Below are 131,026 nucleotides of genomic sequence, written 5' to 3' on the forward strand. Positions count from 1 at the left end.
AGTAAATAAAGATTACCTTAAGCCAGAGTGAAATGCAAACTGAGAAAATATATAGAGAGGAACAAATTATATATGCAAAGTCAAAGTAGGGAAAGAATTAATTCTACTGAGTACCATTTTTGCTTCGAGTTGTCTAGGGAAATGCCATCATGGGAAAGCGTCGAGTCTTGAGTTTTATAGGCACTGTAGTAGCTAGCTATTGAATGGCACCATTAATCTCAAAGGCACACAATTATATGAGGGTTCTTTCTGCATATATTTAGGCCTCACGGAGGACTTCCACCAAGGCCGGCTCGGAGTTTTCGGGTGCCAAATGCGAAACATTTTAAGTGGGGCACTCTATTATCGTTCACAACTAAAATATTTTTATCAAGATAAAATATAGGGAACTTTCAAGAGAAATACTACAAGTATATACAAAAAGAATACATACAAATATATTACTTCAACATAACTATTCTTATGTTTTCACCGCAGAAGTAGTAATTAAACGCTGATACTGATATTTAAAAAAAAACTCTCATGCTCATTTTTTAGGCATAAAATAGACAAGAATAAAAAAAAAATTGCGGGCCCTCAAATGCAAAAAAAAATGGGGCTCAATGCAGGCCATGCAGCTGCATCCTTAGCACACGCCTTAAGTCGGCCCTGAGCAACATCAATCACATTTTTACAGCATATCCATTGTCGACTGCATCTACGGTTGCTGCAGGATACAAGATATATATATCATAGTTGATTTGCGCTCTATAATGTACTGTGTACATAACACATTATTTTAAGTTTTTGTTTTGCATACCAAACAATCTTCTTGAGACGTATGTAATATTCCATATTGGGGAAATATCGAGAATAACTTGAATGAGAAAATCTTTTTAACGGCGGAGTCGTGAATAGTTGTTTACGGAGCCAATCGCGACCGTCTAAAAGTGTTTTGGATGGTCCAGATTTTAATAAAACTTCTAGAATACTTTTGGATGGTCACGATTGGTTGTTGCTAAAAAGATTTTTTTTTGCTAAGCAAAAAGAATTTATTAATTTTTATAAATGATTACAAAGATTAAAAGGAACAAGGGCACACCGGCAAAAAGCCACCCGATCGAGACCTAAGAAAAGGCAAGATGCCAACCGCACACCAAAAAAAAACCACAGAAACCACACAGCCCAAAAAACCCGCCAAAAAAGCACAGAAACAAAAGCAATGAAAGAAAACACCCCACCCCGCCACAACTCAAAATTAAAAAACCATAGAGAGAGATGCATCATCCTCACAGTCATCTTCTGCCTCCGAGACAAGCTCCTCCACAACGTCATCTAGAGCTTGGGACCTTACCTTTAATTCTTTCTCCTGCATTTCAACAAGTCTCTTCAAATTATAATTTCTCCCTCCTCTAACTTCAATACCCAAAGTATGACTTGCATCCAACATCTTACGAGCTTCCTAAAAAACATCGAGGAATAAGGACCCTTTTTGTTTCTAGGAATTACTTTATCGGACTTAGCTCCAATTTCCATAGACAATAAATTACTTGATCCGCATCCAAGCAATTTTCACCCAAGATTTTCTCAATAGACCGACCAGTCTTTGCATCATCAAGGTGAAGACTATTAGTGCTTCTAGAAAAGACGGATAAGGCCGCAACTGCAACCGTAGATCTATTCACTGCGAGGCCGTGAATAAGTTTTTCTCAACTTGAATACTCCAAGAAATAGATCAAAGTTTGATCCGCAACACGTCAGTATCATGAGGCCCCACACTCCATACCAATTATGTTGCATGTACGTAGTGTCAAGTACTGTTAACTGAATTTACTCATGAGGGTTGATAGTACATGAAACAATTTCTGTAAAAATGTCCACGAAAAGCAAATGGAGGATCCTGATTCACATCTGCTTTTTATGGATACTTTCACGAAAAATGTTTCATGTACTATAACATTTTCCTTTACTCATTGATATCTATGAGGCAATCCAGAATACTACTCTCACAATTCCAGTAATTCCCGTTGGAACCGCAAGTCGTTTGGACGGCTGCGCTTTATCAATAATAACCACAAGAAAGGGCCAACTTGCTTAGGGTTGGGCTTGTCGGTTCGAAGCCGTGGCGGTTGGGTGGTCGGCGGCGGCCGTAAACTTGTTTAGGATTAGGGTTTTGCTTAGTTGTTGGGCTGGGCTTATTTAGGTGTTGAGTTGTTTTGTTGTATATCTGGATTTCAGACCCATGAGATTTTTTGGGCTTGGCCCAATGAGTGTATTGGGGCTTTGCCTCAATGGGTGTTTCTTTGGATTGGTTTCTTGCTAACCTAGATTTTGGGTCTCGGATGAGCAGATGATAATGCTTAGCTTAGCTTAGGATTTGATGTTATCATTCCTTGTCCTTTTAATCTTTGTAACAATTTCAATAATTAATAAAATATTTTTTGCCGTTCCAAAAAAAAAGGGGCCAACTTTAACGAAGCAAGACTAGCAACTCTCTCCCTCTTTCAAATTTGATGTCATTTTTTTATGTTTGAAAATTTTGCTAGCTCTTATTGATATCGAGTAACTAGCGACAAAAAGTTTGAATTGAATATTTTTCCAAAAACATGCATTAATTATTTTTTAAGTTCCCGTCTTGCGGATCGGACATTAATCCTTATGGGACAGAGATAGTAACAGTTGGCTAGTTTGGAGCGCTGCAAGGCTTCACTTTTAACCGTCGTTATTGGCGCCTGCCGCGGAGGAATTGACAGCCTCGGTTGAAGCTGCTCCGAAGACGAAACAATACGAGGCTGGTATGGTGGTTAGTGGGGACAGCATTAATTCAGTTTAATTGGCTCCCGATTGCACCAAAGGGTCACATTCTTCTGTATCCGCTCGATAAGATTGTGTGAATCTGTGAATTCAATCGAACCTTTCTTATAACTTTGTTTTCACTTTCCAATTTGCATGTGCTCAGACTTTTTGCAGAATTTGAGTGGCTTAGCTCGTGCAATACCCACCCTTTTCGTGTCCATTTTTCGTGGCTTGCATCTCTTCCCTTATGCTTTTGTGTCTTTGATCAGGATAAACTTAGACCACATGATCCTTCAAAACCATCCTCGCATTGCCGGATTTTAGTAGTTTGAAATGTGTTTCGAAGATACTTTCACGCTCTCACTCCCGCACTTGTATGCAAATTATGCGAGTTAGGGGTAAATTTTGTAAAGTTGATCTGATTAGACAGAGAAAGTATCGGAGTCGGTACGTGATATATGTTTTGATCAAGAAAGCGATAGAACTAGTAGATTCCTTTTCATCAAGGCACTTAAGGTGATAAGGTCGGCCATGTGATCTCATACTCTCTCCCCTCACTCTCTTTGCCGTTGGTGGTGTATATATATCTGCTAAATTCACCACTCACAAATGTATGTGATGGCCGGGAGAGACGCTGCAATTTATCCACGGATTTTTTTTTATCGGCTCAAAAAAAAAAAATTTATTAACTCGAACAAACAAAGTACTAGTAGTAGTCTAACTAGTTTTGATGGTTTAATCCGCATGATTTAAGGTAGGTTTTGGTCAATCCATTTCAAATCACGAGTCCTCTTCCTGAAAAGAATACAAGCTAAAATTGCACGCAGATGTCGACAAGTAGGCCGTCCTGAGATTTTTGAGGCCCAAGGCGAACGTCAAAGTTGGGTCCTCTTAGGTATTGTACTTTTATGAACAAACAAAATAAGTAGTAAATCAATCTACAATTAAAAAAAAGGTTCATATAGTAATTAAGGTAAACTGAATTTACAAAAGTAGTGATCATTACAAGAACGTAAAAATGTCACTTAGATATCACTCTTCTTGCATTTTTAACATCAAAGGTAGTAATTATGCTAGTATAATATGTGTTCCACTAATTAAAATAAGTATTTATTTTTTAAATTAAATGTGATATATCGTGAAAGAAAAATCTGTCTCGTAAAAAATAGTTACTTAAAAAATAAGAATTTAGCACAACGGCGCCTCTGCCTCTATCTCTCTCGTGATCTTCTCAGGCACACAATTTATTCACGGGGGGTATGTGCAATGGGCATGCACAATCCATGAGTTTAACTCTCGACCCGTGTTATTTTCGTTGTAGTGACACTGACATCCAAGCAGTAATCCCCTTTATGAGTTTGTGCCCGCATACATGCATTTTAAGAGGAGTGTTAAAAATCTACCCAGAAATTATCCCGAATGGGCAAATCAACAGTACAGATACAATTCAAAGTGAATCTGTACCATTGATTTGCTTTTTCGGGGTCATTTCCGGGTAAATTTTCTTTGCACTTAGCATTTCTCTACATTTTAAACATTGGGGATTTATTTGCATTCAAAATTTTGAAATTGTTTGTTTCTACAATAAGTGTGTGTGTGTGTATATATATATATAAAATAACATACAAACACTTACATATATTCACTCACAATAAAAATGGGTCCCACACGCACTAGTTCCAGCGCATGTGTGTGGGACCCACCCCTCCACTCCTATTACGAGTGAGTGTGTGTACGTGTAAGTGAATGTGTATGTGTAAGTGTTCGAGTAATGTTTATGTGTGGAGGTAGCATTATTGTTGTTTCTGTCATTTGGATTCTTCGTGGTCTTTCGTACTCCTGTTTGTACTATTGTGTCTGAGACAATTGTAGTAAATGATTAGTTTCTTATCATTTTGATAAATCGGGTAGAGGTTGTTCGGATAAATAAATAAGCCAGCATTATTTTTTGTCTTTATTTGAACTCGTCGAAGTCGAAGCAAACTTGCTAGAGTAACTCGAACTCGAAGCAAACGAGATTTGAATCGCAGGGATAACTCGAACTCGAAGCAAATTGATCTGACTTGACAGAGTGGGTGATCTAGTTTGCCAATCTGTTTTGGGGAGAGAGAAAGGACCAACAGAGGGAGAGAGGACCAACGAGGCCCTCACTGAGCGTGGCGAGATGCTGAAGCGAGGGGCAGAATTGGCGAGGCCCAAACGAGGCTACTGGAAACAAGAAAAGAGGGGTTTGGGTCGCCATTTTGTCCTCACCGGAGCTTTGCCAAGGCTGCTGGATTTGCTTTAAAAGTCTGCAATTGTTTTGAAGCTCGTATGGGCTTAGCCCATGGATTGGATTTTGGGCTTTTGGATAATGTTTTCTAGAAAAAAAACCCAAACAGTTTCGCCCACAAAACAAAACACAAAAAAAAATACTAATAAAAAAAACAAAAAAAACCCACTCCCAAACTTTTTGTTACATTTTCTGGGCTAAAAACCATTGCCTGCTTTAGATTGTGACGGACGGTGACCCGCAACCAACTCAAGGCACCTAAAGGCAGCCGCTGTGAGCACCCAACTCAAGGCACCTAATTTGTTCTTCTTTCTTTTAAACTATTCCCTTCGTCCTATTTAAGTGACCATTATTTTTAGTGGCGGACCCAGAAATTTCATATATTGGGGTACCTATTATTCACAATCTTAAAAAATATTTATCTATATATATACTACTAAATTATCGCTCAATCATTAAATATTGATCACTCATTTTATTTCGCAATCGATTTTTGACAATCTTCATGACTGAAAATACTCTTTCAACTATTGCGGTGGCAACCGTAAGATTAATGCCAAAGTCAAGAGAAAAACTAAAGAATATAGTAATTTAGAAATTTGATTTTCGTACGTAATATTTTGGATTGGGAAGAAAACACAAAGAGATAAGACAAAAATAGAGAAATAAAGGGAAGAGGTAGAACACAAATGGAAATAAAAAAAAGAGGTAGAACTAAAATAGAAAACAAACATAAAAAACCAAGGAATGAAAGTGTTGGGAATCGAACCCAGGCGCTTGGACATCTTAACAGCGTATTCAACCATTACACCACCCCAATGTTTAGCACTAAAGTAGGAAACTTTTACATATTTATATTAAATTAAATTAAATTTTAAAAAAAATGGGGCACGTGCCCCAACGTGGATCTGCCCCTGACAATTTTATTTTGGGTTGTTCCAAAATAAGTGTCCACTTTGAAAAGTTAATTGATACTAAAGTGAAGGATAATTTTGAAAAGTGGAGGTAAAAGTTGATGTGGAAAGTGTAAATAGAGGGGAAAAGTATGGAAAAAGTGTAAAATAGAGGTGAAAATTGACTCCTAAAATAGCGTGTTTTTCAAACTGAGACATTTAGAAAGAGACGGACGTAGTAATTTTTGAAGATTCCCCAAAAAAATACTGTTTAACTATTACATTTTCTTAGAGTAGCAAACAAGATGGAAAAATTCACAAATAAATTTATGTTTGAGAAAATTTTGTAAGTTCAAAAATTATTTTTGCGAGTCAAATGATTATTTTTTTTTTTTAAGTTCTAAACGAATCATCTTCTACATACAAAAAAGGGATTAGGGATTGATAGATTTAAGAAGAAGAATGAAAAGGAAGGAGATGGTAAAAAGGAGCCTCGCTTGACTTGCAATTTTTTTTTTTTTGTGAGATAAGTAATTGTAAATTTGTAATTTTTGTACTCACCACCACCCTTCGTGGGATTCATACATTTCGTTTTGAGCCTTACATGAATATGTGGTGAAGAAGGTGATGGGATAGCATGTGACAGTGTTTGGAAAACGCTCTGTAATTTTTTTCGTGTTTGGGGGTACTAGGCTTTTTCTGCCTGGGATATCAGTTTCTTCGGTGCCGGCCCAACCCTAATACCCAAGAGACCTGGGCCTTGAGCATCCCAAAAATTCCAAATTTTAGGGGCATTTCAATGTTTTTACTATTTGAGTATGAGTTGGACTCTTTTTTTAAGCGCAATAGAATGAAAAAAAATACCCAATTAGAGGTAATGAGTTAGCCCAACCCACCATCCCATAACCCAGTCCAAGTACCCAACCCACTAAATCTCCAAAATCATTTCCCCCAAACCACCGAATAACACCCCCAAGTTGACTATACCGGTTAGTGTTGCCATGGGAGAAATAAGCTTTTCAAAGCTGAAATTGATTAAAAATTACCTTCGATTAACCATGTCATAAGAAAGACTAAATGGGTTATTCATATTATCAATTAAAAATGACTTGGTGAAAGGGGTGAATTATACAAATTTAATTGATACTTTTGCTTCTGGAAATGTAACACGAGTAATATTCAAGTGATACTCATGCGTTCTTTTGCCTATTTGGAGACTTTGTATTTTATGTTCGTATCTAATGATTAGTAGAATTTTATATCAGTTTGGTTTTTTCGTATTGTGATTGTTGCTGTAAAAATTATTAAGTATTAACTCTTTAAGAACACGCTTTTTTTATTAAGTCTTGGGCACTAAAAAGTCTTAAGCCGGCCTTGAGTTTTTTTACCTAAGATATACTATCATTTACAAAAGGTTTTTTTTTTTTAAAACACATGGGTCCCGTGGCCCCAAGCGCCCCACTGGTTACGAACTGAACTGAGGGGTCGTGTTGTGCCCTTAACGGACAGCACGGTGCTGTCGCATCCTTGCGGGAACTGTTTCGGTCTCGTTCCAATGATCGAAAATGTTCACTTCGTAGAGTTTATTGAGTAGAACAACCATGTAAAAAATCAGCTCGATCACATATCATTAAGTGCCTGATTGAAACATTTTTATTTTAAAAAGAATGGATCTGAATTACTAGATCAAATCCACTTGATTCCATTATTAGCAAGTTGTATGTGTTCGAATTAGGTATGATCGAGCTGATATTTAGTTAAATTATTTTACTCGATGAGCTCTACAATGTGAACATTTCTGATCATTGGAACAAGACCTAAGCGAGCTTCACAAAGCCGGTACAGCACCGTGCTGTCCCTTGGAGGGCACAGCACGGCCCCTGTTTCCGGTCACGGACTGAACTCCCTCCGCAACCGTCATTAAAAAAGTTTCAACTGGATAGCCTTAGTCGACTTATCTAACACTGGTGGATGTCCCAGCGGACCAAGCTTAAAGGCACGGCACAATGTATTCTAAACACAGTTTAAATAAAAATAAGTACGTAGTTTTCATACCATTTTGCTGTCAAAAAAAAAGTTTTACCATCATTTTTCTTGCCTCTTGATTGTCTCTCCACAAATCCATAGACGGATCATGTCCTGAAAAAAAGAAAAAGCTATTTAGTAATTAGAACACTCATACTATTAAGAAAAGGTTGAATCCATCACAATGGCACATTAACCGAACATGAAAATTCAAAATTTAACATGCTTCTTGAATCCAACAAAATCCAATTGATTGAAGTTCAAAAAAAATATTAAAATAAAAGAATATTGTTAGTATCTCACCTTCAATTGTATAGGAGCCACTGAACCTACTTCTTCCCCCCTCTCTTTCACTATCCCTGAACGTGAGATTTGATTGATTTCGAATATAAAATTGAGCAAGGTTTATAAATTTGAAATTTCGAAAGATATATAGAATATTATGACTTATTATCCCTCCTTTCGAGACGTTTCCTAATTTAATTAGAGCATAAGGAAAGAAAATTTTGGACATCCTATCTTGGACATTCTAATTAATTTTGGATATAAAGACGTTTCTTAATCAACTTTGGACATTCAATCTTCAAAGAGTAATTGACCAGTTTGTTATAAGGATGTGAATTAAATCGATAAATTAGTAAATCTTCTATTTAAGAATGATTTATTGTCATCGATCCTTTCCATTTCAACCAACATAATTAGCACAAATCATGGGATCACTTTAATCACGTGTAACTTCTTCTTTTTATATTAGAAAAATATTATTTATTCAATCCAACGACTATAATCTTATCAGAAAGTACGATCCAACGGCTAGGTGCTACTTTGTTTGTATGTCTAGACATTTTTAAAGAAAACGCTCCGTTTTATAATATAGAATTATACCAGCCCAAAAGTTTGTTGCAGCACATACTGCGCGTCATAATTTGCTAAGCCGCGAAAAGAAATAACAAAACGGTGTGTTACAACTTATATGCTATGACAACCCAAAACTAGTTTGCAAGATAAACTTAATAGTGCATTGATATTAAACGTTGCGGCCGGATCGGAAGCGCCTTTTATATCGGGTATACATAATATTCTACACTCACCTCCTTATTGTCTCGTATCCATACGGATGGTTCGCACAACGGATCCATGTAACATAAGTAGGAGAAACAGTAGTCACCACATGATTAAACTAATCCATCAAAAGCATCCAGGAGCATGATATGATGATGGCTAGCTTCACTTCCTTAATTAGGGGTGTTTCCGGTAGTGAAAACTTTATAGATTTTTATTTGTGGTTGAGAAGTTGTTAGGTGTTTCCGGTAGTGAATAAGTTGTTGAGAAATGTCAAGTTGTTTCCTGTAGTGAATAAGTTGTTGATGGGTTTGTGAGTAGAGTTACTGTAGCAAAAAAAGTTTTTGTTGACAATTTTTTCGTTAGTAAAAACAAGATGGTAAAATGCTGAAACTTTTTCGTTAGTGGAAACGAAATGGAAAAATGCGTTAAGTTTTTTGTGATTTTTGTTGGGGGAAACACCCCTTAGTTGCTTTTTCAATTAAACAGAAGTTTCTTGGAAGGAATAAGAGGGAAGTTTGGAATGTGGTTGTATATATATACCCTTCCTTTCTAGCCTCTTGTGGCCGGCTAGCGGACTCTCTGCGTCTTTGGTTTTTTATGTTCCATAGACTATGACTCTACGAGGAGGTACACAGAGATGTCATCTCTTTGGGAAAAAGGACTAGCAAGAGCCAAGAAGGATGGAAGGAAAGGAAAAAGAAGATTTCAGACAATTATTGAGGTGATGGGTGTTTTCAAAAAAATTGATCTATATATATGGGAGAAAATCGATAAGACACAAAACCTAAAGTTATTTTCAAACCGGCCGACAGCGGCTGCAATTTCAATATATATTTCTTCAGATGGGATCAATAGTAGGAATAGAACATAAATATCATTCTAAACAAGGCTCAAGCAGTATGTGATGTTGATAAGTAAGTCGTTAGAAATTGGTTAATGATGGTGATGAAGGGAAAATCATTAGTAAGATTGCTCATTTCGAGGAAATTGATGAAGAGCGTTACAGAGTCATGTTGGCCGAGCAGGGAATGATCCTAAATTAATGAGATAGTGGTGTTTGGTTTGGGTTTTTTTCCTTTTTTCCTTTTTTTTTTTTTCTGCCATCTTTTAAGAGAAGGGGTGGTGTTTTCAGTTGGCCTCTTGCCAACCTTATCTTTTGAATTCAAGGCTGTATATGATTGGCAGAAAGTGTGGGTTCCATTTTTTAGGATGCTAGTTCTTTGTTGTGAAGCCATTTTGTCTCGGGTCCTTTTAATCACTGTGAAAACTTTTTATGAGATGAATAAAGTTTCACTTTTATCTCTGTTAAAATGAGTAGCCTGGCCCTTGGGCCAATGAATGTCCCCATTTTCTCGTTTGCTATAGCCCATAGGGAATTACACTCTCAAGTTGGCATACACGTGATCCCATGTGGAAGTTTGGGGTATATTTTCACCCCTTCACTATTACACTTGTGTTGCTTTTAAGGAGTGCAAGGTAGTCACTGTTCCCTTGTAAGTCATAATTCCTTCTTCATCCTTTTAACTCTTTTGAGAACATAAAAACTTTTTTACAGGGTGTGCCGTACAAAAATGTTTGCAGAGGTGAATCCCGAGCGTTCAAAGTATTTTGAACGATCTGAATTTTAATAAAAAAAATTTGGAGAAATTTTTTTTTTAAAATCCTGACCATTGAGCAGAGACAGACGGTTGAGAGATCAAACGCCTCTATGAATGTCGGCTCCTCCGTGAATAATCCAATCTCTTTTGAGAAATGACAATCTATATCCAGAGAACTATAGATTACTCCCATATTGCTATATTCCCTCCAATATCCTTCTACCAAACAAGGAAAAAAGAAGTAATTAAACCACAGTGAAACTACAAACAGAATTAATCCAAGCTTGCAATTTTTTATTTTTTTATTTGGTAACGGAGGACAGCCAAGCCACTATATGGACCCGACTACAAACCCAAATCTCTCGGGAGCTAGCGCGGCCACACGCCCGTCACTTACTTCAGGGTACTCATGCAGTGCGCAATTAATCCAAGCTTGAAAATTGGTATTTCGTTTTGACTTATGAGCGGTGTGATTAATTTAGTATTTCCTAATAATCTGATGGGTTATGTGTATATAAGTTCTTGTTTAGTTTGCATGTTCATAACATGCCAGCTTGTCACATGACCTGGAAGGAATATTCATGTCTAGCATACGGCTAAACCGTGTAGATGGATAAAAGGATTAATAATGGTGTTTAAACCATTTTCTGCAATTGGTCGGTTCCTGTACAAAAATGTAATGATTAGATCTAGGATTACTATAGTGTAATTAATTGTGATTAGTTAGTCCATTTTAATTTCTTCCTCATATATGTATACCTCAGTTCTTTATTTTAAAGGTGAAAGGGTGGATGTACAGCCGATTGTACATGCCGTATGATCATAGAGATTCCAGACTCGAGGCAAATCTTGGAAGGATGTTATCACCCATAGGCTTCTACTGAAGGCACGAGCAGAACAAAGCCTCTTTCAAATACCATCTAGCACTTCACAGGACTTTTACCGCAAGCGGGTTCGACCATGCGACTCCATGAAAAAAGCTAGTTGTACCTCAGCTCGGTAATATATATTTAGAAGGAACAGTACAGCAATTATTAGCCCTTTTGTAAAATGAAGTTCTGTTAAGCTGTAAAGATAACCTACAGGGCTCTTTTAGGAGCATGTTATATAAAAATAAAGGATAAGCAAGTACGATCGCAGCTAAGATGAATAAAGGGGAGTGAGAAGTTGAAAACAGAGGGAGGAGAAAACATGTAGTATAAAACAACAAAAGAGAGGACAGAAGTGGAAAGATAGAAAGGGAAGAGATGGAGGTACATGAATATTGCACCAGTAAAATTGGATGGTTTTGCCGCATGCATAGCACTTCTTGCAATTGGGGCTTTTCCGCGTTCTGCCTGAGTATCGCATTGCGTTGCCTACGTAGTATTTCCAACTATTTACGTAGCGAAAAACTATACAGTAGGAACATTATCATTCACTTTTATCACATGCATAGCAGTTCTTCCAATTGGGCTTTTCGGCGTTTTGCTAAGAATCACATGGCGTTACCTACATGGTACTCTCAACCATTTACGTAGCGACAAATTATAGAATAGGGACATTATCATTCACTTCTATTGAATAGTTAGGAGATAAGAGATGATCGACATTGTGTGATGACGATCTTTAATTTAGGAAAAACCATATGGTACCCTGAGAGCACCTAATAATTGGCCTTAAATCCTGTGCAGAGAAGCATATGTTTTCCTTCCCAATCTGATTTTATTATAGAAGATTCTTTTTTTCATTGCCCTGTTTATTTAAAAATTGAGATGAGATAGTCTCAGGCCCACAGTTTGGCTTTTAAATTATGTGGCCAGATAAATTTGTCACTGACCCCATGTGCATGAATTTCCTCACTTCATCCCCTCCTCTATTTTTTTCTTTTTTTTTTTTGGGTGGGTGGGGGGAGGGGAAGCAAGTAAATCTTGTGGATTAACAAATTCCTATTAGTTCTCCACCTTTCAATGACAGAAATTAAGACTGAACTATAACTACCAGGAAAAATATTGAAAAAGAAAATTGGTCAACAACTCCACAATCTCCTTGACTTATTAGAGTGTCTGATTTTATCACAGCTTTGGTTTTGTTGAGAACAAGGTTTTTCAAAACGGTTTCGGAACACATAACGGTAACGGTCGTCATGTGACTGTATCCGGAGTATTGAGCGATACGTAACTGGAATCGGTTGTGGCGGTCATAAATTTTTAAGAAATTATTTGCTAAATCGCCTTGTAATGGTCTAGTATCAGTTGTGAACTGGCCTGTGAATCAGAAATTCGACCGATACAGAATGGCAGCCGATGCACATGTGATTTTTCATCTCACCAGTATATTGGGATGTAATAGTATCGGAAGGCTAAAAACTGTAACGACCAATTTTTAAAACCTTATTGAGAAACCACCCGTCTCTGAGTAAATCTATCTGGCAAAACTTCTGCACTTTGATCAATATCAAGATAGGGTTCTATTTCTTTTCTGATCTCGCTCTACGTGGAGAGTTCTATTGCTTTTGGGATGCTATTCTGGAAGGGGAAAAAAAACAGGTATACCAGCCTCATTACTCTTTCATTCTATTTGAGAAAACACTTCATTAACTCTTCTTTTTATTTTTGGTAATACAGGATATCTCGGGCCAGCTTGCGCGCATCTTAGACTAATCTCGCTGATTGAACTTGCAAGTTTGGCCACAGCGAAGAAGCTTCCCAAAATTAGACAATTATCTTCATTTCCAGCCGAGTGTTCCAACTGCTTGCTTTTCTTTTATTGCATCATAAAGCTTTTATCTTAAAGAATGCAAAGCGATACCTGGGTTGAACATGTTTCGAATTGGGTTACTGAAAAGCATCAGGAGTTCAAAATATTATGTACCCACCTTTCTCCTTACCCCTGTCCCAGTGCAATTTCGGCCGTCACATTTAGTGTGGATTTTTTTGTCATTTTTCTTATAATTCAATGGCCAAAAGTACAATGGTATATGTGTAAACTAGCGTCTTGTCCATTCAACGCAAGAGGACGGAAAAATAATATCAGTGAAAACTTTTCTCCTGTTGTTCTGTACATCAATGGATTAGCGTATATGACTCTTGAAATTTACTCCATTTTCTTGCTATATAATTAAGAAAGTGCCACAACAAAAAAAAAATGAAAAAAAGAGATAGGTTTCAAGGACAAGGAGTATTTGTTATGATATTAATGGAACTTAGTTTTCTTTTCAAGCAAAATAAAGTACTACTATATAGTACACACTTCGTAAAAGCAGTAGAATAATGAATAAAATCATAGCATATGAATATAGACGGGAAAGGGTACAGAGGATTTGAGAAAATATTATTGGGTGGTCCTGGGACGCCGCCACGTGGTGCCCCCAACAAGGTAGCAACCTTCTCTACCACACATTTCTATAAGACTCGGTACAAAATGTATGGACTTCACAAAAATATGTGGTAAAAAAGGGTGTTCGGACACCACATGACGGTGCCACTAAATAATTACTACTTGGATTTGAGGGGATGCATTGGTGACTTCTGTGCCTTTTTGTCCTGCTGCTTGATCCCTTCTTTAATCATTACCTCCACCACCCTACAACCTTCATCACACATCTATATATACTATTGCATTCCCTCCCACCCTTCTCATAACCTCTAAGTCTTTCCGAGTAGTCTTTCCAAGTCCAAGCTGGTATCTCGAGTTTCACACTTAGGCCTCTGTGTGTAACCACAAGTAATTAACACCCTCCCAACTTTGTCAAGATTATGACTTGATCATATCAAATCACCTACTGAAAAGTACTCAGTTTCTTTTAATTTGCAGGAAATTTGCAATGGATTTTCTTGGATTCTGCCTTCTGTCCTCTCTGGCAATCCTGAAAGGTGTTCAAGGCTTTAGTACCGGTGAGTGGTCCGATGGCCATGCTACCTTCTATGGAGGTGATGATGCTTCTGGTACAATGGGTAAGAACCAAACCCCTCAACACAAAGAATGTTCAGTAAATTCTTGTTCACTTTTGGTTTCCCTCTGTCATTCTCCATTGCTTTCTTTGTATTTTCCCGTGCTTGATTAGCTAAGCAGACAAACGATCCTGTGCACCATTTTGCATCTCTCCCGCAAAGTTTTATCGTATTTCACATGCACGAAAAGATTCTAGAAATTGACCTGCTACAGTGCTACATGTTACGATTCTGTACAAAAACAATTCTGTTGAATTCACTAATTCATGGGATGATTCTGGACTTTTGTATCTCAAAAGCTAGATAAGGTTGATGAAGTAATATTTTTCGATAATGTAGGAGGAGCTTGTGGGTATGGAAATCTCTACAGCCAAGGCTACGGCACAAACACGGCTGCACTGAGCACGGCTCTATTCAACAATGGGTTGAGTTGCGGTGCTTGCTTTGAGATCAAATGCATAAACGACGACAATTGGTGTCTCCCTGGATCCATAATAGTCACGGCAACGAACTTCTGTCCTGCGAACGATGCTCTCCCTAACAATGCCGGAGGGTGGTGTAACCCTCCTCTAAGCCACTTCGATCTTGCTCAGCCTGTCTTTCAACACATTGCTATGTTCAAAGCAGGGATTGTCCCTGTTCAGTACAGAAGGTATATAATGATATACAACATATTTGTTCTGCTACCCTATTTACTTTACCATCTAAATAAGCCTTGTGAAATCAAGAAACATCAAAATAATCTACACCCATATTCCATTCATTCATAGTTCTGATAATTTTATATTCCATTCATTTTTCTCGTCCAGAGTTCCGTGCATGAAGACTGGAGGAATCAGATTTACGATAAATGGCCATTCGTTCTTCAACCTCGTACTCATAACCAATGTTGGTGGCGCTGGAGATGTGATCTCCGTCTCCATCAAAGGCTCAAACACTGATTGGCAACTGATGTCCCGAAACTGGGGGCAAAATTGGCAAAGCAACGGTTGCCTCGACGGCCAATCCCTCTCTTTCAAGATCACCACCAGCGATGGCAGTTGTCTTACCTCAAACAATGTGGCCCCTCCAAATTGGTCTTTTGGACAAACCTTCACGGGAGACCAGTTCTGATTCTAACTCATTTCACCCCTCAAATGAACTAACCATCCCGAAGTTTAGCTTCACTAGCTCTCACTATTTATTGAGCTTTATATATTCCTATGGTATATCGTATTAGCCCTGTATAATCTGTGCAGTGATCATGATCTCAAGAGGGCCCTTTTATCGACGACCCTGACTGAATGGCTTAATCACGTATTTTCTTCGCTATTTTTTTCCTTCTGGGTGTTAACAGAAGTATTGTTTCGGCTATATATTAGTAGCTGCATCGCCTACACCAACAAAGGGTTGGTGTGAAGGATCTATCCAGACCTTTAGCAAATTTAGAGGATACTCCAAGGCTAGGTTGTTTCTGGATGTTTTTCAGACAGAAGAGGTAGAAAGACAGTTTGTCAAGCGTTTCTGGCAGAGCTTGTTTGCAAGGATTGAAGCTTGTGATTGCAATGCTTTTCTTTTGTTTCTCTCACTAAAAACATGCTATCCTTCTATCGAGCTATTTGTATGGTAAATGATTTCACAAGAATTGTTAAGCCTCCTCTTGTAAGTTGTACTTCAAGTTGGTATATTCCAAGTTGTTCTTCACTTTTTCCATGAATAAATGAATCCCGAATATATATTTTCTCTTAAAAGGAAGGAAGGAGTGAATTAGATCACCGGCAAGATATATCTCAATCAATCTCAAAACCAGGTAAATTACTCTCCCAAACAGTCAAGTTGAAGGGAATGACTAACAAATTGCAAACAAGGGGCAATCCTAACTTCTCGATTATAGAAGGAATATATGCAAATGCAAACATTAAGAATTGTCTTACCTACTGATGTTATGTACCTTATCCCTGGTGACAATGAACCTCATCAAATTTCAAGATCAGAGAAACTACTTACTTGTCCAAAACATCATCCAAGCCACTTGACTGTCAAACTTCCGGCTAAATGAGAACAATGAAAATTTTCCAGCCTTACATGAACAAATGTCTCAATCTTTAAACAGGGACTGAAGCTCACCAAGTACAGGGAGAGACTACAATGTGAACTAGTTAAGCATGGAAAACACTAATCATTAGTAGGTTTCCATACGAAGGTTCAATCCATTTCCATTCATAGAGAAATCCAATCTTCAAAGCAAACAATAACCGAGTTGCCTGAGAAATGAGATTCCACCTCTACAACCAGTTCCGTCCACCTTTATATATCGCCATCAAGGAATGTATGGTGATCTTGTACCCATAAAATAATCGGACTTCAACTTCTTGAAAAGCTAACAATCTTCAGGGCCTTCACTTCCATTTGAGACATGCAAAGTTTCATCACAAGGATCAGGGTCGACATGTAATGATTGATTCCCTCGTGATGCATTAAGAGATCAGCCCATGATATGACTCCGGAGGAAGCAAAAATATAGCAGGGACAAACCACAGAAAAAACAGTGTACACATAGAAGTTCAAGATGTGCTGCTTTTTGCCAAAGGAAAATAATTGAAAGCTCAAATACCCTTCATCTCTGTGCTCTTCCCTTGCTTAGGGGTTCCACCCATTTCAGTGTCAGTTGTCATTTATTGCTGTTGCTTCAAATTGCTAATTTCTGCATCATCGCTCCAGCATATTGTCTGAGCAAAAAATGTACATAAGGGGGTGCAGAAGATTTAGCAACATGGTTAAACAATTGAGTTCAGAGAGACAATGTCTATTTGAGCCCGATTAATTCTCATCGGATCTCCAATCTATGAAGAACTCATCTTCTCTAGATAGGGAAATAACCCTTAGAAATTCCTCCTCGAGCCACACTCCTAACAACCATACAACTCAGTACCACCACTTTTGGCCCAAAACTTCAAGGAGGTTACCATAATCATTCATTGGATACCGACTTCATAGAAGCAAAGTTTGCTTAGTAGATACTAGATGTTCCCACAATTTACAATAGTTTAAAAATCCTTTACATTCATAAAGCCTTCACTATTGGGGCGTAAATAGGTTGTGTTGCAAGCACCAACATTTGTGCTGTCATGGCTGTTGAGAAAATTTTTGTACCAAAAATCAAAGTTGGAAAACAAAGTTTGTCCCAACTAAATTTGCCATGCTTCAAACCAAAACACATAATTTCAAATCCATCAGCCATATATTAAGTTGAATACATAACAACATACAGCCAACCAGATGCAAATATGAGCTTCATCTGGAATGGTTAACATATCAACTTCAACGAGTTTCCAATGCTGCTTCCACCCAACGGAGACTGTATACTGATTAAAGGAAATTAACCAAACTTGTGCTTCCACCAATAAGATACAATCTATGTTTCAGCCCAAAAAAGGCACATCTAGTCTCCACATGGACTATATTAAGTAACTAGCTCACATGTTAATCATGTGTTCGGGTGGAATCGGGCCAACTTGTGAACAAATAGACTAACTCCAAATGCCTGACCAAATAAACCTCCAATAGGATCAAAAAAACACTGTTGGCAGTGGTAATTGAACATACGAACAATTAAGAGAACCCTCAAAACTACACATCAGCATTTATTCATCTTTTCCATGGGACTGTAAGCAGTAGCCGGTAGTGCATACGTATTAAGTATCAGCTTCGGGACCAAAATAGTACAATACAATGTGCTAAGAAAGTAGAAACATTAAATCGTAGGAGAAAACCATAATGGTACCATACACCATACGCTAAGAGAGTACACATATTAACACGAAAATACAACTTATAAGTTAAAAGAAACACAGTAAACATTGAAAACCAGAGAATTCATAAAACTACAAAGGTAAACATTAATGTAATCAAAAAGTCAAAAAAACCCAAGAAAGCAATAAAAGAAAATTGGTTACTTTGCTTAGGGTACAGCCCGCTCATGAATCACGGCCCAGTTGTATGAATCAATTCGGGCCAGCTCTGATGACCACGCGGCAGTCTTATTTATTACGAATAAGTTAAAGCCATGGCCGGCCCTTTCTTTTCTTATCTCACCATCAAAGGGGCTAGCAGGATGCGCCTGCAATTACTACGAGATTATATACTTCTCAACCAAAATACTAATACGTTATCACAAAAATATACGTAACGCGAAAGATAACTCTAGTAAGAAACCAAAAAAAAGAAACAATCTTAGACAGAGAATGCATGAAGAACATACGCATGGATCTACGCAAATCACGAAAACGAGAAAAACCAAGAAAAGATTTGAAAAAAAATACTGCAAGAAAGTTTGTTATTTTTGTGGGTTGGGGGTGGAGCCCGCTCCGGCCATCACGGCCCAATTGAATGAATGGGCTCCGACGGCGGGCAGTCTTCATCGCTGCCTCCGTTTGGGGTTTCGAATGGGAGTTGAAGAAGGGTTGACTGCTAACAATGTCGCGTGAGGTTGAGGAGGAAGAAGAAGCAAGCAGAGAGGGCGGCCGCCAGCAACCCATGATGAGTGGGTGGGTGACTCTCTCTCTCTCTCCGCTTTTCTTCCGACGACTCCCACACGACGCAGTCGCCGTCAAACCCTACCTCCCAGACCAAACCCTAACGAGCGACTGCTCAGATAAGATCAAGTAGTGTTGGTCTTCTCTTGTGTGACCTCTGGGTTTTATACTACGAGGAGGAGAAGTAGAATAAACCCTGGTCCCTGTCCCGCCGCAGGTACTAATTGCTATTCCCTAAAATACCCCTCCTAAGGCTCTGTTTGGAAGTTAGGTAAAGAAGGGAAAATGAGAGGGAAAATTGAAGAGAAATTGAGAGAAAAGTTGAGTTGTAAATTAAAAAAATTCCTCTCCTTTTTTAAGAACCAAACAAGGGTGGAAAATTTTTTTAAAATTTTCCTTTCCTTTCCACAACTTCCAAACGAACCTTAAATTCTCAACCGGTGTGAAATAAAAACCTCACCGAAAGTTGCTCCGAAAAAAAAATGTTTTAGCGGTATAATTAAGCCCACTTATCGGATTATTGAATTTTTTTTATCAGCCGATTATTGGATTATTTAGGCCATTTAAGAAATTTTTAAATAAGTAGGAGTATTTTAATTTGGCTTATTGGCTCTAGTTTGATCGATTAGTTGACTTCTTCTCCGCTCCAATTTGGAAACCGCATAAATTACCAAAATGCCCTTGAATGAAGGGGGTGGAGAGGGGTTAATAAAAAAGTACTATAAGACTAAAATAGTCTATTCGCGATATTTTTTGCCCTAATTTTTATTTGGGCTCTTGCCACATGTTGGCAAGAAGCCAGTCCATCCACTCTTTTATCTCTTATTTTGAGACCAAAAAAGTTGGATTATTGGCCATAATAATAATCCAATAATCTAGAATTTTTTAAATTTTTTTGCCAAAACTTCCCTTATAGCTTGGTTTCTCATAGTATTTGTTCAGGTCAGTTCATTTGGGTTTTGGTTCGGTTATAAAATCTCAAACAGAATCGAATTGCATTTGGTTTCAATTTTCGTCGAGATACAGCCTTAAAATTTCTTTTATAGCTCTAACTAAATTCAGTAATCAATCATAGTCGTTCATATATTAATATATTTCACCATCTTCACGTTAACCTGTTAAATTTAATCACAATTATAATCCTAACGTGGGATTCCATTTCTCTCTCACTCTTTGGCATCGGAGTATTTTCCTATTTCTCTTCAAGAAAAAACTGAATTTTTGTACAACGAGTTTTGGCAGATTTTTATCCTGATCTTCTCTGGATAGTGGTATTTATCTTTTAAAAAGAAACAAAATAAACCAAACCCAATCGAACCGAACCGAACCCAAACAGACTGCCGGTAAACTTTTATACCAGTAGCTAAAAAGAAGGGCAAAGAAACTGTATTTAAAGGTCATCTCGCTCAAACACTTCAAAACCACCCAAAGAAAATCCAGCCTAATCCCTTGGAATTGCACAAATGCAAATGTAGATGACTCTCTTCCTCGTTCCGATGCTGTGCTCTGGGTTTCAAACCCATTCTGACAAGATTTCACAAGTTGTGTTGCCAGGTATCAAATACTATATCAACTTGTTTCTCATGCCCCAGTGCTGCAGTTTCTGTTAAATTGCAATTTTTCATCTACCTCAAATCCTTTGCCCATACTTGTTCATGTGGAAACTAAGAAACCAATCATGATTTCGTCGTACTCTCATCACGAGAGGCTGATTATAGGGTATTGTGCTTCTGATCCCATTTTGTGTCCTCTGCACGGCTCTTCAGATGAATACCATAAGCACCTTTTTAATTTCCTTTTTCCCTTCCAATTTTGTAAAAATCTCTTGGGGAAAACTGTATTGTCGGAGGGACTACGAGGGCAACCATGGAGAGGGGTAGTAAGACTTTTCAGCTTTCAGGTAGTCTTTTGCCTCTGTTTTCTCATCACATTTGGAAAGAGAGAAATGACAGGATTTTCCGGCTCAAAGTTGGGGATGTTCACAGCACAATCTTCTGGATGGAGGTGGACATTAGGTGACCTTTCTTGTTTGTGTTGATTTGTTCTTATGTTGCAATTAGTTAATCTCTATTTCTACGCCTGTGGTTTCGCAGAAGGAATCGGAGGATGCATTTTGTTAATAAGTTGTTTTCCGTTTTACTATCTGGAATGCCCCTGTACTAGAATCGTGGTCACATTGCTCATGAAAGTTGGATCAAATCCTATTATTGCTAGAAAATTTAGGATTCATGTGCTGTCATATTATTGGTAAAAAACAAGAGGAAGGTAAAAGATTTTTGATGAAGTTAGTGCTAGCAATAGCAGCCATTCTCTTCGAAATGTTGTTCGTGTGGCCTTTTTTCAAGCATAGCTTAGTCATTTCTGCCTCCCTTTGTGTCGCATGCCATGTGTGCCAAATATGAAGCACCAACACCTCCAGAAGTCAAGGTACTGCCGTGTCCGGACACGCATGGGACACGTATCCAACACGCCATGTAGTGTGTCCAATAATTTAATTTAAGTTTTGGAGAGGGACATAGATGGGGACACAGGGTAACACAGATGGGATACGTATGAGACACGAATGAGACACATAGGGGACATAGCGGGGGTGCATCTTTAAATTTTTTTTAAATTTTTTCAAGGGTAAATATGTTATTACTTTTACTTTAAAAAATTAGGTTAAAACATAATTAAACCTATAAAAGAACATATGTCCAGCGAACTAAACCCTAAACTGCAGACAACTTCACCTCTCTTCTCTCTCTCTCTTAGGAGGCATTTTGTAGATCTATTTCTGATTTTCACAATTAACTTAAGACATGACATATCTTATCTAATATATCATAAAAACTAATATCACAAATGATGCATCAATCATAAAAATTTCATAACGAATCACTCAATGAGATTGGCTATTTTCAAAAATGGATATATATATATATATATATATATATATATATATATATATATATATATATATATATATATATATATATATACGGGATAGTTCCGGGGACACCCAAAAAAACACCTAAAAAAATACCTCATAGTTTCCGATCAAATTTTGATGATCCGAGCCGCTCAATGTGATCAGAATGTGATTTTAAGAGTACCCATGAGAAATCAGCAAAAAAAATGACCGGGAAGAGCTTGATCCGAACAGTTTGAGCAGTTTTTTATTGAACGGTTCAAATAAAAACTGCTTAAATCAAGCCTTTCCCGATCATTTTTTTTGTAAATTTCTCGCAGGCACCTTTAAAATCACATCCTGCACACATTGAACGGTTCGGATCATAAAAATTTGATCGGGAACTATGAGTTTGAGATTTGGGGTGTTTTTTTAGGTGTCCCTTGAACCGTCTCGATATTTATTATATATATATATATATATATATATATATATATATATATATATATATACAGTGAGCTTCCTGTAAGGACCTTAAATAGGCTCCTTAAGTGCGGGCCTCCTCATTTCTCTCATTTCCCGATTGAATTTCGATGATCCGAGCCGCTCAATATGATCAGAACGTGATTTTGAGGGTACCCAAGAGAAATCGGCAAAAAAAAATGACCGGAAAGGGCTTGATTTGAGCAGTTTTTGTTTGAACCGTTCAATAAAAAACTGTTCGGATGAAGCCCTTCTCGACCATTTTTTTTGACGATTTCTCGCTACTACCCTTAAAATCACGTTCTGATCACATTGAGCGGCTCGGATCATCGAAATTCGATTGGGATCTATGAGGTCCGTACTTAAGCTAAGTAGGGGATCCCTCATAAGAAGGGGACTCTATATATATATATATATATATATATATATATATATATATATATATATATTATAAATAAATAATATACACGTGGCATGTCTCCCGCCGTGTCAATGTCCTCATTTTTTTAGAATTCCAATGTCCTCGTGTCCATGTCCGTATCTATATCCATATATGTGCCTCATAGGTGCCAATGCATAATCATGGAAGCAACAACACCTCACATCAAGAGGAGTGTATGAAGCTGGACCAGTCAAATATATTCATAATCCCTCTTAAAAGAAGGGAAACAAGTCACTCAGCTGCTAATTGACAACAAGTAACAACGGAAGATTACCTATTCCAGTAGCAGGTTGTTTTTGCTTCACCTTTTCCCTCAGGATATGATGCAAGTTTTTCGATGAGAAATACATACATGTGTATGATATGAATATTGATATAAATTTTGCATCAGATCCCTTTTACCCCAGACCCTAATTCCCTTAATTGCGAAATCCCAACCTTCAGTAGTTCTCCTTCCCAGATATACCACTCCAAGTACCTGAATATTGTATTTGTTTCATTGTTGTTTATTAAAACAAATCACGATTTAGGCATTTTAAGGTGGAGCTTGACGGATGGAGTTTTCGAATGGGGTGGAGCGGGCTGCAGGTGGTAATTGGGTTATGAGGGTGTTGAATGGGTATTCTCAGTCATGGAGATGGAGCTAGTGGGTGGTGCAGGCCAGTGGGAAGGGGAAAGCAGGTGTGGGCTTTAGGGAATAATGTAAGCGTCTTGTTTAAACTAAGGGCAAAATGAGAAATGAAACAATGTAGCTGATGACCTAAGCAAATTCTATTAGTTTTAAATTTTAATGACAGCCAACTAACAGACGGTGTAATGTGACACTCAAAACACACACAAAAAGTAAACCTGGAGGGAGGTTATTGTCATTTTTAAAACCCGAGGGAAGGAAGAGAAGCAATACCTATTCTGATAACTGATAAATAAAACAGATAGTATTATTGGAGTTTGGAAGAAAATTTGACTGGTTAAACCAAAAAAAAATGCGTTCTTTGATTAATTGAAATGCCTAACATTGCTGTACATGCTTCAAGAAATGGGCAGTCTAAAGAGACCACTAAGCGAATTTGGGGTCTGTCAGACTAACCATATACCCTACAGGGCTATAATAGTAACTTTGATTAATGTTGGAAAGACTCCGTCTGTCGCATGCCACGTGTGCCACTGAGTAACCATGGAAGCAACAGAAGTTCCCATGAAAGATGAGGATGAAGCTAAAACCAGTCAAATGTTTCCATAGTACCTCTTTGGAAGAAAGGGAACACAATCAGTCGCTCAAGTGATTCTTGGCAATGAGTGACAATGGAGGATTACCTGTTCCTGAACATGTTGTCTCTGCTTCACCTTTGTCCTCAGCATCAAGGCAAGTTTTCCATGTCTTCTGTACCATTTTCACAATTTTGAAGCTCTGCATTGACAAGGCAATTCTTTCTGTGCAAGGCTCTTAAGATAGTGTTTTGTCCTGTCCAACATTTTTGTGTCTATACATCTTCCAGTTTGGTCAGTTGGTTTCCTCAAAGAAGACGTATACTTGTGGCTTATGACACTCGCATGTACAGAATCTTTGCGGCCAAAGATCTGGTGAATTTTCAGGGTGGAGGAACATAGAGATCTTTTAAAGGTACCAACCCCTTGTGCAAGGATGGTGACGAAAGTGGATCCCACACACCGATCTGTTTAGTGCACAAGGGGTCGTTACCCATGTAATTATTGAGTAACTTAACAGCACAAACAAAAAAACAACAATAGAAAGTTTCTTAAGCCAGTGTTAACTGCCCAATGCCACCTCATCCATGAGCTAAAACAAGCATAACGTCAAAAACTGCATTTGAAATACCGTAAGACTCTCTCGAAGTAATTAACAAAAATGAAGAATAACTGTCAAGGTAGTTTGAACTCAAAACTCGAGCTCTAATTCAGCTCAATTACATAGTTTATATTCTTACCAAGCTAGAAGTATTGAAACTCAGCAAGCTAGATTTACCAAAAATGATGCCCCCAAATGCGAAATCTTGCTCTAAGATCAATTGACAGTTAATATCTTGAACACCAAAGCAGTTTCAATGCGGTGCAATGCCACAACCGCATCACCAGGCTTGCAAAGCCCTTTACTTTTCGCATGTTGAATTGCAAACTCAAGTGCCTCGTCAGTCGACTCACTTTCAGAAGCTTTGGACGACCCACAACTCAAAACAGGAACCAAACCCCTGTATATAAGACTATGCCTAGCCGGAGCCTCATTGCGGGAAAATGAATCAAAAGAACCCGTTTTAATCTCCGGCACCACCACTGACAGAATTGGCACACTTGGTCTGTACTTAGAAACAAGTTTTGCAGTGCTTCCTCCTCTGGTTAGAACCACAATCAAAGTTGCTTTTGAGCAGTTGGCAGTTTGCACTGCCATTGAAGCTATGCTCTCCATAGGACTCATAGGCATAGGTGAAGTTTCCATTATTCTTTTGAAAACATCTTTGTAGTTTAGTGAATCCTCAGCTTCTATGCAAATTTTGGACATGGTTTGGACAGCAAGTTCTGGGTATGCCCCTGCAGCTGTTTCACCACTAAGCATTACGCAGTCAGTGCCGTCAATAACTGCATTGGCTACATCTGTGGCTTCAGCTCTGGTTGGTCGAGGAGACTTGATCATCGACTCCAACATTTGAGTTGCAGTCACCACAGGTTTCCCTTGGATGTTGCACTTGTATATCATCACTTTCTGTGCCAGGAATATCTTTTCGATTGGAATCTCCATACCCAAATCACCCCGTGCAACCATAAAAGCATCTGAGTTTGCAAGGATTTCATCGAAATTGGCCACCCCTTCTTGATTTTCAACCTACAAAAACATACCAAAAGTTAAACAGGATAATAACAGACTAGTAAATTCAAACAACATACAGAGAAATCACACTCTTTTCTCTTCTTCTCATCCAAACAAGGAGAGAAAACACAATCAAATCTTTTCTTTTCTCTCATAAGTTGCTAAATGGACTGCTAGACTTGAACATACCTTAGACATGAGGAGGATAGTCTTTGCATGGTCCCCTAGAAGCTTTCGAACCTCGACAAGGTCTGAACCTTTGCGAACAAACGACAAAGCAATCATGTCGATCTTATTGGGAACCCCCCAGCCTAAGATATCTTCTTTGTCTTTCTCAGTCAAGGTTGGGAGATCCACAACCACCCCCGGGAGATTGACATTCTTCCTCTCTCCCAAAACTGCAGAGTTCTCACAACGACATCGAACCAAACCCAACTCCTTGTCACATTCAAGAACCGTGAGAGAGATGGTCCCATCAGAACACAGAATCACACTCTGGGGCTTCAAGTCCTCGGCTAGCTTTTTATAGCTCATTGAGATCATGTTGTCATCTCCCTGTATGGTGTAGTCTGTGGAGATGGTGATCTCTTGACCCTGATTCAGTTGAATGGGCTTCCCATCCTTTAGGAACCCAGTTCGTATCTCTGGACCCTGTAAGAATCAACATATACAATTTACATCAGCAGAATTCTCTTAATGTGCCTCTTCTATTCATTATCAGCGTTCCAGAAAAGCTTTGCTTAATCTTCAACTCAGCATAACGAAACCACAAAGACAACTTAGAAATTTGAATCGCCCAAACTTTTACTGGAGCGAACAGGGAGAAACAAAACTCCCTTTTCTCTTCATTTTTGGCCTATGTTTCAAGTTTAAAGATTAGGTTTTTTATTGTACGTAGTTAAAAGAATAGGTAGGGCTTGTAAAAAATGAACTTGCCTTCTTATAGTGCATTAGTGTCTTGTTCCAGACATTACCAGGACACCAAATGTGCCACTAATGCGTTCAAAAATATGGAATCATTTGGAACCAAAAGGATATTTGATAGAAAAGTTTGTTACTATGACACCCAAAACCTCTCCATATTCATCCATTGTGAACTAATTAAACTTAACTGACATCGACACAAATAGTACATCGAACTAGAAATCAAAGAGCCAGTAACATAGATACAAAACCTAAAAACAGAATAATCAGAAGCAGCTCAGAGGCCCGCACCCCCTGGAATCCTACTCCTAATTCCTTGTATATACTTATAAAGAGGATTCCGGGGGGTGCGGCCACAGCACCCAAACTTTTTGTAGTAAACACTTCTTTTTATTTACATATATGCAGGCATTTATAATAATAACAATGTTTGGCCCTCCCACAATTTGATTTGTTTATACCATAATCTCCTGAAACTCAAATTAATTCTGCAGTCACCCTTTCTTTATCGAATTCCTTCGTCCACCACTGAAATTAAATATACCCAGGGAATAAGTGGAGCAAAGCCCAAACACCCGTATGAGAAAACAGAACCCGAATAAAAACAGATGAAGCTCTGTACTCAAGTTTCCAAGTCCCATGTAAAAACGACCTAAATATAATATGGGACTATCCTATGTCAAGCAAGAAAGGACAAACAAACAAAAACAAACACACACACACACACAGGCCTTAGTGTCACGCATAACAGCAGAGAAATTCTTGTCAGAAAAAAAGACAAAACCAACAAAGAAACAATAGACGAAGCTACAACCAAACTTAAATCTATAAGTGTACGATAATCAAATTGAGCCTTAAATCTATAATCAATTAGTTAAGGCTACTTGGATTCATGTCATTAGGATCTAACATCTAACGGGCTTTTACGTACTTGTTGTTAGCTACCTAATACCCAAACAACCTCCTTTGCCTAGTACATAGCCAGATACAACTCAAAGCACGACACAGGTGAAGTTAAATAATGAAATTCAAAGAAATAAAGCAGAGAGAGAGAGAGAGAGAGAGAGAGAGAGGCGTTAGAGTCAAGCATAACAGCACAGACATCCTTGTCAGGGGAAGAAAAAAAAAAAACAGAAAACCAACAAAAGTTTACAGAGGAAGCTCTGTATCTCGAGTTTCATGTCCAATGTCAAAATAACCAAACCTAAATCTATACCCATTTGGTAACCAAACCGAGCCTTAAATCTCCAATTAATTAGGTACAACTACGATTCATATCATCAGGATCTAACATCTAACGGGACTTTTACATGCCGATTGTCAGCTACCTACTACACAAACACACAAACACACAAACAGCCTCTTTACTTATTTACCTAGTACACAGGCACATAAATAAGACTCAGTCAAATAATGAGATTCAAATAAAGAAAGGCAGAGAGAGAGAGAGAAACCTTAGTATCAAGCATGACAGCACACATAATGCCGGTGTTGAGAACGGCGGCACGGAGGTTGTCGAGGGTCTCCTGGTGGTAGGAGTGAGATCCGTGCGAAAAGTTAAACCGGGCGACGTTCATTCCAGCCTTCAAGAGCTTCTCTACCATCTCCACAGACCTCGAGGCAGGACCCAACGTGCACACTATCTTCGTCTTGGCCCTCCTCCCCTGCTTCTTCTGATCCTCCTCCATTGCCTCCGCCGCACCACTCGCGTTTGTTTTGGATTTTAGAGAGAGAAACAGAGAGTCCCCTAGCACGGCCATTTTGCAAGAGAGAGAGAGAGGAGTTTTGAAAGTAGTGGGAATGGAGGGGGCGATTTAGGTGTTTGGTTTATGGAACTAATGACCTTTTAAGTTTTAACCAGAAGGGTTTATTTATATGAGTTCAGTTTTGAGTTACAGTCGGTGTATTAATTAATAAGTAAAATTGTGCAAAATAAATGTGCAAATCTCCAAAATTACTGCTCCATATTTGATAATTATTTTCCAGTTGCTGAAATTTCAATTCTTACCGTATTTGAGTTGTTTGAGTAAAACCTTTATTTTCACTGAAAGCGCTCCGAAAGAATTACTTTCAATTTTATAAAATAAACTTTCTCGACACCGAGATTGCTATGGCGCGCACGATATTAAAGATGAATTTAACCACGTATTCTTTTAGCGATTCATAAAAGTTAAAAGGAGTAACATAACGTGGAGGAATTAATTTCCAAAATGCAGACTTCCCTTTATGATGCTGGACTACCATTTACTAGTATTAATTTATTGGATTTTCAAGTAAAAGAGGTTTCTTGCCGACATGACAAACACTTTAATTAATTAGTAATAAATGGCGAAGTCAGGGCTCCTAATTTAGTTGCTTTTACTTTTAGGCCCTTTAATGGGCTGAGCATAGCTTTTGCCAAATTCAAAAACAAAACCTAGCTTGCTGTATAATTAACTAATGTGTAAAAAGGAATATTCGCTACTTGATCCCCAAGCTGATGCTCTTGTTGGTATTATTTCCTTGTTGAGAATTGAACACAAATTCCTCAATGTCTCTCTCCCTATGCAGATATTAACCTCCCACACCAAAGTTTTCAATACTTTCGCTAAACTACCGTTTAGGACGGTGCGGATATGTTGGCTTAGATATCTCAAGTTATCACTCCTCTATGAATGGTCATGTTTTCGCTAGTACGAGAAAAACGTGAGTGTGATCAAGTTGGTGGAAGAAACCAATAATGCACTAACATGTTCAGATTTTATGAATTTAACTATGCAGATGTGGCAGTTAGTGGAATGGCATGAATGAGTTTGTTACATTTATATTGTGGCCTACTATGTACACATGGTAGTTTATTAATGATTCATTTAAACAGTTCCATTTGAGGTTTTCCATCGAAGACTGCGTAAATAGAGATCAATAGGGTAACCAGTGCATATGACGGTGATACCATGTGATATGATCACATCTAGATAAAAACTTAAGTTTTATCATAGAAATCAAAATATTTTTGGATTAGTGAGAGATACGAGTATTCCATCTTACTTTTTATTTGTTGGCAAAGATAGAGTCAAAGGCAAATTGAAAATGGCATTTGGCAACCTCCAAAATCTAAAGGCTTACTACTCGTCTGTTGAAATTGTCGGTGTTTTTGCTTTTATAACTGGATGTCCGGGTCAACTTGTGCACATTTCTAACTAGTAATTCCGAAGCCCTAAAGTAAACGACCAAATAAATGCTCGAGTGGCCCAACCCAATATTCATTAGGGTCAGTGTTAGCCATTCAAACATTTAAGGGAAAATGACGGCCAAGGATGCCCGTTAAGGACATTCTCAGCATTAACAAATATTTTTACCTTGCCCTTAGCGGATATTAATTATCAAAACACGTCCTGGGCTGTCATTTTCCCAACATTTAAGTGCAGCATGTAAATGTTGGTAGACATAGTAGAAATAGTTAGGCAGTCCTTGTGTCATGTTCTGCTTTTTCAACAAACAACTGCGTATAATTCACTACTACATAATACTATTACCCCTTACAATTAGGGCACCTTATTAAGATCCCAAAAATAATACAGTAGCATAAAAGAGGCAGGGGACAACACTAAAGAAACTTCTCCCACTGGAATCTATTCAAAGCGAAGAGTGAAGGACTATGGAAGCCTCTCACCACCACAATTTTCCACTCCATTTATAATACTATCCACTATGGTGTCACAAGGTTGATTGGCATCTTCAAAGGGTCGGTCCCTGGAATAGCATTTGGAAAAATGCTGCTTTTAAAATCAATCCCTTCTCTATTGCCCACCCCTGTTTTTTGTCCACTGGAAGTTGCTCGTAAAGTGAGCATATCATTCAAGGGATGATCCCCCGGATCAAACCCCATGGTTGGAAGCTTTCTTCAATCGGTGATGTCCAGAGAATATGTCACTGCTTTTCTAAGAAGATGCAAAAAAAAGCAACATTTTTCAATATAGAAGTAAAAAAGAGCAAAATCAGCCCGCCAAAGGGTAGTCGGCATCCATTCTGTGCGTTTATGTCAAGCATTCTAGTAAATTTATGTACTTTACCAGGTCCCTGTGTCGCTTGCGCAATTAATGTCTAACACCAATAGCGCCTCTTCTAAACCAAAAGGGGCATATCCCATCTCTTCTTTTTTTGGTGAAAACATATCCCATCTCTTTACTGTAACTTATTACGGTGTCAAAATCACATTACAGAGGCATGTCAAAAGGATTTTACTCCAAAAAGGATAATGCTCTCAACTGGAAGAATATTTCTGTATAAATGATAGGAAAGGAATCCCTAGCTCTGTTACATACATAAGAACCATTCTTGAAGCAAGACCACAGGGGACATATGGGTCCAAGCCAGGCGTTTCTGGTGTAAGGCGAGGAAGCCATTCACAAAAGCGAACAAGAGGATGGCTCCATTGCCTGAAGGGCGTCACCAAAAGTGCTCTCTCTTGTGCTTATAGAAGGGATATTATAGAGTAGAGGACGTTCGTGATTTGTGAATCTGATCGTCCTGTGAGGATGGAGATGGCAATGATGGAGATGAGAAAGCTGCATGGTAAGATGAAGATGCAAGTTGGGCAAGTGCTGGAACTGCACCACCTGCAGAATTCCAATACCATGCACAGACGAACTAGGGTTAGTCCATTTCCAATAATGATTCTCATACATGTTTTTGCACATATCTTGCACATACATTTTTGTGGGGCCCATATCAGGTCCCACAAAATGATCCGAACCGCTCATCTTTTTTAAAATATTTTTTGGAGGGTTCCTATAAAAAATCAGCTCCAACGGATATCGGTAAGGGCTTTCTTAGAAATCGTTTTTACGATTTCTAAGAAAGCCCTTACCGATATCCGTTGGAGCTGATTTTTTATAGGAACCCTCCAAAAAATATTTTAAAAAAGATGAGCGGTTCGGATCATTTTGTGGGACCTGATATGGGCCCCACAAAAATGTATGTGCAAGATATGAGCAAAAACATATGTGCAAGTAGCATGGTGGTCCATTTCACATATTGGGACAAAGTCACCAACAACAAGAACTTTTGTCCACTAATTACGAACTTAAGTCCAAAAAAAAGTTCAGATCACTAGGCACAAACAAGATTCCACTACTTGCGAGAACTTATGTCCAAAATGCGTTTCTAAGCTGCAGCAGACAGCTTCGCCAATTCCTTTTCTAATTTATTTCTCATAAAGCAACTGTCAATTCTCAATTTTCCCAATGGATAAACACTAGCTCAGAAAATTGTAGTCTCAACGCCAACATTTCTCCAAGCAATGTCGAGAGGAAACTATACAGAGACATTCCAGTTGGTCTGTCACAGAAACAATTCATGCTGCCAAATTACAGTGTCCCTGCCTTCCAGAGAAAACCTAATGTGACTTACTGCACCAATAATAATGCACAGTGTATTTTGGTAATGGAAATGACATTAAGAAGAAAGCTAGTAATACAAGCATATGATGGTGCACATGCACAAGAGCCACACACAAATGCAGCAAATGGGGGTGATCAATTAATTTTCTATCTCAACACAAGCAAAGAGGAACCTCTTCCATTCTCCGCCCCTCACTTCCCAAAAGAGGAGACAAATCAGAGTCAATCCACTATTATTCAAGAGAGCTCAGCCAGCCAATTATTTTTTAGGAAAGTGGAAGTAGCGTATTTGACAAAAAATAGGAAAAGAAGTAGATGTAACCACAAGGATATACAAGTCAATATTAGACTATGCAGAGAAAACACAAACCTGCCAACCCAGCACAAGCTGAAGAGAAAACCATCACAGGTGGAGCCTGCACCAAGAAAAGCAGCGGCAACAAAGTCACCAACAACAAATTAAAAATAGAAAAAAGTTCTGAATCAACAGCTACTGTGGTTGTACCGAATGCCCCCTCTTTCACATTACAGAACCCATGAATGTGGCAGGGAGGGCTATGCATATAGCCATTAAGGCTGTGGATCTTTATGCCAACAAAGGCAGGAGAATGACTCTACCACACCTATAAAAAAAAATGCCTCTACCACGCATTGCCATTCAAAGCAAATAGCATGAGATTTTTAGCATAACCGAAAAATTAAATGACTAGGACCACGGTTTGAGTAACAAAAATAGAAAGAGGAATCATGCACATGTATCATTGTTGACCACAAATAACAGTCTGGATCTGGTCAGGACGTCCTGACCGGAGCTTAGGTCCGGACCATGATCTCAGCCGTTGGATTGTGTTTTCCCAGATGCACAGATAGTTTGTTTGCGCGACAAATAGTTTGTTCGCGCGAACAAACTATGCGTGCATCTGGACCATCGAAAACACAATCCGACGGCTGTGGGAGAAGTCCGGACCTAAGCTCCGGTCAGGACGTCCTGACCAGATCCGGACTGCCACAAATAATGCCCAAGACTTGGGTGGGGTGTGTCTAAAGCACAGAATATCAAGATGCAAAACTTGGAGACCTCGATCTATTCATCTTAAGTCAAAAGTTTTTGTTAGAAAAATAGACTAAAATAAAAGAAGGAGTGCAGATAAGACCCGGGAAGAAATGAACTCCATATACCACTTCCTACATTTCAATAAATGTGCTACACGTTCGATCTACCCTTGCATCGAACTTCTTATGTCTGCACATTGAATGAGAACATTTATTGTATTTTTGCAATCTTTTATAGAGTTCTTTGCTGCACTGAAAAAGAATTCTGGTATCAATTTTGGCCTCGTTTAACACCTTCAAGGTAGTGCTAGAAGTCTCTCATTGGGCATCTAGGGGATGGACATCTGTTTGAAGCATGTTTGGGTTTGTCAAAAGGCAAGGATGGAAGTATGTAGGAAGCAAGAAAGATTGAACATGATTATAGCTCACTGAGTTTGGTTTGCAGTTTTGAGATTTATTTTTGAGATAAAAAAAGTTCTATAGGTTCGCGTATTTTTCCATGTAAGTAAATTTTTTTTAGCATTTTAACAAATTCTTTTACTTTTTGAATAGAGGTAGTCTATGTACATCCAAAAAGTATAAAATAAGTAAAAAATTTGACAAAAAATCACTAAAGACGAAAAAACACGGATGACGAAACAGTCAAAAATTTTGGAGAAATTATTTCTGAGGGGAACCAAAAATTTTGCTGTACTTGGGCTGCTGTACCCCTAGCATTTCTACCACATGTTGGCACTTGTTTATAGTGTGTCCACCACATGTTGACAAGCATGCACGGTGGTCTTTCCTAAGAAGGATTACAGATGTACCATAAACCAATTGTAACATTATAAATCCTACTTTTTATTTTGAGAGTCAATAAAAATAACTTTCTTAAGGTAGAATAAACCATATATTCTCTTCACACCTGTCCTTATTCCATGATTACTCATTGAATCAAACGGAAAGGAAAATTAGGGGAAAAGAAGCAAAGGGAATCATTCATATTAACACTTACACCAACGAGGAAATGCAACCACATAGGTCCTTTAACCCACCTCCGAACCACTGGCATCACTGGACAGAAAGTACGATAAAATCAAATAACATAAGGCAATAAAGGACAAATACAATATAAAATTGATGAATCAGTATATTTACTCTGTCATAATTTTCACCCTGGATGTTAATGGAAATCAATACATCGTATCCTCAGCAAAGTAATTTCTATAATGCACTGTTATGTAATCAAAAAAAGACGACCATGTTCCCTAGCATCAACGGTGGACCAGGAATCTTGATCTTATTACATAAACGTCACATTACAACACAACAAAAGTACAAGTCTGTAACTAATTACTTATCAGAAAATTATGGACCCACTACTGAAATCAATCTCACAGGGATTTCTTACTAAAGCTAAAGTGGCCTGTTCCAAGTGCTTTCCTTGCCAGTGTTCCTTCCTAAAGACAGGACTGGGTGCGTAAAATGACTCCCTCTTTCCTCTTAACTTAGATAGCTAGCCTATCTGCTTAGCTACTTGACTCAGGTGTCAATTATTGTTTATTAATTCAGCGCACCCTTTTTCCCTAACAAAATTAATTTAAGAGAGAAAAGAGAAGGATTAATTGCATAAGAGGTTTTCCAGAGTTTCTTACAAACATTCATAAATGTAAGCTTTGTTCAAATATCTAGATTGGGTATTAGATTAATGTATCACCAAACATATGAGTATGGCATATTAGCATGGTAATACCAAAAGTTCATTGATCAGTTATCCATTTCAGCAGTACTTTGACGGAAGCTCCAACCGCTTAGCATAAAAATATGTAGTGGTAAAGGACAAAGAGGATGAATCAGTCACTTGAATCAGTATTGATAATATATGACGGTTGTGAAACGTAAAGGGAAAAGAGGATCTAAGATGAAGAGACGTACAAATATCAAGAGCTTCGAATGCGAAATAATAAGGAAAAATCTCAAAACAAAGGAAGTTAAACTTAGCCACCTATAATAGCCTGGCAATAACAACTTAACATGAATTATACAGTTAGAAACCAGCTGTTTAATGAGGTATCAAAGTTGAATGTAGTTCAGATATAGCGAAATGTATCCTTTCGTGTATAATACGACACTAAAATACCATAACTAAACGATTCCGGTCTTTCCGGTCTTTCCTACCACCGTGTTGTAACCAAAGGAAATGCTTTGGTGCCAATTCATTCTGATCGCAATGACAACAATATAAAATTATAAAAACAACTGTGCAAGCTTAGAGAATGTGTCTTTGTTGCTGAAAAAGTTAAGAGTTTTCACCTTAAGTAGTATTGCAATGATGAATAGATTATTGAAGAAGCCAGATCATCAAACACAAAAATACAGCCGCTACTTTGATAGGAAACTATTTGCTACTTCCACACTCGTTACAAAATAATCTGTGTATGGGTTGATCTTTTACTAGTATTTAAACTTTCACCCTTTTATCAAAAGAAACCATCTTGAAGACTTGAACCCATGGGATCATTAAAATGAAACTGAAGTATAACCGTATGATGAAAATAACACATGTATCAACTAACATATTTATTAACACAAGAAACTCGGTTAGAAGCCATGTAACACAAGCACAATCATGAACTAATCGGATTATCAAGCCTGGAAGAATGAACTAAGATTTCAAGGTTAATGAACAAGCTGAGGAACTGAGTGGTGCAAAAAAAGAGACGTTGGCATACCATGGTTGAAGCCATAGAACGCACTTGTTGTGCCACCAACGGCAGTCCCAATCTACATGGAAATAATAATGAACACATAACAGAAGGTAGAAGAAAGTAAAATTGAGGCAAAAACAGAAGGTAACAAATAGTCAGGGGTGGTCCCAAGGGGGGACACAGGCCCTGCACAACTCTAAATACTCTCGCATATTATACTAATTTTTAGGTTAATTAGGAAAAGTTCTAAAATTACTATATGTATGTGGGGTAGAAATCCCCAAAATTTCAAGTTGTCAATAATTTTGTAGGTTGCACATATAAAATTAAACGGTGTCTGCACACATACACATAATATCGTCTCTTCTTCGGACTCGTGAGTAGCAATATATACTTATAAAGTATATTCTTTATTATCAATATGAAAACACACAGTGATTCGGGCCCTGCTAGACAATAGACACAAATCTTGCATCCGCCACAGCAAATAGTTGGTTCACCCAACATTACCCTTAATGGTGATAGGTTAAGACCTAGAAAGAGATACATTTTTAAGGAGCAGGTCACATTTAAAGGATTGAACCCCCACTGTTTTAATCAATCACATTTAAGGAGTGCACATTCTAATTGCTCAGTTTTCATGACGACCAACAAACAAACAACTATACATACGAATGCAATTGGAACGAACGTGGAGGAACAGTCCAATCGCAACAGAAATCAAAATCTGGGAAACTTCGCAATACGAACAAGTATGTAAGAGAGTAATAATTACCATACAAAAGCTATCCCTGATGAGCGGAGGAACATTCCAATCGCTCGTTTCCTGCAAGATTTTAACAAAACAACGGGAACTTACAACAAGAGTATGCAGCTAAATTTTACAAATCAAATGAAAGAAAGGATATGAACTAGTGCGTAGATGAAGAGAAAAACAAAGGTTAGGGTTAGTAGGAATCACCATCTCCTTTGAGAGAGGACCTGCGCAGTGCAGACATCTCAAACTTCTTCTAGGGTTTGGATCCCCCATCACCGCCAGTTCAGTTGACAGGAAGAGGAGAGAGAGAGAGCGCCTGGCGCCAATAAAACCCCTCGAGAATCAGAGGAAAACGGAAAGGAGGAGTCGTTTCAATACGTATGAAAGGTGCAATTATTCAGTAGTCCCGGAGTACGGTACTCCAGATCACTTCACAAATCATACATTCTCGTAGACCATGTTTGTCTTGGATCTTTAGACTTCAATCTTTTTTCTGCGCTCAATTTTTAATAAATTTTTTTTAATTATTATTTTTATTTTATCTATTTATCTCTACTCATTACTTCTAAAACTTCTTTAAGTCTTAAACTGAACATGATCTCAAGTCTACAAGTCATGTTCAAGTTTACAAGTGCATGATCTTCACATAAATATATTGTTCTAAAGTGATCAAAACTACCACATGACGGTACTCTCGAACTACTGGATAATAAAATGGACCGCAATGTTGTGAATTCCATACCAATGTATCGAACATAAAGTTACATGTGTTCTGATATCCGCATACTGACATGTAATGGAATCTCACCTGGTACAAAAAAAAAATGTATTATTAATTTTGTTTAAAAAATGCTTGAATTTTAAAATAAATCCATAATATATTAATCATCTTTGTAGTTACTCGGTTCTTGGAGGTTTAAGAGCATCCACAATGTAATAATCAAAACTAAAAAGTTGCTAAAGTTAACAATGTTTACTCAAAAAAGTGCTCACATTATAATAACCAAACTTAGCAACTCATCAAATTTTGACATTTGAATAATCAAACTTAACAACTTTTACCAATAACCAAACCCAATAACCAAATTTAAAACTAAAAAATTAAAAAACATCTCACATTAGAATCGTCTCATCGAGACGAATAATTTGGTGTGTTCGGGTGCGTGATTGGAACTCGTTTGCAATTGAACATAGATGCATTGCGTATTGTGGAGATTTTTTTTTATAGGGATACAAAAATAACCAATGTAGAGATCAAGTTTGTTAGGTTTGATTATGAACTAAATGGATAATCAAATGCTGACGTAGCACATTTTGATTATCGATTTTGATTATTCCCATTGCGGATGCTCTAAGGAGGCCACTATTTTAGTAATATTCTGAGAGCAGCCACTTTGTGCATATATTACCAAAAGTTAAGTCTGTCTCTAATCATCCCCGCCTATACCCCAATAATTGGGGACTAGATGGGTTATGTTATGTGTTGTTGTTGTTGTTGTATAAAAGTATATCAAAGTGGTAGAATGAGTATTTTACAGTATTTCTTTGCTTTGAGTTTGTTTTGTAAATATATTAAAAATATATACCATAGCCAGTCTCAAATGAGGGAGTTCTTATTTTAGTTAAAATATGGACCTCCTCATTTCTCTCATTTTCCAATCGAATTTCGATGATCTGAGTCGCTCAATGTGTTCAGAACGTGATTTTAAGAGTACTCGCGAGAAATCGGCAAAAAAACTGACCGGGAAGGGCTTCATCCGAGCAATTTTTGTTTGAACCGTTCGATAAAAAATAAACAAAAACTGCTCGGATAAAGCCCTTTCCGGTCATTTTTTTTGCTAATTTCTCTCGGGTACCCTTAAAATCACGTTCTGAACACATTGAGCGGCTCGGATCATCGAAATTCAATCGGAAAAGGGAGGTCCGCATTTTATTAAAATGAGGCGGTCCTTACGGGAAACGGACTGATATATACTATATACTAGTGTTTACCCGTGCCTACGGCACTACGCACCTCGGTTGGAATTGTCCGTACCTATGGCACTTGCTAGTTAGTGGCTCAAACACTAATAAATCAATTCATTAATGTGTAATATGTGATCATTTTCATAGTGGCTCGAAAGAAAATAACCCGTGCGTATGACACTCTTCCAACTAAACTTTTAAGCTAGCTATAAAGAACTATCAATTTGCTTATGAAATCTCAATAAATACTAAGTAAAAAAGTTAAAATAGCACTATAATGGATCCCCCACCACGTACATTAAACCCATTTGCAGAAATGAAAGAACATATTAGAATCCAGAAATCAAAAATCTCAATGTAACTTCAATCACTAATAGTTATCAAACACCATAAACTAACCATATAAGGAGTAAAAAAAATTAGTTCGGACCGCAAGAAAAAAACAGGCTATCGAAAAAAGCTTCAGGCTTTGGTTGAAATATTTTCAGTGTAAGCGATCACCGGATGAATAGTGCTTGCTTGTGCCTACGACATTACCCCATGATAACAAAAAAATGAAGGAAGAAAAAGAAAAAGAAGGGTCTTAAAACATATGGACCTAGCTCGTAGACTACACTACTAAACTATTATTCAAAACGAAACGTCAAGAGAAGTCAAAATAACAAAACTCGATTATGTGTAACATTTAATAACACACACACCCACCCACACCAAAAAAATCACCCAAATTTCTTGAATATTCGGAACAGACACAAATTCCATCCGAACAGCAGCTAGATTGAAATTTAAATACTACTTGCACCCTGAAAAGAAACAGACACCAAAAACTCTCAAAAAAATCCCAAAAGAATGTTTCACACAGCTTTCAAAAAATGGTTTCTTTGTTAGACCAATTACCTTTGCTTTCACGGAACTTTCTTAACCCAACTTTTACGCAGCTTTCTTCAACCAGCTCGCCGGAATAAATTAAAAATTCCAAAGGAATGTTTCTTCTTTTTTTTGAAAGTCGAAAAAATGTTTCTTGGCTTAGTTTCTGACGGAATTTGTAGATCTCGATAGGAATTCGAAAGATGACAGGAGAGAGAGGCGGGGGGGGGGGGGGGCCCAATCGAGAGAAGCTGTTGGGTAAAAAGAAGATATGACATTTTTGTGAAATATTTGAAAGATTGTGGGCACTTTCTTAAGAGAGTTGAAACACACACGTCAACCCTTGGATCAGGCAAATCTGAGCCGTTGCAACAACTTGTCTCCACACCCTTCTGTTTTATAATAGAGATGTTGCAATCATTTTGGAACGATACCGAGATACATACCGGTACCAACACGTACGGTATTGAAAAAAAAAAACTATGTTTGCCGGTATGAAATTGATTACTTTGAAATTTTGGAGTCCTGGATATCCTAAAAGGGGGTGTTTTTGGAAGTGGAAAATTTGTAGATTTTTATTTCTGACCGAGGAGTTGTTAGTTGTTTCTGATAGGGAATAAGTTGTTGAGAAATGTCAAATTGTTTCCAATAGTGGATGAGTTGTTGATAGTTTTGTGAGTAGAGTTACTGTAGTAAAGACAATTTTTGTTAACAACTTTTTTTGTGATAAAAATGCGTTAAAACTTTAGTTTTTTTTTTTGCTGTTGATTTTGTCACTCTCTTTTTTGTTAACGCCGCTCCTTTGTAAATATATTTTTGCACCAAAAATATACTTGCAGGAAAGTAACCTTAAAAAAAAAAAAACCAAAATCATTTCTTTTTTTTTTTTTGTTAGTTTAAACGGGCTAATTCGCTCTTTTCAGAATTTCAAACGACAAAAAATTCTCTGATAGGATCGTATTATAGATCTCCATGCCGGGAAAAAATAGTTACTAGTATCAGACAGAAGTTACCTTCACTTGAAGACGACGACCAAGGGAGAAGATGAAGAAGTAGAGAGAGAGATCAAAACACCAGATCTCCATCGCTCTCCTCCTCCTTCTCTCTCTCCTCCCCTACAATACACACATTTCCACATCCACACGACGTAATTCCTACACCACATCAAACCGCACACAATGCCGCAGGTCTCACCGTCACCGCCCTCCCCCGCCGACCACCGCCGCTTCAGCGGCGGCGGAGGGCCCGACGCGGCCGAGTCCTTGTTCCGCACGAAACCGATATCCGAGATCCGGACCGTCGAGTCCACCACCAGAAAACAGATCAAGGACAAGAGCGAGGAGCTCCGCCAGCTCGTCGGCACCCGCTACCGCGATCTGATCGACTCAGCCGACTCCATCGTCCTCATGAAATCCTCGTGCGAGTCCATCTCCCGCAACATCTCCTCCATCCACGACAGCATCCTCCGTTCCCTCTCATCGTCCACCACTCCGCAGCTATCCTCAAACCCTAACCCTAACCGCGCCCGAACCTACGGCATCGCGTGCCGCGTCAAGTACCTCGTCGAGACGCCGGAGATCATCTGGGGGTGCCTCGACGAGTCTATGTTCGTCGAGGCCGCGTCTAGGTACATTCGTGCTAGGCTAGTTCACTACACCCTCGTCAATAATAATAATAACAGCAATGATAATAAGAACAAGAATATATTGTCGAATTTCCCTTTGCTTCAGCACCAATGGCAGATTGTGGAGAGCTTCAAGGGCCAGATCTCCCAGAGGAGCAAGGAGAGGTTGCTGGATCAAACCCCCGGCCTCGGGATCGCTGCGTACACCGACGCGCTCGCTGCCGTCGCCATAATCGATGAGCTCGAACCAAAGCAGGTTCTAGCGTTGTTTCTTGATTCGCGAAGGTCGTGTATTTGTCAGAAGTTAGTGACTTGCGATGCGATCTCTGCGTTCTGTGAGGTTCTGAGGATTATTCAGGTTAGTATAGGGCAAGTAGGGGAGTTGTTCTTGCAAGTATTGAATGACATGCCCTTGTTTTATAAAGTCATACTGGCTACACCTCCTGCTTCTCAACTGTTTGGGAGTATACCAAATCCCGACGAGGAAGTTAGGTCGTGGAAATCATTTAGGGATAAGTTGGAATCGGTAATGGTGATGCTTGACCGGGATTTCGTTGCTGCAACGTGCTCTGATTGGTTGAAGAATTGTGGGAAAGAGATTGTTAACAAGGTTAATGGGAGGTACTTGATTGATTCGATTGGGAGTGGTCGGGAGCTTGCTTCTGCCGAGAAGTTGATTAGGGAGACTATGGACAGTAAGCAAGTGTTGGAGGGTAGTTTGGAGTGGCTAAAGAGTGTGTTTGGTTCTGAAATTGAATTGCCGTGGAACAGGATTCGTGAGCTTGTTTTGGGAGATGATGCCGATCTGTGGGACGAGATATTTGAAGATGCTTTTGTTCAGAGGATGAAAGCTATCGTAGATACAGGATATGACTATTTGACCAGAGTTGTTAAGGTGACGGAATCAATTCATGCCATTGCAGAAGCTCCGGGTGACGGGGGTGGTTTCCAGGCCTACTTGAACAGATCTTATTTGGGAGGCGGGGTTTGGTTCATGGAATCAAACAATAAGAAGGCTGCCCCCTTCACTGGTTCCAGAGCACTCCCCGGGGAGAACGATTTAAGTAGCTGTCTTAATACCTACTTTGGTGCTGAAGTCAGCCGGATTAGGGATGCAATTGACAGCTGCTGCGAGAGTGTTCTTGAGGATCTCTTGAGCTTCCTAGAGTCTCCAAAGGCAGCTTTGAGGTTAAAGGATCTAGGGCCATATCTCCAGAATAAGTGTTATAGGAGCATTTCTGCCATATTGATGGAACTCAAGAAGGAGATTGAACACTTGTCTGCTGCCCTAGGAAACAGCAAGAGGGATGGTCAGTCTGTGTTATTACCAGCTACAATTGTTGATAGAGCTCTATTTATTGGGCGCGTCCTTTTTGCATTTCAGAAACACTCAAGGCACATTCCGGTGATACTTGGTTCACCAAGGTTGTGGGTGAATGAAACCACGGATGCTGTTTCTGGGAAGTCCGATTCCTTTGTTAGGCATTATAGTGTTATGGTTGATTCTCCTAGGTCTGGTAGCTCTGGTAAGAAAAAGTTTGACTCTTCTAAAAGGCAAACCTCTCTGGCTAACACGGCTTTGTTTGGAGTGGATGATAATTCAAGCCCACAACTTGTGGAACTCATTAACATGGCAAGAGATCTTACCATTAGAGCTCACAACTTGTGGATATCATGGGTTTCTGATGAACTTTCAGAAATTCTCTCTCACGATCTAAGGCAAGATGATGGGTTATCAACAACAAGTATCATGAGAGTAAGTGGCATCTTCCCTAGAAACACCATGCCTGTTTTTTTGCGTCATAAAAAGCTCTTTATTTTTTTCTCTTGATGGAGCTTGTCTACTGCTGGCTTGGATAATTCAGGTGCTACAACTTTGTTGAACGAACACCATTGTTACATACTTTCATATGGTATTTTAATTCTTGCTTTAGACCATTCATGCATGTGGAATGAAACATCTTTAAGGATTTCTACTTAGATATATGAGGCACCGATGGTGTGAACGTATTCTGTCTTTAAAATAGAACATATGAGATAAGAAACGAATCTGTATTACTGAATTAAGTCACCTAAATACAATGCTAATACAAGGTTAAATAGAGAACATAACGAAGACCTAAATAGCACAAAAATCTATCCTACTCTCAAGAGAGGCGGCACAAAAACTAAGTCTAGAAAATAGAAAGACAATAATATACTAGGAAAGACAATACATTCAGAGATGGAACCCAATGAAGGCAGTCCCATGATTGAGTTTTCACGGATAGGGTTGTTACGAATGGGTTCTGCCTTACCAGGTACCCCAAAAGAAGTTTGTAGGACTCAAATCACCAAAAAAAACTCTAATCTTAACAACCAAATCTAAAACTAAAGAAACACGTATATGTTTGTGAGTTAGCATATTAATGTGTGAAAGACATTATTAATCTAAAGCTCTAAACAAGTATACTCCATTCATGATGCCCAAGGCATGCCTGTGTCCTCCTTGTCCTTTTTCGTATGCTCTTCTTAATTGTCCCCCTGTATTTTATAAAGCTCCTAGTTATTGTCCGCCATTACTTATCAAAAAACTAGTGTCCGCATATGTGTTGTGCTTAATTATATTGATGATTTGCTACTCTGAAGTTGCATCCAAGAATTTGTGAAATCTTGAATCTGTTTTAATTTGGATTCATCTTTAGAAAGGACTAAGGAGTAAGCAACAAATCAATCAGCCATCAGACCATTGAAGTTTACTTGTATGATGAGTATTATGTTAAAGAAGTTGTAAATCGGGACACACAGCTGCTCTAACCCATTAAAACGCAACCTGTATGATCCTTAGTCCTTGCTTCACAAATTAGCCACAGTTGTGTCATTAACTGTAGCACAACATAGGCTACATAGCTGCTAGTGGAACCTGCCATTCGCTAAATTCCTCCTCTTGGATAGTATAATTTTGTACACATAATAATGGAATAGTAAGTCTATATGAATTGTTTTGTTTTGCCGACTGAGCTACTAAAACTTTGTTTCTTTTTAAATTAACGTACTCATATTTTGAGCATTATCAGGGCTGGGAAGACACTGTAGTCAAGCAAGAACAGTCTGATGAAAGCCAGTCAGAGATGAAAATATCACTCCCGGCCTTGCCTTCTCTTTACATTACTTCATTCCTCTTCCGAGCATGTGAAGAAATTCATCGAGTTGGAGGTCATGTACTTGATAAGCAAATTCTGCAAAAATTTGCATTGAATCTACTGGAAAAGGTATAATAAGTTGTCTGTATATTATTTTAATTTACCCCATCAATAGAGGAACATATCTTTAGTATCATGGTCCCATGAGAAGCTATATCAATATTCTAACAGAAAGAGTCGCATCGTAGGCAAGTTGTGGGAAGCGGTTTCCAATGGAATGGGCATTCAGTAGTCCCTTTATTGTACCGAAGTATGGAAATAATTGAGAAGCTAGAATGGGCAGTTGGGCACCCTAAACCAGCCCATTACCTTGTACCAAACGTACCCTTCTGTTCACTTAGGGTTCGAAGTTCCTTAATTTTCTTTTGTATCATATTTATTGTTATTTGTAACTTGTAACAGAGAATCCTTGTCCCGTAATGAACGATCAAATTTGGAATGTCAATTTTTAGTACCCTTGTCTCTTGGAAGGATTCCTCCTCTTTATTCTGCCCTCATCTTCTTCTCCCTCTTTCGTCTTTCTTTTTGTTCAATTTTCTTCTTTCCTTCTTTCCTTTCCTTTCAGGCTTACTATGTTCTGTCTGGTAACTATGCATCATCATGAGGGTCTTAGTTAAAGAGAGTGACAGGCATTTTATTGCAGCAAAACTGTGTGTGCATGGTTTTCCCAATAGCATAAATCAAGATATCGGAAGTATTAGTATATTGTTTGCATGGTTGTGTGGATTTATACCAGTCATGATTTTTCTTGTTTGTGTATTTTGTTTTGTTCATCTAGGTCATTGGTATATATGCGGACTTCCTTTCTACTGCAGAGGCTCGTGATTCTCAAATGTCAGATAAAGGTGTCTTGCAAGTTCTATTGGACTTAAGATTTGTGGCTGATGTTCTATCGGGAGGTGATTCGAGTTCAATTGAGGAGCTATCAAAAAATGCTAAGTCCAAGGTTTCTTTCAGACGGAAGCAGGATGTAAACCAGACCAAGTCAGCCATCAGAGAGCAGGTTGATGGCTTGGTAAATCGGCTTTCACAGAAGTTGGATCCCATCGATTGGCTCACGTAAGTTTTTCTTGCTTTGTCTTATGATGTTATTTTCCAGTTTTATCACTTCATAGACGATCTGTTATCTTGTCAAACATTTAGGTGATCTTTAGACATCACAGTATTATCACTAAAGGTTTGGGGCCAACAAGGGCATCTTTTGGCTCCGACTTTTTGGTTTAAGTTAGATACCACGTATGCTCTCTGATGCTTGGTTGGGTAAAAGTTGGATGTTTTGGCCAGACAACATAGGTGGCGGTAAATGTCAAAACCTAACACGTCTGACTTCAGAAAGGGGTCTGTCTCTGAGTCATGACCTTTGTTGTGGTGTACTTTTGACAATAATTTTTAACTCTTACTGCAGTCTTTCATAGGCTTTATATCAGTTTTCTGTTATCAGTGTTTGTACCTGCATGTGCATGATTACCATGTTCTCGTTTCTGGCTTTTATAATGACATGCAAAACATTGTGGTCTTTGCACCACACATAAACATGATTGATGAACTGATCTTCAAGATCATGCACTTGTTGATCCTTGTAGAGAAGAGGGAATTTCATGTTTTTCACTTACCCATACAATCTTTGAGTTGTAAATGAAAGAAATTTTTGCTGTGATGAGATATGTGCATTATGTCCAAAAAATAAAGGTTTTTGTTTGGCTTTTAAAGAGCCAGAGTGTCTTTGAATGCTTACCAAGAACATCTCACAGCTTTTAAAGCCGTTCAATCATTTCTTGAACCATGTGGCCTCCCATCTTTTTTTCTGGACGATAAGTGCCAACTGTGAGTTGTTTCAAAGATAAAATTCTGTTGTTAAGACCTTTTATGGTGGTTCTGATGTATTTGGTTCACTTGTTAAGTTGCTTTTCGAGAGAAAAAAAGTTAAGCTGATTGCACCGTCAGATGGGTGTCATATGTAATGTAGGGCCTTTGGTTATGTTTGACATTGTTCTCTTTGTAAGACTCTATATTGAAAGGATGTTTTTCTTGATTGGATCATTCGTTCTGATTTATTTCTTCACATTTCAGGTATGAGCCGTACCTATGGGAGAATGAAAGGCAGTCGTACCTACGGCATGCTGTCCTCTTTGGCTTCTTTGTCCAGCTTAATCGGCTGTATACAGATACTGTTCAAAAGTTACCCACCAACTCAGAATCAAATATTATGAGATGCTCCACTGTTCCTAGGTTTAAATACCTTCCCATCAGGTTGATGTTGTTATCCTTCTGACAATTTTTCCACTTCTGTTTCTCAGTTGTCAATTGCATTGTTTGTTTTGCTTTTTGTATAAATTATCTGTGGTCAAATGTTCTATGTGATTGGATCTCTTCCTGTATCTTCATTGGAGGGTATTCATGTTGTTTTCAGTGACAGACTAAATCTTGCTGTATTTTTAATTAAATAGAAATTTAGAATTACATCCACTCCGCTTGGTTTCCATTTTTGAGAGTAACTTTTTACTTTCTGCACAGTTTTCAATAAATCTCTCTCTCTATCTCTCTCCACTCATTACACTCATTACATCAAAAATAACTTTCTAAAATGTAAACCAAACAAAGTGAGTCGTATTTTTTCCTACGTGAGAATACATGCATAACGTATCACTGTTGTCCGTTAAATCTGAATGCATGGATTACTGCCCACTTTATCTCTTACTGTCATATTGGTTACCAGTGCTCCAGCATTGTCTTCAAGAGGGACAACTAAAGCTTCTGCTTCACCTTCTATGGATGATGTTTCTTCAAGAAGCTCTTGGAAAAATTATGCAAATGAAGACCTCTCTCACAACATTAATATTGATGACGACTCAAGTTTTGGGGTGGCTACCCCTTTCTTGAAGTCTTTCATGCAGGTAAAGCTTCTATCCTTTTACACATTTGTCCTCTGGGATGCTTTCTTGTCTCTCAGACTTCACATTTATGGTATCACATGTTGACCCTTTCAGTTCGGGGTAGAGCTAATGTCAGCTGAAATAAAAAATGCTCCTAAGCCAGAGTCTTATTCATTAGGGGTTGTAATAGTGTGTTCGAACTTTGGGTACATTCGGATTATCCAGGGTAATATTCCACCCATTTCAGTCTCCAATGTATCCTTTGTGCATGCATGATGCATCCGGGAGTACCTTCTAGTCCCTTTGACACGTACCACTAATGAGATGCAACGATTATGTCGTTTAAGGTTCTATGTCGGGTTTCACTTGTATGTTTTATGGGGAAAAGCAGTGGATGGAAAGTATTGAAGTTGGTTGTGCTGTTGTGTATGTTTAAATCTTTATTACTGTTAATACATAATTGATGAAAGCTTCTCTAATACTTATCTAAAAAGGAAAAGCTAATCTAATTCAGACAATCTAATGTTATGCCATTTCATCTCCACTTCAGAAAAACCCCATCTCAAACACCTACTGGCACTGCAGAGCCTAAATCACTGGTCGGGAAAGGCTGAAAATGGCCCAACAATTGAATCACTGCAAAGTTGTCTATAACTACCTCCGTATCTTTGATGGTGTAATCCCCAGGAAGATGATTAAAGCTTCTAATTTGAAGCATGGTCCAGAAACATTGTGTTTATTTTATGTCATACTAATTTGCTTGCCCAGATCTTTGAGCTGTAACCATCAATCAGTCTACTGTACTAATTCATTCATCTAAACCGGTGTAAATACATGGAAGTCTAGGTTGAAGTTGAATTCCTCCAGTTCTTGGAGGAAATTTTTTAAGCCACAGTTGTGGTCTGTAGGAAATTGGTGAATAAACTCAGAATTATCATCTTTGGAGCAATTTGAGCGGGATCCACTTTACGAGGAATATGTGGGTCTGGGGATTAGCTTATAACAAGCGCTTGTGCTGGTAACTCTGCCGAGGCCTAGCCATCAAGAAAGTGGCTTGAGGAGGATAACTAAGCTGACGCCGGAATTGGCTGCTGGCACAACAGGGTGGTGCCTTACCGCCCATGGGTGGGCTCGCGGTGGCATTCATGGTGGTGCTTCAGGATTCCAATGTAATGCGTCCAACAAGATCAGAATGAGGCACCATCCCCCATTATAGCCCAATGAAATAACCAGGAAGGGAAATGCTTATAAGATAAGAAAGATAAATAGGCTAAAATAAGATAAACTTTAGAAATATACATGCTTTCTTTTGCTCAAATTCCATTCTATTTTATCTTTTCTGTGTATTATTGGAAATGTTTTGAGTTTTGGACAAGCAGAATTATGATTCGGGAATTTGGCACTGATTTCCCATAATATGTCCTTGTAACGGTCAGGTTGGCAGCAGATTTGGGGAGCTGGGATCCATACTAACAGATGGGCAAGTTGGCAGGTTCAAGGACAAATCAGCTGCTGCCATGTCGACATTCGGTGACATTCTACCTGTCCAAGCTGCTGGTCTCCTTTCGTCCTTCACAGCTTCCAGATCAGACTCGTGATTTAAGATTTTTATTCAAAGATATTATGCATCTTTGTGGATCAGTGAAAACGAGCTCGGAGAAGTTTGGAGATGGGATCACACTGTTTATAGTAAGCGAGGAAACATGTATACCTTGTTTTATGTACTTAGGGGTGAATTCGGAGAGGTGGAAAAAATAATTGGTTTTTTGCAGCACTAGGGTAATTCTCTTAGTTTTCTTTTTTGAAGATACGCTGTAGATTAAAACAACGAACGAATGTAAACCGAACTGACAGAGGCATAATAGGTTAAGGGAGTCTGGCTGTTGGTCTGTATTTTGCGGGGGACTAATGCAGAATCGCAGATCATTTGTATTTTTTCATTTTTTTATAGTTCTACCTTCTGTGTAATTGAGACAAAGCAGATGTGTATTCCATGGGATGCGATGAGCGCTATTCTGGTAGAAATGGACTATCGATTTGTGTTGCGAAACTCCGAATTCATGGTTATATTTTCATTGCACTGATGAATACATTTTGTTTGTGTTCGATAAAATTGGAAGAATTTGTGAATATTTTGAGTAATTTATCAAGTTTAATTGTTTCTGTTTCTTTTTCAAATCGTCGTGCAAACGACTAAAAATTGAGGACTTGTATTGGTAGTATTTCTTTGTGAAAATTACTATTTCTGGTCGACTTTGCTGATATTCTTTTTCGTAACAAAGGTGAGTCAGGTGACGGCTGTTTCCTCGAAGGAGATGGCTTGTTGTCAGCAGTTGGGGCAACCCAATTCCATTCAGTTGGCCATTTTTTGGGCCTATTTTGGGTGCAATTTGATTATCTAAATCATTCACTTTGTAGAGTTCATCGCAAACTTTAATCGCTATCAAAATCATGTTAATTGGATATCGATCAATATCTTTTTGAAACACATTTTCTTTGAAAAAAACGTATATGGTTATTGACGATCTTGTGGTTTGTGCTTTAGATCCTCCAAGTTGGGATGAATTGTTTATAAATACCAAAAAATATATTCCATGACAAAAGAGAGACAGAAATGGTGCGCAAGAGGAAATGAAAACATGAATTTCTCCATGAAATATACGTGGCATCCAAGTGTGTGGGGCCTCGCTCCTTTCCCATTTTTTTTGCCTTTTTTTTTTTTATTCCTTCAAATTTTCCTCATTTCTTCATTCCGCACGATAAAAGATGCTTAGATCAGCTTACGGACACCTCAATTAATTCCCTCTCCGATCCGGTAAAAAACAGGACATTCACCGAACCTTTTTTTCCAGAGTATAATTTTCATAGTTTATAAATCAGGCCCTTTTTTTAATTTCGATTTGTATTTTTTTTCCAGAGTATAATTTCATAGTTTTTTAGATATTCATTAAAAGTTTATAAATTTTCAATAAAAAATACTAATGTCAACAATCTTTATTTTGAGCACACTAAATTATGATGAATGATATTCTACAACAATAATATTGCGTGTTATTGGATGATATTATAGCAACAATATCTCGAAATTTTCAACTTATCACAATCATTCCATATAAACTCAAATTAGTGAATTTAATCATGAAAAATCAACCCATCAAAATTTCTCCCATAGTTCGGCCGAGAGAGATCGACGGTGAACAATAGCTTGGGGCTTGGGTCCCCAGCAAAGTAATTACAGTAGGGCTGTAAATGAGTCGAGCTGAGCTTTGTTGAGCTCGAGCTCAGCTCGTTTACTAAACGAGCAAAAAATTTAAACTTGAGCCCTAACAAGTTGAGCCCTTAACGAGCCGAGCTTTAGTCATTTAGTAAACGAAACGAGCCTGTTTAATCGAGCTAAGCCTCTCTTAACGAGCCAATCTTTTATCGAGCTCGGTTCGTTTACTAAACGAGTCGAGCTAAGCTCGCGAGCTACTCGATTCGTTTACATCCCTAAATTACAGTAGTTACAATGTCTAGAAACGAGGCTTATTGGGTTCACCAAGGGGATCGACCTCAGGGTCACTCGCGAGCTGCTCGATTCATTTACTGCACTAAATTACAGGAGTTACAATGTCTACAAATGAGGCTTATGGGTTTTTATTTTCGACTGTCGAAAATGGTCGAATACTTTAGGCCCAGTCCACCAAGAGGGACTCGAGTCTTCAAGCCCCAAAAGATAAAAGCCCATAAAGTTATGGTTTTGCCCTCGAAAGAGCAAGTTCACCCATGAAAAATGAGATGGGGTTGAGCAATGGTCATTATCCCATGGACCGAATTCAAATCGTGCCAAAATGAATAACTGGTTAAAAAAAAAAAGAAAAACATTTCACTCAAAAATAAATACATTACAAGGTTGCATCGCATTGAATGAAAATGAATAACTGGTAAAAAAAAAAAGATCAAAAAGTCAAAGAAAAGAACCACCAGGAGCACACCTCCACAAAATGTCTCAACCTAAGTCACATAATCTGCATGCGCATGAGTGAGAAGGAGCGTAAAAATATTTCTGAAAAATTCTCCAAATTACTAAAATTCGCGAGAGCACGAACGCCAAAACGAGGATTGAAAACGGGAACGATCTTCAAAATTAAGTTGAACGAAAAGGAAAAATAGTACTATTCCGAGTATCTTTTAATTTTCACATTGTTTTATTTTTCCGTTGCAAGTACCTCTACATATTACAGTAGTAAAAATTATTCAATGCCCCCGCGGCATGGTAGGTGGATGCCCCAATCTCCCTCCTCGCCACACGTTTTATGGAGCTCACATAAATGTGTGGCGAGGAGAAGGAGGTTGGGGCACCCGCCTACCATATCTCAGGGGCACCGGATAATCACTCGTCAATTTATTTCCGCTTTATAAATAGCTCCACAAACTCGAAATATAAACTCAAACTTTAGATCAGTTTGGAGTACTAATCCGTACCCTTGAGTTCAGTTGATGATCTAGTTTTAGATGCTTCCCCAAGTTGAGATCTAGGAACTAGATACCATTGGACCACAAATTCTGTTTCCATCACTTCACAAATCACAAACGCTTAGTAACCAAAATTCGAGTGTTGCTATATGTACCGACCACGGGGAGGGAAAACGTACCGACGGCCGCCGGCGGGCCGTCTCCGGCCACCGGATGGCCGATCCGAGCCGTTCAAAAATTCTAAAAAATAAAACCGAGGGGGTCAACGCGGGAATCAAGGGCATCCGAGGTGTTTAGGGTGCTTGATCAAAGCACCCTTTTTTCGTGTATATATGTACACATACATATATACACGAAAAAAGGGTGCTTTGATCAAGCACCCTAAACACCTCGGATGCCCTTGATTCCCGCGTTGACCCCCTCGGTTTTATTTTTTAGAATTTTTGAACGGCTCGGATCGGCCGTCCGGTGGCCGGAGACGGCCCGCCGGCGGCCGTCGGTACGTTTTCTCTCCCCCAATGGTCGGTACTCATAGATTTTTCGCCAAAATTCGTACCGTCAACTTGATATTTTTGTTGATTAGGGACACAAACAAGGATGGGATCAGGGGGGGTTTAGTAGCGGCGACCGCCACGACAAGAATTTAAAAAAAATGCAATTATTATATGTAAAAAAAAATTTATGCCCAACTTATATAGTCTCGCCACCACTAAATTTTTTTAGTATACATTTCGCCACTGCTAAGATAAAATCCTGGTTCCGTCCTTGGACACAAACGAGTAGATGCATATGTATCCAGAATGATCCGAAACATCCGAGCATGACAAGATACATGTAAGATCAATACATATCGAGTGATTAGAAATACATATATATCTGTATCTTGATATGAAATAACGTGCACTATTATCTGTGTAGTTAGCAGCATAATGCTCCATCAATTCGAACTCAAAACTTCACACCACAAAATCGACACAACCGCAAGGCCAGTTGTTCTTGTTTCAAACAAAAGTGCTACACACACAACAGTTGTGTAAAACACAACACACAACCAATCTCTAGCCGTCCATTGTTGTGATAAATGGTCAGGATTCGCTCAAACTCTTCCCCATAAAAATTAATCTTTTCCTTTGAAGAGTTTTTATAAAATCTAGACCGTCCAAATACATCTGGACAGTCAGAATTACATACACAACCAACACAACGGTTGTGCAAGTAGCATTTTTGTATTTCAAAATTCACAACATTGACTTGCCAATATTTTTGGCATTAAATACATCATTAATTAATAAAACCTCACCAAATCTCCCCACAGCACTGGTTAACATTCGTGTGTACACACACACTTTCAGGTAAGGGCGTTCTTAACTTGTTAAGTTAAGGACGACCCTTTTCCCGACCAATTTGCAATGATCTGAGCCGCTCAATATGTTCATAACGTGATTTTAAGGGTATCCGTGAAAAATCAACAAAAAAGAAAGAAAGACCGGGAATGGCTTAATCCGAGCAATTTTTGTTTGTTTTTTATCGAACGGTTGAAATAAAAATTACTCAAATCAAGCCCTTCCCGGTCATTTTTTTTGCTGATTTCTTCAGAATACCCTTAAAATCACGTTCTAAACACATTGAGCGACCCGGATCATCGAAATTTGATAGGAAAAGATGAGAAAATGGAACGTCTGCATTTTATTTAAAATGAGAATGCTCTTACTTGAAGGAGACTCATATATAACTAAAGAGCTTAATAATACATAGTATAGAGAAATGTTCCCGAGCTGTCCAACACATGTGGGTCTCGCACACATTTACTTGAACGACCCCAATCCCCCAAACAAATCTATGATCGAATATATATTCGGTATTTGAACATCATTGTCAAGGCCGGCCCTGACTAATCAAGGGCCTAAAGCGAAGATTAAAGACGTGGCCCAATTTTTGCTGGACTATTATAAGGCAAAAAGTCTATGCCTGCTACTCCTTTTCACCCCTCCCCCCACCGCATTCAATCTCACCGTCCAAAAGTATTTTGGATAGTTCGGATTTTAAAAGACCCTAAACTCTTCCCTGGAAAAGTTCTTTTAAAATCCGGACCATAGATTGCCGAGACGGACGGTGAGATTGAGGGAGCAGTGAAAGTAAGTGGTGGGCATAACATTACTGATTATAAGGTGTACCAAAGTGCGAGCTAGCGTCCCTTACAACTAATAAATCTCTAGAGACAAAAAAAAAACCGCACCCCGAGTTTTAGCTCACGGCTAGCCCGGCACCGATCTTTCTTGTCCCAATCATCCCCCCACCGCCATATCCAAAACGACGAACATTTTGACAAACTTGGCACAGCCCACAACGTACACCACAATAAAATTAGGAAACTCAAAAGGGCATCTAAACTGTACACAGCCAGCCAAAGCATAAAGAAGCATGCATGGGTGGGATTGGGAACCCATTTTTTGTGGCTTTGAGTAGAAAAGAATAAAAGAGTTCTTTGATTTGGGAATACGCCCGGCCCCCATGCCTTTATTTCTTCTTCTTTATATTTTTTGGTTCAAGAAAGATTCCCACATTCCCATTCCCATTCCCTCCTCGGAATCAATCTTTGTTTTTTAATTGGGCAAACCTTTTCTTTCCCTCCCCGAAGAAACCCCACCTTTTGCTCGCAAGGAATAGCATTCCGTGGTCATCTCCTTCTTTTTGTCGTTTGAGAATTATTAGGCCAATGTAGTCAAAAGGTTCTCTGCCTATGGGGGTTATACGCGTAGCCTTCCTAAGAAAAAAGAAAGAATTGACTATCCCCCCACGAAATATAGTAGTAGTACTGTATGTATGTATAGTACTCCCACTAATCTTCCTATTTGTTTCATTTGATGTTTACTACTCATCTTCACCTCTTTTTGAGCAATACACTTCCCAAAAAGTGGATTATCCTTGCTTAAGACCCTCAAAAGGAAATACTACAAGTACATCTGTAAATGGAAGAGCAAGTACCCCTCTCTCTTTCTCTGTTCGACAACAAGAGGTGTCCAGGCCAGCTTACGCGCATCTCAACTAATTCCCTCTCCGGTATCGGAATTAGAGAATTCACAAGAAATTATTTTCTTGCGGCCTGATTCTAAAAGTCGAATGGTGGTCAATTGTATGGGAGAGGAAACCCACCAACCAAGTGGAGCGATTGAGGGATCCTGCACTATAGCTCGAACTGTTGCAAGGCTGTAGGGTGGCGATCCGACCGTCCATTTTGGGGATGGATGGCTTGGATTTTAATCCGAACAATGAACGGTTCAGATCAATAGGAGTTCGGATTAAATCTGAGCCGTCGGTGTCAAAATGAACAGCCGGATCGGCAGTACTATAGCCCTTGCAGTGCGGGCTGCACCCATTTCCCAAGGCGGACTACCTCTTGGGCTAAAGTTCTCTCTCTCTCTCTCTCTCTCTCTCTCTCTCTCTCTCTCTATGTAAGGATCATTTTATGTAAAGATCTCTCATGCCATACAAAAAAGGGATTCATTATTGCCCTATTTGACAATCCGAGTCGTTTATGTTGCAAGTATTGTTCTTTATTATTATCCATCCAACAAATAAAATTGATACTGATATTATGAAGAAAATATTTAGTCATATGAGAGAAATGAATCTTTATACTCTTACCGTTAGTATTTCTCTGTTGTCAAATATGGTTCGACCAATTTTTTTATGGATACCTGACTAACCTGCTTTTTCACACGGACAATGGCCACACCGAATCCTACAAAGACATTTCGCCACTTTGGACCTATCCCAGTAAAGTAAACCTTACACCTCAGATAATTGCAGCCACCCCCAGGTTTTGGGGTAGCCAAGGCATTGCCAGCCGTAGATGAACACAAAGTCTTCGAGATTACGATCAATGGGAATAACTTATTCACGGAAGAGCACATAATCTCATGTACGTCTCGGCATCAATGGTTGATTTATTTTTTTAAATTTTGACCGGTAATAAATATCTCTGATTGGTAATAGTTAGTTTTTAATCCGAATCGTCCAAAATATTTTTGAACGCGCAGCCGCAAAATTGAGCTTCATAAAACTTATTCACTGCTCCTCCGTGAATAAGCTATTCTCTACGATCAATTTGGTGAACAACATATTTAATTGATGATCCTATGCTGATGGGTTAAAAGGGGAGAATATGTAGTAATATATAACACTGACAAAGGTGAAGGAAGTTAGATAAATCAAGCAGCATTGTGCCCCCACAGAGAGTAGAGCAGGTTTATGGCAACATCAAAGAAAGGTAGTAAGTACTTTTCGGATTGGAAACAGGCATATGAGCGATAAACCCAAATATTCTGTGTTCAAAACTTCACAACTTCTTTGGACCAGCTGCAGAAAAAAAAATTTCTTGTGAATTACTTAGTCCTGGCATGGATTGTTTATCTTTGACCAGACCGGAATCGATGTGCGTTTACACGCTTGAACACTCATGACCGTCGGGGAAAAACAAGCAAGTACTTTTCATGTACCATATAAGAAAGACCAGCAGGTCCTTAAGCGACATGAAATGAAAGTTGTAGCAACATGTTTATTCCATAGATAGTTGGCCCTAACCAGATAAAATCAGGTAAAGATTTGTCACCTTCCCAATTAATCCTCACTTATTGCAAGGTAAAGGTAATTAAAAGGGAAGAAAAAGTACCAGCACTTACCACATCACTGGACGCGAATTAACTAATTGATGAAGCCATCCTAGGAGTATAACTTAACTGTTGAGGACCAAATCTAAGAAGCACGGACCAAATCTAAGAAGCACGGACAGTACTATTTTTCCTTGGGATATGTGTTGGACACCCCTCAGACACGTCTAAGAACATGTCCGACACTTCTCCAACATGTCTTAATTACAAAATTAACTTCCTAATATTGGCATACAAATCTCCGACAGTTAACTCCAAACACATCAAAGGTGATGAACATCTTCACAGGGCTAAGGCTTTAGGTATTCTGCTACTTGTGCGCTCAAAATACAGAGTAAGTCTATTCTAAGATTAATATCTCATACGCATTGCAGTATTAGTCAATGATACTTTGATTTTAAACATATGGCTTTCAAGTTGAGTAGTCTTTATGTTCCATATTTCTGATTATTTTGCTATCATACGTATGGCACATGATATTCCTAATAACATAAATGTTTAACGTGTCTCAAACGTGTCATATCCCTTTTCCAAATGAGATGTCCGCACGTCGTGTTAGTGATGTTAGCTCCAAATGGAGGTAACCAAACCAACCAAGTCATCCTCATCAGTGCATTGGGAGCTTGTTAATGGTTTAGACAACCCCTAATATTATCTGCTGTCACTGTTGCGTCCAATATCTACTCTAAATCAAGCCTATGGTTCACTACTTACAAACTTACTCATACCCATTACATGGGAAGCCTATCCAAGATAAGGCATTCAACAATCATGACAAAACAAGAAAATCCTAACTGCTATTTCTTGGGAGAACGTATCTTCACTGTCAGATATTAGAGGCCCCTAAATTCTTTGCTTATAGCAACTGGGAGGTGAATGGAATCCTAATTCACTGGAGAGAGCATCTAAACCTGAGTTGATATATGTTCGCCCCCTCTTCCTATGCAGGTGCTTTTTGATTGTACAGAGCACCGGAAATTAATCCGTGAGGGCTAAGCATGGGCTCTGAGCCAAAATACCATGCAGGTAGAGGCGGGTACCACGGGCACAAACTATATTAATCACATCATAGAGGTAAAATGTGGCAACAATGAATTTGGGTGCAGCAGATTAGCACATAATATGCATCAGGATCACGCAAGGAAATTATACTTTCTATGCAATCAAATACCATCCAACAATTGTTGAAGCTATCATATCGAATCCTCTATCATTTGACCTACAATATGATCAGAATACATTCCAGGAGCTAGTTAATGTTGTAGCCTGCAAGGCATAACATTATTCCCCTTGTGCAATTTATTCCTATCCACATGCCAGCAAACTATTAAGGAATACTGCTTTAGCACTTTACCTAAAGGGTTCTCATATTCCCTCAAACTGCATAATATATCCTACATATCAGAATCCCTAAGGAACTAATGCGAAAATTCATTTCAAGGGAGAGAACTTCTACTTTAGCGACGCGTATGTATATGCGTATACACATGCACGAGTCTAAGAACAAGAAAGAGGTCACCTACTTGCAATTTTATCTCAGAATGCTTTGTTTTAGACACTAAAAATCCAGCAGCACCTTCATTTATTTACAAGTTCAGTTTTTCAATCTTGTGGATGAGTGTTGCAAGAAATATTCTCAATTTCTTAGTGTGGAATTTATTCTCACTTAGCTGTTGATCATGTAATTATTCTATGTATTTTATACACACGATATAATTCCTGACCATAATTAATCCAAGAAGCAGATCATAATCGTTTATAGAAGTCTACTGCAACAGTTAAAATAGTATTTGCACCTCAGCCATGGGCCCATGGCATTACCCAAGAGACTAAGGATACTAGTGTCATCGTCAATGCACCTATATTGCTTGTGTAAATGTATACAAGATAGCATTAAAAAAGTTGATAGTTTTTTTTTTTTTTTAATTTCTGAATCACGTAGAAACCGACTACAGTTATGACAAGAAATGCAAAGAATTATGTGCACTATGATGCAAAGCTGGAAAACAATATTTATACCGGAAATGTCCTTTTGTAAGGTCATAAGGTGACATAATGCATAGCCATATGCATGTCTGTCTAACAAGATTTAGAAGTGGAAACGAATTTTGAAGTTATTGCATGAAAAGCTAGAAGAGCCTGTTGATTCACCAGAGAATCTGCAAAGCCAACCAACGCTCAAGTTATTATGAGTGTGCAAGTGGTCCTCTCCAGCTCATGATTTGTATGTCCTTCATCAAATGCAAGTATGGAAGCAAGTACAATCCTTTTTTTCTTTTGAAAGGGTCCCGGCAGCTTCTGATTCGTCTATGTGGGGCCAGTTGTCTTCTACCCAATTCAAGAATGAAAAGAATTTGGGCCCCCCTCCTCCAATTTTTGATACTGTGTGGGCTGAATATGTACCAAAGTTACTGAAGGGGACAAAATAGAATGTATACCTTATTCCATTCCTTGCCTTCAAACAAACTCAAGGAGGAGCATCTCTCCACCATTTTCTTTTATCCTTTCTTTTCGATGTATCCAATTCCAAATTTGTAGATGCTCAAGTCAACAGAATCTTCTTCCACACCCTAACCCCCTCCCAAATTTATCAAGTTTCATACTTCTGCAGTGTCTCCATCTGAACTGAAAGTAGATAACATCAAAATAAAACGAATGCAGTGCCATTAATCCAAATGGAATACAGGAAATTGAAATAAAGATGGCAGTCCAGTCCAATTTGAGAGAGACAACATGATAGGAGTTTTCAGAATCTTCTGTGGGGGAAGAGAATGCGGCTTTGAGGTTTTCAATACGATAGAAATAGGAGATTCCCCATTACGAGTCAGAAAATTCCCGTAATGAATGTATGGAATAAGGTTCCTACCTTTGCCGCACAACGAATAGAATGCATAGAAGAAAACTTTGCTGGATCTATTCGAGTACCGATTGTAAGGTTTGAAGTTCTTTGTAAAGGTGTGGTGCAGAGGAATTTAATAAGTAGTGATATGTGTGAGAAAGGAAAGTGGAATATAGGACAGAGGGCCCATAGATGCGCAAAACTGGAACGAGGAGATCTTTTTTTTCGAGTCGCTGTGAAGATTGGATTGGGTCGGGTTTTGTCTCTGTCCAAGATTCTATGCCTTGCTTGGACCCTCTCCCCACCCCCCACCCAACATTTGCTTTATAAGGACAGTGTTGAGCACACCTTTGTTCTGTAAAAATAGGTCAAACAAGACATCAGATAGATAAGAGCAGTTGCAGACGGGTTTCTTTGGCAAAGTATCAGCATTTTCAACAGAATCAAATTTTAGCTCTCCGAGGGAAGCAGATTGGATCATTACTGTCATTAGAACTCCTCCTCAGGTAATCAAATGTTCATGACTACGATTATGTAAGGCGTCTGGGCTCCTAACACGAAGCTAATTTTATCATATATTTTGTCATCTTGAACACAGATAGATGTATAATAACCACCATCAGGGAAAGAACATCCATCCCTCCTCGAGAATGGCAGTCCCTCCAGAGAGGCATTTGCTCATGCGAGGAGTGAATGGACCAGTAGATTCTGGACTCGTACTTTCAACCGACGCAAAGCCTAGACTAAAATGGACACCAGACCTCCACGAACGGTTCATAGCAGCAGTCAGTCAGCTTGGAGGAGCAGACAGTGAGTGACTACAACAAAAAAAGTTCAATAAAAAAGAAGAAGAATATCTGATGCTCAAATAATTTAAATCTCTAATCTCTTGTTTGTTGCAGAGGCCACTCCGAAATCAGTTTTGAAACTCATGGGGATTCCAGGACTTACATTATACCACTTAAAGAGCCATCTTCAGGTAAACATTTTTGGCCACCCAATCACCCCTAGTCACTTGAAAAGGCATATTTGCTCTTAGAACTTCCCCGTTGTCATATCTACACTTCGACGCTTACTAGTCACAATGGTAGAGCAAAGTAACATTTTGAACTTACTACCATTTTGGAAAAGCCCAAACAATGTGTAATAAAGTTTGTTCTCCGAATTTTCTGAGGCAGACATTGTGCCTTGATGTGTCCTGACTCATGCTTGTGAGCATTAGGAACCAGCACTTGCCATAAACACCAAGTCTTAGACTAAAAGACCTCTACTAACAGACTGCAGATATTTTCTGTAACTTTTTTTTGGTTTGGATTGTTATATTATAAGCAAACAGAGTAAGAATAACTCATCCTCCTTTGATTTGGCAGAAGTACAGGCTCAGTAAGAATCTCCATGGACACGCTAACAGTGGGACAAACAAAAATGGTAAGAAATTCAGTAATTATGGGTAGAAATCATTTTGAATATCACTAAATAGTTGCGGAGGAATAGCTTACAGAAATTAGAAATGGTTGCAGTGGCAGGAGACAGGATGTCTGAAACAAATGGAACTCATATGGATAATCCAAGCATTGGAACCCAAACAAACAAGTAAGACCCTCCAAAACCCATTTCGCGCTCTTCCATAACTTATAAGAGTAGCTTGGTTTAATATCCTAATTAAAAAATCAAATCTCTTATTCAGAAGCTTACCCATAAGTGAAGCCATACAGATTCAGATTGAAGTGCAGAGAAGACTACACGAGCAGCTTGAGGTACAAAATACTGAAATTTCCGGCTATGTGCCATTATTTCAGCCACATTAACCTACTAGATCATGACACTTACTGCAATCTAGAATATGAGCATGGATGGAAAGAAAAAAAAATACAATGGACTAATTCACCAATTACCCAGGATCCAATATAGCTATAGAGCTATAACGCCTTTCATCAAGAAAAAATATAGAACCATATTTATCAGCTATGAAATTATGACAAGTCCACAATCTAACAATTCTCACATTCACACATTTGCATTTTGTAAAGAGAAAAAAAATGAATGCATCCAATGACTACGATATTTAGTGCATTTCATCACTTTTAGTAAAACAAACATGTCACATGCAACATTATCACATGGCAACTGCTTTTTACCTTCGAGGAACATAAGAGCCTACTTAATACCTTCAGCCACAAAACTTGGCTAGCTTATAATCTTGTCCCAGTATGTATTCATCTTCCGATTAAAAAAAACATGATATTTTAACTGTCAAACCATGCACAACCCATTTTCCAGTGAGTCTTCCTCCGGAAGTTTTCCAAGCTACATTGTGATATTTGTTTCTGGAATGAAACAGGTACAGCGGCACTTACAGCTCCGTATAGAGGCCCAAGGAAAATACCTACAGTCAGTGCTTGAGAAAGCCCAGGAGACCCTTGGAAGACAGAACTTGGGTACAGTCGGATTAGAGGCTGCGAAGGTTCAGCTCTCTGAATTGGTCTCGAAAGTATCTACCCAATGTCTGAATCCTACTATCTCAGGGCTGAAAGAAGTGTCAGGTCTGTGCCCACAGCAAACACAAGCATCCCAGCCCACAGATTGTTCCATGGATAGCTGCTTGACCTCGTGTGAAGGCTCTCAAAGGGATCAAGAGATGCACAACAGCGGAATGGGATTTATATCTTTTGATGGCAATACAAATTTCGGGACAAAAGAGGTTGACCGTGACCCTAGACTGCAGCAGACTGAACTCAGATGGCGCGAAGACATGAAAGAAAATAGAAATTTTTTTCTACCAATGACAAAAAACACAGAAAGATCATTTGCTACGGGAATTAACTCCGATGACTTATCCATAGGAGTTGGACTTCAAGGAGGAAAAGGAAATAGCAGCAGCTTCTTTTCAGAAAGAAGGTTTAGAGGAAGGGATGAGAATCTCTGTACTCTAGACCAGACCACCAAAAGAACTGATTCAGTTCGACGGGATGATGACAAGATACCACCAGGATTTAAACTGCCTTACTTTGGACCAACACTAGACTTGAACACCCGAGATGAAAATGATGCTGCTTCAAACTGCAAGCAAATAGACTTGAATGGTTTCAGCTGGAACTGAGGGAGTTAGCTGTAAGAAGAAAGAATACAAGTTGAAGCGGAAATGCGTCTTCAACTTTTGATTCTTCATCATAAAACGAAGTTAGGACTTCGTTACGGAAGCCTGTTTCTCCCTCATTCAGGGTAGATGTAGACCAAAAAGAGTTGACAGCAGTAGTATTTGTAAGCTATATAGCTCTGGCAAAATATGCAATTTTACTCACTGTTAAGTGTAGACTTCCATTAATGGGGAGCGCAAAGAGCATCCAATGCAAATCAGCAGAATTAAAGTACCTAATCAGAATAGCGCCTGTACTGAGAGAGGGGTCAAGGTTGCAAGATAATAATATCTTCAGTCAAGCAGCAAAATCTTGAAGATTGTGCATTTCTATTGTATTCCCAGACACTAAACATCCTAAAGTATCCCAAGAAAACTGTAAAAAATCCAAAGTTGCCTGCTCGTCCAACTAAAATGGGAAACTAAACCTTCCACTACCAGTTACTGCAGGTGGATCCAAACTACCAAATGTCAAACTGTGGTAATCATACAATAATGAGGTCAGTAGCTGATCTATCTGAATAAGGTCTGGGGTTGTATTAACATACTCATCACTTTTGATCCAGCCTGTTTTTAGTTTTTCCTGGTACATCATGCAACGCAATGCTCATGTTTATTGAAGTTACCAAAATTCCTCAGAGCATCTCCAACCCCACTCTATATAAATATTCTTTACTTCTCTATTCACCTTTTCATCTACATAATTCAATTCTGCTGCCCATTTTTGCAATCACCCAAACTAATTGAGCTAAAAAGGAAATGAAATTCCCAAGTCAATCTTGGGTTTGTGCTTTTGTTGGCTTAAATGGGGAAGGATGGACCATTGCGATCATTTGCCTGGCCTCTCCAGGCTGGCTAGTTCTAGTAAGTGAAGTTGGGCCGGGGCAAAATGCTAACCATATAGAGAGCCCGTTGGAGTGAAGGTTCAGCTAGCTATTTTTACTAACATGGCTCTTTTGCCTAGTAGTTCGGAGATGCTCTTAGACCATCTACTAAAAAGTCATTGCCAAATATACATAATTGAAAAAAATAAAACTCAAACTCCAGTGGGTAGCTAAATCTACTGCCAAATTGTAGCTTTGCCAAACCTTTTGGCAACTTTGGCACAAGTCTCTCTCTCTCTCTACCTTAACTTCTACTACCGTCGGAACAACTTCGCCAAATAACGCATTTTGCACTTCAGTAAGCCCAAAAAATGACTGCATTGTCACTTTGGCTTTCACCATTGGAGATGCTCATAAAAGCAACTATTACTGCTGCTAATCTAAAAGTAGGTGCACGAGATATCACAAGTTACAACTTTGCTTCGGGAGCAAATCTACCATAAACACACAGCCTCTTTGGACGGTGAGAAATGGTGAGATAAGAAAGGGGAAGAACCATCAAAAAATTCCCATTTTTGTATTTTCCTCTCCATCTCTCACCAAAATACTCTGTTGCTCGCGGGCCAGCATCCTACCCACGCGGGTTGAACTGTGGCGCTTGAAGCCTGCTACACTTTAGTATAAGGAAACAGAGTTGCACCTTTACCACTACCTGCGGGTTTTGGTAAGATGGTAAGCGTTTGATCCTAACAATTATTGTTGGCTTTATGGGGGCCAGCATCCACCCTGTACTTGAGACGCCCCCTGCTAGCGCGGGGCAAGCATGCGGGGCAAGCATATTGGGAGGACTAACCGCCTTCATCCGTTGGTGCTGTATGGGCGGCATTGTGATGCCCCTCGTGTCCGCCTGCTGCTAAGTGCAAGGCTCTGTGCTACCCGTTAAAGATTATTATTATTATTTTTTGTAAGTGTACCATTTTATAACCAACCAAACCAGAAAACAAAGGGAATAAATCCCAATACAAGTACCTATACACAAAAGTATAACCTCACTACAATCTACATTTGTAGAAACAAAAAGAAAACAAAATTAGGGTGTAGCATTCCCAATGACTCTACTTGAGATATTCCATTGGCTACAAAGCCTTTGATTCTCAAGTGAGTTTGGGAAGTGCTTCCAAGTACAAACCCTTAGCCTTATATTTTCATCAAGTTGAGCTAGCACTTCATTGGCACTTCTGGGTCTTCCCCCAAATACTATGGAGTTCCTTTCAGCCCAGATGAAATACACTCCTGCAGCAAAAGCTAATTTGAATAGCATGGAACGAAAACTTTTGCCTTGACAGAAACTAGTTGCCCAATTCACTTCCATGTTCCAAGCCTCAGCTCCCCGGTGAATCTGGAATCTATGTAACTTCCCAAATAGAGCTGGAAAAACCACACTCAAAAAACAAATGTTGCAAAGTCTCATTGCACTGGGAACACAAAACACAGCCAGGTTCAATCTCCTTGCCCCATTTGCGAAGCCATTCTTTAGCTGCCTGTTGCTTCAAACATGCTAACCATAAGATAAAAGACCATTTAGAAACATTATTAGAAGACCAAACAAGAGAGGCCCATGGAACCTTTGGACCTTTGTGTCTAATAGCCTCCCACATGTGTTTTGTAGTATAAGCACCAGTCGGAGTGATAGTCCACACCACTTCATCACATCTGTCCCTTCAAGGCTTCAAAGAGTCTGAAATTGAAAGCTGAATCTGTTGCATCAGATTGGATCTAGGCCTAGGCTGGTGCCATTCACCATTAAGAATAACAAAACTCACTTTTGCAAATAAAGATCTTCCCATGGTAGCAACTGAGCGATCATCAAGAAGTTTGTAGAGGGGCCTTTAGGATGCCAGTTGTCAAACCATATAAAAGTATTGCAACCATCTCCTATAATATGCTTCACAAAAGGCTGACCCACACGTCTAAGTTTCAAAAAATTTCAAACAGTCCATGAACAGTCTTGAGGCATCTTCTCCTAACAGCAATTGCTTTTAGTTGAGTTGGTTAGCACCTGAACCAACATACTCAATACAAACGATTGATTTGGCTAGAAACCCTACCCCTACCCCTTTGTTTTCTTATAAAATCCCTCAATCCAACGGGGCTGACTACACAGTAACCACACACGAATGCATTATGCATATATATTCACCGAGTATCACAATTTTGAGGAAATAAATGCGACTCGAAAATAGTATTCAATGTCGATTATTCGGGGACGATCCCAACATGATTTGATAGACACTCCTTCTCGGAGTACATACTCAATTCAATAAAAAAGTTCGAAGGTGAAAAAGAAAAAGAGGCAAAGTGGTAGTAGTAGTTATAGTACTACAAATTAAGCTCAAAAAATAACCTAAAATCTCATCGGGCCAGATGACTGGACTGATTTCACCGGAAGGCGTCTTTAGCGATTCTCTGCATTTGAATTTCGGAGTCGCATTTGAAAGCGAGCGGTGGAGCACCAGAAAGTGAGCAGGGGAAATCGATTCCATCGCATTTTTTGCTGAGCTGAAGAAGGTGGTAAAGGGTTTGGGATGGCAATTTAATCTGAAACCAGTACCCAAATCATAGTTCAACCGATAATAATCTCACTGCTCCTACAGCTACGTAATCATTGATTGAGCCAAGTAACCGGATTGCATTCTGTTGCAGCACTTTTTCTCCCATAGGCAGGAGACAACGAGTGCTAAAGAAAGAAAGGGAGGAAGAAGAACTTTGCAATGTAGTAATGGCTAAAGTGATACTAGAAAGAGAACGTCTCTCTTTCTCTCTCTCTCTCTCTCTCTCTCTTTAAACAAATGTATAATTATGAGCTTTGTTGGTGCGTGAACCATCGCTTGAGAAAAATTTAGACCCCATATCTCTAGCTCGCTTTCTCTAAAAGCTCTTCCAATTGATCAAGTTTCCCATCTTTATTTGTTGCCAAAGATAAATCTTGGGCCGCCAAGCATCTCATTCTTTGGTAACTCCCATCGAACCACTTCAACAGGTATTAGTGAGCGGGACCACTTATTTTTTTCATTATCATAACTAAGATATGTTAATTTCCTTCGCATAGGAATTAATAAAGGAAAACAACCGCGAAAATATCTCCTCCCATGTCCTCCATTTTTTATGTAATTTCCTCCAAATGCTCAACATGCTTTAGAAAATGACCCCACTATAGAACCTCGTTGTTCCAACTATTTTTCTTGATTTAAGTCCCATGAACTTAAAGGGGTTAGAGGAGTTACATATGCTCTCACATATCGCCGCATGCCAGAAGATACCGGTGTCAAGAGATATCCGCTTCCAAGAGGTATCGTGCTAACATGATTGGAGGTATCTGCAGAAATTTTTTTATGTTCTGGAACAGATCTCCTTGATAGGAGCGGCCCATTTTTTTGTACAAATACATTCTCATTTACTTGTATGAGGTATCTTTTTATTAAGGTATCCACAATAACATAATTAAAATTTCTAAAGTTTCAAGTTTATAGTCTAAAATATGGAGATCCTCTAATACTATTTATGACCTGACACGTGAACGTTATTGAATCCTGAAAACACTTTTCCTCCTAACCTCCTCCTTATCTCGGTAAGGATCCGGGACTGTGCTGCACAACCCGTGCTCTGTAGCATGCTGCATAGAAAAACTACGTCGTTTTGATGTTGTGCTAGTCCAAGTTTTTCAGCCAACAAGGGCTCTGTTTGGCTGCCCGAAATTCTGCAATTTCACATTATACTCAAATCAAAACAGAGTATTTTACCACAGTTTTCAATGTTTGATGGACAACCAAAGATGAACAAATATGTATTTCACCACAGTATTCCGTTGGGAACAAATCAAGTCCACTGGGCACAAATCAAAACAGAGTAAAACATCCCCAAGTTTAAATCAACTGAGCAACAAAACAATATGAACTGGGCAACCAAAGCTTCAGTCAATACTAGTTTATTCAATTTATTTTTTAGAACCAAAGCAAAACCAAGTGCCTTTCTCTTTTCTAATTTTTTAAGAGCAACAAACGCAAATAAACTAATGTTTATGATCACTAACTTTCACACGCATATTCCAAACCCCTGTTTGCTAAATGACTACTGACAGTTAGATACAACTTTCATATGTCTTTTCTTTTTCTCAAATCATGAGTATAATTTCGTAAATCAAAAGTTCTGGCATACCTTTTTGAATGGTTTTGGAGACCTTCCGCGGTGGAGATCAATCAGACATCGAAAACTGTGGTGACATACTTTGTTCTGATTTGGGTATAATGTGAAATTGCAGAATTTTGGGCAGCCAAACAGAGCCCCTGTTGGCTGAAAAACTTGGACTAGCACAATGTCAGAACGACGTTTTGCTGCGCAGCACAATCCCTGGATCCATCCAAGTAATAACAAACACCCAATAACCTCTCTTCCACTTCTTCCTTCGGCCCACGCCCTTCCCTCCCCTCTTTCTCTCACCGCCAACAAGCCATTGCCATCCAATCCATTGAATTCAGGTCCCGTTCCAAAAATATTCTTAAAAAATAAATAGCTTATTTCACATTTTTAAATTTAAAAAAAAAATTTCAATTTTTTTGCACAATTTAAAAGATCTTAATGAGATCTATCGAATAAGATCCATATTGATAAGAAAATTATTTGCGTAAGCACATGATTTTTTAGCTTGAAATTGTTTTCTTAAAAAATAAATATTTATTTTGAGTTCAGAAACGAAGCCTTCAGACTCATAAATCTTCTAAACAGCTTTTAGACTAAGGAAATTGATTTTGACACTTCAAAAATTGATAAAGGTACTCTAAAACGACATCGTTTTGTGTATCAACACATTTCAATTTTGGAGCTTCTCCATCAATTTTTAGAGTGTCAAAATCACAATCCTTAGACGAATGACCTCACTCTAATTTTAGAGAAAATTTCCAATGCAATAATTATTTATAACATCTCTCGCGTGAAATGGGACCCACTCATACTTGGAGGCTGCGTTACAAATTATCGTTATATTATTGGAACTTTTTCCCTATTTGTGTGGCCAATTTCCCAAATTGTTAATTTTCTATTCATCTTATGGAGTAAAAAATAAAAAACTAGTCTTGGAAACAGTCTTCTTTTGAAAAGCCCAGCCCAGATGTTATATTAGGAGTTTGGACAGCCCCAAGTGTTTGGTTGATTGGTAGGTTTGTTTAATTGTTTTCCATACAATTGAATATAGTTTGAATTTTGGGCTCATGTGAGCACCTAATCTTGATGTGAATGACTTGTCTTTAAGTAAATCGAAAGGAAATTAGTTGTGTTGCACACAACTTAACCCAAACACACTCGAACTCCCAAAATATAAAATTTTAGGAGTTTGGACACTGTCTTCCGTTTACCCTGCCAAATCATAGTGTGCTACCTAATCATGTGAATTATCTATTCTCAGCATGGATGATAGTGGTGGAGGTAATATATAAGTAGAGGGGGCACGTGCTCCCATTGTAATTTCTAATAATACTAGTTTTACCTTCGAATTACAAAGGTTATGATAAATTTGTATCTAAAATTATGCACCTTATTCTTCTTATAACACTTACATTTCCTAATATTTTTGTCAAGTTTCAAAAAAAAGTTTCTTTTTTACGCATTTTTTCCTCCGTAAAGACTTGTTATCTACATATATATGTATATTGTAGCAAATTTTACTTTCTAGGTTCATTTGTTTTTATATTATCGTTGTTGGGATGGAAAATTCTAAGACAATATAAATTAATGGTGCTCCCATTGAGCTAAATTCCTGGCTACGCCACTGGTAATGGTGAATGACCTGTCTTTAACCGAACCGAAAGAGAAGGCATGGATGACCTGCTTTAACCGAACTGGGAGGAAAGTAGTTGTGGTGCACGCAAGCTAAATCGAACACACTTCAACCCGGGTTATTTTTTTCAAAAATTCTACTCAATATAACCACACCCAAATACACACACTTTCATAAAATACAAGGGTCCCACACATACTCTTTCACAAAATACAAGGGTCCCACACACAAGGGTAGTGTGTGTTCTCTCACAAAACACAAGGGTGTCACACACATACTGTATTTTATGAGAGGACGTATATTTGAGTGTATAATTTTGAGTGTGATTGCAACGTCTCTCATTTTTTATTTATTTATTAGGAGTGATGTAGGACACTATCTTCCGTGTACCCTACCGAATCATAGTGTGCTAGCCTCCAATCGCTCTCCATCAATTACGCGAAAACCTCAAAACCCGCAGTCCTCACACAGCGCCTAATCATCAATCATTCATCCACTAGCAACCTCTGCAAATTCACCTTCAAACTCCGTTTTAGGTCTTTGAATTGAATGGTTAATCCACCCAACACACTCCGTCCTACGTCTTCTCCAGTTTCGCAATGGGCGCCAGTCGAAAGCTACAGGGCGAGATCGATCGAGTCTTAAAGAAAGTCCAAGAAGGCGTCGACGTCTTCGACAGCATATGGAACAAGGTCTGTACAGGTTTCAATTGATTTCGACTGCTTTTTCTTTAATTCTTAGAGAACGCTTATAATTAATTCTCGCATCTTAATTGCTTTCTTTTACTGTTTTGTTGTTATTATTACTGCTCTCAGGTCTACGACACGGACAATGCGAACCAGAAGGAGAAGTTCGAGGCCGATTTGAAGAAGGAGATTAAGAAGCTCCAGAGGTACAGGGACCAGATCAAGACATGGATTCAATCCAGCGAGATCAAGGATAAGAAGGTAATTATTAACTCCTACTTGTTACTTTGTTTTCACTCTTTTGATTTGCTTTATATTTATTTTTTTACGCCAACATGTATTTTTTGTTAATTAGTTTAGGGCAGTGTTCGGGCTGGAATAGATTGTTCATTCCCCTGTGATGCTAACTGCCTTGATATGCTCATTGGTATGTTTGGTTGGCTAAAAAACCAACATAATATGTGTTATAAACTGAATCATTATTTGGAAATTCAAGGTTCACAATTCAGTTCTTCCCAAAATCATTCCAGCGAGCCAAACACAACCCATGAGTTCAGATGTGTGACATTTTGTGTTATTTTACTTGCCAAATTGCTTTTGGTCATTCCTTCTTCCATTTTTTTTCCAGGTTGTTTTGGTTCTTTGCCGTTATTCATATACTTGTTCGTAAACTTATTAATCTTAAGTGATTTTACTTATAAAAAATGTATTTATCTTAAGTGATTTAAGAACACAATACTATAGTAGGATCCCAAAGTTCATCAATTGGGATCCCTTGCTGGTATTTGATGACATAGGAGTTACGGAGTAGGACTTAAGAGTATAATCCGGTTAATACCTTTCTGGACTTAGGAGCACAATTGGTAATACCTTTTCAATAATGAAATTGAAGAATTTTGGGATTGTACTAGAATAAGGTTTTGTTAATATGATTCCGAACAAGTATAGGTACAACACCACAAAACCAAAACAACCGTGGAACCTGGATGCCAAACAAAAATTTAAACCAAACCAAATGAAGCCCCGTGTCCTAATCAAGTGGGTCGGCTACATGAATCTTTATTTGTTATTTTGCTCTGTTAGGGCTATGTGTTCAAGTAAGTTTAGTACATCCATTCCTCTTTTACTGCAAATCCACTATCAATTAAGTATTCTGCCCCCAAAAGAAAAATAAATAGATAAATAAATATATCCATTAATATTAATACTAATGGATGTCCTTAGTTAGTTATCGCTATCGGGTTTTGATACAATATGCAAACCTTAGAGGAGAAAGGTTTTAGATTGCTTGGTCAAATTGTGTTAGCAACACGCTTTTTAGAGTGGTGAAGAGTCGAGCTTCAAGAACTTTGTTATTCACATTGTAATTGACTGATGCAAATTTGTAGGTCTGACTTTGAGCATTTTATCGTTTGTTTTTTAGCAACGTAGTCTCTTATTGGCATGTTTTTCATGTAGCTTCTAGTGCTAACTTCATCTGCTGCTTCTTGAGTTTTTTTGTGACCTGATTTGAGATGATGATGTGGTACTATTTTTTCTAACATGTACTTTTTGATTCCGAAGTTGACCATACTTTTCGTTTGACATATGTTGACATAGGTTAGTGCGTCTTATGAGCAGGCTCTGATGGATGCTCGCAAGCTCATCGAGCGTGAAATGGAAAGGTTTAAGATATGTGAAAAGGAAACTAAGACAAAAGCCTTTTCCAAGGAAGGCTTGGGCCAGCAACCTAAGACGGTGAGCTTTGAATTTCTTCCTTTCCAATTTGATATAGACGGTATATGTGAATTGCTGATGGCATTTGTGAACTAGTTGAAAAGCATATTGACTACATAATGTGTATGTGAATGCGCTGTTTTGTGTGTATCATCATCTTTGTAGTGATGCTAAGATAAGTACATTTTTACCTGTTGAATGCTGGTGTTTCTCACCATTGAATGCTGGTATTTCTTTGTCATCTTGCTCTAGCATGAGAGAAATTTAAAGAGTAGGTTTGTACTTATTGTATACCTATAATAATACCCTTGTAACCCCAATCAAAGGGGGTATGGGCAAGAGAGGAATGGAGACAGACCTAACGTTTGGCGATGTATGCACATATATGCACTAAGTGGCTGCTCTTTTTGTACTTTTGGATCAAAGATTTTAGATTTATATATGCTGCAAAACTCATTTGGTTTGCTTGCTTCTGTATTGCTATTAGCTCCTGTGTGTAATACACCAGTTTCCAGCTTTGCTTCATATTCTATTAGTTCTACATTTTATTTATTTTCTTTTGTTTCCATCTTGCGATAGGATCCGAGGGAGAAGGCCAAGTCAGAGACAAGAGATTGGTTGAACAATGTGGTATGAAACCAACTCTGTGGCTTAAATTTCCTGTTATTTCTTTTTTCTTCCCCAAAATTGTCGTGGATAATCCGTTGATTTTTGGTAATCAGTTCAATTTCCTCTTCTCATGAATTAGCTATCAATTTTACATATCATGATCTGATGCTCTTTCAAAATTAGTCTTTCAAGGAATATCTACATGCTAATTGCATAGATGATAGATGTGTTCCAAATGTTTAGCTTGCGCTCATTCTCATTTTGTCTCTCTTCTGAGCAATATAAGCTAATAAAGCAACAACGTATAACTTATTGTGTGTCCTCGTGTAGGTGGGAGAGTTAGAATCGCAAATTGATAGCTTTGAAGCTGAGATTGAGGGGCTCTCTGTTAAGAAAGGGAAAACGAGGCCGCCCAGATTGGTAGGACTGTAAAGAAAGAACATGATCCTGCAAATTTTTAGACAGTTCCATTGTTGTGATTTATGAATTGATCTTGTTTTACAGACACATTTGGAGACATCTATTGTCCGGCACAAGGCCCATATAATGAAGTTAGAATTGATCCTAAGGCTTTTGGATAATGATGAACTGAGTCCTGAGCAGGTCAATGATGTGAAGGATTTCTTGGATGACTATGTGGAGCGTAATCAGGTTGACCTCTTTCAAAATTTATCCGTGTGTTTTCAAGTTTCTTCTTACAATCTTATTTACTTTTTCTTATATTTGATGTTGTATAGGAGGACTTTGATGATTTTAGTGATGTTGATGAGCTTTACAACACTTTGCCGTTAGACAAGGTGGAGTCTCTTGAAGAGCTAGTTGCAATTGTTCCTCCTGCTCTTGTTAAGGTAATTTCTTCTTGCCATACGATCAGCCTATCGTATCGTAATGTCTATGAAACCAGAGAATTTGAAAGAGTTTTTACATATGTCAATCAAATGGAATGGTTGTCCTGTAGTATCATTACTAAAATACTTATGCTGTTTGCCTTGTAACTTGCTGAAGAAAAGGCTGTTCAATATGCTAGCGCCCCAAGATCCTTGCTATATGGGCAGTGTCATACAGAGATATGAGGCATTGATAGCTTCTCGGAGTTCTAGAACTGTATGATATGGGAATTTTTTGGTGAAATGCGTTTTTGCTTGGCTTGATGCAAAACTTGCCTTGGTCAAAAAATGAACTCTTGGGAATGAGATGATGTGATGGGCTTATGTTACATGAACTCTTAAACTGTGTGTAAGTACTTGTATCGCACACTCCACTTTGTAAGACAGTTGTGATTTTTGCACCCTAACGGTGGCGCCTTAGTGCTAGCTCAAGTTATCAACCCAAAACATTCGTTGACACCGATTCTAGAACCATGCTCCCTGTGCCAAAACTGATGTACTGATATTGGGTACTGGCCTTCTAACCGAAAGTGGAAGTTTTAGGTTGTAAGGTTCCCATGAATAGTAACTAAGTGAAGCATGAGTTGATTCCTTTGTTGTTACTGAATCATTAAATCCAGATTAACTAGGACCAGCAACACAGTTCAAAAAAAAAAAAAAAAAGGATCAGCAACAGCTAGAATGGAGACAACCCACCCAATATTATGGAGTCTCTATTGGATTCTATTGAAGCTTCATAAGAAAGAGCAATGTCAGGTTATCAACTGTCACAGGTTATCGCTTTCCTTATCACCGCAGTTGAAAGCATGTTAGTATGGAGGTTGGATTGCAGTGAATACTTGATTTTAGCTCAATATTTTTGTTGTTTCACATTTTTTCTAGCATTATATGTAAATTATGTTTCGAGCGTGCCCATGTGAGCTCTGGGCGCATTTGGTGTTGTCTGTTCACTGTTTTGTTGTTCCGTTCTCATTCACTTGTTCGCCAAACACATCATTTTGGTAGGGTGTTGGTGCCACCAGTTCAGTTTTAGGCATGAAAACTTCTGTGACAGCACTGCCAACTCAACAGCCGGTATGTTTCTCTCTATTCGTTAAACAAGAATAATTGAGCTATTTAAAAAAAAAAGACTTTACTAGATTTTTTCGATGGGGACATAGATGTAATCTTCCAGATGATTTGAACAATGATTCATTTGATTGGTAGAATAAATGCTTCTGTCCAATGAATTACATTCTCGTACATAAAAGGTTGAAATAAATTGACGGTGAGTACTGCATTGAAGAGCGTCGTCTGCCTTGTCAACTTGGTATAACACGTTACTCTTTTAGAAGGTGTTTTCTGCCGAGGAATCAAACTGTCGATGGACGTCTTGAATGCTTTGCTAATGAGTAAGTCTAGATTGGGAAAGAAGTCAAGTTTGAGTTTTGTTTATGGGAGGTCAATCGGCATGGCTGTTGCGAAAGTAAAAGAACAAATCTTTTGTTTGTGCTGATCGTGTTGGGTAGTTTTTCAGAAATTCAAGTGAATTTTTTTTCCATTGGGGCAGTAGTTGAATTTTCTTTCAAAATTGTGCACATGGTAAACGGGCGTTGGTCAAATCATTGGGTTTGTTGTTATTGTTGGGGTCGTTGAATTTGAAATTGTTTTGTTAGATCGTTTGTGTCCAAAAGCTCAAGTTGATAGGTCGTGCGAATGGACATCAATCTACCCTAAACTCTTTTATTGGCAACCCTGTCTCTCACGCGGAGAGACAAACATACAGAGCTGAATTAGATGTGTAAAGTGCAAAGACATTAAAAAATAGTTGTCTCGAGTAAGAGAGAGAAAGGAAACGAACTTCCCCAAAACTTGAGCTGATTGGAAATGGGTGAAGAATGTTATCGAGCTTTCTGATAGTCTTAAATAAGGCTTTTCTTTTCAGAAGTGTCACTTGGTGTTGTACTTTCTGTCTTTGGGAAGTGGTGAAACCACAGGAAAGGTTTGAGGGTTCTTCTTGTACCTGCATTGTGCTTTGATCTTTCACTGGTTGATTTCCAAATGTAGCTGCTATATTTTCTCTTCTAGCTTTCTGTCTTGTACACTTGTATATGTATCAAAGTTCTCCCTACATATCTGTGACTCATTTTCATTGAAGTGAGTGTGTTCAAGTTAGTCGACTCTATCGTAATATAGTACTGGTTAATGCTTTTGTTTCCAGGCAACAGGGACATCTTTGGTTGAACAAGGTACTTCCATCCAGGAGCAAGCTGAGGAGATGGCTTCCCAGGATGTTAATTCTGATCTTCTTCCAAGGACTCCACCTCCTAAAGATAGTCCGATAACTCCGATTGGTTCTTCTGGTCCATCAACACCAGTATTGAGCCATGCAACTCCACTTGCTGTAAATGCTTCACCTCATAATTCACCTACTGTATCAGCTGCTTCAGCAATTCTTTCAGGTCCAAGTTCTGCTCCGGTTATGTTGGAAAATGTTGGTGCTGTTGCATCTTCGTCCTCTTTAACTCTGTCTAATTCTGCTAAGGAGGAAGAGACTGCAAGGTTCCCTGGTCATAAATCATCTCCGGCTCTCTCTGAAACTGGACTAAGGGGCATTGGTAGAGGTGGCCTTGCCAACCCTCCATCTATTAGTATCCCTATTAGTGCTGGCAGTGCAATTCCTAGCAACGGAGCACTTGGTGCTGTTCCTTCTGCTTCTGAAATGGCAAAGAGAAATATATTGGGAGCTGATGAGAGACTTGGGAGTGCTGGCATCGTGCAACCTCTGGCTTCCCCACTGAGTAGTAGAACCATCTTGCCACAGGCTCCCAAGGCTAACGATGGAAGCAGCTCCTCTGACGGAGTTAATATTGGTGAGAGTGCAGCCATGACGAGCAGGGTCTTCTCCCCCTCTGCAGTTTCTGGTATGCAGTGGAGGCCTGGAAGTTCCTTTCCGAACCAGAGTGAAGGGGTATGTGACCTTCACCTCTTCTGATTTTTAGACGTGCATAAACCAACTTATACTGTATTTGTTCCTCTTTTTAAAGTTTTTATCCATCGGATTCTAACATCACTTTTGTCCCACTTCATGCTTGATCACTTGAGCAATTATACATGTTGGTGTACTGAAATATGATTTGCTATGATTCTCATGTCTCTGGGCTTTGATTATTTTCTCCAATTTTGGTGGCAAAATAACCAAAATAGCGATGCTTTACTTTGAGTGCAAGGTGTAATGCTAATTAGATGAACTATCAAAATGTAAAGTGCTAAAGAGGCTCATAAGTCATAATCCTTTTCTTGTGATTTATGTTTCCCTGTGTGTTGAAAACTTTTGAAATGCAAAACCTAACCAATGGATTCCAAGCTTGTAGCAAACACTCATTCATGGTTTAAGCCAAAGAGGAAATGGAGCTGAAGATAAGTTCTGTAAAGATGTGTCTTCCTTTTCTTTTCGGAAATTCAAAGGTCTATCTTCCAGTTTCACTGAAACTTATGTATATTGCATTTTCAGGGACAAATCCGTGGTAGAACTGAAATCACACCAGATCAGAGAGAGAAGTTTTTGCAACGATTCCAGCAGGTGCAGCAACAAGGTCAGAGTAACCTTCTTGGCATGCCTTCTCTTGGTGGAGGAAATCATAAACAGTTCTCTGCACAACAGAACCCTCTCTTGCAGCAGGTGCCCGCTCATGTTTTGAGTTATGACATTCTTACACTTCATCTGTTTTTTGTGTATTATGTTTTTAACTTTTCTTAATTCCCCAGCAAATCATTCACACCAATATAATCGCCGTATGTTGCAAGGTTGTGGATAGTGTCTTCAGCAACTAAGTTGAATGACCAACATAGCCGCTATGTTGGTGTTACTCACATGATCGTGTCTGCATGTGAATGCCTTCCCCGAGCCAATCTAGTGCTCCTTTCTCATATACTGGAGTACCCCATTGCTTAAACGCTATTAGGTCTCTATTTGCAACCAACTCTGTTGAAGTTGACTCATCCTTCATTGCTACGTTATTAGTTGTACAGATTGGTACCAAAAGGGATCTTCTTGTTTCATCATTTACGGTACCCTCCCAAAGTGTTGAGCTCTCTCTTTTGACTCCACTGTGTCTTGGCCAAGGTATATGTATTTGGATTGCCTGCGTCGCCCCTCCATGTCATCGTTGTGGGGTTAAATCCATGTCATACTCTAACCCCTTGGGTGTTGGTGCCGCAATATGGGAAGTTCGATCCATGACTTATTCCCGTAGTCACCAATTACTTCTGGATTTGGCGGCTAGAGTTGAGGGGTTTGTCAGAGTTACTTGTTCTACCTCAAGGTGGCTCCATTGTGGTGATTGTTAGGCTGAGATGGAGGCCTCACTTGGAGTCAACATACCACCTTGTTCAGTTTTTTCTTAGACTTGGTGAGCATGCCCAACCACGTGAGTCATCTGACACTTTTTTAGGTTGCACACCTTTCGTTAATGTCTTCAAGGCCAAGCCACATGCCCATTAGCAGGATGCATGCATGTGAACCTCCCTCAACGGCTTTGTAGATATACATGTTCATCAATCCAGAGATCTCTCCTGAGAGCTGATATTCCCTGTGACTGACTGCGAGGCTTCTCCTCTCTCTCTCTCTCTCTTTCTCTCTCCTAGGGCTCTGTGCTTTCAGAAGTTCCCCCTTGCCTTTTTAACTCAACTTTTAAAGTTGGAATTGTATATACTATAGAATCTCTGTGAAAGCATCTCCTGTTTTGTTGAAAAGCTTGGTAAGTACTATGTCAGACACATAATAACCTCCTCTTCTCCCTCTCTTTTCTCGCCTTTCCTTTTGTCTCGGTGTTTTAATTCCATAGAAAGTAATTTTATTCAGTGAGTATTCAATAGATTCATAAAATTTGGTTTTGCTAAAAATGGAGTATTCAATAGATTCATAAAATTTGGTTTTGCTAAAAATGGATTTTTTTAGTAATGTATATTTCTCTCTTATCTGTGGTGATCCTCTTCAGTGCATGTTATTTTTTGATGTCGCAGCAATATGAATATTTTTCTTACAGTTTGTTTGACAACTGCTGACATATAATCGTGTCTTCAGTTCATTCCTCAAAGCTCATCTGTCTCACCTCAAGTTGGGTTTGGAATTGGAGTCCAAGCACCAAGTCTCAACAGTATTGCATCTCCCTCACAGCTGCAGACAAATTCAATCCATCAACAGTCTTCTCAGCTGGCATTGACATCGACAGGGCCAAAAGATGCTGGTATGGTCAGTAGTTTATTAATATTGATTCCGCTTGTGTGCGCACATGTGTCCACTATAGCAAATGATAGCCTAATGCTTAAATGATGTTTATGACTATTACATTATATCGGAATGTAGAGTTCTGCTCAGAAATTCAGTTATAATTAATAAGCACTATGCAACACTTTAGGGGAAAAAGTGTTAATATATGTGCTGGCATGATGCAGATCCAGGGCATGCGAAAGTTGAGGAGACCCATCAACAGCAGAATCTATCTGATGATTCAACCTCTGAACCTGCTCCAAGTTCTGGGCTTGGCAAGAATCTTATTAATGAAGACGAGTTGAAAGCTTCTTATGCACTAGATACACCTGTATGTGATCTATCTTCCTCATTCATCGTTACCAATCATTGATCTTGGAAATTGGTGCATCATATTATCTTCTTATGTTGTTTATTTGTTTTGTCACTAGTTTTCTTCAATTTTCTTATACACCAAGTGTGCATAAGTTTAGTTTGAGTTGTTTCATTAGCGAAAATGGATTTAGGCCCGTTTAATTTGGTAGCCTCTCCGGATGGTAATTTAGTTACGATTGAGCATTCGGCTAATGGTAGTGACTTGTGGCTTCAAGCTGGGTGGCGAGGGTTTGTGTGTATGCGCTTGGAGCAGGGGTGAGGGCTACTTATACTTCAATTTTTCACACACCCATCCACATGCACAAAAGGTGCTGACACATGCTAGAGTAGAGCAACACACCTTTAGTTTAGAATTTACAAGAGCTGTTATTTATGCCATTTGTTGCCTGACATTCCTAGAGTTTGATGTTTTCAGAGGGTCACCATGTTTGAGTACTTAAAATCTTCATTTACAATGTACTCGACAATTGAGAAATAGGATTCAAATATGAAATTTTAGCAATATTTTTTTTTATAACCAATTGTTTATTTCTAAGACGACGACAACTCACTTTAAGAAAGAAAAAACAACAAATCATGATCCTTCCCTCTTATCCTTTCCTTTCATCCCTTAACTCTTACAATTGTTGAATATGCCACCCACCGCTCACTATCCAACCCTTCAATTCATGTAAGAAATGTACCTGATATGCCTCTTTATCTCAAGTCTACCAAACACTAGCTCTTCTAGAGATTCCCGCCACCGCCCCTTCTCCAACTCGTTACTTCGTGCGAGAAATCATTGTTCACTGAGTTACAAGTGCTTCAGAGCAGTCATGTTTGATGGTATGCTTCCTAAGTTACTGTTTGATAAGTTAGCATCTTACTATGATTTGTCCAACTTCAATTGTTCTCCAATTTCACAAGTCCCTAGCTCTTTTGTTTTGTATCAGCTACCCATGTTATTACAGTATTCATTTCTCAAATCATAGATTTTAATAGGCCTCCCTTGGTAATATTTCTCATGCCATTAAAGCATTTTAAGTCTTCCATACTTACCTCTCAAATCATAGTACTTCAATGAGAAAATAACTAATAGATAAAATTAGATATCCAACATCTGTTGTTTCTTTAAATTGTATAAATCTCTTTCTATTATGTAGAGTGTATCTGCTACCCATTTTCTATTACCTTGTCCACTTTTCAAACCAAAGATTTTGATAGGCCTCACATTGTCATGCACAAAAGTAGTTGGCATCTCTTGGAAAAGATTCCTCAATCCGTAAAGGCATTTCAAACTATTCCATGCTTACTCTCAAACCATAGTACTCCGATGAGAAAAGAACTATTAAAGTGAACTTAGCTTAAACAGTAGATGGAAGTGTGACTTCAACTTGCTATGTATGATCTTCGCTATAAGTTTGACCAAACCAAACCGAGCCTTGTGTCTCAATCAATTGGGCTCGGCTACATGAATCCTATTTTTCCATTGAGCTTTGTCTATGGCTACCTCTTCACTTAGATTTAGTAAGCCCAAGTCCTTCCGTATCACCGTATCCAAAGTCAATTTAGGTCTTCCGCTTCCCCTAGCCCGACTATCCACTACTATCATGTCACTCTTCTTGATTACTATATCTGCAGGTCTACAGTAAATATGTTCAAACCACCTTAATCTATTTTCTTTCAACTTATCCTATATAGGTACAACTCCTACCATCTCACGAATAATTTCGTTTCTAATTTATCACTCCTAGTCTTACCGCACATTGACCTCAACATCCTCATTTCAGCTACACTCATCTGACTTGTTGCTTCTTGATAGGCTAACACTATGTCCCGTATAGCATCACTAGTCAGATAGCTATAAATTTCCCTTTCAATTTGTTAGACGTCCTTCGATTACACAATACACCAGAAGTAGCTCTCCACATGAGCCACCAAACTTGGATCCTATGGGTTACACCATTCGTAATCTCTCCATCCTTGCTAAAAATTGAACCTAAATACCTAAAATGCCCACTTTTTGGTATCTCCTGATCCTGAATTGTCACTTCTTCTATCTAGTCCATTGTATTGTCGCTAAACTTACAGTGCATATACTCAGTTTTACTCTTACTTATCCTAAATCCTTTGCACTCCAATGCTTCTCTCCAAATTCCTAATTTAGCATTAACCCCTGTTGCAGTTTCATCCACTAAGGCAGTTTCATCCACTAAGACAATATCATTTGCAAACAATATACACCACGGAATATCATCCTAAATATGTCTAGTCAGCTCATTCATAGTTATAGGTTTGACGATTAAACAAAATGATAGAACCTTAGGAGGGCGCCCCCAAGGAACCCTAAAATCCGCATCGAGGGAAAGTAATGGCATCCACACCAGTACTTGAAAACAATCGGAAGAGTCCTTTAAAAAGGCTCTTCCAATGATAACTATCTATGAAGCATTGACACCTCTAGAGGTCGAAGTGTCTTAGTGTCCCGACACGGGGACACACGTGGGACATGTGTCCGACACGCCACGTGGCGTGTCCGATAATTTAATTTAAATTTTTGAGGGGAACACGGGGGGACACCAATGGGGACACGGTGGGGGTGAAACTGTAATTTTTTTAAAAATTTGGGGGTCAAACTTTAATTTCTTATATAATTTTGGAGGTCAAACTGTAAATTTTTACAAATTTTGGGGGGTCAAACTGTTATTACTTAAATATATAAATAAATAAATAAACATACACATGGCATGCCCCCCACCGCGTCCATGTCTCCATTTTTTTAGAATTCCCGTGTCCGTATCCGTCAATCAATAAATGAAGATAAGATAACAACATTATCTATGGCATTAATCCTAAAAATAGCAACTAAAACTACCAGATGATATCCTTTTATAAACAACGTACCACAAATAAATATCCTCCCCAATAGAATACAAATAACCTAACTTGTTCCCTATCGTGTTGGACTAATTTAAGCGCTATGCGTGTGAAATGAAATACTTGAAACTGTTTCTTCCATTGAATGGATCATGGTCTAGTCTAGTGCAGGGTTATCACAGTTCGCTATACGGATTACAAACTGCGATCCAGATAGAACGATCCCAATCAGGGATCGAGTGCGAATTCGAAAGGGGACTCTGGCAATCCAACGATTAATATTGTACACGAATGATAAGTACACATCCATATGACCAAAAACCCCCTCATAAATCAATCACATTCATAGTTTGATAAGTTAAATGTCTTACATAGATGCTTCTAGTTCCAAATGAAAGATCCATGTAGCCTACCCCCACCGTACCGCATTCCGAAGGGTATGACATACCCCAATCCTGTTCCCATTCCTAGTCTAGAGGTTGGGCTTTGTGCGTCTTATTTGAAGGGTGGATAAATAACTTAATGCCATTTTAGCCAACCATCTCAGGGACTTAGCTTAATGTTCTCTAGAATTCTTTGGATGAAAGGTTGTCCACTCAGCCCTGCTTTAATCCATTTTCTAAATGTTTTTTTGTTAAATTTAAAGCACATGAAGCCTAGGTTTTGGGTTACTGTGGAATGCACTAGAAGGTTTAAATCTATTGCTTACAACTGATTTCTTGTTCTCTTTCTATGAAATGTGGATCTTCGATTGGATACATGTTGTCTGATAGCAGTTGGTAACTTGGGCGAAAAGGTTTGGATTCTAGTTGGCTTTATGTTAGTTGTGATAAAACTTGTATGCTACAGGCAGGAGCATCTGGCTCTTTGACAGAATCTACCCAAGGTCCTAGGGATATTGATCTTTCTCCTGGCCAACCATTGCAAACAAATCAACCCTCTGGCAGCCTGGGTGTCATTGGTCGAAGAAGTGTTTCAGATCTCGGTGCAATTGGTGATAACCTGGGTGGATCATCTGCAATTTCAGGGGGAATGCATGACCAGTTGTACAATTTTCAGATGCTTGAGGCTGCTTATCACAAACGTCCTCAACCCAAAGACTCTGAACGAGCAAAAAGCTATAATCCGGTATGGAAGTCTCTTGATCAACATCTTGTGGGAGAGAATTGGGCAAATTTCTTATGTAATTTATTCTTGGCTTCCTAAAGAGGCACCCTGCAGTGACTCCTCCTAGCTATCCTCAAGCACAGGCACCCATTGTCAACAATCCTGCATTTTGGGAACGTTTAGGAGCTGATAGTTATGGCATTGACACACTATTCTTTGCATTTTACCATCAACAGGTAGTTTGAACTTTCTATCTACTCTTTCTTCTCGCAACATATATGCAGTTTCCTTGATTTTGGTCTCAATTCAACCCTCATCTGCAGAATACTTATCAGCAATATTTGGCTGCAAAGGAGTTGAAGAAGCAATCATGGAGATACCATAGGAAATACAACACGTGGTTTCAACGGCATGAGGAGCCAAAGGTGACCACTGATGAGTTTGAACAGGGCACATATGTGTACTTTGATTTCCATTACAATGACGAGATGCAACATGGATGGTATGCTTACTTAACTCTGGCACTTCATTTGAATTCTGTATCTTCTAACAGTTTTGTGCTTTTACGGTTAGAAGAAAGGGAAGAAGAAAAGTTTCTTGGGCTAATAACATGCAGATTAGACACATCTTCGGGTCATCGTGATACATAAATAGGGTGTTTCCTGAAAGGAAAATAACATTACATGTATATGGTTGTATATTGTATTGACTTGTCATCCTATCATTGATCTCAGGTGTCAAAGAATCAAGACTGAGTTCACATTTGAGTACAACTACCTTGAAGATGAACTTATCGTGTAGAATATGTACAGAATCCATCAGATTGCTGAAAGTTAACATCTTCCAGCTTTTGCCATCCTGATGAGACTTGTAACTTCGTATTATCATGTGAGTGGTTAATTTCCACATAAGCGGCTCCTCATAATTTTTAGGGCCTTTGCTCTCCCCCTCTCTCCCTCTCCCCTGCTTCTCTCTTTGAAGGATTAATTGTAACATCCACTTATGCAAATATCTGCTGTCCTTTTAATTTTCTGCCTCGTGAAATCTCTTCTTTGTCCTTATCCTTGAAATCTTGCTGTTAAAACAGCTGTCTGTCAAGTTGTTTGTCACCTGATGCTCATTTATCTGTTATATTTTTCAATAGAATTCTACGTTCTCTTCCCCAATGGAGTCCTGCTGAGTTGTTGCAATTTGTGCGCTTCACAATGACTAATAGGGTAGTTATCTCAGAAAGGATCGTTGTTAACCATGGAGAAATGTCTCAGATTGTATGACCCCCAGGTGAAATGCAATGCTTATGAACTACAAATTGGAAAGGACCGTTATCTCAGAAAGGACCGTTATTAACCATGGAGCAATGTCTCAGATTGTATGACCCCCGGGTGAAATGCACTACATATGAACTACTAACTGGAAAAAGTCTAGTATTCTGTGATGAAACAACTCCAGGCACCTTGCTTATTAGTCCCTTTTCGTGTTAATATATTTGGTTGCAGGATTTTGGTGATGCCCTTTGGAATCGATTAACCAGTTTAATATACTGCATTGTTCATTGACATTCTCTTCATTAGAAACATGCCATTTGTGTTGGTGTGTGTGGGTTATTTCCCGGGATGTTTTTTGCGAACTGGTTGCCCTACTACGATGTTTTTGGAGTTGGTTAATTTTCAAAGTATTTAGTCTTTTAACAACTGCATTAGAAAGGAGGTCATTGAATCACTGCCGACCTTTCTTGTTCACGACACCTAGGAAAATTTAGAAGTGAAAACTAGTTCGTGGTGGCTGAATTATAATTCTTCCGAGAGAAGAGGTTATGCAAGTTGACATAATTTTACACTCCTTTCACTCCCCCAAAGTGTCGTGTGTTGGAACATTTTTAGACACGCATCTACCTTTATATCCGTTCTTATATCCTCTCCGACAAGTGATAAATGAAATTTTTTAGCACTTTTTTTAAAGAGGGAATGTACCAAATGTTTTGTGACTAACATTGCCATAAGAAGGTACTGCCATCATTTGAAATTTAATTTCTTCTCTAGACATCATTATTTGAACAACGTTCAAATAATTTCCCTCCCTCTGCACAGAGCAACACACTTCTCCCAAACCCTCTCACACCGAAAAATTATCGGTTGGGACCTGTGCACCATGACCGCTAAATAATTATTCCTCACATTCTTTTTCCTTAAAAATCAACGGGCAACGTTACTGAGCAGTGCTAGAAATACAACTTTCAAACAAATTTCCGTATACAACTGCGCCCAAAATTGTTTGGTGCATTTGGCCTATGCATGTATGTCTAAACGCTCAGGAGTTGCCGAGTTGCGTCGTAAAGTGTTCCCACACTTTTTGAACATTATCTTGTTCACGCACCCTGTTTCCTTAATAATCATTTTATGATCTCTGAAGCATTCTCTGGTTTCTTCTTATATTGCCGGCCTCTGTTTCCTCTTTTTTTCTTGATTGCTTCTTATAATCCTTCAACTTTACCCATATGTACTTTTGTATTGAGATTGTACCCTTATGTATTATGGAATCACCATTTTACTGCGGATTTACTAGACGTTTTCTTTTTCTCGTAAAGCCTATATTTTGAAGGTATCCCCGTTTTTTCCAAAGCAATATACGAAACGAGATTAAATTCCTTCTGCCGGCGGCGAAAACTATGGGTTTTCTACCACCACCATTTTGTAAAGTAAAACTCTACTTTTGATTGATCTATTGATATCTAATCAAGTTGATTTTTTGATTGAATATCATACACTATGGGTTCTATAAGATGAACGGTTCGGATTATAACAATCAACGCATGGTGAAGTCCACAGTGGGCGGCGGTGTAAACCCACAGTTTCCACCGCGCTGGCGGAAAGAATTTAATCTCGAAATGAAAAACCATCTTTTATATTTCCCTTTTGCTTCTCCATTTCTGTATATTTCACACCAGCCACACTGCCACAACTCATTCTCTCCCTCTCTCTCTCTCTCTGCATCATAACCATGCACAATGCCTTCTCCAAAAAAAAAAATAACCAAAAAAACCCATGCATAATGACATTTTCGGTTACATTTTCCCCTTGGATAGGAGTAAAAGCCTAATACTTCTTTGGACTTTTTTCCCCACTCTCACCACCATTAACACGATTTCCCTCTCCACAATCTCAGCTTTCCCTCGGAAAACAATCCTTAGTTCTCGCTCACACCCCCGTACCCACCTCACGAAAGCAGTTGCCTTTTTTCCCGCACTTTCTCTCTCTACAACTGCAAAAAAAAACGCCCACGTCCATACCAAACCAAACCCAAGGGGTCTGAATCAAACCCTTTTAACAATCCCCACACAAAACCCATCAATTTTCTGATAAAACCTTCCCATCCTGAAGCCAAAAAATCAGAACTTTTTCTTTCTCTCTTTCTGCCAAATTGGGTGGATTTGAAATGTTAAAGCTATGGTCGTGGGTATGCTTGATATTGTTTTGTTGGGTTTTGGGTGGTGAATTCTGGGTTGAGGGGCTAGGTGTGAACTGGGGTTCGATAGCAACGCACAAATTGCCACCCAAAGTAGTGGTTCAGATGTTGAAAGACAATGGGATTCAGAAAGTGAAGCTGTTTGATGCAGAGGAATCCGTTTTGAAAGCCTTAGCTGGGTCTGGTATTGAGGTCATGGTTGCCATTTCCAATGATCAGCTCGCTGATATGACCGATTACGATCGAGCTAAGAAGTGGGTGCAGAGAAATATCACCCATTACAATTTCGATGGAGGTGTTAACATCAAGTAAATAATCTTTCTCCTCCGAATTTTCATATAATATGTCTATTTTGCGTGTAAGTTAGTCCGGACACTTTGATATATATATATAAAGGAGAAGAAAGCTAACATATATAGCAATGTTATGCATATACCCTGAAAAAGCAAAGAATATCTATTTTCTATAGTTCGATTTGTTACGTTTTTTTTAAGTCCTTGTTATGAACATTTATAACGTTTCTTACGTCCTATTGTCGTCAATTATGAAGAAGGGTGTACAGTACACACAAACATAATTCGACTGATTTTCCTAAGGAAATTATTTGGTTTTTTCAATAGATCTTCCTTAGTAGTGTTTTTGTTTTCCTGATAACTCAGGTATCCGGGCCAATGCATATTCCTTATAGTGTACTTGTATTACCGGTATATGATTCATGGTCACACACACACACACACACACATATATATATATATATATATATATATATATATATATATATATATATATATATATACATGAATTTTTCACCAGAAAGCTGTTTTGGATAGTTAGATAACTGGATGTTATGGAGGTGTTTGTGATAGCTTCAAAAAAATGTACTCCTAGTTGTTGGTAGAACATGATTATGAAGTAAGAGTCGACCATTTTGCAGCTGCTTATTGCGATATGCATTTCTAGCTTTTGGTTTCGGGGGTTTTTGGGCGTTCATGGATTCTACGAAAGTATGCTATAAAAAACGAACTAGAGAAAGCAGAGTTCAAAAATTAACTTTACGAGCTGGCCAGCGTGCTAGTTTGGATTTCGTTTGTTGATTGTTGATTTCATCTGTGCTTTTCATCCATGGTTTGAGCTGAGATTCCCTTAGGATCCTCTACTACTTAGTCTCGGACGGGACTCCTATGCCGACACCTATTGTCGATTTGCTTCGGCAGTGTGTCCTTGAGCCTCTTAAGATTAAAATGTTTTGACTCATTCCTGTTTATTATGATGGAATCTTTTGCCTTCGGGTATTGGTAATGAAATGAATTGCTGACTATTGATAAAAAAAAAAAAAAAAAAATTACTATTCTTTGTCTATCCAGGTATGTAGCAGTTGGGAATGAACCTTTTCTCAAAGCCTACAACTCCTCATTCTTGAATATCACCTTCCCGGCTCTTCAAAATGTCCAAAACGCCCTCAACGAAGCCGGGGTCGGAGACTCCATAAAAGTCACCGTCCCCATGAATGCCGACGTCTACGACTCCCCAGAGGACAATCCGGTCCCTTCTTCCGGGAGGTTCCGAACGGACATAACTGACCAGATAACTCAGATTGTCAAGTTCCTAGACCAGCACAAGGCGCCCTTCACCGTGAACATTTACCCTTTCCTAAGTCTCTACTACGGCGAAGGCCAGTTCCCTGTCAACTATGCCTTCTTCGATGGGGACGCCACTCCCCTTGTCGACAACGGTGTTCAGTACGCCAATGTCTTCGATGCCAACTTAGACACCTTGGTTTCTGCCTTGAATGCCACTGGAGTTGCCAACATGACCATCTTCGTAGGGGAGGTCGGGTGGCCAACCGATGGTGACCAGTATGCCAATATCGAAATGGCTTCGAGGTTTTACAATGGTCTTTTGCCAAAACTTGGAAAAAACAAAGGCACCCCACTCCGGCCCGGGTACCTTGAAGTTTACTTGTTCGGACTCACGGATGAGGATGCCAAGAGCATCCTTCCGGGGGAATTCGAGCGCCACTGGGGAATATTCAGGTACGACGGCCAGCCTAAATTCCCCATGGACTTATCCGGGGGGAGTCAAGAAATTAAGCCTCTCGTAGCTGCACAGGACGTGGCATACATGCCCAACAAATGGTGCTCGTTGGATCCGAATGCCAGCGATTTGAGCAAGCTTGCTGAGAGCGTCGAGTACGCCTGTACCAACGGGGATTGCACGTCGCTTGGGCATGGATCTTCTTGTGGTGGGTTAGACGCGAAGGGGAACGCTTCGTACGCATTTAATACGTACTATCAGATGCACGATCAAGACGACTCGAGCTGCGACTTCCAAGGTCTGGCCAAGGTGACTACGCAGAACATTTCGCAACCGAATTGCAATTTCACCATTCAATTAGTAGCTCCGCCTTCTTCTTCTGCTGCTGCTGCTGCTGCAATGGGGCGTCCCTTTCCTCTGGCTTTGGCAGTTTTGGTGGTATTCTTTGCTTCATTGTTTCCATAGATATGTTTTCAGTAGATAACTTCTTGTGCTTTCTGTTCTTATTGTCTTCCTCATTGTTGGAACCATTTATTTATTTATCTAAGCTACAGGGAATTCTTTAATCTCTTATAAGATTACAAGCATTACTCAATTTACGATTTAAATGTTTACTTTGAGAAGGGAAATTTCATTGCAAAAGCTGAAAACTAGTTGAAAGAGTATAGCAGAGTACAGGGAAAACGGTTATGGTTTTGTCCTTTCGGTTTGCTCTCTTGAGTTTCAGTTTCTTAGGTTGTTTTGATTGTATGGGTTGCTTTAGCGGATATTTTGGTTCTGTTTTTATCTTTGGTATTTTGGTTGGCTCATTGCCTTCTTTTGAGTTTGGTTCTAAGGTGGCGTTTTTCATCGGTGTGCTCATGATCCGTTAAATCTTGGTAATCTTTTTCAAAGATTTATTAAAAAAAATTTGCTTATAAAAAAAAAAAAGCGTACAGGAAAAATGCTCTAAACAGGGAGGGGAAAGGGATCGCTAAAACCCGAAAATACAAACAATTAAGCACTAATCCACAATCTGCTAGGATCGAATCCGCACTTAACCTATAGTAAAATAACCACAAGCAAATCAGCTGAATCTCGAGCTAGCCAGTAAAGCAATGACAGCAATTCCACTTGATGGAATTAAATCACTATCACAGCTGAATCCACAGAAGCCGACTAGTGGACATTGCGAAACATTACTATCTCCCCATAAAACACGACCAACTGAGAAAAAAACAGCTGAAAGTAGAACATACACCCGGAAAGCGAGTCACACCAAACTAGCAGACTAAATCCGCTCCTGAATATTGGATTGGCAATGCCAGAGTTGATTTGTATGATGTTCAATGGAGGATTTATTGTTTCCCAGTTCTCTGTTTTGGCTCTAAACAAATATGAACGAGTCTGTGTATTTCAATTTTCCCTTGTTTTGGGACTGAAGAATAAACATGTCTAAATACAAGGGCGAAGTGACATTGAAAATTGAGTGAAGTCAAGTGACTCAAGTGTGAGTTCCTCAAAGGATAAAAGTTACTCTTAAGCATAACATGCTCCGAGTATAACATGCTAATCTTTTCAAAAGAGTTCACATCGACGGAAAGGTTTGGCACCTCGATGTCGGCTCTTCGCCATCTGGAGCTGTACAGTGTTCCAAGGGTTGGGTTGTTCGCCAATTGTATTCAAGTGGCTCAGGTCTGTGTGAAGGAACTATATATGTATCTATCGATATAGAACTTCACAAATTGAACTCTGTTTGACCAACTTATTCAATCTTTATTACCAATTATAGGTATCACCAAAATCTAAATTTGCAATGAACCTTAGATAGCCAAATCAATTACATTTAATAACAGACACAACTTCTTCCACTTGGAGAAACAAAAGAGGGACCGCAAGCTCCCTTGCCATTGTATTGTTGATAGCAGTCTTGAACACATTTTGGGAGGTTGCAGTTCTTGTTGTCCAAAACTAGGCTACATCCTTTTTCTTCACCTTTAGCCACCATCACCATAACTGCAGACAGTTTCAATTCAACTTAGTTATCATTAATTCAAAGAAACACATATTCCAAACACATAAATGGACATAACTTTCATACGCGCATGTGGGACCCGCAATATATATATATATATATATATATATATATATATATATATATATATATATATATATATATTCCTGTTATTGAAGTATGATTCGTATCTTTATAAGCGCGTCAAGGTAACAAGCAAGGGGAAAAATCTGTTCATTTTATCCTTTTACCAACATCAAAGGAGATTTCACACCTTCAATTTGTTGGTCATACAGTCATACTTATCATGCATAAGCACAGGCGGCCTTATATACCCAATATGTAAGGCTCGGCCAGAGGCTTCAGCGCCTAATCTTATGCAATTTGATATATCAATTAATAAGTTTGACTATGATTGGGAAGTAATTGATTTTGTTATGAAATTAAAATTTCAAATTTGAATTTACTAAAAATTAGATCACTAGGTTATTGATACCTAATCGAGATGATTTTTTGCAGAGATACTTTATTCTTTATTTAATACATTATGAACGACTCAGATTATATTCTAGAGGCGTGTGAGATATACCTCCGTTAATATGGATGGAAAACATGACGGTAGGGGGTCTATCCACACATTTTTAAAACCACAAGTAGGTTATGTGGTCAATTTTGAACCATGAGGGGGGTATCCGCACATGACGATAACCATAGGGGGGCAAAGTGGACTTTGCCTAACATATAATGGTAGTTTGATATAAATTGGCATCAAAGAATGAAGATTTCAATTTATTTTCCTACTGTGTTGTTCGAATCATTCACATTAGTAGCTAAAATATACTTCTAAGTTCTAACCCTTTTGGATTTTCCTACCGTGTTGTTCGAATTAGTAGCTAAAATATACTTCTAAGTTCTAAGATTTTTGGATTCCATAAAGGATGTGCTTGGTCATGGATCTGGATATGTTTGTCATGGGATGTTTTCTTGGAACAATTTGTATTTGAGTTGAGTTTCCCCTCTTTGGTAACAATTTTATATTTGAGTTTGACACATTTTTTTGTGTAATTATTTATATTGCACAATTACTCGACTCCTTTGTTGGCTTTTTGTTTCAATCTTTACAGAGAAGTTGACTATTTTTGTTATTCAAATTTGTCTTTTGGCTTGGTAGATATTTTCATTTTAATTTGTCTGTGCTTATAACGGCGTCAGGGTGTGTGCGTCCCTTTTTTTTTTAAATTTTTTAATAAAGGATAAAGGCCATGAAATCTTTAAAGAAATAGACACAAGACTTTCTACTCATATCGAATCGTTCTCTCTCACTCATGTGTATCCCAAATTTGAGATAGAATTTAGAAATCGAAAAAATCTTCGTTGAAGCTGTACCGAGCTGAGCGTACAAAAAGAAAAAACTGCACTCGAAAAGCAGAACAAAATCATCCGTAAGCATGAGCTTGTATTGTAAAAACACCATACACCACATGACCAACTTGTTCTTTCCACTGAGCATGATTGCATTTGTAAGTTTCATCACGTCAATTAACACTTGAAAATTGATCCAGAAATCAGATTAAACTTGTAAGATATGGGAAAATCATTACAAGAAATCAACTTTCAAAATGAGAAGGCAAGCTGTGATCACATATAAAGACATACTCAAGGCCATAACCTCCTATTCCGCTCGGATTACAGAGGCTTTCAATTCGCCCTTGTCCAGTGGCATCTGTCAATCTTTGCTAATTCGTTGGGATGCTCTTCATGCAGGGAATGTTAAACTTAATACTGACGGTTGTTGATACGACTTCAATGGAGTAAAGGGGTTTGGTGGAGTGTTCAGAGATTGTGATGCCCACTGGGTGATTGGATACTACGGTACTTTGAACTGTGGGTCAAGTTTAGAAGGAGAGATCTGGGCAATTAATAGGGGTTTAACCATTATCCTGGAGGAAGGAATGCTCAACGTGAAGATTGAATCCGACTCTAAAATAGCTCTGAGATGGATCAACAAAGGCCCTCCAGAAGGACACCTTAACCGAGCTATCATTGAAGATTCAAGAATCCTTCTCAGTCGAACAGGTCTGGAACTGAAGCACATTTACCATGAAGCTAACCAGACTGCTGGCCACTTGGTGCAGAACAAGCGGAGGAACTCATCCTCACTGCAAATATCCTTAGCCCCTGCAAGACCCTTCGTGCGCGATGATGGAATGGGCGTTGCCCACCTTAGGTTTTAGTCGGTTTAGGCTCCTGTTGGTCTTATTTTGAACTACTATATGCTCTTGTTCTGTTTTTTTCCTGTTGTTGTTCTGAGTTGGGACAAGGCATTCCTTCAGACACTCCCAAATCCGTAGTCCCTTTCTTTAATGGGTAGAACTTAGAAGCCTCAGAATCTCATATTTTCGTTGTTTCTTCTATCAACTGTCATCAATTTGGTTCGGGATGCCCGTTATTGATATGCGTGATCAGTTTTTTTTTTTGACAAGACGCGATCAGTTTAATATCACAGATTCACATGGTTTATTTTTGTTGATGCGCATTCTTTTGCACTCATATCAATGCCATCTAGTAGATGTGGCAAATTGGCGGATTTGGGCGGGTTAAAATGGGTCGTGGCCTCATGGGCTGAATATGGGCGGATTGAATACGGGTCAAAAGTAGACGGTTTGAAATGGGCCGGGTCGAATATGGGTCAAGCAATACCCAAACCCAATCTGTTTTCCCGTTTTTTTCCCCCTTTTTTGTTCTCCCCATTTTCCCCCCTCCCTAGTATGACTGCCACCGGATCATAGATGAACATACTTTTGCACCAACAACATACGTTTGCCAATTAGTTTTTTCCCCAAAATATGGCTGCTTTTGTTTCCGGTTCCAACTCTTTCTTCGGCTACCTTCCGGACCTAATTTTTTTTTTTTTTTGCCAAAATGGTAGGAGTTGTAATATCAAAAAGAACCAAATACATTAATGACGTTGGATATCGTCCCAAAGGGAGTAAATAACCAAACAAAGAGGCCTAGATACCCAAGATCACTACTAGATCCTCGCACCAGGATTTGTCATCAAGTCGGCCATGACTGATCTCCAAACAGAGAGAGCAACAAACCCTCAACTACAGCAAAGACCACCACAAGATCCAACACCAGAAACCTTACCCAGAAACTCCCATAAATGGAGAGAAATCAAACCAACAAAAATCCCAAACCAAATCAACATAACCTAAAAACAACCGAACCAAAAAAGAAATAGGAAAATAAAAATCCGGCTGAGAACTCTGTTGTCGGCTTATCCGCCGAATAAGCAAAGCCAAACCATTTTTCTTCTTCAAATCTGCACTAGATCGGCCCCAATAAGCACCAGACAGAGGGGGGGCGGTGGTGGTGGTGGGGTGGGGTGGGAGGGCGGAGATGGAGGCGGATGGAGGTGGAGAGTGGATGGGGGATGCGCAAGTAGAGCACGAGGAGGCTAGGAAGTGAAAAAGAGGGAGGGAGGAGGGGAGGTGAAGGTGAGAAGTGGCGGCCACCTCCGCCCCACCCTAGAAGGAGGAAAAGTTTGGAGAGAGAGGCTCTCAAAGTAGAGAGAGAGAGAGAGAGAGAGAGAGAGTTTGAAAATAATTAAAATATTTCCGGACCTAATTACTTTCAGCTATTTTTCACCTTTTGTATACACAAGAAAAATTAATAATGGGGTTAAGGCTCCGTTTGTTTCGATGTAAAATATTTTTTTAGAAATCAAATTTTAAACTTTTATTTTCCGATATCTGAATGGCACATGAAAAATATCTTTCGAAACAATAGTTTTCCGTCGTTTGGTTGTCAAAATACTTTTCAACACAAAGGTTATGTACTAACCTGTTATTTTAAGTTATATATAGAACCTCCCAACCATTTTAAAACCTCCCAACACTTAAAAAAAAAAAAAAAAAAAAACCCATCCTATAAAAGTTCTTAAAGAATAACCCAACAAATAATACACAAATTAATTTGGATTCTGTGGATAAAAGCTCATCAAAAAATAACCCAATCCTCCAATTGTTCATCGTTACTATCTAAATCAGTTTAGTAACGATACATGTTCATCTATGAGCAACTCCTTCTGGCAAAAACTTATCGGCACACCATTTTGTCCCCCGCGGCTGATTAGATTTTGATTTGGGAGGGGCACAAGATAGAGAGTGTTTTGACACCAATCGGGACGCTGTTAACTTTGAGATGACAATTTTCAGAGGATTTTCTATTGCATTTAGTTTTTTAAAAAATTTAAAAGTACTATCCGTTTAGTGCACTTTGTCGCAAGGGGGAAACTGAGAAATCAGTTTTAGAAAATTAAAGTCCTTGTGTCATTGGCAAAAGAAAAGGGGGTGATTATTCGCAGTCTCGTATTTTCTCCCTTAGCCCATTACATTTCGGTAAATAGTTGTTGAAAATCATACATAACATTTCGGTAAATAGCTGTTGAAAACAATATTATATTTCGGTAACTACATGTTGAAAATATGTTCAACCTTCAGTAAACAATTGCCGAACATACATTTTCGGTAAATAACTATTGAGAAAAATATTATATTTTGGTAATTGTATGATGAAAATGTATCTCAATTTCGGTAACTAACTGTCGAGTATAATTGAAAATTTTTAACGGACTAAGAGAGAAAATATGGGGCCACGAATAGTCGGCCCGAAAGAAAAACCTTCACTCTTCTGTCACAGAAATGTTTTTCTAATTGCAGTAGAAAATATAAATACTACTAGGACGCAGTTAGAAAGGGATGGGATAAATTAAATAAAAGTTTTTTTTTTTCCATGGAAAACGAAATATGGAGTAATTATTTAAGCTAGATTGATAAAGAAAACCATGTAGAAATGCGTAAATAGATGTGCATCGAAACGGCACCTTCAGAAAAATTTACTCCTATTAAAGAAAGAAGGTAAACTGAACTCTCCCAAACTCGGTTTGGAAATTTTGAAATTAAATTTTTGCAGAATTACCAAGGTTGACCGTCAAGACATTCGTTTCGCCCATGGCTTGGCCAAGGAGGCAAAATTAGCGTCTTCTTTCTCAGCAGCCGCCAGAGGCACACTGTTTTGGATTGACGCTCTTTATGTTTATGTTTGTAGCTTATGTCGTTTGTTGTATTTTGTTTCAGTTATGGACTCAAAGTATTTGTACTCTTTCATATCATCAATGCATTTCTTGCTCTTTCACTAAAAAAATAAATAAATAAATACTTCATCGACGACAGGTTACGTGTTTTAGGAACGTATAAAGAATGAATGAATTTTTTAAATTGGACCCATTAGAGCAACTTTATCAGTTGAGGTAAAAAGCTATTTTACCTAAGCAAAACCTTCAAATGAGCATTACACCAGATTAGGTAAAGGCTTAGGTAAAATCCATCTATGAACACTGCTTAGGTAAATATACCTAAGCACTATTCACCATGTGTATATTATTTTATTAACTGTTCTCTCTCCCCCCCCCCCCCCCCCCCCCCCCTCTCTTCCCAGAAAATAAAAGTAATAATATTTTAATAGAGAATAGGTTAAATAGATAGTATTAGTGTAGTGTTGAGAGAGATGTGTGTAGATAAAATGAAAAAAGTGCACTGTTTACTAGCATTTTTACCTAACAATTGATAAATTTGCTCTTACCAACCTATCTAAACCCATGCAAAATACGACAAGATCCCCTAATAAATTTATTTTGCCAATAAAAAAAAACCCATTATACAATATGGGTGGATTAAGTTGGATTATAAGTGGACGGATTAAGACGAGTTCAAAAATGTGGGTTGAGATGGCCTCGTCTACTTTTTAGGTACGGGAATGGGTACATTCTGGGTTCTTTTGGGTCAATTCGTAATGATTTTAAAACTTTAGGGGTTCCAGAGTAAAAACTCTGTAATTTGGCAATGACATAAGTTTGGGAGAGTTCAAATATCTCTCTCGCTCTCTCTCGGGTACCCTGTGCAAAAAAAAACTCTCTCTCTCTCTCTCTCTCTCTCTCTCTCTCTCTCCGGTGGCTTTATGTACTCTATATTTCAAATCTATAAATGCGTGGATACTGATTTGGTCGTTCTATCCATCTAAAATTAGTTTTTTAGCCATTATTTCTGTCGATGATGGACTCGAGATAGGCCCGTTGTTTTCAGAATAAGGTTGCTGGGATCAGAGAGCATCCATCATCAATCCAGAATGGTAGAGATCCGTGGCTACTCCGTCTGATCCCGTTCTCCATTAAAAAAGGTTAGCTTTTGATAAATCGTCTTTCCGGCGATGATTTGTGCCCCTTGTTTTCTGATAGCTAGTACAATATTCTTATTTTTTTGAGAAAAAAAAAATCAATTATGTTCTAAATCTGAATTGCTGGGTTCAGTCCTTAGTTCTCGGATCTTTGTGTTACTGTTTAGCCATGTAGCCCTTACGATTTTTCTCTGCTCGTTTCTCTTGTACATTATCTTACTAGCAATAATCTAATCTCTTTTCGATTCACGGGATCTGAAAAGTCTAGGGCTGTCCAAGAAAAATCGAGAACCGTGAAATCGGACCGAACCGATCCGTGACTTTTGAATTGGATCCGTGGATTGATGGTTCGGACACGGATTTGAAAATTGGAAAACCGTGAGATACGGTTCGGTCCACGGATTTTCATTATAAAACCGTGGATAAACCGAATTGGACCGTGAAATATTTAAAAATAACAAATAAAAAATATATGTGTGTGTAATATTTAGTAAATAATTATAAGTTTTACCAATTGATTTTATTTTTTTCAGCAATTTTATCTTGATGTGATACTATTTGTTTGTTTTGTGAAACTAATTGGCTGGTTTTTGTTACGTTTTATGGAATGTAATAAGTAGATAATGCTTGGACAATACTTGACTAGAATTGGCATGTCGTGTTGGTGAAGTCATGTGGTTGTTGCCTAGCTGTATCTAATCTTGTATCTAATCTGGAACTCTGGATAATACTTGTGTGCTTTACTTCATTTGGTTGCTACCTTGCTGGATGTAATGGCAGATTGTAATGCTTATCTTTCTGGTGGCAAGAATTTGGTTTCTTTTTGTTAGATTTGCAATTTAGTGTTTATGGAATGTAATCCGTGGATAAAACCGGAACCGAACCGTGACTTACAGATTGGATTGGAACCGAACCGTGGGACTTTTGATCTGGACACGGATTGTATTTTCTAAAAACCGTGACTCGCGGATTAGGATTGAATTCATAGTAATCTGGTCCAATCCGGACCGCGGACAGCCCTACTAAAAACTATGTGCAAAGACACAAACGTATAACTGTATAACTACAGAAAGACAGGCTAATAGATTGTAAAAAATACAGGAGATGTGATTTTCGATAATAAAATTTAACAGCAAGTCAATGTATTTTGATTTTGGAAACCAATTTTTGAGTAAAAGAAAGTGTTTGAAATATTTTTTTGGTTTGGGAAGGGATGTTATCGTAGATGAATTTCAAATTCAATTTGGTAAAGTACGGAGAGATTGTTGGAGTCATATTAGCATAAATTAAAACAACTTTGGTCGCTAAGCATAAAATTAAGTGAACTAATTTTAGCACAAACCTTTCAAGTGAACAACCCTGTTTTTACCATTCATATAACATTTTAAAATTCCCCTTTGTATTCATCAATTTTTGATGCACTCTTTACGAATGAAGGGGTAGTTAGGTAAATTAGATGCTTTAAGGACAAAAAAGGTGAGTCGCGTGATTAAATACAAGAGCATTAAAACTATTTTGCAAGAATAGAAGGTAAAAATGTTAGCTTTTGATAAATAGTCTTTCTGGCGATGATTTAGAATATGTGCCCCTTGTTTTCTGATAGCTACAATATTTAAAATTCAATTATGTTCTAAATCTGAATTGCTGGGTTCAGTCCTTACTTCTCGGAATTTTGTATTAGTTGGTTACCCTAAACCCTAGCAATAATCTATTTTCGATTCAGTACTGGATCTGAAAACTATGTGCAGTGACACAAACGTGTAACTACGGAAAGACAGGCAAATAGATTGTAAAAACTCTGGAAAAAGTGATTTTCAATAAATAAAATTTAGGGAGGGATGTTATCACAGATGAATTTCAAATTCAATTCGGTAAAGTACGGAGATATTGTTGGAGTATATTATAAATTAATTAAAACAACTTTGGACAATAAGCATAAAATTAAGTGAACTAATTTTAGCACAGACCTTTAAGTGAACAACCCTGTTTTTACCATTCATATAACATTTTAGAATTCCCCTTTGTATTCATCAATTTTTGATACACTCTTTAGAAATGGAGAGGTAATTAGGTAAATTAGATACTTTAAGGAAAAAAAAGGTGAGTCACGTGATCAAATACCAAATCATTATCTATTTTGCAAGAATAGAAGGTAAAATTATGGATTTGGTACCAGGAGTAGGTAGCTAATAAAGGTGTGACATTGAGAAGCATACCATACGTAGTAGATAAGTTATGGAAGATAATCTTATTTGAAGGAATTTGGTTCATGACCATAATAGGAAGAGACAGAGAGAAAGAAGATCAAAATGAAACTAAAATCATATGGAAATGGACAGTTCGAGGAAGGAGATGGGAGTAAAATGGGAAAGGGTTAAGTGGGTTTTTGTATGATTTTATTGATTGTTTAAGGAAAAAAGAGATATTCCCAAGTAGGATAAACATGCTCACTGCTCAGTATATAGTGTAGATTCGGATCCCTGCGGTACTCCTATTATGTAGCTAGGTGCCCTCTTGAAAAGCTGAATGTTAGAATTTGAGGGGTTCGGGCCGTTCGGCTCCATTTTTCTTCATCTTCTGTTGATTTAGTATGGTTTTTTTTTTGGAATGACAGTATGGAAACCCTTTGGCCTGTTAGCTTAGCGATAACCTATGCTTAGAAATTCTAGACTTACGGAGATTGAGGTTGTTCATTTGTTACAAGAACCTGATGATCATGCTACCTTTTTCTTTGTTTTAGGTAATCCATTTGTTCTCTCTATCTTTTTTCGATTAGCATTAAGGAAAGAAGATTATCAGTTGAAATGTCCGGTTCCTTTCTCTATTAAAAAAACTTTTGACCAGTTTAGTTTACTTACTCGAACCAAACAAACCTATGAGCACAGCAATTATGTTAAGTTCTTCCTAATGTGTAAGGTATTTGTAAGTTTTTCTGTATTATCAATTTGCTATCGAGCCCTTATGAAACTTGTTTTTGGTTTTTTTTCATTAGCTATTCATTTGTTCTCTACCTGGACATTGCCAAACCAAGCTCCCCTACTTGAAGTTTGTTCTTGGAATTTGAAACCGAATGCTATGAGGCTGAAGAAGTGCACCCGTGGAATTTCCTCCAGCAATACTGGTGAAATGGTGAATGATGTCAACTTGCCTCCTGAGATAGTGATTGACATTCTGACAAGACTTCCAGCGAAGGTGGTAGGCCAGTGCAAGTGCATCTGTAAGCATTGGCGCGCTCTGATTGAGGACCCTACGTTTGCCGAATTGCACCATAATCGCGCCAAGTGTAGACCAGACGGTTGCTACCTGGTAATCTCTTTAAGCCCCGCCATCACCTTTGATAAGATAGATTTTTTCTCAGTCGGTTACGAAGGTGGATCTGCTCAACACTTGTTCACTTTTCCGACCCAAGAGAAAGGTTGGTATCATATTAAACAATCTGTCAATGGCTTAATATGTGGGTACCTTATGAAGCCAAGAACTATTTTCATAGTGAATCCTACCACCAAAGAAGTTTTTACCCTTCCCCAATCAAGTATGCCAAGAGGTGATTCCCTCTTTTTTACTCACCCAAGGTTTTCGTTTGGATTTGACCCTTCCACTAAACAATACAAAGTGTTCAACGTATCCCCTAACCTACATCCGAGTGCGAATACGGAGTTTGCTGAGTACTCTTATTACCAGTATGAAATTTTCACTTTGGGTACACATTCATGGAGAAAAATTGACGTTGTCCCCCCGTCCCCTCACTTTCCGTTTGGTTTTGGGGGCATTTGTGTGAATGGAGTTATATACTGGAGAAGTACATCTACGAAACCTTCTTCCACTATTGATAAGGAGGTCATAGTGGCATTTGACCTCAAAGAGGAGAGATTTCGGGTGATTCCATTGCCTGATGGACCCTCAGCCAAGCCTTGTCTGCGAGAACTTGGAGGCCATTTGGCTGCTTGTGAGGATTTCCCAGAAGATGTACCGGAGGAGCTTTGGATACTAGAGGACTATGAGAACTGGGTTTGGGTCAAAGTCATCATCACACCGCCGTGTAATTTTGTTTTTGCGGACTATTTTCATACGAATGGTGCAATTCAGACCGGTGAGATCCTTTTACATAGCCCAACCACGGCCCTATGTTCGTCTCCCAGCTTGTTTGATATCTGCTATTATGACCGGAAGAATAGTAGTATGAGAAGGATTGATGTCACCGGGCTTCCTCTTTCAGAGGTCATGGGTCCACCACGTAATGGTCTACTTGGAAAAATAAGGGTCTCTGATTGTGTGGAGAATCTGTTATCCTTGAGGGGAATTTAAAAGTTTAATCCTTTTTGCGTTGTAATATTTTCTCTATGTTATACTTGTTATTGCATTTCATTCTTGTGAGACTTCTCTGTGAAGTTGTCTGCCTAGGGGTGGGTGTGTATTGATTCACGTTAGATTGTGGATTTTTCCAATGAGAAATTTATGGGCATTGGATTATTGGATTTAGGCAGAAGTCACAGAACGTATGATGGAATTTATGGGCATTCTATGGCATTGTTGATTCAGTCTTCATATCAAATTATAACCCGGTCCGTTGTTGGAGTACATAGGATTTTTGCAGTTAACTAGCAGTTCAATCGATTGCAAGAAGACTATTTAGATGTTTTTTAAAATTTCTTGTTCTCGTGAATTTTCAATGTCTTGGAAAACGGTAATGCAATGCAAGATCCACTTGTAAAAGCAATGTTCCTTGTTATAGCCGCTCATTTTCTTTAAAATGGTTTGTTAGTGTCTTTGTAAAAATCAACTTTTTAAATATCTAAGACATTTACGAATCATCCAACTATGTTTCAGAAGCTTTAGAATTCAAGCTTGAAGTATGAAACAGAGCTGGATGTTTCGTAAAGTCCTCTACCGATTTCTAAAAAAGTTAAAGGAATTAGATAGAGGCCAACTATAGGTACCTGACTTTTCATGCTAGACATATTTTTCTTTTTTCTTTTTTTTTTTTGTGTGTGTAGTTGTAATGTTGTATGTGTTTTTTTTTTTTGGGTGTGTCTGATCTCAAAAAGAGCTACGAGGCCCTTGACGATGGCACAAGTGACTATTATGGCTCTAATGTGAAGGCGAATACTTTCGTTCAATTTTGAAGGCAAATATTTTATAAGTATTTTATTTCCCATTTTATGAAATAGGTTATTCTTTCACAATACATCACTTTTAATTAGAAAAATAAGTATTTATTATTCAAATAAGTAAGTACTTATTTGAAAAATAAAAATTTATTTTAATTAGCGAAACGAGACCTAAATGAGCTACATTTATGGGGCTTTAAAATCTTGGTTAGCCCACATCCTTTCAGCCCAACGAAATTCTGGATTAATAAAATACTTGACAGGTTACTAATATGTTATGGCAACTGGACGCTTTTGCGGAATTTTAATAAAATCTTGAATTAATAGGCGTTGTAGCAGCGAATCAGAGTTAAAGTAGCAAGCCAAACCCCAAAAATATCCACACCTCTCTCTCTCTCTCTCTCTCTCTCTCTCTCTCTAAGTTAAAGTAGCAAGCCAAACCCCAAAAATATCCCTTCATCAGCCTCGCTTGTAGCTCTTTACTTTAACCAGATTTCTACAATGCTACAGTGCCTCGTGCAAAATCCAGAGCAACTGTTCATTTGCTACTTAGTATTTTAATAGTTTTTATTTCACTGTTCATGCTTATTTTAATGTTCACAGTTATTTTAATATTTTCATTGCACTGTGCACACTATTCTTAATATTAAAAAATATGGTAGAGAGTGAGAGTAAAGAGTCTGATGCTGTGTAATTGTGAAAAACTGAATAGCTAAAGTAGAAAATTGATTTTTAAGGATTAATTTTGTCCAAAATCAGCTGAGGCTGATGCGGATGCTCTTATAGAAACAAGGGTCTCAATCATGCACCCCATGCCATGTATCACCCTAACTACCGAAGCAAAGTCATGTGCCTCAGCAGTTCAGCTTGACTCTCTCCCCACTCCCACCTCTTATGGATGCAATGATGCATCATTCAGGTACCATGTGACAACTTCATTTTTCTCTTTTAATTGCGTAGAGTATCTGGGCCAGTTCACGCATGTATCGATTAATTTTTGGGTGACCGATTTTACAGAATAGCGGAACCCGATAAAAGCGATGGCAAAGTACTGTAGAGCATGGATAGACAGACATATATGGGTGGGGAGGCCTCCCCATCTCCAGGCCCCACCCTTACTAGAATCACCTTATATGTAGTATAAAATACACATGAAATATCGGCACCCAAACTTCAAAAAATTCAATAAAAAAAGTGGCTATATAATGAAAACAATTAACTTCAATTTAAGTGTATATGTATGTTTTGTCATGTGTATGAATAAAAAGTAGCCATATGTTTTTTGCCGGACTAGCCTTCGGGTGCTTCTAGCCTCTTATGCTTTCATATCTTTAATAGGTACAACGTGAATGTGTGATGTTTAAAAGTATTGAAACACCACGTGGTGGAGCCTCACGAATATTATTTTTTTGTGTCGTAAGAGTACCCACTAATTTTTCCTCAATCATAACTCATAAGCGTCCGACGTCAACTCACTGGTTAACATTTTTCAGTACCAGATTCTATTATCTTTGTCTGATTTCAATTTCCTTTTATCCTGTTTGACTGATTTATTTATTACCCGAAATTTAAAACTAACAATTACAGGAAAATCCGACTTTCTATATTTCAAAATCAAAATGGAAATCGCAATCGCAATCGTCTTGTCAAAAAGGATAATCCACGAGACAATAACATTTTTTTCTTATTGTAAATTGTTGAACCAACTAGGGCTAGCCTAACTTTTTTTTGTCACCCGTGTACACTCTCCACGGAGAGGTCAAGGGGTCAAATATTGGCTGAAGGCAATAATTGATTATTAGTCGTCCTATGTATGAGTGTTCCAATGTTCTCATGGGGCTTTTCGTTAAAGTGTTATGTACAATATTGGGTTTGATTTAGTTAGTATGGACTCACATGAATGATATAGTGTCACATTGTTGTAAATTTTTAGGAAATTGATTTTAGCACTTCAAAAATTGATAGAATGGCTCCAAAACGATGTCGTTTTATGGATCAATACAGTTCAGTTTTAGAGCCCCTCCATCAATTTTTGAAGTGCCAAAATCACAATCCAAATCTTATTATGCTTTGTTTGGTTTGTGATTTAAATAGTGTCTTTGAAAAATAAGTGAAGAGAGAAATGAGAGTAATGATTGAAGAGAGAGATAAAAAGTGGAGAGAGATAGAGTAAGAATATAGAGTAATGATTGAAAAGTTAGAGAGAGAAATGAAAGTAATGATTGAGTTGAGAAATATTTTTTGAATAGAGTTGTGAATGAACAAGGCATAAATGTAATTCTCCTACTGCTTGAACAAAGAAAAAAAATCGCAATTCAAAGCTGGAGTGCATAGCGCAATCCGTGTAATTTCGGTGCCTTTCGAAAAATCTCAAACATTAATTGTCGAGATAAACGATCGAAAATGCAACTTAAAGCTTTGGCAGTACCTAAAACAGTTTAAAAAAAAAAACTTAAAAGCTTTTGCAAACAAGTTTTACTATTGACTTCAATTCACTGGTGTGTCATTTTTGTTTTTGGTTTTTTTTTTTTTTTTTTTTGGGTTTTTTCCTTCAACAAATTCAAAACACAGACAAAGCACAATTTCTTGGATTATGCCTTCAGAACTGTAAAGTGAACGAATGGGGAATGCTGCTATCACTGAGATTGTCCAGTATACGGAAAAGAGGAGAGGAGAAAGGACTAGGCTCTGTTTGGATACAGAAGGAAAAGAATCCAAAATCTGTTTACTCTTTTCACGAGAATCATTTGGGAGGCAGAGAGAGAAGGGTCGCCCACTTTATTGATTTCTAATTGCTTGGATTATTCGTTTTTTTGGAGGTAGCGTAAGAAATTTCACTAATGGAGAAAAATGCAATTGTACGACTGCCGTAAGATAGAGGGTGCCGGTGGCGGGCAAAGATCAAAATACGAAGGCCTAAGAAACAGAGCACTGGTCCACTAAACAAAAATTTATGCTATCGCCAGTAGATATGAGAGCATCGATGACAAGCGAAGGCCAACAAAAGACTTAAGGATCAGAGACAATGTTCGTTTTGGAATTTGAGATTCTCTCTCTATGTACGGTTCTCAATAAATTTTTTCTCAATTATTACTCTTATTTTTTTATCAATCTTTCTTCACTTATTACTTAAAATTTTGAAATCAAAATCCCAAAATGCACTTGATAGAGAAAGATTATTCAGTTGAATATCTTCCCACCTCGATAACAGCAATTGACATCTCCTCGTCCTCAGTCCTCGTCCCACTGAATGATTGACTAGTGTGTTTGCAGCCACGCACCAAAATGCGGTGGCCAGCTACCGCACGCCGTGTGAGGACCATATTTTGTATACATATTTCTCTCTCTACATATGCATACATATTTTGTGTGTTTGTTTTTGTGGTGATGGTGATCTGTTCTTCTCTTTCGTTGTCTCTATTAGCAGATAGAGAGAGAGAGAGAGAGAGAGATAGCCATTGGGGAGGGGATGAGGAGGGGTGTTTTGGTCAAAAACCAGACGTGTACACCCGGATTAGTTATTGCTACCTTGGAGGGTAGCAATAATTTATGGTTGTTTTCGGTGTATTAGTGAAGCAGATGATTAGTTAATACAAGAAAAAAAAAAAAAGGGATGCCAAATGGTGTAAAATCAATCTCATCAACGCTCATCCGGGCATCTTGTGTAATACACCCATCATATACATCATCCAATCGAGCCCTTAACTTACTATCCGTTAGAGCACTTTGTCGCAAGGGGTTTAGAAAATTGAAGTCCTTGTGTCATTGGCAAAAGAAAAACCTTTACTCTTCTATCACAGAAATGTTTTTCTAATTGCAGTAGAAAATATAAATACTACTAGGATGCAGTTAGAGAGGGATAGGGTAAATTAAATAAAAGTTTTTTTTTTTTCCATGGAAAACGAAATATGGAGTAATTATTTAAAGCTAGATTGATAAAGAAAACCGCGTAGAAATGCGTAATAGATGTGCATCGAAACTAACACCTTCAGAAAAATTTACTCCTACGGAGTATTAAAGAAAGGGAACGACTATTCGCAGTCCCGTATTTTCTCCCTTAACCCACTACATTTCGGAAAATAGTTGTTGAAAATCATACATAACATTTCGGTAAATAGCTGTGGAAAACAAGATTATATTTCGGTAACTACATGTCGAAAATATGTTCAACTTTCGGTAAACAACTGCCGAACATAAATTTTCGGTAAATAGTTGTTGAAAAAAATATTACATTTCGGTAATTATATGCTGAAAATATATCTCAATTTCAGTAACTAACTGTCAAGTATAATTGAAAATTTTTAATGGGTTAAGGGAGAAAATATGGGATTACGAATAGTCGCCCCTAAAGAAAGAAGGTAAACTGAACTCGATTACTACTGTACTAGGTAGCAATACTTCGGCGGCGGCGGGTTATGTGTTTTGAAAACCTATAAAGAATGGATAGGTTTTTTAAGTTGGGCCCATTAACAACCCATCTAAACCCATGCACAATATGACAAGATCCCCTAATAAATTTATTTTGCCAATAATAAAAAAAACCAGTTATACAATATGAACGGATTAGATTGGGTTACAAGTGGACGGATTAAGACGGGTTCAAAAATGTGGATTGAGATGGCCTCCTCAGCCTTTTAGGTACGGGAATGGATACATTCTGGGTTCTTTTGGGTCAATTCGTAATGATTTTACTTTTAGGGGTTCCAGAGTAAAAACTCTGTAATTTGGCATTGATATAAATTTGGGAGAGTTCAAATACGGGGTACCCTGTGGGAAAAAAAAAACAAAACCCTCCCTCTCTCTCTCCTGGTGACCAAAAGTACAAATCGGAGGCTGGAGAGGTCGACGGTAAAAACGTCTCTCTCTCTCTCTCTCTCTCTCTCTCTCTCTCTCTCTCTCTCTCTCTCTGCGGTGGCTTTATGTACTCTAGATTTCAGATCTATAAATGCGTGGATACTGATTTGATCGTTCTATCCATCTAAGATTAGTTTTTTAGCCATTATTTCTGTCGATGATGGACTCGAGATAGGTCCGTTGTTTTCAGAAGAAGGTTGCTGGGATCAGAGAGCATCCATCAATCCAGAATGGTAGAGAGCCGTGGCTACTGCGTCTGATCCCTTTCTCTATTAAAAAAGGTTAGCTTTTGATTAATCGTCTTTCCGGCGATGATTTGTGCCCCTTGTTTTCTGATAGCTAGTACAATATTCTTATTTTTTGGAGAAAAAAAAATCATTTATGTTCTAAATCTGAACTGCTGGGTTCAGTCGTTACTTCTCGGATCTTTGTATTACTGTTTAGCCATGTAGCCCTTACGATTTCTATCTGTTCGTCTCTCTCTTGTACATTATCTTACTAGCAATAATCTAATCTCTTTTCGATTCACGGGATCTGAAAAGTCAAGGACTGTCCAAGAAAAATCGAGAATTGTGAAACCATACCGAACCGATCCGTGGATTGATGGTCCGGACACGGATTTGAAAATTGAAAAACCGTGAGATTCGGTTCGGTCCACGGATTTTCATTATGAAATCGTGGATAAACTGAACCGAACCGTGAAATATTTAAAAATAAAAAATATGTGTGTAATATTCAGTAAATAATTATAAGTTTTACCAATTGATTTTATTTTTTTCAGCAATTTTATCTTGATGTGATACTATTTGTTTGTTTTGTGAAACTAATTGGCTAGTTTTTGTTAGGTTTTATGGAATGTAATAACTAGATAATGCTTGGACAATACTTGACTAGAATTTGCATGTTGTGTTGAAGTCATGTGGCTGTTGCCTTGCTGTATCTTGTATCTAATCTGGAACTCTGGATAATACTTGTGTGCTTTACTTTATTTGGTTGCTACCTTGCTGGATGTAATGGCAAATTGTAAAGCTTGTTTTTTTGTTGGCAAGAATTTGGTTTCTTTTTGTTAGATTTGCAATTTAGTGTTTATGGAATGTAATCTGTGGATAAAACTGGAACCGAACCGTGACTCACGGATTGGATTGGATTGGAACCGAACCGTGGGACTTTTGGTCCGGACACGGATTGTATTTTCTAAAAACCGTGACTCGCGGATTAGGATTGGATTCATAGCAATCCGGTCCAATCCAGACCACGGACAGCCCTACTGAAAACTATGTGCAGAGACACAAACGTATAACTACAGAAAGAGAGGCAAATAGATTGTAAAAAATACGGGAAATGTGATTTTCGATAATAAAATTTAACAGCAAGTCAATGTATTTTGATTTTGGAAACCAATTTTTGAGTAAAAAAAAGTGTTCGAAATAGTTTTTTGGTTTGGGAAGGGATGTTATCATAGATGAATTTCAAATTCAATTTGGTAAAGTACGGAGAGGTTACTGGAGTAATATTAGCATGAATTAAAACAACTTTGGTCGCTAAGCATAAAATTAAGTGAACTAATATTAGCACAAACCTTTCAAGTGAACAACCCTGTTTTTACCAGTCATATAACATTTTAAAATTCCCCTTTGTATTAATCAATTTTTGATGCACTCTTTACAAATGAAGGGGTAATTAGGTAAATTAGATACTTTAAGTTTAAGGACAAAAAAGGTGAGTCGCGTGATTAAATACAAGAGCATTAAATATATTTGCAAGAATAGAAGGTAAAAAGGTTAGCTTTTGATAAATAGTCTTTCCGGCAATGATTTGGAATATGTGCCCCTTGTTTTCTGATAGCTACAATATTTAAAATTCAATTATGTTCTATATATGAATTGCTGGGTTCAGTCCTTCTCGGAATTTTGTATTAGTTGGTTACCCTAAACCCTAGCAATAATCTCTTTTCGATTCAGTACTGGATCTGAAAACCATGTGCGGCGACACAAACGTGTAACTACAGAAAGACAGACAAATAGATTGTAAAAACTTTGGAAAAAGTGGTTTTCTATAAATAAAATTTAGGGAGGGATGTTATCACAGATGAATTTCAAAAATTCAATTCTGTAAAGTACGGAGATATTGTTGGAGTATATTATAAATTAATTAAAACAACTTTGGACAAGAAGCATAAAATTAAGTGAACTAATTTTAGCACAGACCTTTTAAGTGAACAACCTTGTTTTTACCATTCATATAACATTTTAGAATTCCCCTTTGTATTCATCAATTTTTGATACACTCTTTACCAATGGAAGGGTAATTAGGTAAATTAGATACTTTAAGGACAAAAAAGGTGAGTCGTGTGATCAAATACAAAATCATTATCTATTTTGCAAGAATAGAAGGTAAAATTATGGATTTGGTACCAGGAGTAGGGAGCTAATAAAGGTGTGACATTGAGAAGCATACCATATGTAGTAGATAAGTTATGGAAGATAATTAATCTTATTTGAAGGAATTTGGTTCATGACCATAATAGGAAGAAACAAAGAGAGAAAGAAGATCAAAATGAAACTAAAATCATATGGAAATGGACAGTTCGAGGAAGGAGATGGGAGTAAAATGGGAAAGGGGTGATGTAAAGGGTTAAGGAAAAAAAGAGATATTCTCAAGGAGGATAAACATGCTCACTGCTCAGTATATAGTGTAGATTCGGATCCCTGCGGTACTCCTATTATAAGATAATCATTGGAACAAACTCTAATTGATCACTTGAAATTTAGGGTTTTTCAGAATACAAAACCAGCTAAGTGCCCTCTTGAAAAGCTGAATCTTAGATTTTGAGGGGTTCGGGCGGTTTGGCTCCATTTTTCTTCATCTTCCGTTGATTTAGTATGGTGTTTTTTTTTTTTTGGAATGACAGTATGGAAACCCTTTGGCCTGTTAGCTTAGCTATAACCTATGCTTAGAGATTCTAGACTTACGGAGATTGAGGTTGTTCATTTGTTACAAGAACCTGATGATCATGCTACCTTTTTCTTTGTTTTAGGTAATCCATTTGTTCTCTCTATCTTTTTTCGATTAGCATTAAGGAAAGAAGATTATCAGTTGAAATGTCCGGTTCCTTTCTCTATTAAAAAAACTTTTGACCAGTTTAGTTTACTTACTCGAACCAAACAAACCTATGAGCACACCAATTATTTTAACAGAAAAGCTATGTGCACAGCAGCTTATACACAGCAGCTGTGCACAGATGCCATTTTCTCCCGGCTCGGGTCGCACAAAGATGATCGGAGCGGCTCATTTTGTGCCTAAATTCTGTAGTGATTTTGGGTGTTTTGTTAACGCCTCTAACGATATCGAACGAAGCTCATTTTTTAAAGAGACCTTAAACGACATATTTAGAACAAAATGAGCCGCTCCGATCATCTTTGTGCGACCCGAGCCGGGAGAAAATGGCATCTGTGCACAGCTGCTGTGTATAAGCTGCTGTGCACATAGCACTGCTCAAATATTTTAAGTTCTTCCTAATGTGTAAGGTATTTGTAAGTTGTTCTGTATTATCAATTTGCTATCGAGCCCTTATGAAACTTGTTTTTGGTTTTTTTTCATTAGCTATTCATTTGTTCTCTACCTGGACATTGCCAAACCAAGCTCCCCTACTTGAAGTTTGTTCTTGGAATTTGAAACCGAATGTTATGAGGCTGAAGAAGTGCACCCGTGGAATTTCCTCCGGCAATACTGGTGAAATGGTGAATGATGTCAACTTGCCTCATGAGATAGTGATTGACATTCTGACAAGACTTCCAGCGAAGGTGGTAGGCCAGTGCAAGTGCATCTGTAAGCATTGGCGCGCTCTGATTGAGGACCCTACGTTTGCCGAATTGCACCATAATCGCGCCAAGTGTAGACCAGACAGTTGCTACCTGGTAATCTCTTTAAGCCCCGCCATCACCTTTGATAAGATAGATTTTTTCTCAGTCGGTTACGAAGGTGGATCTGCCCAACACTTGTTCACTTTCCCGACCCAAGAGAAAGGTTGGTATCATATTAAACAATCTGTCAATGGCTTAATATGTGGGTACCTTATAAAGCCAAGAACTATTTTCATAGTGAATCCTACCACCAAAGAAGTTGTTAACCTTCCCCAATCAAGTATGCCAAGAGGCGATTCCCTCTTTTTTACTCACCCAAGGTTTTCGTTTGGGTTTGACCCTTCCACTAAACAATACAAAGTGTTCAACGTATCCCCTAACCTACATCCGAGTGCGAATACGGAGTTTGCTGAGTACTCTTATTACCAGTATGAAATTTTCACTTTGGGTACACATTCATGGAGAACGATTGACGTTGTCCCCCCATCCCCTCACTTTCCGTTTGGTTTTGGGGGCATTTGTGTGAATGGAGTTATATACTGGAGAAGTACATCTACGAAACCTTCTTCCACTATTGATAAGGAGGTCATAGTGGCATTTGACCTCAAAGATGAGAGATTTCGGGTGATTCCATTGCCTGATGGACCCTCAGCCAAGCCCTGTCTGCGAGAACTTGGCAGCCATTTGGCTGCTTGTGAGGATTTCCCAGAAGATGTACCAGAGGAGCTTTGGATACTAGAGGACTATGAGAATTGGGTTTGGATCAAAGTCGTCATCACACCACCGCGTAATTTTGTTTTTGCGGACTATTTTCATATGAATGGTGCAATTCAGACCGGTGAGATCCTTCTACATAGCCCACCCACGGTCCTGTGTTTTTCTCCTAGCTTGTTTGATATTTGCTATTATGACCGGAAGAAGAGTAGTATGAGAAGGATTGATATCACCGGGCTTCCTCTCTCAGAGTTCATGGGTCCAGGACGTCATGGTCAACTCGGAAAAATAAGGGTCTCTGATTGTGTGGAAAATCTGTTTTCCTTGAGAGGAATTTAAAAGTTTAATCCTCTTCGCGTTGTAATATTTTCTCTATGTTAGCCTTGTTATTGCATTTCATTCTTGTGAGACTTCTGTGTGAAGTTGTCTGCCTAGGGGTGGGTGTGTATTGATTCACGTTAGATTGTGGATTTTTCCAATGAGAAATTTATGGGCATTGGATTATTGGATTTAGACAGAAGTCACAGAACGTATGATGGAATTTATGGGCATTGTATGGCATTGTTGATTGAGTCTTCGTATCAAATTATAACCCGGTCCGTTGCTGGAGTACATAGGATTTTTGCAGTCAACTAGCAGTTCAATCGATGGCAAGATGACTATTTGGATTTTTTAAATTTCTTGTTCTCGTGAATTTTCAATGTCTTGGAAAACGGTAATGCAATGCAAGATCCACTTGTAAAAGCAATGTTCCTTGTTATAGCATAATTAACTTTTGTTTTTAAGGTTTTAATAATCGTGTTTCTGTTCCACAAGATCCTAAATAAAGAGCATATATTTAATTATGAGAGTTCTAGAGATAAAAGTTAATTATGATCCTTTAAAATAATACGTTCAGAATAATAAGATCTTCGTACTTGTTCAAACGGATTAAAAATTTGAGCACTTAATTTTTTTAGAACGTTTATATATTAAAAAATATGGTTAAAAATTAACTGATCCAATTTTCAATCAGGTTGAACCACTGTAAAGATGTTTTTATTTTGATCATATTATTCTAAAGAGACATAATTAAATTTTATCTCTAAAACTCTTATAATCACGTTTCTGCTCCATAAGATTGCAAATAAATAACTTTAAATTTTTTTTTATTCAAAACGGCACAGTTTTGGGTGTAGGTAGGCGCTACTGTGCCTCATGGCACAGCAGAGCCCCCGAATCCATCCACAGTGGTCTAATCAAAAAAGGATAATCAAAAGTTGACACATCAACTTTTGATTATTCACTTAAGAGGTTGCTAAGTTTAACAATGTTAAGTTTCACAATGATCACTTTTAGTCCATAACCAAAATAAAGGTCCACTACAATTTCACTCTCTCTCCCCCTCCATTTTCCGTCATTCACTTCTCTCAATTTACATTTTCTTTGGGCAAAATATATCGATTCCCTCTCTTAATTTTGGGCAAAAATCGGCGACTTTCTTCCCTCCTATTATGAATTTTTTTTTAGGGGAAAAAATAGAAACGGAAAAAAATAGTAAAATACCTTAATCCAATGACGATGGGTTGAATTGTAGATGATCGAGAGATATGAGTTTCACTTTTTGAGGGAAATAAAGAGAAATAGTTTGTGGATGAAGTGAAGAAGATATAGAGTAGACGAAGAAAAGAAGAAGAAAATATCAGTTGAAACACGCGTGTATGCAAATTTTGGAACTAGTTTACTTATGTGGTGAGGGGTTTACAAATTTTGATTATTGAAAAAGGTTGCTAATTTTTGGTTATTCAAAACCCAAAATTTGATTATTTCTAAGGATGTTTCTAAGTTTGATTATACCACTGTGAGCCATCTTTTGCACTAATATTGTTAACTTTAAAAATAATTGGCTTTTGATTATACCATTGTAGATGTCTACTCTATATCTTCTTCACTTCACCCCCAAACTATTTCTCTTTATTTCCCTCAAAAAGTGAAGCTCGTATCTCTCGATCATCTACAATTCAACCCATCGTCACCGAATTAAGATATTTCACTATTTTTTTTTCGTTTCTATTTTTTCCCCTCAAAAATAATTCATAATAAGATGGAAGAAAGTAGCCGATTTTTGCCCAAAATTAAGAGAGAGAATCGATATATTTTGCCCAAAGAAAACGTAAATTGAGAGAAGTGAATGACGGAAAATGGAGGGGGAGAGAAAGAGTGAAATCGTAGTGGACCTTTATTTTGGTTATGGACTAAAAGTGATCATTGTGAAGCTCAATATTGTTAAATTTAGCAACCTTTTAAGTGAATAATCAAAAGCTAATGTGTCAACTTTTGGATATCCTTTTTTGATTAGACCACTGTGGATGGCCTTAGGATTTACCCCCAAAGGGATTGGCTAAGTGAAAATGAGAAAACAAATTAAGTGTTTGTCTTTCATGAGGTCGCACATTTAAATTCTATGGAGGTCAAATACTCCAAACATTGGGGCCACTGGAAAAGTTGTCCGGTCGTTAATTTCATGACCCAAAATAATCGATGTGTGCACAAACTAACCCAAATATCCGTTTGTTAAAAAAAAAAAATTAAATTGGATATAGAGTGATGAACCACTTCCCATGGGGGCACCCACCTTCTCTCGAGATAAGGTAACAAGGACAATGACAACATCCTAATGGAAACAAGGGTCTCAATCATGCACCCCATGCCGTGTGTCACCCTAACTACCGAAGCAAAGTCATGTGCCTCAGCAGTTCAGCTTGACTATCTCCCCACTCGCACCTCTTATGGATGCAATGATGCATCATTCAGGTACCATGTGACAACTTCTTTTTTTCTCTTTTAATCGCTCAGAGTATCTAGGTCAATTTACGAGTGTATCGATTAATTTTTGGGTGACCAATTTTACAAAATAACGGTGCCTGATAAAAGCGATGGCAAAGTGCTGTAGAGCATGAACAGACCGACATATATGGGTGGGGAGGCCGGGCCCCAACCTTGCTAGAATCACCTTATATGTAGTATAAAATACACATTAAACATTTGTTATGTACTATATCGGCACCCAAACTTCAAAAAACTCAATAAAAAAAGTGGCTATGTAATGAAAAACAATTATTCCTTCTGTCCCAAAAATGATGACAATTTTTGAAACTCGTGTCATTTTTCATCGTTTATATCTTTCAATCTATAATATTTTTTATGAGTTTAAAAACTTTGTATAATAGAACTAATCGAGAACTATCAAACAAGATCCATATTGCATATTTTTTGATATCCATATTGAAAGATATAAGTAATTGAAATTGCAACAGAAATCAAAAATTGACATCCAATTTGAGATGGAGAGAGTACTTCATTTTAAGTGCATATGCATGTTTTGTCATATGCCTTATTTTTTAAGAAGGCAATTTCAAGTTCAAAAATAATAGGTTAATTAAAATTTAAAAATATGCAATATGGATCTTATTTGAAAGATCTCGATAAGAACTTTTATACGGTGCAAAAAAAATTAAAAAATTATTTTTTATTTACACTATTTTTGAGTTTGAAAATGTGAAATAAGTACAGTACTTATTTTTTAAGAAGGTGTTCTGTAACGGAGCCTGAATAAAAAGTAGCTATATGTTTTTCGCCGGACTAACCTTCGGGTGCTTCTAGCCTCTTATGCTTCCATATCTATAATAGGTACCGCGTAAATGTGTGATGTTTAAGAATATTGAAACACCACGTGGTGGAGCCTCACGAATATCACTTTGCTGTGTCGTAAGAGCACCTGCTAATTTTTCCTCAATCATAACTCATAAGCGTCCGACGTCAACTCACCGGTTAACATTTTTCAATCACAGATTCTATTATCTTTGACTGATTTCAATTTCTTTTTATCCTGTTTGACTGATTTATTTATTACCCGAAATTTAAAACTAACAATTACAGGAAAATCCGACTTTCTATATTTCAAAATCCAAATGGAAATCGGAATCGCAATCATCTTGTCAAAAAGGATAATCCACGAGACACTATTGGATAAGAAAATTTCAAATTTATTTTTTTCATAACACTAGTAAGTCTTATGTGCTTCACCATTGTACGGAGTTATTCGTGAGGATTGCAAAATTAATTCGCATGAATGCAAAATTAATTACGGGGTTACAGAGTATGCATGTCAATATGCAGTAACATTTTTTCTTATTGTAAATTGTCGAACCAACTAGGGCTAGCCTTTTTTTTTTTGGTCACCCGTGTACACTCTCCACGGAGAGGTCGAGGGGTCAAATATTGGCTGAAGGCAATAATTGATTATTAGTCGTCCTATGTATGAGTGTTCCAATGTTCTCATGGGGCTTTTCGCTAAAGTGTTGTGTACAGTATTGGATTTGATTTAGTTAGCGAGGGCTCACATGAATGATATAGTGTCACATTGTTGTAAATCTTTAAACGTAATTTTCCTACAGCTTGATCAAAGAAAAAAAATTGCAATTCGAAGCTGAAGCGTAGAGCGCAATCTGTGTAATTTCAGTGTCTTTCGAAAAATCTCAAAACATTAACTGTTGAGATAAACAATCGAAAATGCAACTTAAAACCTTGGCAGTACCTAAACCAATTAACAAAAAAAACTTAAAAGCTTTTGCAAACAAGCTACTATTAACTTCTTTCAATTCACTGGTGTGTCATTTTTGTTTTTGTTTTTTTTTTTTTTGGGTTTTTTCCTTCAACAAATTCAAAACACAGGCAAAGCACAATTTCTTGGATTATGCCTTCAGAACTGTAAAGTGAACAAATGGGGAATGCTGCTATCACTGAGATTGTCCAGTATACGGAAAAGAGGAGAGGAGAAAGGAGGCTCTGTTTGGATACAGAAGGAAAAGAATCCAAAATCTGTTTACTCTTTTCACGAGAATCATTTGGGAGACAGAGAGAGAAGGGTCGCCCACTTTATTGATTTCTAATTACTTGGATTATTCGCTTTTTTTTGGAGGTAGCGTAAGAAATTTCATTAATGGAGAAAAATACAATTGTACGACTGCCGTAAGATAGAGGGCGCAGGCGGCGGGCGAAGATCAAAATACAAAGGCCCAAGGAACAGAGCACTAGTCCACTAAACACAAATTTATGCTATCGCCAGTAAGTATGAGAGTGTCGATGATAAGCGAAGGCCAACAAAAGGCCTAAGGATCAGAAACCATGTTCGTTTCGGAATTTGAGATTTTCTCTCTATGTGCGGTCCCAATAAAAAATTTATCAATTATTACTCTTATTTTTTTATCTATCTTTCTCCACTTATTACTTGAAATTCTAAAACCAAAATCTCAAAACGAACATGATAGAGAATGATTATTCGCTGGAATATCTTCCCACATCAATAACAACAATTGACATCTCCTCATCCTCAGTCCTCGTCCCACTGAGGGGGTGTGCCGGATGCGCAGTAAAAAAAAAATTTAGAAAAAGAAGATTTTTCAAGCTCAAATATAATGAAAATAAAAAATATTTTTTTAATTTTTTTACACCGTTTAAAAGATCTCGATGAGATCTATCAAACAAGATCCATATTGGTAGGACAATTATTTGCGTAAACACATGATTTTTGAGCTTGAAAAACCTTCCTTTTCAAAAAAGAACTTTAAAAAAGAAAGTGGAACACCCTCTGAATAATTGACTAGTGTGTTTGCAGCCACCGCACGCCGTGTGAGGATCATTCTGGATCCCGTACCGATGAATCGAGCAGTTTAATAATTTTTTTTAAAAAAAACCGAGTGGGTATCGCGGAACATTAGCTCAATCTGATATGTGTATGTGCTTGGATCAAGCTTCTCATCTTTTTGTACACCAGGAAATCAATCTTTCCATTTTTTCTGATTTTTCAAAGATGAGAAGCTTGATCCGAGCACCTACATATATCGGATCGAGCTGATATTTCGCGCTACCCACTTGTTTTTTTTAAAAAAAATTATTGAACAGCTCGGATCATCCGTGCGGTGGCCGGCCATAGCATTTTTGGTGGGGCGGTTGTAGTGCTGCTCACTAATAAAGTAAATGGAAAGCAATGGAAAATTAATTACGGAAATTTTTTTCTTTGAGAGAAAATAGTTCTCCCTCCGCCCCATAAAGTTTGGCATTTTAAAAAATGTGTCATTTTTAAATTGCATATATTTTTTAATCTATAATGTTTTTTAGGTGATTTTTTGAACTTTATTTAATAGAAAAAATTAAAATCTATTAAACAAGATTTATATTGCTTATAAAAATATTACGGATTAAAAGATATAGTTAATTGTTTTATGGGGCTGGAATAGTGAAAGTGTCAAACTTTATGAGACAGCGGGAGTAACTTATTCGTGGCTTTGCGCAATCTCAGTTGTTCAAGTTGGCAATTAATGGTCCAGATTTTAAAAAATATATTCTCGCGAATAGTTTAACTATACTAGTGAATAGTTTTTTTAAAATTCGGACCGTTCAAAATAATTTTGGACGCGCGCGATTGAGCCCCATAAACTTTATTTACGGGTTGCTTCGTAAAGAAATATTTCTCTTTTTCTTTTCTTTTATGTGGTAATGCAAGATATCCGAGGTTAGCTTGAGCGCACTCTGTTTTTACAACTTATTCCAGTTTGTTCACATGCTTACGCATGCGAGTGAAGTTCTAAAGTTGTTGAAAAAAAAAATCGAACGTAAAATCTTAAAAAGAAACAAACTCTTAAATTCAGGCCAAAACTACCGAACCTAACCCTTAGAATTATTATCAATTTGGGAATCTCTTGTGATCCCCAGTAAAATGAAACTTGCCACGTTTCATTCATATCTCAATGTCATTATCCTTGATGCAAAACATTAGGTAGATTGGTAGCCAACTCAACAAAACATGTTTGTCACAAGGAAAATATGCGTTAATTTTTCTGTAGAGAAATATGATTCAAACCAAATTTTTGTCCGCATCCCATAAACCCATCAAGTACTCAATAAAATAAAAACTGCGATGAGACTCATTTTACATCGCATGAGGCATCATCATGTGATTGGATATCTAATGTACCAAAAACACATAGAAAAGCACTGAAGTTAGGGTTATATTGAACAAACGAGCAAAACTCTAAAATGTTTAATAAGGTGTTTAATGATAAACGGCTCGTTTTGCCGTGAACTCCAATTTGAAATTCTCAATACTTTTGTCGCTCCATCATTCTATTCTCATCTTGGGGTGGACTTACTACTTAGATACTTTCGGCAGTACATGAATACCCAAAAAATAAGAACCAAGAACAAACCACCCATAGACTAATATGAACAATCTCAATGTCCCCAAAACAACACCATTCTCTCTTTTTAATTTTTAACAAGAGGAAACCGAAGACAAAGAAGAAGAATTAATGCCCTGAAAATCTCTGAAACAAGTTCATGAAAAACGAGCACCAAAATGAATTAACCTCAAAGGGAACTCTTTGGGTAAATATAATCCCTAAACCTCAAAATAACTAAAACGCGGTTCATTACTTACCGGATACCTACTACATATTTTGCTCTAGTGTCCCTACCAAATGGATACCATAAACCTCCAAATTGCTGCATTTCCTTTTTCAAATCCAAGAGAGAACTATTTTGCGAAACGGTGATGTACCAACGTGGCTGATCTGACGTAGCGTCTCGCTCCACTCATTCTCGGCCACGTGGCTGTTTTGCGTCAGCAGCTCGACACAAAGTAGAAACCCGCGCCCCCAAGCATGAGCAGAACGGGACACTACTCCAGCTCGGCTCGGCCACGTGGTGTCACCGTCTCACAAAATACTTTTTCTCTTTTGGTAAAATCAAACCCAAACTAGGAATTGGAGGACAGCAGAAGAGACATATTCCTCATCTCCAAGACTTTCCTATGAGAATTGGAGTGCTTGTAACTAACAAAAGTGGGGCTCTTGGCTGGCCTGTACTCGGGCAGCAACCTGCCCGACTTGTACCTCACCCCACATGCATTGCACAGTGTCTTTGGCCCCTTTGGTCCTGCTCTCCACTGTGGGGTCCTCTGACTTAGACAATGGCTACACCTCCTTGGCTGCTGCCCGTTGCTCCCCTCCAAGCTGCCCCTGCTGCCCATCCCCTCCTCCTCCTCCACCACTTCCTCCTCCTTTGCTCCTCCCTCTTCCCCACCACCACCGCCCCTGCCGCCGCTTTCTCTGTCCTTTTTGGGCAAAATGAGCTCACTGTCAGCCAACCAATAGGCCTGTTGCAGCAAAGGAGGGTCTGACGAAATCTGGTCGAGCAGTGGGGTGGGATTGAAATGAGACCAATTGCTGAATTGGGTTTTGGTTTTGGTCACCGACGAACCACCTCTTTTCCTCTGGCTTCTGGCCTTGCGCAGAGAACTGCCGCAAGTAGTTAGGTACTTTTGCTGGGTTTTTTTCAAGGCCAGGGGGTTTGACTCTTTCGAGGCTTTTGACACACCATCGGTAGCAGTCTTCTGAGGCTCATAGTTTGTGGGTACCACTGGTGCTGGGGGGAGGCAGTTTCCACTGCTGGAAAAGCAGTCTTCAACATATATCGACAGCCATTCTAAGCCCATGTCCCCTTCCTGCTGCAAATTTTTACTTATTTTTCAGTTTTCAAAAGCACAAAAATTGAGAAAATTGAAGATGTTCATAGCTATGCCTAGTGTTAACTGAAATCAAAGACCTGATTTTTGAAGAAATTTGGGCTTTACCAAAACCTAGAGGCCTTGTAGTGTACCAAAAAGAAGAGATTTTTACAGAAGACTTTCAAAACAGCAATGAAGCAGAAAAGACATGAAAAATGGAGTTGAAACAGAAGGGAGAAAAAAGAAACAGCCTCGAGTGGGAGACAAGTTAAAATTAAAAGCCAGAGGAAAGGAAACCCCCATATGGAAGAACAGTAGAACTTACTTGCAGAAGTACAAATAGACTTAAAAAGGTAGTAGTCAGAACACCGGAGAGAGAGAGAGAGAGAGAGAGAGAGAGAGAGAGAGAGAGAGAGAGAGAGCTGACCATGTTGTGACTGGAAAAGAGGTCGTCAAGACTGCCAAGCTTAGTAGAAGGAGAGAGAAGCTGCTCCGGCTGATACTCAGAGGTCAGACCACCGCCGGGAACTGGAATATTCCGGCAGAAATCCATTCCCAAACTCCTGAAAGAGAGGAAGACCGTTTACACCCCCACGCCAAAGAGAAATAGAAAGAGAGTAAAGTCCTGCTATAATTAGGTGTCCAGCACGCAGTACCCCCTTCTCAAGGCCTCATTTTTCTGTCGGCAGATGGAAAGATAACAAAAACAAAGAAGAAATAACAATCAAAGCTTCATCAATCAAAGAGAAACCCCACATCCCCAGGACCCATCTCTCTCTCTCTCTCTCTCTCTCTCTCTCAAGGGGGAAAAAAAAGGGGAGAAAAGGATGAGTCTTTGGATTAGGGAGAAAGAAAAGGAGGGGGGGACCTCTCTTTGGTTGTGCTAGGTAAAAGTGGGAAGTGAATTTTGAATTGCAGGAGTAATTGCTAGACCTACTGGGTTCAGTGGTCTCCCCCTTGAGAAATTTTTCAGTGGGCACGGGACACGTGGTATCCTTGCCCAATCTTGGCCGTCCAATGAAGTGTTGGACGGTTCAGATCTGTTCGGTTGTCAAGGGGTATTTTAGTCATTTCACTTTTTAAAATTGCCGAACAGATTTGAGCCGTCCAACACTTCATTGGACAGCCGAGATTGGCACGAGCACCACGTGTCTCGTGCCCACCCGGCACTGAAAAATTTCTCCTCCCCCTTACCCCCCTTTTTTTTTTACTCAAGCTCAAAATTTGAGTAAAGCCACATACAGTGCATCTTTGTTTACCTATTTTGAATTCTACCATATTCTTTGCCAATATCAAAACCCATTTATTTCCGAATACTACTATAGGTTCCGACGTACTTATACCGATAGGGTATCGATGGCCATGTGGAGCCCAATACGGGTCCCGTTTGGAAAATTCGAACCATTCAATAATTTTAAAGCAAAAAATCGAGTGGACATTGTAAAAAATCAGCTCAATCCGATATGTATAGGTGTTTGATTCAATCTACCCATTTTGCTTATTTTTAAAAAATGAGAAGATTGGATCGAGTACCTACACATATCGAATTGAACTGATTTCCCGCGATGCCCACTCAATTTTTTTAAAATTATTGAACAGCTCGGATTTTTCTTACGAGACCCGTATTGGGCCCCGCGTAATTGTCGGTACCCCGTCGGTACGGGGACAGTCGGTCCCTTTAGCTTTTCTGTTTTTTTTTTTTCAACATCTCTTTTTACTTTCTTAGTATTTACAAATATGTCATTTTGACTCAAAGTTTGAAGAAAAAGCCTTAAAAAACATGAAATTTGGGTAAAAAATGGGTATAGCATTGGAAGACGTACCCAAATAGAGGTTTTGACCCAATTTTCCGTCGAAATTGGGTTATAAAAAGAGTTACGGGCTTTTTGGATGGGATGATTTCATGAGAAAGGAAAGGAAATGGTTGTAGTTTCTTAAAAAATTACTTATTTGAATTGAACATTTTCGTGAGAAATTGAAAGAAAAGTACAAAAATAAATATATATATATATATATATATATATATATATATATATATATATTTTGATAGTCCCTTTCCCTTTCCCTTTCTCACCCCCATTTCTTTTCTTCTCCTTTCTCACCATCCAGAGGGAGTGTTAGGGCTGGAGATGCTTTTACGAACTCAGTAACAACAACGCGAGTGCATGAGCAAAAACGGAAGCGAAAATTTGAAAACATTTCAAACTATTAAATTCGCAAGAACAAGGGGGGTGTTTTTTTTTGGAACGGCAAAAATATTATTAAGGAGAACTCGATAGCGAATATCGAGAAAATGGGAGGGGGAAATCTAACCAACAGTTGGATGAAGAAGAAAGAGAAAAAAGAGCCAAGCGGCACAACCAAACAAGCACCAACAGCCAGAAAGATACCAACCCGACCAAAATGTAAGGACAAGGGTTAAAGAGTGCAATTTTGTTCACTCTCTTTTAAAAAGGGTGAACATTACCTTCTCTCTTATTGGTTGAAATGATGTGGACCCCACCACAAAGTGATGTCATGTTTACCATGCAATATACTTTTTGGTAAGCATCACATTACTGTGTGGTGGGATCCACATCATTTCAATCAATAAAAAGGAAGGTAATGTTCGCCTACTTAAGTGGAGGGTGAACAAAACTCAACTCAGTTAAAGAGCTATAATGTAAGGGAAATGATATTAGCACTCCAAAAATTAATGCATGCATTCCAAAAAACAAAAGAAAGTGGCTTTGGAGTTACACTGATTTTGGAGTGTCTGCATCAATTTTTGTAGTGCCAATATCATTTCTCTAATGTAAAGCAAGGGCAAGAGCTAATAAAACTTTTACTCCCTCCGTCCCTTTTTAAGTGTCTCGGTTCGTAACTCCAACTTATTAAGAAAACACTTATTAATAAAATATCATCATTATACCATTCACTTCAACTTTTACCTCCATTTTTCTTATTTACTCTCTATGAAGACATAATTATTATACTTTTACTTACTAACTTTTCAAAATGAAATCTACTTTTAGGGGCAAAATAGAAAATATATCAACTTTTTATCCATTAACTTTATAAAATGGACATTTATTAAGGGACAATCCAAAATGAAATACTGAATTTTAAAAAAAGGACGGAGGGAGTTAGAAGGTAAAACGATGATTGAAAATGAGAGGGAAGAATCTTACTAAAAATTTAGGGTCACAGCTGTTCAATGTGTATTCCTCCTCCTAAAGGGAAAAGGAGAGAATAATGGGACAGTCCTGGGCTGGGCTGGCAGCACCATTCAAGTGCCATTATATTATTTTGGCGTTATAATTACACAGACAATCCATATATGTACGTTATGGAGGATGATGCCAGATTTCAAAATCTCATATCGGATCTCAATCAAGATTATTACTAGTACTGCTCTATAATAATGAATGACATGTGAAATTATTGGAGAATTGTTGGGGTTTTGTCAGCACACCTGGTTTAAAATTAAACTTGACTGTCGAAATTAAAAAGTACTCCATTAACTTGTTATTTATCAGAATCTGAACCCAAGTGGGTTTTTTTTTTTTTTTTTTTTAATGTTTTGAGGGAGATTTGATTTTTGTGGCAACAGCTAAAGAAATTGGAGTAATAATAGAAAAGAAAACATATTGAGGACCAGTGCTGAGAGAGATGCATGTGTGAATAGCGAACAAAGTCGCTCTAGGCAAAAATATTGCCACCGTAGGAATGACAGTTTTTTAGATGATACATAATCTTAAATCAATCTTGGCGGAAGCTAAGGAGTGGCAAAACGCAGAATTTGTACTTAATGAGAGTCCGAACCACATGTATTTCTACTTTGATAACTAAACCTAGTTTTTATAAGTGTAAATTTCAACTTGCTAGTTTTGGGTTCGAAACAAGATTGTGCTTACAAATCCCTTTTAAAATTTTATTTGCTTGACCAAAAAATGATTGATAATTTGAAAATTTAGTGATTCTTTTCCATATATATGCAGGAATTTTAAGTACTTTTTTCATCCAAGGAACATGCAGGGATCAATTCCATAGAACTTTTCCAAACTACCTGAGAAGTTACTACAAATGTCCAAATATATGGAGTGGTGCATTGGCCGGGATACCTTGGCTCCCCCTTGCGTTTGCCCTTCAAGTTAAGTCACATAACGCGCATGTATAAGCATAAATGAAAGCAAGAGCACAAAAGCGACTCTTGAAAATATTTTAAACTATCAAAATTCGTAAAATCGAGAATTAAGAGCGGAAAAGTAGAGAAGGATTGAGAAACAGAATTGAAAAGCCCTAACAGATAACCTAGCGCATGAGTATAAAAGGTCCAACAATTTACTTAAAATTTTCAATTCAAAATCCCCTGCCGGTATTTGCTTGAAAGGTCTGTAATCAAATGTGGAATGGCCAATGAGCTCCTAGCTCAGTTGGCATTACCCACTAACTTCCTTAGTGGAGGTCTGGGTTCGAGCTCCATGAGAGGCGGTTGGTTGGGGTTCAGGGCTATAAACATCCTTCAGACACTCTGTGGACTAACTTATTAACTCTCTGCTAACCCCCATTGATTTATACAATATTGCGGAATGATTAAGAATGCATTCTTCTAATTGTCATAGTCTTTTTAATTTTGTTACATCACTGGTTCAAAATCAACACCTATCCTTTAAATCTATTTGTTCTCCTAAAGAAACCGATTCTAACACAAGTCCAGATTAGATTTGTCCCTGTGTAGCTCAGTACTGTTCCTTAAAACTCGAAGAACAGGTGCTTGTGTATGGGTCCAGTCCAACAATGTGCACGCAAACCCTTGGTGAATTGAGTCCGTGAGTGTGACCCTAGCTTGGTGAATGCGAGTGTCTGCGTACTTTCCTTTTGTTTGATCGGAGAGGCAAAGCACCTAACTATATTGTAACGATCTCAATCATTCCATTAAATTGACTTCTTCCGAGAGACTCGCACCGTCTTTGATCATATTGTAGGATTTTCCCCTCTCAACAGTTACTTCCACGTATCCCCGCCTCAGTATTATACCTAACAATCTAACGACTATATAATCCCATTTTGCATATTGGTTTTGGAGGCCATTAGAGTCACCGCTGAAATAGGGTGAAACAGAATCCAAGGGGTTTGACTAAGTGATTGTGAGAAAACAATAAGTGCTCCTCCATAAAGTCACGGATTCTATTCCCATGGAGGCCAAACATTCTAAACTTTGGAGTCACTGGAGGTTATACTCGGTCCTTATCTTCAGGGTCCGGAATTAGTCGAAGTGCAAGCAAACTGGCCTGGACATCCAGTTATCAAAAAAATAAATAAAATAGGGTGAAACAGTCAGAATGTATTAGTGTGAATGTGTGATATGACTGTACTTAAAACTTAACTACTTAAGCGACCAAAGTGAGCTATAGATAAATTTAAGGGGTTTGAGCGTAATCTGCCTAGCTGATAATTTACCTCTAATACCTCGCGGCTCGAGCACAGACAAAGGAAGAGTTTTTTTTAGAACCCTGCTAACCATACAGACTGTGCACAGATTTTGTTGTGGAGTCCACCATGGGTTCTACACAAACGATCCAAACTGCTCATTAAATGTAAAATATTTTTTCAAGGGTTTCTGCTAAAAATCATTTCAATCCGATACCTATAAGTGTTCGATCCAATCATCTAAATTTTCATTTAGATTTTTGAATAATAAAGTTAGATGATTAGATCGAGCACCTATAGGTATCGAATTGAGCTGATTTTTCGCGGAGACCCATGAAACAATATTTTATATTTAATGGACAGCTCAAATCGTTTGTGTGGAACCATCCATTATTTTTAAATTATTTTTTATGGAGCCCTGTAAAAAATCAGCTCAATCCGATATCGGTAAGGATTTTTTCTGAATTTGTAAGAACGAAACTACTTAACTACTCTGTTTTGTCCCTACGCATTCCGGAATCCTTACTGATATCATATTGAGTTGATTTTTTACAAGACTTCATAAAAAATATTTTAAAAATAATGGATGGTTCAGATAATTTTTGTAGGACCCCAAGTGAGCCCTATAAAGTCCATATGTATTTAGTATATACAATGCATATGTACCTATAGCAGTAGCACTTTTTTTTTTTTTGTGATGCAGGTATCCCGAGCTAGCTTGTGAACATCTCAGATTAATCCCTATAGTCCCTCCAACAGTCATTTCACACGCTTATGCATAGGATAAGGTAGCCCCAAGAATAGATAACAAGGAAAATCGAACCAGAGACCTTGAAAAAAACAAATCCTAAGCTTCAGACCAAAACGACTTGCCAATCCCTTCGGGTTTTTCCCTTTTTATGAAATGATGCATAAAGTAATTTACAAGTAAGAAACTAACTAATCTTTAGCCCCAAATTTCAGCCGAAAGAGGAAAAAGATGGCGAGGAAAAAAGAAACCAAAAATCTAACTTTAGCACCCTCATAATTTCAACCGACAACCTCATTTTTAGCATGTGATGCTGTTGAAAAATGTATGCATTATAATTTGTGAAAATTTATATGCATCTCTATTAATTATTTTGATGATTAATTCAATGATATTTTTATTCGGCAAATACAAAATTATCGAAAAGTCGATTCCCGAATTAAATATTTTCGTGACCTTGAAATATAGCATAAAGTCTCTTGGATTCATGATTTATATTTACAAAGACTTTATTGAGCTCAATACATGCCTTAACGGTTTATTTAGATGAAATTGTGAGCCACAGGTTGACGAACCGGCTGACAAGCCGGCTGTCTGAACAGAAAGCTGTGACAACCGGACGACCACCCGGATGACCACTCTATCCAACGGCTAGTTTCCAACGGCTAGTTTCAAACGGCTAGTTTCCAACGGCTAGTTTCAAACGGCTAGTTTCCAACGGCTAGTTTCCAACGGCTAGTTTTTAACGGCTAGTTCCAACGGCTAGTTTCAAACGGCTAGTTTCCAACGGCTAGGAAGCATATGGATGGCTATATAAGGCATCAAGAACTCATTAATGAGTACATACACACAAGCTACAACATTCCATATTATTGCAAGAGCAAATTCTCAAAAGATCAAAGCCAAAAATTCTCATTGTTCTTCCACTTTCATATTATTCTTGAGAGAAAATTTGTACAAGTCGTGAGCGATAATTTTCATACCTTCTTCACATATTTGTATTTCCTAAGTGAGTGTTTGAGTCAAACACTTGAAAGCTTAGAAGACCAAATTCGGGTTGAAATTTGGGTGTTATTGTTTTTGAGAAGTTTTCGGAGAAAATTCTTGCGGTTGTGCTAGCTCCTCGGGAAAGCTAGAGGCATTCGGTTCTTGTAAGCACCCGCAAGACTTACAAGTTGTAATCTTTTAAAGATTAGTCTAACCTTCAAGTAATTGCTTGAGGAGAAGTGGAGTAGGGCCGGACCGTGGACAAATCCGGACCGAACCACTATAAACGGGTTCTATCTCTCTATCTCTCTATTTTGATTGCATACTTATTGTTTGCATATATTGTTAGAGATAAATTTTTATTGGTAATTATTACTAGCAATCCTATTCACCCCCCCTCTAGGTTGCATAATTTGGGTAACAATTGGTATCAGAGCCTCGGCTCTTGTTTGTAGATTTAACCATCTAAGAGTTAAGATCCATGGCAACCACTAGTAATGTTTCTTGTATCGAAGGTCAATCGTCCAATAGACCTCCCTTGTTCACCGGAGAAAATTACTCTCATTGGAAAAATAGAATGATGATCTTTATTCAATCCACGGATTATGATCTATGGAAAATTATCAAAAATGGTCCCATTATTCCTACTAAGAAAGTTGGAGAAGAGACTATGCCTAAACCAGATTATGAGTGGAGTCATTTGGAAAAGGCTTCAATAGAAAAGAACTATAGAGCTATGAACCTTCTTTTTTGTGCTATTACTCCCAATGAATATGATTGTGTTTCCGCATGTGAATCGGCTAAAGAAATATGGGATAAGTTAGAAATGTCACGTGAAGGAGATAGTCAAGTTAAGGAGTCCAAAATTGATATTCTTGTGCATAGCTATGAGCTCTTCAAAATGAAACCGGATGAATCTATATCTCAAATGTTTGCTAGATTTGCTAGTATTACTAACGGTTTAAAAGCTCTTGGAAAGATTTACAGTCAATCCGAAATGACAAGGAAGGTGCTCCGTTCCATGCCAACCAATTGGGACACTACCACCTCCATCATCCTACAATCCAAAGATTTCTCAACATACACGATGGACAAGCTCATGGGATCTCTCATGACGGAGGAAATGCATCACAACCTCAAGGGTGAAAAAGAGAATAAAGTTAAGGATCTTGCCTTCAAAAGTACAACAAGCAAATCAAAAAGCAAGGAGGATTCAAGCAACGAAAGTGAGGATGATGAAATGGCGCTCATCACAAAAACGTTCAAGAAACTCCTCAAAAATAGAGCATCTCACAAAGGCAGAGGATTTTCAAGAAAAGATGGAGGCAAAGAAGAAAATAGTAAAAAGGATCCAATCATTTGCTACGAGTGCAAGAAGCCCGGCCACATCAAAAGTGAATGTCCATATGCAAAAAAATATTCAAAGAAGGACAAAAAGAGAGCTATGATGGCCGCATGGGACAATAGTGACGATAGTAGCTCCGATGAGGACGATGAGCAACAAGAGGTCGCTAACTTGTGTTTCATGGCCATCGAAGAAAACGAGGTAGATCTCGACTCATCCTATTCCTTTGATGAATTACTTATTGCCTATAAAGAGTTGAAAGTAGAATTTGAAAAGGTTGTTTCTAAAAACAAATTTCTTAAAAAGGTTGCTAAAGATCTTTCACTAGAAATAGATGATTTAATTGAAGAGAAAGATATTTTGGAGGAAGAAAATGAAAGTTTAAGAACCTCTTTGGAAAAAGAAAAAGAGTATTTGAAGGATACTTCCAAAAACGAATCTTTAGAAAAACAAATTGATGATTTAACTAATTCTCTTTCAAAACTCACTAATGGAAAAGAAAGTTTAGACATTCTTCTTGGAAAACAAATGGTTTCTTTTCACAAGGCCGGAATTGGTTATAATCCCACTCAACACAAAAATCTTTTTGAAAAAGATGTTCCTCCTTCTAGCCATTCTAAATTGACATGTCATTATTGTGGTAAAATTGGTCATATTTCTCCTACATGTCCTATGAAAGGATACTCATCTTCTAATGCAAAAAAGGTTTGGGTTCCTAAGAACCGTATCAATGCTAACCTTCAAGGACCCAAGATGATTTGGGTACCAAAAGTCAAGAATTGATGTGCTATTGTAGGTATGCTTCAAAAGTTCTCTCAAGGAAGGACGTTGGTACCTTGATAGTGGATGTTCAAGACACATGACCGGTGACAAGAGGGCTTTCAATTCTCTTTCGTCTAAAGATGGTGGGCATGTCACATTTGGAGACAACAACAAAGGTAAAATCATAGGAATCGGCAATATAGGTAATTCTCCTATTATTGAAGATGTTTTACTTGTTAGTGGTTTAAAACACAATCTTCTTAGCATAAGTCAATTATGTGATAGAGGAAATCGTGTTATCTTTGAAAAATCCAAATGTATCATTGAAAATGTCAAAAGCAACAAGACACTCTTCGTTGGACAAAGACTTGAAAATGTATATGTTTTTAATCTCAATGATTTAAGTAATTGTGATATAAAATGTTTTTCCGCTTTGAGTGAAAATAGTTGGCTTTGGCATAGGCGCCTAGGACATGCAAGTATGGATGCTATTTCAAAACTCTCTAGAAAAAATTTGGTAAAAGGTCTTCCTAAAATCAAATTTGAAAAAGATAGACTTTGTGGTCCTTGCCAACAAGGAAAACAAACCAAGGTTTCGTTTAAGTCCAAAAATATTGTCTCAACTACTAGACCTTTGCAATTACTTCATATGGATTTGTTTGGACCAACTCGCTCTCCAAGTCTTTGTGGAAACTATTATTGTCTTGTTGTTGTTGATGATTTCTCTAGATATACATGGGTGATGTTCCTAGCTCATAAGAATGAGGCTTATCCTAATTTTACTAAACTTTGTAGAAGAGTTCAAAATGAAAAAGGCTTTGTTATTTCTAACATTCGTACGGATCATGGAAAAGAACTTGACAATTCTTTATATGAAAAGTTTTGTGATGAACATGGTATTGGTCATAACTTTTCCGTACCTCGTACTCCTCAACAAAATGGAGTAGTAGAGAGAAAAAATCGTACTCTGGAAGAAATGGCCCGCACTATGCTTTGTGAAAACTCTTTGCCAAAATATTTTTGGGCGGAAGCCGTTAATACCTCATGCTATATTTTGAATCGAGTTTTAATTAGGCCTATCCTCAAGAAAACTCCTTATGAGCTTTGGAATGGTAGAATACCCAACATTAATTACTTTCATGCCTTCGGTTGTAAATGTTATGTATTAAACAATGGAAAAGATAACTTGGGTAAATTTGATTCAAAATCGGATGAAGGCATCTTTATTGGTTACTCTCTTACTAGCAAAGCATATAGAATTTATAATAAGCGCACTAATCTTGTTGAAGAATCTATTCACGTTTCCTTTGATGAATCTAATCCTTGTGCTACTAAGGATGTTGTTGATAATGATGACTTAGAGATTACACATAAGATTCATGACTTGACAATTCAAGAAAAAGTTGATGGTGATACTCAAGTAGAAAGCTCTCAAATCAAAGAAGATGAAGTTATTAATCAACCTCAAGATGCCATGGGAGACAACCAAGATCTTTCCAAGGATTGGAGATTCGTGCAAAACCATCCAAAGGACTTGATTCTTGGAGAAGTTTCGAAAGGGGTAACCACTCGCTCGTCTCATAGAAATTTTTGTGAAAATCAAGCTTTTGTTTCTCAAATTGAGCCTAAAAACTTTCCGGAAGCTCAAGATGATGAAAATTGGATTTTGGCCATGCAAGATGAGTTAAATCAATTTGAAAGGAATAAAGTTTGGGCATTAGTACCTAAGCCTCTTGATCACACTATTATAGGTACTAAATGGGTTTTTCGTAACAAGCTAGATGAATCCGGAAATATTGTTAGGAATAAAGCTAGACTTGTTGCTCAAGGTTATAATCAAGAAGAAGGTATTGATTTTGAAGAAACTTTTGCACCGGTAGCTAGATTAGAGGCTATTCGCATATTACTTGCCTTTGCATCTTTCAAAAATTTCAAGCTTTATCAAATGGATGTGAAAAGTGCATTTTTGAATGGGTTCATAAATGAAGAAGTTTATGTCAAACAACCTCCCGGCTTTGAAGATCATGTATACCCCGATCATGTTTTTAAACTCTCAAAAGCTTTATATGGTTTGAAGCAAGCACCACGTGCATGGTATGATAGACTTAGTTCATTCTTGCTTGACAATGGCTTTACTCGTGGAAAAATTGATACTACTCTTTTCATTAAAGCCAAAGGTAAAGATATGCTCATTATTCAAATATATGTTGATGATATTGTCTTTGGTGCCACTAATGATAATATGTGCAAAGAGTTTGCTAAGTGTATGCAAGGTGAGTTTGAAATGAGTATGATGGGGGAGCTTAACTTCTTCCTCGGACTTCAAATCAAGCAAACTAATGAGGGGATCCTAATCAACCAAGCCAAGTATGCGAAAGAACTTATTAAAAAGTTTGGCATGGAAGGATCAAAGCCAACGAGCACACCAATGAGCACATCAACTAAGCTAGACAAAGATGAGAATGGTAAGGCCGTCAATGAAAAGATGTATCGAGGTATGATCGGCTCATTACTTTATCTCACTGCAAGTAGACCGGATATAATGTTTAGTGTTTGCATGTGTGCTAGATTTCAATCATGTCCTAAAGAATCGCATTTAAAAGCTATTAAACGTATCTTTAAATATGTTGGCGGTTCTCATGACTTAGGATTGTTTTATCCACGTGGAGTTGCATTTGATTTAATTGGTTATTCG

At 38.2% G+C, this 131,026-nt stretch overlaps 10 protein-coding genes and 1 long non-coding RNA gene across 20 annotated transcripts; 7 read left to right on the forward strand and 4 right to left on the reverse strand.

Annotated features, from left to right (window-relative positions):
• Positions 1 to 14,184: 14,184 nt before the first annotated feature.
• LOC131324404 (expansin-A15-like) lies at positions 14,185 to 18,767 on the forward strand. Of its 2 annotated transcripts, none has more exons than XM_058356357.1 (4): positions 14,185 to 14,333; positions 14,424 to 14,563; positions 14,900 to 15,212; positions 15,370 to 18,767. In XM_058356357.1, exons 2-4 carry the CDS (start codon positions 14,434 to 14,436, stop codon positions 15,671 to 15,673), a joined length of 747 nt encoding a protein of 248 aa, XP_058212340.1. In that variant the 5' UTR covers positions 14,185 to 14,333; positions 14,424 to 14,433; the 3' UTR covers positions 15,674 to 18,767. The 2 variants fall into 2 exon arrangements, with proteins under 2 accessions (XP_058212340.1, XP_058212341.1); XM_058356358.1 differs by having other exon boundaries at positions 14,248 to 14,333; positions 14,407 to 14,563.
• Positions 18,768 to 24,683: 5,916 nt separating this feature from the next.
• Positions 24,684 to 28,478, reverse strand: LOC131324405 (pyruvate kinase, cytosolic isozyme-like). Its single transcript, XM_058356360.1, has 3 exons — positions 28,089 to 28,478; positions 25,900 to 26,361; positions 24,684 to 25,725 (listed from the first exon to the last, which is right to left on the reverse strand). The coding sequence occupies exons 1-3, from the start codon at positions 28,392 to 28,394 to the stop codon at positions 24,913 to 24,915; spliced, it is 1,581 nt and encodes a 526-aa protein (XP_058212343.1). The 5' UTR covers positions 28,395 to 28,478; the 3' UTR covers positions 24,684 to 24,912.
• A 2,291-nt stretch (positions 28,479 to 30,769) lies between these two features.
• On the reverse strand, positions 30,770 to 36,897 carry LOC131324406 (uncharacterized). Of its 2 annotated transcripts, XM_058356361.1 has the most exons (6): positions 36,720 to 36,886; positions 36,534 to 36,584; positions 35,783 to 35,834; positions 34,066 to 34,124; positions 32,386 to 32,431; positions 30,770 to 31,232 (listed from the first exon to the last, which is right to left on the reverse strand). In XM_058356361.1, exons 1-6 carry the CDS (start codon positions 36,786 to 36,788, stop codon positions 31,102 to 31,104), a joined length of 408 nt encoding a protein of 135 aa, XP_058212344.1. In that variant the 5' UTR covers positions 36,789 to 36,886; the 3' UTR covers positions 30,770 to 31,101. The 2 variants fall into 2 exon arrangements, with proteins under 2 accessions (XP_058212344.1, XP_058212345.1); XM_058356362.1 differs by lacking the exon at positions 34,066 to 34,124 and having other exon boundaries at positions 36,720 to 36,897.
• A 3,417-nt stretch (positions 36,898 to 40,314) lies between these two features.
• Positions 40,315 to 49,156, forward strand: LOC131324407 (conserved oligomeric Golgi complex subunit 1). The gene is made up of 6 exons (XM_058356363.1): positions 40,315 to 42,727; positions 44,028 to 44,222; positions 44,932 to 45,212; positions 46,224 to 46,403; positions 46,870 to 47,047; positions 48,463 to 49,156. The coding sequence occupies exons 1-6, from the start codon at positions 40,526 to 40,528 to the stop codon at positions 48,622 to 48,624; spliced, it is 3,198 nt and encodes a 1,065-aa protein (XP_058212346.1). The 5' UTR covers positions 40,315 to 40,525; the 3' UTR covers positions 48,625 to 49,156.
• Positions 49,157 to 56,788: 7,632 nt separating this feature from the next.
• LOC131324409 (uncharacterized) lies at positions 56,789 to 59,745 on the reverse strand. Of its 2 annotated transcripts, none has more exons than XR_009199328.1 (3): positions 59,587 to 59,745; positions 59,018 to 59,491; positions 56,789 to 58,771 (listed from the first exon to the last, which is right to left on the reverse strand). It is a non-coding gene; the product is annotated as an uncharacterized LOC131324409 (long non-coding RNA). The 2 variants fall into 2 exon arrangements; XR_009199327.1 differs by having other exon boundaries at positions 56,789 to 58,776.
• Positions 59,356 to 62,437, forward strand: LOC131324408 (myb-related protein 2-like). 2 transcript variants are annotated; one of them, XM_058356365.1, is made up of 7 exons: positions 59,356 to 59,491; positions 59,587 to 59,800; positions 59,893 to 59,969; positions 60,361 to 60,418; positions 60,511 to 60,583; positions 60,678 to 60,747; positions 61,332 to 62,437. In XM_058356365.1, exons 2-7 carry the CDS (start codon positions 59,593 to 59,595, stop codon positions 62,088 to 62,090), a joined length of 1,245 nt encoding a protein of 414 aa, XP_058212348.1. In that variant the 5' UTR covers positions 59,356 to 59,491; positions 59,587 to 59,592; the 3' UTR covers positions 62,091 to 62,437. The 2 variants fall into 2 exon arrangements, with proteins under 2 accessions (XP_058212348.1, XP_058212347.1); XM_058356364.1 differs by having other exon boundaries at positions 59,358 to 59,496; positions 59,589 to 59,800.
• A 6,724-nt stretch (positions 62,438 to 69,161) lies between these two features.
• LOC131324410 (uncharacterized) lies at positions 69,162 to 83,825 on the forward strand. Of its 5 annotated transcripts, XR_009199329.1 has the most exons (17): positions 69,162 to 69,472; positions 69,596 to 69,727; positions 71,066 to 71,203; positions 71,762 to 71,812; positions 72,122 to 72,211; positions 72,296 to 72,442; positions 72,529 to 72,639; positions 73,684 to 73,752; positions 74,879 to 75,628; positions 76,172 to 76,339; positions 77,744 to 77,906; positions 78,115 to 78,260; positions 82,010 to 82,288; positions 82,369 to 82,503; positions 82,591 to 82,769; positions 83,002 to 83,155; positions 83,412 to 83,825. XR_009199329.1 is itself a non-coding variant. In XM_058356366.1 (16 exons), exons 1-16 carry the CDS (start codon positions 69,380 to 69,382, stop codon positions 83,066 to 83,068), a joined length of 2,718 nt encoding a protein of 905 aa, XP_058212349.1. In that variant the 5' UTR covers positions 69,162 to 69,379; the 3' UTR covers positions 83,069 to 83,294. The 5 variants fall into 5 exon arrangements, 4 of the variants coding, with proteins under 4 accessions (XP_058212349.1, XP_058212350.1, XP_058212351.1 ...); XM_058356366.1 differs by lacking the exon at positions 83,412 to 83,825 and having other exon boundaries at positions 83,002 to 83,294; XM_058356367.1 differs by lacking the exon at positions 83,412 to 83,825 and having other exon boundaries at positions 71,087 to 71,203; positions 83,002 to 83,294.
• A 1,572-nt stretch (positions 83,826 to 85,397) lies between these two features.
• Positions 85,398 to 88,439, forward strand: LOC131324412 (glucan endo-1,3-beta-glucosidase 8-like). The gene is made up of 2 exons (XM_058356370.1): positions 85,398 to 86,037; positions 87,094 to 88,439. The coding sequence occupies exons 1-2, from the start codon at positions 85,700 to 85,702 to the stop codon at positions 88,226 to 88,228; spliced, it is 1,473 nt and encodes a 490-aa protein (XP_058212353.1). The 5' UTR covers positions 85,398 to 85,699; the 3' UTR covers positions 88,229 to 88,439.
• Positions 88,440 to 95,698: 7,259 nt separating this feature from the next.
• Positions 95,699 to 100,538, forward strand: LOC131324413 (putative F-box protein At1g32420). Its single transcript, XM_058356371.1, has 2 exons — positions 95,699 to 95,996; positions 98,986 to 100,538. Exon 2 carries the CDS (start codon positions 99,069 to 99,071, stop codon positions 100,296 to 100,298), a length of 1,230 nt encoding a protein of 409 aa, XP_058212354.1. The 5' UTR covers positions 95,699 to 95,996; positions 98,986 to 99,068; the 3' UTR covers positions 100,299 to 100,538.
• A 5,346-nt stretch (positions 100,539 to 105,884) lies between these two features.
• On the forward strand, positions 105,885 to 111,045 carry LOC131324414 (F-box protein At5g65850). Its single transcript, XM_058356372.1, has 3 exons — positions 105,885 to 105,949; positions 106,146 to 106,236; positions 109,559 to 111,045. The coding sequence occupies exon 3, from the start codon at positions 109,642 to 109,644 to the stop codon at positions 110,869 to 110,871; it is 1,230 nt and encodes a 409-aa protein (XP_058212355.1). The 5' UTR covers positions 105,885 to 105,949; positions 106,146 to 106,236; positions 109,559 to 109,641; the 3' UTR covers positions 110,872 to 111,045.
• A 6,763-nt stretch (positions 111,046 to 117,808) lies between these two features.
• LOC131324415 (GATA transcription factor 2-like) lies at positions 117,809 to 119,966 on the reverse strand. Of its 2 annotated transcripts, none has more exons than XM_058356373.1 (2): positions 119,505 to 119,966; positions 117,809 to 119,077 (listed from the first exon to the last, which is right to left on the reverse strand). In XM_058356373.1, the coding sequence occupies exons 1-2, from the start codon at positions 119,628 to 119,630 to the stop codon at positions 118,328 to 118,330; spliced, it is 876 nt and encodes a 291-aa protein (XP_058212356.1). In that variant the 5' UTR covers positions 119,631 to 119,966; the 3' UTR covers positions 117,809 to 118,327. The 2 variants fall into 2 exon arrangements, with proteins under 2 accessions (XP_058212356.1, XP_058212357.1); XM_058356374.1 differs by having other exon boundaries at positions 117,809 to 119,074; positions 119,505 to 119,888.
• Between the last annotated feature and the right edge of the window lie 11,060 nt (positions 119,967 to 131,026).

Source organism: Rhododendron vialii, chromosome 4a, assembly GCF_030253575.1.
Source record: "Rhododendron vialii isolate Sample 1 chromosome 4a, ASM3025357v1".
NCBI classification, from domain to species: Eukaryota; Viridiplantae; Streptophyta; class Magnoliopsida; order Ericales; family Ericaceae; genus Rhododendron; species Rhododendron vialii.

What these genes read in the sequence shown, in the direction of transcription:
- LOC131324404 (XM_058356357.1), top strand. Translation starts at nt 14,434, where the DNA reads ATGGATTTTCTTGGATTCTGCCTTCTGTCCTCTCTGGCAATCCTGAAA. An exon ending in TGATGCTTCTGGTACAATGG is followed by an intron (nt 14,564 to 14,899) that starts GTAAGAACCAAA and finishes TCGATAATGTAG; the next exon opens with GAGGAGCTTGTGGGTATGGA. An exon ending in GTCCCTGTTCAGTACAGAAG is followed by an intron (nt 15,213 to 15,369) that starts GTATATAATGAT and finishes TTTCTCGTCCAG; the next exon opens with AGTTCCGTGCATGAAGACTG.
- LOC131324405 (XM_058356360.1), bottom strand. Translation starts at nt 28,394, where the DNA reads ATGGCCGTGCTAGGGGACTCTCTGTTTCTCTCTCTAAAATCCAAAACA. An exon ending in CTGTCATGCTTGATACTAAG is followed by an intron (nt 26,362 to 28,088) that starts GTTTCTCTCTCT and finishes TGATTCTTACAG; the next exon opens with GGTCCAGAGATACGAACTGG. An exon ending in CTATCCTCCTCATGTCTAAG is followed by an intron (nt 25,726 to 25,899) that starts GTATGTTCAAGT and finishes ATGTTTTTGTAG; the next exon opens with GTTGAAAATCAAGAAGGGGT.
- LOC131324406 (XM_058356361.1), bottom strand. Translation starts at nt 36,788, where the DNA reads ATGGGGGATCCAAACCCTAGAAGAAGTTTGAGATGTCTGCACTGCGCA. An exon ending in GTTCTATGGCTTCAACCATG is followed by an intron (nt 34,125 to 35,782) that starts GTATGCCAACGT and finishes CTTTCTGTCCAG; the next exon opens with TGATGCCAGTGGTTCGGAGG. An exon ending in AGCTTGTGCTGGGTTGGCAG is followed by an intron (nt 31,233 to 32,385) that starts GTTTGTGTTTTC and finishes GGAATTCTGCAG; the next exon opens with GTGGTGCAGTTCCAGCACTT.
- LOC131324407 (XM_058356363.1), top strand. Translation starts at nt 40,526, where the DNA reads ATGCCGCAGGTCTCACCGTCACCGCCCTCCCCCGCCGACCACCGCCGC. An exon ending in CATTGAATCTACTGGAAAAG is followed by an intron (nt 44,223 to 44,931) that starts GTATAATAAGTT and finishes TTGTTCATCTAG; the next exon opens with GTCATTGGTATATATGCGGA. An exon ending in GATCCCATCGATTGGCTCAC is followed by an intron (nt 45,213 to 46,223) that starts GTAAGTTTTTCT and finishes TTCACATTTCAG; the next exon opens with GTATGAGCCGTACCTATGGG.
- LOC131324408 (XM_058356365.1), top strand. Translation starts at nt 59,593, where the DNA reads ATGTATAATAACCACCATCAGGGAAAGAACATCCATCCCTCCTCGAGA. An exon ending in TCAGCTTGGAGGAGCAGACA is followed by an intron (nt 59,801 to 59,892) that starts GTGAGTGACTAC and finishes TGTTTGTTGCAG; the next exon opens with AGGCCACTCCGAAATCAGTT. An exon ending in ATTGGAACCCAAACAAACAA is followed by an intron (nt 60,584 to 60,677) that starts GTAAGACCCTCC and finishes TCTCTTATTCAG; the next exon opens with AAGCTTACCCATAAGTGAAG.
- LOC131324410 (XM_058356366.1), top strand. Translation starts at nt 69,380, where the DNA reads ATGGGCGCCAGTCGAAAGCTACAGGGCGAGATCGATCGAGTCTTAAAG. An exon ending in TTCCGAACCAGAGTGAAGGG is followed by an intron (nt 75,629 to 76,171) that starts GTATGTGACCTT and finishes TTGCATTTTCAG; the next exon opens with GGACAAATCCGTGGTAGAAC. An exon ending in GACGAGATGCAACATGGATG is followed by an intron (nt 82,770 to 83,001) that starts GTATGCTTACTT and finishes CATTGATCTCAG; the next exon opens with GTGTCAAAGAATCAAGACTG.
- LOC131324412 (XM_058356370.1), top strand. Translation starts at nt 85,700, where the DNA reads ATGTTAAAGCTATGGTCGTGGGTATGCTTGATATTGTTTTGTTGGGTT. An exon ending in GATGGAGGTGTTAACATCAA is followed by an intron (nt 86,038 to 87,093) that starts GTAAATAATCTT and finishes TTGTCTATCCAG; the next exon opens with GTATGTAGCAGTTGGGAATG.
- LOC131324413 (XM_058356371.1), top strand. Translation starts at nt 99,069, where the DNA reads ATGAGGCTGAAGAAGTGCACCCGTGGAATTTCCTCCAGCAATACTGGT.
- LOC131324414 (XM_058356372.1), top strand. Translation starts at nt 109,642, where the DNA reads ATGAGGCTGAAGAAGTGCACCCGTGGAATTTCCTCCGGCAATACTGGT.
- LOC131324415 (XM_058356373.1), bottom strand. Translation starts at nt 119,630, where the DNA reads ATGGATTTCTGCCGGAATATTCCAGTTCCCGGCGGTGGTCTGACCTCT. An exon ending in TCTTTTCCAGTCACAACATG is followed by an intron (nt 119,078 to 119,504) that starts GTCAGCTCTCTC and finishes AAAAATTTGCAG; the next exon opens with CAGGAAGGGGACATGGGCTT.